The sequence below is a fragment of the Gopherus flavomarginatus genome, chromosome 1 (genome assembly GCF_025201925.1).
Source record: "Gopherus flavomarginatus isolate rGopFla2 chromosome 1, rGopFla2.mat.asm, whole genome shotgun sequence".
Classification (NCBI taxonomy): Eukaryota; Metazoa; Chordata; order Testudines; family Testudinidae; genus Gopherus; species Gopherus flavomarginatus.
The window spans coordinates 129,405,709-129,519,785 of record NC_066617.1 but is presented as its reverse complement, the minus strand read 5'-3'; the positions used below and the strand labels follow the sequence as shown (position 1 = coordinate 129,519,785).

At 41.8% G+C, this 114,077-nt stretch overlaps 1 protein-coding gene across 2 annotated transcripts; it reads right to left on the bottom strand.

Annotated features, from left to right (window-relative positions):
- Positions 1–12,981: 12,981 nt before the first annotated feature.
- On the bottom strand, positions 12,982–70,720 carry STK38L (serine/threonine kinase 38 like). 2 transcript variants are annotated; one of them, XM_050919770.1, is made up of 15 exons: positions 70,603–70,654; positions 39,049–39,255; positions 38,183–38,327; positions 36,780–36,831; positions 34,357–34,479; positions 33,837–33,920; positions 27,925–28,048; positions 27,081–27,235; positions 26,011–26,113; positions 25,106–25,167; positions 23,060–23,177; positions 22,492–22,615; positions 19,329–19,424; positions 17,214–17,305; positions 12,982–15,636 (listed from the first exon to the last, which is right to left on the bottom strand). In XM_050919770.1, the coding sequence occupies exons 2-15, from the start codon at positions 39,059–39,061 to the stop codon at positions 15,509–15,511; spliced, it is 1,419 nt and encodes a 472-aa protein (XP_050775727.1). In that variant the 5' UTR covers positions 39,062–39,255; positions 70,603–70,654; the 3' UTR covers positions 12,982–15,508. The 2 variants fall into 2 exon arrangements, with proteins under 2 accessions (XP_050775727.1, XP_050775718.1); XM_050919761.1 differs by lacking the exon at positions 39,049–39,255 and having other exon boundaries at positions 70,603–70,720.
- Positions 70,721–114,077: the final 43,357 nt, after the last annotated feature.

The window sequence follows — 114,077 nt, the reverse complement described above, 5'->3', positions numbered from 1 at the left end:
TAGTTCAATTAGAGCTATTGTGAATACGTTTCCTTGAGCTGGAATTTACACCTCCAGCTCAAAGGGTAGGCATACCCAAAGATGGCTGTACACCACCTTTGTGTTCCCCCATCCTGGGGCCAGCCTGGCCCCTGCACAGTTCCCCAAAGGAAGGTGGGGGGGAGAGCTCTTTCAGTAGCTGACTATCACCCAGTGCAGCCATGTCTTCCTCTCCAGCAGATGGCTGTATCAACTATAGGCCACAGGCTTACTCTACAGCCAAAGAATACTTGGTGGACACTTAGGTTCTGGCTAAAGTGTTTTTTTAACTTGAGTTAATGATTGCTAATTAACTGAAATTAGCCAACATGTTAGTAGATGTCAGTCTGGATGATTGCAAACTTTTGTCCCAGGGCATAAACATTTGTGGTTTACCCTGGAGCCAATACACCATTTTTTGGCGTGTCCAGACTAATGTTCAGAAAGGCTAGCTAATGCGGGGGCAGTCAGTAAGCAGGGTTTAAAAATTCTAGGGTATACAAACCCTTAGGCAAGTTTAAGTTCGCTGGCATGCCACCAAGCAGTCTTAACTGACATCAAGATCTATCCCATGGTCATTAAAACTTCTGAGACAGTACACTGGGCCACAACATACCATCAGTTTTTAAGCAGAATTCCCCAATCAAATCGGTAGAGAGTTCTGCTTCAGAACTGACATGATGATACGGGCCACAGAGCTCTGTCTAAAGAAAAAAACAAATCAATGGGACGATATAGTCCATTCTGTTTAGTTTAGACAGCTATATGAGATTTAGTAAACGATAGGCCACCAGCACTGATCTTCTGTAGAATAAACCATTAAAAAAACACCTTAAGGTCAGGGGCAAGTTCTCTGTGTAAGATGAATATAGCAAAACTAAACCCTTTAAAAACTCTTCTCTCTCAATAAAAATTCCTAGGGTATAGATATACTGAAAACAAAACAAAATAAACCAAAAATAATAATCCGCCACACCAGCATGCAGACTTCTACAGCAAAGAGAGTTCTGCTGCCGTGACCTTGATGTTTTATGCATGAAGTCAGAGTAGATCATCATAATGATGCCTCCTGGCTTGGAAATCTATGAATCTCTGATAAATTCATTGCAGGTTGAAACAAAATGAGCCTGGAAAAGGAGTTTTCCACCCTTATTCCCTCCTTGTCATCTAAATTTTGGATGTTATTAGTGCTAATGAGACTTTATGTGGTGCCTGTATTTTAGAGGCATACTGGGTCCTAGATCCATGTGACATATTATATATCCTTAATACATCCTAGTCCTCGTTGGTATGAAACTGTGAAACTACCATTGGCAGGAAAGCTGAGTGCAGCTTCAACTGAACCTTGTCCTTGTAGAACATGGCGTAGGGCAGCTCAGAGGAAACTGCTCTAATCTCAGAGACCCTGCAGGCTGATGTTCTCACCACCAGGAATGAGACTTTCCATGAGAGCAGAAGAAGAGAACAAGAGGCCAACAGTTTGAAGGGGGAGCCCATGAGGCTTGACAGTACTAGGTTCAGGTCCCAAGGAGGGATGGGATTGCAGACCCAAGGATAGAGCTGCTCCAGACCTTTTAGAAACCAGACCGTCATTTCACTGTCAGTGTTTTCTCATGACATGGCGGTCCAGTTTCTAAAAGGTCTGGAGCCCTGGAATGGAGAGTGAAAAGCTGAAATAGCAGCCAGTTGGACCTGGATGGACAAAAGACACAGGTCCTGAAGCTTGAGATGCAGAAGGCAGTCCAGTATCAATTGCAGCAAGGCCTGTTCAGGCCAAAGACCTTGGTCCATTTCCATTTGGCCAGGTAGGTCGCCCTGGTGAAGGGCTTCCTGCTGCCCAACAGGACCTGTTGGACACGGGCCGAGGACTACTCCTCCGCATGCGGCTAGGTTCAGGTGCAGAAGCCTGCCATGGTTCTGTGAAAGCAGGTTTGGCCTGAGCGGTAGCTGCAGTGGAGCCGCCACCGAGAGGGCCAGCAGTGTGCCGAACCAGTGTTGGTGAGGCCACACCGGAGCTATCAGGATTACCCTCACCTTGTCCTGCTTGATCTTCAAAGGGACTCCATGGTTTAATGGCACTGTTGGGAAGGAATACAGTAGAGCTGCCGACCACGGGAGCAAAAAGACATCAGACAAGGAGCCCCTGTTGACCTCATGAATTGAGCAGAATACATGCCACTTCCTGTTCTGCCTGCACACAAACAAGTCCACCTGAGGAGTTCCGCACCTCTGAAAGTTCATGCTGACCACCTCTGGATGGAGTGACCACTCGTGGTGAGATAAGACGGTCCTGCTGAGGTGATCTGCCAACATGTTCCTGGCCACTGGAAGATAAGCTGAAGTCCCACATGCAGAAGTCCCACAGCCAGAGATATTCTTGGCAAAGGGTTGACAACCAGGCTCCACCTTGCTTGTTGATATAAAACATTGCAGAGGTATTGTCCATCAGGATCTGGACCACCTTGCCCTTCAGATGAGGCAGGAAAGCCTGGCAGGCCAAGTGAAATGCTCTGAGCTCTCTGACGTTTATGTGGAATGAGCGATCACCTTGCAACAATCTTGAGTGCTGAGATCACCCAGGTAGCCTCCCCAAACCAACTCTGAGGCATCGAAGACCAAGGTCACAGATGGGGATGCGGCCGTGAAGGGGACTCCCTTAAACACCGATCCGAGGTTCAGCAACCATTCCAGGGGCGACCATATATGATCTGGCACTCTGACTATGCCATCCAGGTCATGCTTGTGGGGGATATAGACCAATGCCAGCCATGCCTACAGGGGTCTGAGGTGGAGTCCACATGCCGCACCACATAAGTGCAGGTTGCCATGAAGCCCAACAGCCTCAGGCACGTGCGAGTGGTGGTGAGAGGGTGGGCCCTCACATGCGAGATCAGGTCAGACATAGCTCGGAAACGGGCCTCCGGGAGGAAGGCTCTGGCCTGCATGGAGTCGAATACCACTCCTATGAATGCTATTCGTTGCAACGGTGTCGGTGTCAATTTCTTTTTGTTTAACAACAGACCCAGATTGTGACAAGTGGAACGTACCAGATCGAGGCTCCTTTGCACCTGGTCCCAAGATCGTCCCTTGATGAGTCAGTCATCGAAGTACGGCTAGACCTGAACCCATTGATGCCTCAGATAAGTGGCTACTGGCACCATACACTTTGTAAATACTCTCAGGGCTAATGAGAGTGTGAAGGGTAATAGTGTGAATTGGAAATGGCATTGGCCCACCACAAAATAGAGGAACTGTCTGTGTCCTTGGCAGATGGAGATATGACAGTATGCGTCCTTCAAGTCAAAGGCAACGTACCAGTCTCCTGGATCCAGGGAGCTGATGATGGAGGCTAGACAGACCATGTGAAACGTCAACTTCTTGAGATATTTGTTGAGGCATCGCAGATCCAGAATGAGTCTTAGGCTCGCTTTCAGGATTAGGGAATAGCAGGAGTTGAATCCTTTCCCCCTCATTCCTTGAGGGACCTCTTCTACTGCCCCCAGCTGTAAGAGGTTCTTCACCTCCTGAACTGGGAGTTTCTCATGAGAAGGGTCCCTGAAGAGGGATGGGGAAGGGACGTGGGAGTAGGGTGGCTGAGAAGGGTTTAGCCCAAGGATATTATACCGAGATCCCAACAGTCCAAGGTTACTCCTGACCATGCCAACCAGAAGGGGAACGGGCTGTCGAGGAAAGAATAAGAAGGTGGATCCCGGGATCTGAATGGGGCGCTGACCTTGAGCACACCATCAGAATGCCTGCATCTGGCCCCCTTGTTGTCTTGCAGGGCTAAACTGTGCAGGTGAATGAGAGGAAGAAGGGTGACAGCGTTTAAACCCCATCTCTTTCTTTCCTCCTGTTGGCACCAGGACCTAGGTGGCAGAGGGGGCCAGAATTGTTTTCTCACCTTCTGTGGCATGTGCACCCCCAGCGAGTGCAGAGTGGGTCAGGAGTCTTTGAGGCCATCCCTCAAAGACTCCCGTCAGCTCTGAGAAGAGCCCCGTGCCCTCAAATGGAAGGTCATGGATGGAGGACTGCATTTCCTGGGACAGATTCAAGGATTTTAGCTGTGCCTCATTACCACAGCTGAGGCAACGACTCTGGCAGATGAATAGGTAGAGTCCCAGGCCATCTGGAGGGAGCCTCTTGCCACCACCTTGCCCTCCTCCAGGATTGTGGCAAACTCCTGGCCGAGGTCCTGTGGCAAAGCCTACTTAAACTTGTTGAAGGAGTACCACAGATTAAAGTTATATTTCCCCAACCAGGCCTGATGGTTGGACACCTGGAACTGGAGACTGGCTGTCGAATACATTTTCCTTTCAAAAAGGACTGGTCTCTTGGTGTCCTTATTCTTAGATGTGGCGCTTGCTTGACCCTGCCTGTCCCTTTCATTTGCTGCAGATATAACCAGCGACTGAGGGGACAGTGTGTATAAAGGTATTCAACCCCCTTAGTGGGGACATAATATTTCTTTTCTGCTCATTTGGAGATGGGTGGCATAGATGGAGGAGAAGGACCTTGGAGTATTGGTTGATCACAGGATGACTATGAGCCGCCAATGTGATATGGCTGTTAAAAAAGCTAATGCGGTTTTAGGATGCATCAGGCGAAGCATTTCCAGCAAAGATAAGGAGTTGTTAGTACCGTTATATAAGGCACTGGTGAGACTTCATCTGGAATACTGTGTGCAGTTCTGGTCTCCCATGTTTAAGAAGGATGAATTCAAACTGGAACAGGTTCAGAGACGGGCTACTAGGATGATCCGAGGAATGGAAAGGAGGACTTACGAAAGGAGACTCAAAGAGCTTGGCTTGTTTAGCCTAACCAAAAGAAGGTTGAGGGGAGATATGATTGCTCTTTATAAATATATCAGAGGGATTAATATTAGGGAGGGAGAGGAATTATTTAAGCTTAGTACCAATGTGGACACAAGAACAAATGGATATAATCTGGACACTAAGAAGTTTAGACTTGAAATTAGACGAAGGTTTCTAACCATTAGAGGAGTGAAGTTCTGGAACAGCCTCCCAAGGGGAGTAATGCGGCAAAAGACATATCTGGCTTCAAGCCTAAGCTTGATAAGTTTATGGAGGGAATGGTATGATGGGATAGCCTAATTTTGGAAATTAATTTGGCAGTTGATCTTTGATTATCAGCAGGTAAGTATGCCCAGTGGTCTGTGATGGGATGTTAGATGGGGTGGGATCTGAGTTACTACAGAGAATTCTTTCCTGGTTGCTGGCTGGTGAGTCTTGCCCACATGTTCAGGGTTTAACTGATCGCTATATTTGGGGTCGGAAAGGAATTTTCCTCCAGGGCAGATTGGCTGAGGCCCTGGAGGTTTTTCGCCTTCCTCTGCAGCATGGGGCACGGGTCACTTGCTGGAGGATTCTGTGCAGCTTGAGGTCTTCAAACCGCAATTTGGGGACTTCAATAACTCAGACATAGATTAGGGGTTTGTTATAGAAGTAGATGGGTGAGATTCTGTGGCCTGTATTGTGCAGAAGGTTAGACTAGATGATCATAGTGGTCCCTTCTGACCTTGAAGTCTATGAGTCTATGAGATGAGGGAGTTTGCCACAGCACCTTAGGAATCTTGAGAACCCCCTCATGGACTGATGTGCGACCTCATGCCAGAGCTGAAGCCGATAGCATTTCAAAGAGGGTGTCTGACTGCTCTGCCAGTTCCTTGGCCTCCAGTGTCAGGTTGGAAGCCACCTTAAAGTCATTTGGAGGCTGGAATGGGAGGGTTCCGCCACCACCTCCTCAGGCAACAAAGATGACAATGGCATCATGGGGAAGGGGGCAGGGCACTTTCCACCTCTGGGGATGGCTCCCTCGGCATTGGCACCTGCTTTTCCAACCTGTGTTAGAGTCTGCACCATGTTCTGAGCCTGGTACTGACGATGCAGGGGGTCGCTTGTCTGAAGCAGCTAGGGAGGAGTGGTGTGAATTAGGCACTGGCATCATAGATACACCCCTATGGGTTCCAATAAGGCCAGTGGCCTGGCTACCATGTGGCCCATGCTGGCCTCTGGAGCTGAGGGAGATCAGTGCTTTCTTGGTGAGGGGCTAAACTCCCACTTCAACTCAGACCAATCACCTTCTGGGGACCAGGGTGTGGCTGTGGAAGCCTGCATGTGGATGCTCGCTGTCGGTGCGGGGGATCGGTGCCTGTAAGGCAGCAACCAACGCCCTTCCAAGGAACTGCAATGGAGACCAGCGCCGTGGCGATGAGTGGTGCCGCACTGGCAGAGACTGATGTGTTGAGGGCCGTCTGGGGGATGGGGACCTATGCTGGGGCATTTGCTGGTGGTAAGCATGCTGGTGCTGTGAATATGGAGACTGGGGCCTTGAATCGGGCAATCCACGCCCCACAAACGCGGTGCCGGGGATCTGGGCCATCTGGTTGGTGACTGGGGCTGTAGGGTCAGAGTTTGTGGTAGCGGAGACAGGCACCTCTGCTCCAGGGACTGGCGATGCTCCACTGTTCTTTGAGGTAGCCCCATGAATTGGATTGAGTGGCCATAGCCCATCTGCTGCCGGGCACAGCATAGGTGGTACCAGAAGCCCCATTAGGTCCCTAGCTGCCTGGAAGGCCTTGGGTGTCGAAGGCACTAGTAGGTGCCAGGGTCCCCTACTGCTCCCAGGAGTTGGATCCCTGGGTGGGCTAAGGGGTGCAACCGGAGTGGTACCCCCTTGTAGCTCCAGGATGGGCATATGGCCTGAGCTGAGTCCTTTGCTCAATGCCCCCTTTCCCTCCTTTGGTGCCAGGGAGCCACGTTGCTGCTTCTGTTGTTTCTTGGGCACTGGTGAGGGGAAACGGTCTGAGGAGAAACCCGTCCTACGGTCCTAGGGCAAAGTCCTAGCTGGGATTCTAACTTACTAACAAACACTTAAACACTTAATCACTAACTAAGTACTAACAATTATATACAAAGAGACAGTCAATGGGCTGTTAGAAACCGCCATCCACTTGCAAAGCAAGTGAAAGGTGCTCTGACCAACCATCATGGGTGGTAAGAAGGAACTGAGAGGGCGTAAGGCCGGTGGCGCCCCTATACCAGCACAGGACCGTGGACCTCCAGAGGACGCCACACCCAGCCCTATGGATACCACTAAGGCAAAGAATTCCAACAACAGTGCACACATAGAATGGAATTGACATGAGCAAGCACTCGAAGAAGAATTGTTACCTATTATGGAGCCTCCAGGACTTTTCAGTGTTAGTACTCTCATTTTAACATGTTGAATAGGCACGAGGTAGAGGCATAACAATTCAAGGCAGCTCAAACAGCTGCCAATAAATCCATTTGAGAGACACGAGGGGCGAGGTAGTATCTTTTATTGGACCAACCTCTGCTGGTGAGAGAGACAAGCTTTCGAGCTTACATAGAGCTCTTCTTCAGATCTGGAAAATGTACACCCAGTGGCACAGCTAAATACAAGGTGGAGTAGACTGTTTAGCATAAACAGTTAACACATTCAAGGGACCATTCCCCGTGAAGTGGCCTTTTAATTCCCCTCCAGTCACTGGAAGAAGGGAAAGACAGCTGGGGGAGAGGTTGTTGGTGGGTTATAGATCATTGTAATAGTAACTTATGGTTCAAATCCATTATCTCTATTCAGTCCTTGATGTTCAGTGTCTCTGTAATATCCTGAGCCTGACATGGCTACAACCTTATGCCCAAATAAATTTGTTAGTCTCTCAGGTGCCACAAGGACTCCCCATTGTTTTTGCTGATACAGACTAACACGGCTCCCACTCTGAAATAAATCCATTGTTGTTTTTAAAAAATTGTGTAACTTGTGCACAATGGGCCAGATCCTCAGCCAGCATTAGAATAGCTTCATGAAGGGCTCTTTGCCAATATACACCAGCTGAGGGACTGTCCTAGTTTGTTCAGTGTCAATTTGCATGTGAAGTTTTGAAATTGCAGGTCTTACTGAAATACCTACTGGTTAGTCTGAGTCACAAGTGACTTCATTGTTTCCTTGTTTTAATGCCAGCAGATTAATTCAAGCTCCACATTAATATAACATTAGGTTCAACACTGTTTGAGCAAAATTGTTTTATGTCAAACCATGAATCCCTGAGCTAGCAACAGTGAAAAACTAGCAGCTGGCTTCTAATTTGTTCAATTTAAATAATAATAGGATATTTTGTAATGTATCCAATATGGATTTTTTTTAAGTACCATATGTAAAATTTTTTCTTGGTGTTAAAATACTGTGTAACTGTCTCATCTTTCACAGATCAAGCAAAAATGAATCCCAGAAAATGCCCAAATTCTGTTTGAAAATCCCACTTTAGGATTGTTTGTTTAGCTGCTAGATTACAATTAAATTAAATATTTTATACCTGGACACTTTCAGAAACAGTGAAATGAATAAGTAAAATGGCCAAGCTTAGCAATATCTTTGGGAGGAAATACATTTTTAAATTTTTTTGTCTGATCCTTCCCCCCCCCCCCCAGTTCTTGCCCCCAAATTCAGATTTAAAAAGTTTGATAACTGACCACAAGACCTAAATTATGAATGTACCTGTGACTAGCCAATTAAAAATTACTTTTTATTTCCTTTTGCCCAGGTCTCCTTTGAGTAATAGTAATCTATTTTCTGAGCACATCTAAAGATGCAGCATGAAGTCCCAGCCCCATTGAAGTCAATGGTAAAATTCCGAGGCCTAGATTCACAGAAGTACTTAGGCACCTAAACCTCAGACTTAATCTGGCTTTTGGCACCTAGGAGTTTAGGCTCCACTGCAATTCACACAACTCCAGCTGAACCCAGTAGGAACCTAAACTCACTTGGCACCCGTTTTTGCACTAAATTGTTTCCTAGATACCTAAATTTCTGCTTCTGAATATGGCACAGTTGCCTCCTTCTAGGTGTCCAGGCACCTCAGGGCCAGAGCGATTCACAAAACAGGAGAAGATAGGCATTCAGCTTCTTGTGTTACATCTGGGGCCCAATCTGGTAGGCCTCTTTGGCTTAGTGAAGTACTATATTTTGTACACATGAATAAGATGGCTAATATTTTCAAAGCTGCAGAAAACAGCCGGGGGCAGGGAATGAGGAGGAGGTGTTCCCTCGTAACTTTTAGCCCACTGGTTAGGGTACTCGCCTGGATGTGGGAGCAGGGCCGCCTGGGGGGGGGGTGCAACTGGAGCAATTTGCCCCAGGACCTGGGCCCCGCAGAGGCCCCCATGAGAATCTAGTATTTTATAGTATTGCAACTTTTTTTTTTTATGGAATTGCTTTGCCTCAGGCCTTCTGAATCCTCTGGACGGCCCGGTGTGGGAGATCCCCAGTCCTAGTCTCTCTGCCACTGGATGGGGAGTCATTGGAGAGAGAGAGAGGGGAGAAGCATGTGAATGGCTCTGTAGCCTTGTGGTTAGAGGATTCACACATAATGTAGGAGACCCAGGATCCAGTCCCTCTGCTCCAACAGCTCTAGTCTATTTGCAACAGCTTCAGCAGGAAACTGAGGGGAGCCACACATCAGACTATCCCATAACCCACTGAGGGCACTCATCTGAGAGGTGGCAGATCCCTGTTCAAAACCCTTCTCCCCCTCAGGTGCAGGGGGACTTGAATCAGGTGTCTCTCACATCCCAGGTGAGTATCCTAACCACTAGGCTAAAAGTTTAGAGGGAGGTCCCATCTGCCACATCCACCAGCTTCTTGCAGAGGTGCCTAAATCCAAAGAGAAGTTCCTGCTTGAGAATTGGAAGCAAAGTTAGGCCCATGTGATACTCTGTACCTCAAAACAGCACACTGGAAACCCCCTATTTGCTACTGTTATATAATTATGTTTTGTACAAAGTAGGCCTTCTGAGGTATCATTTTAAATGTCTTGATCTGTTGAACACTGATATCCTGTTGGATTGTCTGTGCTATCATTGTATGTGAAGTTATGAAGTTTTGCTATGTGTGGGTTACTGAAATGTATTGTGAGGTTGGAAACACCCACAAAAAGCCTTTAAGCTACGACAGTGGAGTAGCTTGACACGCTGACGGACCATTAAAGGGAATCCACTCTTCCAACAGCCATATCAGAAGACTTCTCAGAGAGAACATGCAGACAATAGACTGCTTGACCAGTGGGACTGCCTGATCCCCAGGTCAAAAATCTGGAAGAAGCTATAAAAGAGGGGAAATGACATGATCACTTGACCTCTCCTCGCTCCCAATTAAACACCAGAAAACAAGTATGGACTCAGAGGGCAAAGACTTTGAACTGGGGGAGGTGGTCCCAAACCAGGAAAGAGTTCAAGCCTATGTATTGAAGATCTGTGACCTGTTTGTACCATTTGTCAGAGTGAGAGACTGCTTGATACAAATCCTATTTAGTTTGTAGAATTCAGACTGCAAATTTATTTTTATTTCTTAGGTAACTAACTTTGGTCTCTACACTTGCTATTTATAATCACGTAAAATCTATCTTTCTGTAGTTAATAAATCTGTTTTATATTTTACCTAAAACACTGTTTTGATTGAAGTGCTTGTGAAATCTCAGCTCAGTTTACAAAGCCTAGTGTATGTCCTCTTCACATCACGGGAAGGGCTGACTGGGTAATGAACTTGCAATGGTCAGAAGCCTGCCCAGTGTAAAACAATACAGTTCTGGGGTGCAAGGCTGAGGAGCTAGGGGGAATTGGCTGGAGCCTCCTTATAGATGGTTAATGAGTGCCTGGGAGATTATTCATGCAACTCAGTTGGATGTGTCCCCTCTTGTGGATGTGTGTGTAAGTGCAGTACACAGTTGAGGGGGAGGGATAGCTCAGTGGTTTGAGCATTGGCTTGCTAAACCCAGGGTTTAATCCTTGAGGGGGCCACTTAGGGATCTGGGACAAAAATCAGTACTTGGTCCTGCTAGTGAAGGCAGGGGCTGGACTCGATGACCTTTCAAGGTCCCTTCCAGTTCTAGGAGATAGGATATTTCCAATTTTAAAAGTACCTGCCAGAGATTTGTGGCTTGACACAGCATCACAGTGTGAGAGGGATAGCCCAGGTTGGTGGAGTAGAGGGCCCACGGGTCAGCATCTCCCATTGGCTAGTTTGGGCAGCTCCCCACCTTGAATTCTGACTTTTGTGAATCGCTTTTTAACACCGTCTATCCTGGGGAAAAAAAAAAAAAAAAAACCAAAATCCATGGCACCAAGTCTCAGAGCCCAGTTCAACTGACTTGAGCTCACCCTGTGGCACTAAAAATAGCAGTGTGGCTATTCCTGCTTGGGCTCTAAGACTCACCTCCCTCCGTGGGTATCAGAGCCTGGGCTCCAGCCCAAGCAGGAATGCCTACACTATGATTTTTGGTGCCACAGTGTGAGCCCAACTCTGAGACTTGCTGCTGCGGGGCTTTATTTTTTCCAGTATAGACTTACCCTCATGTGATCATAGAATATCAGGGTTGGAAGGGACCTCAGGAGGTCATCTAGTCCAACCCCTGCTCAAAGAAGGACCATGAATCACTCTCCATGTTCATTGTCTAGGGCAGTGGTTCTCAGTCAGGGGTCTGGGGTCCCCTGCAGGGCCACAAGAAGGTTTCAGGGGGCCACCAACCAGAGCCACTGTTAGACTCGCTGGAGCCCAGGGCAGAAAGCCGAAGCCTCACCGCATGGGGCTGAAGCCCGGGACCCTGAACACGGTGACCCGGGGCTGAAGATGAAGCCTGAGCAGCTTAGCTTCGCAGGGGCTCCTGGTGTGTGGTCCCATGCAATTGCCCTGCTTGCTACCCCCTAATGCTGGCTTTGGTTTTTATATGGAGAAAACTAGTTGTTGTGGCACTTGTGGGCCGTGGAGTTCTTATAGCATGTTGGTGTGTGTGTGTGCGCGAGGGAAGTTCAGAAAGAAAAGGGTTGAGAACTCCTGGTCTAGGGAACTCAGGTGCTGGACTGAAGTTTTGTGAACTGCAGTATATTCCTGTGAATTTGTAGGCACCAAAAAACCTGCTAGTTTAGAATAGTCTGAAAACTCTAAAAATGCTTTTAAATGCATGATTATTCTGTGCAGGAACTAAATCTCCCGGTAATATAACTCTAAAAAAAAAAAGAGAGGATCATTGCACACATACTATTATATTGTTACTGTGTCGTCCCAATTTCACCCCAACTCAATTCTGTATCTCATCCAGATATTATATCTTGTCTTTTCACTTGTAAGCTGCCAATTATTATATTTTTGTATTGGGCCTACCACAGTGGGGCCCAACCTAGCTGAAGCCTTTGGGTGCTACAGCAATATAAATGTTAAACTATCACCATCACCCTTGGTCTTCTGCTTTTCAAAACCTGGCAAAAGTGGGTTGTTAAAATGATACTTCGTTGTCTAAAGTGTTGCAGTAGCTATATTGTGAATGGACTTGCAATAAAAAAGTATGTTTGCAGTGTTGTTGTAGCTGTGTTGATCTCTCAGATTCTGAGACAAGGTAGGGGAGGTAATACTTTTTATTAGACCATCTGCTGTTGGTGGAAGGGACAAGCTTTAGCTCTTCATGACCTGAAGAAGAACTCTGTAAAGCTCGGAAACTTGTCCCTTCCACCCCCAAAAGCTGGCCCAGTAAAATATATTACATGTAATCATTTGCAATAGTTGCCACAGTGATGGTATGCACCCGGGAAAGGGAGGTGGTTCTTCCCATAACAAATAGGTAGGGCAAGTTCTCCACGAGAGACTCAATTTACTAAAATATGGTCCACACAGGAAAAAGTTTGGGAAGCCATAATAAATAGTAATAACTATTTTTAAACACACGGTTGCTGTCTATGTATTGATAGCAACAGTAGCATGGCTAATTCTTTTGACCGAAGGCAACTGTAGCTTTGACTGGTGTATGATGGAATTCAGTATGGGCATATCCAGCACTGAAAGCCTTCAAATGTCTTAGAAGTCCTCTGTTGTCTACGCGTTTTGGAAAGTAAAATAAAATAACATTATGAACTGGGTTAAAACAACTGCAACTTTACAAAAGAATGCTATGTTTATTTTCAAATGCTGTAAAAAGCCTCATATAAATCTTTTATAATGCTTCTATGTAACTTTCCCCACCACAACTAATGCAACAGTCCAGGAAAAAAATATAGCAGTTGCCATTTAGACTCAGAGAATGAGCTTTTGTAATATGAACAACATTAAAAGGACAAGGTACAGTATGTTACAATGCTTGTAATTATCCCACACTGTATGCAATGACTTAGGTTTTTAATAATTGACCTATAAAAATAAAATTTACCCAACTCGTCAGCAAGGCAAATTAACAGTGCAAATGCAGTCTCAACAATATTCAATTCTGAATGCTGGCAACATTACTTTGTATTTTTAACCCCTTCTCTTACACACAAAATAATCCCCCGACCATCATTTACTGCCTGTACCTCAGTTTATTAACCCATGTTGATTCGAGATGGACCCAAGTCCAAAAATTCAACTGTATTTCAATCCAAACTTCCTCCTCAGTTTGTGAGTAGTCAGATACAGGATTTTGGTTCAGGCTCACCTTTATGCAACTGATGATTTAACAGTTTCTCCTGCTGGAATAGGTTAACTTCCCAGAAAAAAAACCTTTTATGAATTGTATACCCCATTCCACATTAACAAATCATAGGCATGGAAATCAAAACTTCACATAGTTGCAAACATCAAGCCATTGCAGGATCTTTGGTACTCTGAGAATAAGAAAGAAAATGGCACAATGACAAACACTGTCAAAAGGAAAAATTAACAAGCAAAAAGATATGTTGCACTTCCTTGTTTTTGGAAAGCCAGTGTAGATAAACCTTCTGTTGTCTTTACATCATTACAGTGTCACAGTTTTGCCTTTAAAAAGAATTCCCACTACTATTCTAAAAGCAGTATTCTAATATTTTCTTTAATTTGACTTGCTGATTAGATTAAAATAATGCCTTTTATTCAGAAAATAAAGAAATTCAGCTATCACGGTACGGGAGATTATGATGCTAAACATACTGTAGTAAATCTCCCTAACAGTGTAACTCCTATGTGAGCATTCATTTGATTAACCATCAGCAGTTTTATATGCAAATTATTTTTAGTGTTATGACTAAGACGGTGTAGCTTTTCCCCTGGAGATAAACCAATTAATATGTACAGACAAGTCAGAATCTTAGGTGTTTGCTATTTCCATGAAATCTCCTTAATAAATTACCTTCATGTCTCTTGCAAAGTTCAATCACATAGGGCACGTTTTTTTTATAAAGAATGGCTACTTTCTCTATATTAATTGTGGCTCTTCAAAATGTGTGGCCCACATGGATTCCACTTCTGGGGTGCATGCACCTAATAAGTGTGAGATTAGATTCATTTGAAGAGCAGTGTCTGTTGAGGCCGCATCTGCGTCCTGGATGTTCTGAGGGCATAAGGGCCAGAGCGGGCCCAAACATCCCTCAGAGAAGGTGGTCAGGCTGTGGAACATCTCGAAGAACCACAGGTACTGTAAGGGAAGTAACCCTGCTTACGTAATTGTCCACATATGTGCCACTTCTGGTGCCTCACAAGCACTGACCTCAGTGTCCAGAGGTCTACTTGCAGTCTGTTTAAACAATGGTTGCAGCACAACTCTGCCAAAGTAGACATCAGATCTGGAGCTCTTTACTAAGGAGTAGTACTGAATGAAATGGTAGCTGCCCTACATAGCTCAAAAAAGAGAATGCCACTTAGAGGAGCTGCAGATGTTGCTGAGGCGTGATGGAATGGGCCCTGATCTGCAGAGGTGGAGCTACAGAAGTTGATTAATAAGGTTAAGTATAGGGTGGAACCTGTCCTATAGTTGGTATGCTCTCACTGCTGAGCAAGAGGAGGAGTATCTTTCTTCCATAGGTGGAGCTACCCTTTCAGGTGTTCTTGGGATTTCTGAAATATCTGTACCAAGGCGAGGGGCTTGTTCGAGGAAAAGAGCAATGTTGTCTCTGGTTGTTTGGTGACTGTTAAATTACTCTGTGCATGGGTGCATGTACACCAGGAGAGGAATCCATGAGGAGAATCACTTGAAAGAGACCTTTACAAATATGATTGATGGTTTTTATACCGTATATCTAAAACCCACCATGACAGCAGTAAAATAATGGTGCTGCAACATTAGTCCATGTTGCTTTTTAAAATGATATGTTTTTCTCCTAGGTGGATTAGATGGCTTACAGTACAAACAAAGCCACAGTACACAGAGGCATAATTAACCTTTATACACACATAGGCAGTGCAGTTACAAAGGGATGTCTGACCCTTTTATTCCAGTACCTTTGTATAATAAAGTTAACAAAAATATTCAAATATAAAAAAAAAAAGCCAGCTGGCACTGCCAACTAATTCCTGTAGTAGTCTTAGAAATCCTAATCCTGTAGAATTTCCTTGTGAAGTCGATGCGCACCAGAGTCACTGTATTGATATCTACGCCAAGCAGGACTGGTGATGCAGCTACCTGAGGTCTGGGTTTTTTTGTTTTGTTTTTAATTTTATGGGGTTTTGTTTTGTTTCACAACTTCCCAGCTTTCATATAGGAAGGGATAGAGCCACGCTGTGTAAGCCCTTCAAACCTCTTGTAGGTATAATTGAGGAAAACCCAGTCTTTGGATTTGTAGTCAGGTTCTGTGGTATTTGGCACTGGAATGTAGAAGTCAAAAAGAAAATTAAAAAAATTAGTATTGCTGGCAAGAGCAGTCACCACACAACGTCAGGCAAACAATACTGAAGTTGGTTCTCTCTAGCATTATAAAGACTGCAGGTGAAACTCTGGTCCTAACAAAGTCAATGGAAATTTTGCCATTAACTTCAGAAGGGCCAGGATATCATCCGGCATCTTTGAGGAACGAACGGCCTTTATATTGCCTGCCACAGTAAGATCCTGATCCCCAACTGTGACCACAATTAAAAAAAAGCAACAATTTTTCGGAGTTCACACACACACACACACACACACACACACACACACACAATCCCACCAAAAACAAACAGCAGCAAAAATCAGACCTTTCCCAATGGGATTGTATCACTCTATACTTATGCTCTTTTTGAATTTCTTCACTAATTAGTGCTTTTGTGATGTTTGCAGAGCATTTAGGAGAGCAACATTTTACTTTATGAACATCTAATATTATTCCAGTGCTGAACATAGAATTGTCTTGTAAAACAATTATTCAGATTAATGTTTCTATAGTTCTAGGCCAAAATGTTCAGACTTGGTGCTGAAAGTTAAGTTCTCAAGTTCATATTTAGGCATCTAAACAATAAGCAGCATTTTCTGTGATACTGTGTATCATAAATGCCTATTAAAGTCAACGTGAGTAACAGAACCTCAGAACTTATGAAAAGAAATCCATGTAATTTAATTAGCTGCCTGAATATAGAGTTAGGTACCTAACTTCAGGTATCCAGGTTTGAAAATTCTGGCATTAAAGGAAGAGGAAAACCAACTTGCCATTCTATAGGAGCCATTTCAGAGTTACAGAAAAAAAATTAAGATTTTGGGTAAGTGGGATGAGCTAGAAGAATAGTAAAGAGTGTTTGATACCAACATACAAGCATGTGTCTCACTCAACACACATAAACAGTAACATTGAAGCCAGTGGGAGCTGAGGGAACCCATCACCTTGCAGATTCCTGACTCATACATTTAAAAAACTCCCGCTAAATGCTGACTGAACTGATTCAAAAGTGCCTATATGACTTACAATGAGAATTAGGCTCCTAAGTCACTTAAGTGTTTAACACTTAGTACTGTTTAACCTTAGTACTGCTGCTTGTCAAACATTTAGATGCTTTTGAAATTTTGCCTGCAAAGAATATAACATTTGCATCTGGCTGAAATTGCAATGTTACCAAACATCTGAAACCAATTAATGCAATACATTTTACCAAAAATGTGGCAATATTGTCTATATGGTGAAATCCTGTAACTGCTTACCATTTAGGCAACACACAAACACACACTTTTCCCCCCCAGATTAAAAGCTATCTTTTCACACTCCTTGAGAAAGAGGATTAAGGAAGGGGTAGTTCACAGATGTACTTTTTTTTTTAAATTTAAATACAGTTCACTAACAAAGTTTCCAGATAATCCAAATACAGTGTAGGTCTGAAGTAGTTGGATCAAGATATGGGGAAGATGAATACAAAGGAAATAAAATTTATGGTTATATTTTGGGATGTGTTAGATAAGACTGCAATTTACAAGGTCTCACCTGGCTGTAAAATATCAGATTCAGGAAATTCATCGAAATTGGAAGTGTCATCAATACTTTTGATTTCTATAGGGATTGCAGCTGGCCTCTCCCTACACACACACAAAAAAGAGAACTGAATAGTAAGAAAAGCTTCATTACTTTTCATTTTGCTACAGGATGACAATATCCCCCTTGTAAACCTGAAGGGCAAGATTCTCAGCTGGTGTACAATGTTATACCTCCACTGACTTCAACTGAGCTAAATGAGCTGCATGATTGGGTGGGATGACCATCAAGGAGAAATATGGGCTTTTACATATAAAGGTACAATATTTATAAGACACAAGTTTACCTGCATCCTTAAAGGATGGTAGCAGCAGTTGTCTCTATTGTCTCTATAGTTACAGCCCTTTCTCCTTTTCATTCTCATTCTCTTTGTGATTTCTGTGTATATTTTTTTTGTTTGCTATTTTTATTTGCTGGGTTTTTTTAATTTTCTTTTTTCCCCCTCCTCAAATGACCAGGTCAGAAGGCTACATGCTACTTGGGGGTGACCACTGGCTGCTCTCTGGGGATAGGCCACATGTATTTTCAAAGCCATGAATTATATTGTCAGCTTGTTACAGTATGGGTAGCTGTGGGAGCAGGGGGAGAGGTGGCTGGCTTCTAAGGTCTGGCTCACTGCAGCCAGGGGAGCAAACATGCTGAGGGTAGTTGAGTGCAAATCAGTTATCACACTGATTTCCCTGCCACCACTGCTTTCTGTCCTGCAGCACTGCAAGCTAGTCTGGATTCTCTCTAGTTTGGGGAAGGCTGCAAAACAAACGGATCAGCTCTATGAATGTCAGTTCCCTCCTCTGAGAACAAGGCTGGAATTGCTTGTTTTTCCAATACAATAACTCCTCACTTAACGTTGTCCCGGTTAACGTTGTTACATTGCTGATCAATTAGGGAACAAGCTTGTTTAAAGTTGTGCAATGCTTCCTTATAACGTCGTTTAGCAGCTGCCTGCTTTGTCCACTGCTTGCAGGATTCTCTGGAAGAGCAGCCCCTCCTTGTGGGGACTAGAACCAGGGGGAGCTGGCAGCCCTCAGCCCCCCATCAGCTTCCCTAAATTTCCTGTAAGGTATGCAGCTCAGCATCTGCCCAGCAACAGTTCAGGTGGCCTTCCCCCCCACTACTGTGCTGCTCCTGACCTGCCCTCTGCCTTGGAGCTGCTTCCGGGAGCTTCCTGCTTGCTGGGGGTGGGGTGGGGGGGGTGAAAGAAGAGAAGAGGGGTGCATATGTCAGGATGTTCCCATTCCTGCCCCCCCCAAAAGTGGAGGAGGGGACAGTCATAGGGCTCGGGGACAGATGGGGATGGGGAGAGCTTGCAGGAAGCTGTTGCTTCCTGTCTGATTAGCTTAAAAGGGCAACATACTTGAAGTGGGGTCAGCATACTTAAAAGGGCAATGCATGTCTTTCTCTCTCTCTCACTCATGCACGCATCCCCCAGCACTTTGAAAAGTCGACACCTATGCAGCGGTACATGTGCTGTCAGGAGGAGGTAGTGGTGCGCTCCAGCTGGATAGTGTGGGTTCATCATCATGTTCAGTTTTTGCAGAGAAGTGTTTGCAGCTACTGCCCTGCATCTATTGTGTTTCCTCCCTCCTGCCCTCAGTCCATGCTGCCATGTAGAGTGTGAGGCTACATTAACAACGGTCTATTAACCCTTGAGGGCTCAGGTGAGTGCTAGGTCATTATTTAGCAGAAAGGCATTCCCTGGGAAATATCCCACCCTCTTACTCCACCACCTCAACCAAGCTTCACAATCATTCATTGCTGTGTACAATATTAAACTGTTTGTTTAAAGCTTATACTGTATATGTATATAATGTTTTGTCTGGCAAAAAAAAAATTCCCTGGAACCTATCCCTTCATTTAAATTAATTCTTATGGGGAAATTGGATTTGCTTAACATTGTTTCGCATAAAGTCGCATTTTTCAGGAACATAACTACAACGTTAAGTGAGGAGTTACTGTAGTTACACTTTAAAATAAAAAGCTAATTAGGATAAGTTATTTCTGCCTTTAACGCATATGAAGTTATTGCTACCAACATTTCCATCCAATATACAAAGCATATCTATATACCTGATATGTCCCCAGTCAACTTCTTCAAAAAATGGATGTTCCTTTATTTCCTCTACTCCATTACTACCAATTCTATTTTCTGAATCAATACAAAATCTGAAAGGGGGGGGGGGAGAAAGAATGTTACAATAAATGCAGAAAAGAGCGTATCAAATAAATCATTGTACAATCCTGCAGCAGGGATTTTATAAAATCCTTTAAATTGTTTTATCTTTGGATTGTTCAACATCCCATTACACCTAGAAAAATCACAGAAATAAAATGTTGTCAGTCATATTATAAAAGGCACAATGCTACAATGGTAATATCTCATATTTCCCTTTCAGCTCCAGGCTTTTGTGAACAAGTTGCTGCCAGAGCTGGTTATTATTCCAAACCAGTAACAGGAAGACATTTCATTTCTTGGAATTTCAAGTTTCTCCACATGGTCTGGCCCAAGAGAGATATCTTGATTTTAAAGTATCCATTTCTGTTAAGTACTCTCTCTTTTTAACCAACCTCCAAAACCTTCTTATCCTCCCACATTAAACAGCAGCATGTTCCACCAGACAAGTCAGTGCTGTGCTGTGATTCAGCCTTCTGGAACTGGTAGTTTAGCAACCAGAAAATTGGAGAAGCAAGTGCCTTGTCAAGCATCCATAATGGAGAAAACAATAAGGCCCTTTCAAACAAAGAGTCTGGTCCCTTTAGGTGCTAAGCCACCAACTGATCTAATTTGCAGATTGGGCCTTCAGTTTGCTGCATGACAGTGTGCTGCCCTCCCATAAACCCCTTTGCTGACAGACATGCTGCTTTTGTATAAACTAATGCTGCTTCTGAAAGTTGATTTGTTTAACTAGATTCCACTTCTGCTTTCAAGTAGTCACCTGTTCTGTACTGAAAGCAGTAGACAATTTGTGCTCAGCAACAATTTTTGTCCAGCCGATGAAAGATTCTCTCCATTATTTCAGGCAACAGAGTTACAAGAGTGTGTGTTTGGCAGTGGCTAACATACTCAGAGCAATTCATTTATAAGAATCAATATGGGTAACTGGCTATACCTAAATGATCACAACATCTAGCTTCATAAAATATTTTACCTGCCAAACCTTCATAGAAACAAAACCTCCTTCTTGCCAGCACAAAGCAAGTTCTGGCAGGCATTACAGTAACGTGACAAGTCATTCAGGTTATAAATTGACTAAGCTATACTCTCACAAGAGTGATATTCTTGGCTTACATCTGAATGGCACTTGTCAAGTACCCTTCTGCCAAAAAATAAAAAAAGCTAAAGAAAAACTATTTGTCATCTGATCCTTGAAATCAAATCAAATCCCTAGAGGTCAATCAATATTAGGAAAGGAATAAACACCATCACCAAGAAATGGCTTTTGGAAAATGTGATTTTATCCATACAGCCCAACAATCTCTATATTGGAGTTTTCAGGACAAATTACTTAGTGGCCTTAGAGTGCAGCCACCAACTCTTGCTGGTGGCCACTCTCACACTTTTTCCTAAAATACTTGATGAGCTTTAGGAAAAACAAATAAATATGCACATATACATGTCCAAATCATTGTAATTTATTTATTGCTAGCTAGTAAGTCAGTTGTGAAAAGTGATATTAACAAACATACAAGTATCACTTACTCAGCCTCAGCAAATTTGGGGACAAATTAAGCCCTGAATTGTGGGGGTGTCAGGGAAAGCAGGGGGGACCATGGGCAACTGGGATGGGTGGCTGGGTGAGGCAGCTGGGGGCCGGAGCCTGACGCTGAGGGGAGGGGGCCTGGGAACAGCCTGAAGCTGCGCGGACAGAGCCTAGGGCCTGCCACCATGCATCCAGAGCTCAGGGCTGGAGCCCGAAGCCCCACGGCCAGAAGATGGGGAACACACCAAGTGACTGCTCCTCCAGCGTTGTGCCCCACGTGTCTCCAGAGAGGGACAGGGTCCAACCCCTGCTGGAGGCCCCAGCAACCAACACTAAGGCAGTGCATCCAGGAGCAACGGGGAGTGGAGGGAAGGAGGCACTGCTTTGCCCCCTTATTCCCCATCACAGCCCAGGAGGCTGTGGTTGCAAAAAAAGCCCATGGTGGCCACATGCAACCACAGTGGCTGCATTTGAGAAGCGCTGATTAAGTCAAACTTCATTATACCTGCTGCATTGTTTTGTTGGCTCTGAATTGATGTGCTTTACGTGCTGGATGCTGTTCAGTTTTTCCAGTTCCACAATGGATAACTGAAAATTTGATTTTTAAAACATTCTTTTCCTTTCAGATCTGTTCTGTCTCTACTGCTGGAGACAGACACACCAAGACATTTGCAGTTGCATTATTCCGATTCCCTCATGCAAAGCATTCAGATGAGAATTTGGAACAAATTTTTGCGAGGTACAATTGAAAAACTGAAAAATTGAAATATTTACCAAGAATGGATGAAGTGGATATGAGAAAGGGCAAAGTGGGAGAGGTACCTGGATGGGGTCCTTCAACTTCTCTTTCAAACTAAAACTTTCTCTGTGTCTAAAATTAAAAGATGCTTTGATCTTCCACTTGATTGAATAATTTCTCCCAGATAACTGTGGACCATTATTAATAATTTTTATGGTGCTTGTCACAAAAGACTGCTCCTAAAGTTGTATCTTTTAAAAGGTAGCTGTAATAAAGACTAATGCAGCCTATGCAGTCCATGCATCTAATGCTTTACAAGACCAAGTATTACACAGAAAATCTATCATCACTGTTCTTTCCATGCATCCTCATGATCCTCCCTTTATTCCTCCCCTCTCCCTATTTCTTATGTTCTTTCAAGGCACAGTCATACAGTCTTAATATAGACAAACTTTCATTGAATGGGGGTTCTGTCAGCATCAGCACAGCAGGATCATTTCTTTAATACAGATAAATTAGTGTAATTCAGGACTTCCCTCCTTAGGGCCTACTCTTGCTCCCACCAACTTCAGTGGAAACTTTTCATTAACTTCAGTGGTAGCAGAATCTGGCCCAGCGAGCTGAACTTTCTGTCCCCGTAAGCTTGGCCTCCGGAAATGGTTATATGGGGAGGAGATGAGTTCGCACCTTTCCACTCTGCAGAAATGAGTTTCTCCACACACTGGAAAATGAACGTAATGGAAGAGGATCATGTCTACGGGTCTGAATGGCCACAAAAGTTTTAGTTACTAACCTCAGAATTAAGTCCTTTGCTTTTTCTGAAATGGGCACCTCTGGGGGAAATACCAATGTTTCTTTCCAGTTCATAACTTTCCTATATGTTTCTTGTGGCGTTTCAGAGCAGAAAGGTGGATACCCTATATAAATGGAAAAAAGCTTAATGAGCTTTTCCAATATTAGAAAAGTGTACCCAGGCCCAGTCTGACATAAAACAAAACCATTTTGCTACCTCTCCCTCAAATTTCTGCATGGCACTGTCAACTAAAAAAAATTCTCTCCTTGAAAACTACAAAATACCTTTGAAATTGTAATATTAAAGGTTAAAGGGACTGAATCTGTAACATTTTTTAACAGCGAGGGTGATCAAATACTGGATCAAACTACTAAGGCTAATGTCTTCAAATTAAGAGTGGATGCCCTTCTGGAAGAGCTACTTAGTTGAGCACAAATTGTTGGGCTCAGTAAAAAAAAAGTCACTAGATGAAATTCTACGCCTTGTGTTATACAGCAGGTCATACTCAGTCATCTAATGGTCCCTTTTGACCCTAAAATCTATCTCGGGGTTGGTAATGATAACATACCTATTAGCATTTCATACATAATCACTCCCAAAGACCACCAGTCACACAACTTGTTGTACCCAGTCTGCATGAATACTTCTGGAGCAATATAATCTGGGGTCCCAACAGTAGAGTATGCCTGGAAAACAAAAAAAAATAGTAGGGGTTGGGTGGGCTCTGTATATGGGTTATACACTCACCATTTTAAAGTTCTGTGAAGGGAAAAAAAAACTTACTGGAATTAATAGCTAGAGTACTGCTATTTAGTAGAAAAAGGATAAGTAATTTGATAAGTCACAATACATAAAACCCAAAAGAGACTGTTCATTTAGATACACAAGCACAGAACCAAAAATAACTGTGAAGTTAGACTGCCATCCCTGACCCCCAAGTGTGAAGAGTCCATAGTACATATAGTACATACAGACTGAAATATCAATGATTTCTTAGATCACATTTCTTTAAACATTTTAGCCTATGTATTACTAGTAAATTACAAAAGTAGTCGGAAAAAGTGTACATTCAACATCTAACTCTCCTGAAATACTAACTAACTGTTCTCTATATGAGCATGTCTGCACTGCAGAATTAACTCAGGCTCTTATTTCGGTGTTTCCCCCAACGTGGCTTCCATTCACACACAAAAAAAGTGAGGTGTACTTTTTACCTGGGCTCACTGGCCCATCCTGGGGTACAGGTTAAAGCTAGAGCTGGTCAGGAATTTCCTGACAGATGGTAAGTTTGAATTTCACTCATCTCTACTTAAAGCCCAAATGCTAATTACACTCAGGCTGGTAACCTGCCTAGGATGCAGGCTCAATCACTCAACTGCTGATAGTTCTCCGATGCCTTTCCACAGATCCCCCTCCGTGCCCAGAAAGATAGATGACAAGTTCTCCTACAATTCACTAGGAAACAATCAGAGAGCGTCTCATTTTACTGCAGTGCAAAGAACCATGGGATGAGACCTCAGAAGTACTAGTGCCTCACACAAGCGAGTGCAGTGCCAGTGTTGACTCAGTCATGTGGACCTGCTCAAGTATGGCTTTATGGTTTGGTTGCTCACACACAAACTAGACCCACCCAGTGACTCACACCCAACTGCCAATCACCCAAGTTAAACATGCAGTGAAGACACAACCTATAAAATTATAAAAGACACAAGTAAATAGGTATTTTGAAAAACAAATGTTTCAGATTTTTTAAACCAGCTCACCCTCTAAGGTAAATTTTATCTAGTCAAGAAATGCCAAAGTTAAGGGTCAGAAAGCAATGTTTGCTTGGCTGTACTGCACACATACAATGTTTATTATTTTTTCTATTTATAAATATTTATTAATATTTTCAAATACAGAAGAGACACACTTGTGTTATTAATGTTATGAGTTTAATATATTACAGTTTGTGATTTACAAAGCATACAACTGAGTTCATATAATTGAGTGTACTATGTGGTTGAGTTACCTTTGCTGTTGGACTGTTTCTGAATGGCCTCACTTAGGCACTGATCATGCAAACACTTGCTGTTAGCATTAATTCTGTGTATGATGATAGCACTTAGAGAACCCAACTGACAGGGGGCCCCACTGTGCAAGGTAATATACAAACATATGTAAGAGGCAATCCCTGCTCTGAAGAGTTTCCAGTCTAAATGACAAGACAAATGAAAGGTGGGAGGAGAAACAAAAGCACAAAGTAGTGAACTGACTTGACAGCAGGTTCAGTGGAAGAGCCAAGAACAAATGCTCAAAGTGGCAGATCTGTATAAGTTTCCATGGCTCCTTGCTATGAACATTTATACCATCTGAAGATCTGCCCTCAGGTCTTGTGACTGAATTTGGTGCCTTAACCACTAAACCACACTGCCTCTTGACTACAGTGGAGATACTCACACAACGTTAAGTACATTCATGTTTGTGTGATCTGGGCCTTTGAGATTTTAAGGCAGCAATTTGAACATTAATGCAGATTTTTTAAATTTGTCTCATGTTTGTCTTTACAAAGAGGTATGTGCAGACAACTTTATTTCTACAAAATTTAACTAGGTTCCACTATGAAGTGACTCACCAGCTGTCGTCTGTTCTTCTTCCATGTTTCTGCTTTTCTCTTTGAGTTCATATTCTGAAATGCTTATTTACAAAACAGAGTTATTAGACATTAAAAGATTTGTGAAGGAGTACAAAAAAAAAAAGTTAGCCTGATTGATTACATGTGGTTTTTACACAATAATCTTTTTTGTACCTTTAAAATGCTCTATTACAGATTTTAATTTTTTTGGTAGAATTGGAGAGGGAAAAGGGAGGTTATGTCATGTCAAACAATTCTAAGCTGCCAGGATGGGGAATGTTTAAAGTGCAACAGTAACAATAATGATATTTGATAAAACGATCCAAGGATTTCTTAACGTTTTACCACACTAACTGAAGCTCAACACCTTTATGACAGGCCTGGTAATGTATATACACTGATTACCCCTTCCACCAATAAAATACAGGCACTTCTGACCATGGCAGCCATTGCAGAGCAAAGCTGTAAGTCAAGAACAAGGAATCCGAATTAAACCACAGAGGGAATTTATATCAGTAGCAAGTAATTAGTTACCTACCGTTGAAATGTGACCATGGCAAATATGATGACACCCTTATCATTATGAAAAGTTTCATGAGATCATTACTGATCTCAGCTAGAATGTCATCAGTTGGAAGAATATTTCCAGCAGCACATGGTCCTCTAACATAATGGGGAATGGATTTAATTCAGATTCAGAGAGAAGTGTCACCAACAGAATCACCAACACCATCTTCTTCCTCTAATTCCTAGTATTCGGTGTACTGTTCTCCCGTTCAAAAAAACCAACTCAGCCCAACCCAGTCTTGCTTATTCTGTGACACCTAACAGACTTACAATTACAGTGTAGAATGGCTGCAGCCTAAAGCCGTTTAACACTTTAACTAGAACACCTTTACACTTACAAAAGTCACTTGGCGGATTGTGTGTAAGGTTCCTGTAGAATTCAGTTCGATGAGCTTTCTTTAAACCAGTGCATAGTCCAAAATCAGATAGCTTCACATGACCCTACAGAATCAGAGAAGATACAAACATTGTTGGAAAAGTTGAGTGTTAGAGGAAGAAATACGTTTTAACAACATTACCTGCTTGCTTCAGAAATGCGTGACCTGCAGATTTGTGCAGCATTATTTATCTAGAAGGCATTATAATGCCTGAATCTTTATACACCAAGAAAGAATGATTTTTCTGAGCAGGGGAATCATTGCATCTTTTTTGTAATGAATGAAGTATGCTTAATTATTCCAAAGAATGTAGGAGTTTTGTTTATTTGATGCTTGGGGTTAGAGGGGAAAAGAATGGAAAAGTACAATATTGTTTACTAGGAAGTCTCAGTTAGGATGAAATGTACTTAAACAATTTTGATATTGTGTTTTAATCCAGTTTTATAGATGGATTTAGAAAGATTTGAGGTGGTCAACAGACTCACTTAAGGTAACAGACCAGTTTAGTCTCCTGGCTCTCAAAATCTTGCTCTAACCAGTAAATCTCCCTTCTGATCAGTTAACAGAGAAAAAGCCAAATAAGATAATTGCATCAAAAGTTACAATGATAATTTAAAAGAAAAACTGTACATTTCTGTAGCATTGTCAGTATATTTTGTACTTCATGCTTTTCTTAAAGTCTCAGACTGCAACAACAATTAATGTATGTGAATGTGGTTTTAGCCTGAGAGTACAGTCTGCACGTACATTGGACATTGTGGATGGGTCTTTTCTAGCGTCTAAGAAGATCCCCATTTTACTTTACTGAAAATGTTTACAACAATGTAGTGCTACTTTTGCTATGCTAACTGTATAGATGTTCTACAACATAAAATACGAGAGGCAGATTCTGACTTCACTCCCTCCAGTTTAAACACTAGTGTAATGCTAATGGCGCCAATGGAGTTATTTCTGATTAACACTAGTGTAACGGAGATTGGCATCACACAGTAGAAGCTTAAACTTAAATAGTTTACAAACAAGTTACGTGCCTTGGCATCCAGCAAGAGGTTATCTGGTTTAATATCTCTATGGATGAATCCCAGCTGATGAATGGCATCTATGGCCAGCACAGTTTCAGAAATGTAAAATTGTGTTTCCTCTTCTGTTAAAGTGTCTTTCTTCATAAGTAAGGTCATCATATCACCTACCCACAGAGAAAAACACATCAGAAAGACCAGTGCATTTTAATTACCAAGGATAGTCCTACTGGAAATAGCAGTAGATTCCATTAGAATCCTACAATTGGCTTCTGAATGTTTCAGCTGCAAGGCCAATACTCCAAGGAACTGCTAGTCCAATAGACTCATTGTTACTCTGCTTCAAAGCCTGTTTGGAAAATTGGACCTAGCAGGAACCATCTGAAAATTATTAACTGGATTTTTAAGTAGGGTACTCAGTGAAGTGGAGTCACTTGAATTTAGGGTGACCAGATGTCCTGATTTTATAAGGACAGTCCTGATTTTGGGGTCTATTACCCCCACCCCGTCCTGATTTTTCACATTTGCTGTCTGGTCACCCTAGTTGAATTACGTATCTCCTAAGATATACCACACAGTAATTGTTTTCAGTAATAGCCACTTTCACAGTTGTTGGCATCAGTAGAGAACAGCAGAACATCTGATTACAGGAATTATTTAATCCAAACCCACAACTATTATTACAGATGTTCTAAAGGCTCAAAAAAAAATGCAGGAATGTGGCTATCACTGACACTGGAACTTAACATAGCATAAAAATCCCATGAGCATCAAGTATTTAAGATTGCTTTTGTCATCAACTACATAAAAAAGGAATAAATACTTTAGCCACTGAACTTATTGGTTTGCTTTTTACCTCCAGGTAGGAACTCCATGATCAGGTAAAGATTCCTTTTATCCTGAAAACTATAAAACATTTTCACCACCCAAGCACCATCTGCTTCGACCAATATATCTCTTTCTGCTCTGATATGGGCCACCTACATGCACAGATAATAAACAAATTGCCATTAATATCAAAGACAATTATTACTTTAATATTAAATTGTATTTCTAGTTACTGTACCAATCACTGCATTGTTCACAATCTCTGATGAAGAAACTGTTTATAATCCTGTGTTAGGGTGCTGGGCAACAGCAGCTGAGCCAACACTCTGGTCATTGTAACTAATTAATTACTCTAGAGTAGACCTCATTAAGAAGAGCTGTGCCTAACTGATGGGCTGAGGAGAACTAAGAGGCTAATTAGTCCATCAGGCAGATGATACAACAGACACAGGAAGGAGGGAGGGAAGAGAGGGGAAGCAGAAAAAGGGAGAGAGATCTCGAGATCTCCCCTGCTTCCAGAACTGAGGTCTCCCTAAGACAGTAGGCATAAGGCTGTAGAGTCAGCTGAGCGCCTTTGTACAGATCTCTCGAGAGCCGCTCCAGCCCCAGTCTGCCAGGTCCCAAAACTCCGGTTTTCAAAGTCCAAACCCAGCCATTCTCAGGCTGGTTCTGGCTCGTTTAACAGGTTGATTAGCTTGTGCTGTCACTAATTATTGCTATATCCTTTCAGTTACCGTTATGGGTAGTTCGCAAATGCAAGTCATTTTTTGCACAAGAGAAACTGAACGGCTTGAAATGGTAAATTTTCGTAACCTTGCTGTAACGCGACTCTGCATTTATCACGATCAAATTTTTTGGACCCCAATTATCACATTATAATGGGGTTTCACTGTACCTACAAATGTCTGGAATGTAATTTGAAAGTCAGTGTGAAAGCCCGGTACAAGTGTCGGGTAAAGTGTAGGATCTTGTCAAATTATGAAACAGAGGAAAAGTGATGGGTGGAGTATTATTATTGACAATAATTATCAGACCTCTCATTTATGTATCCCAAGTGAGCTGATAACTGTTTTGTATAATAATAGGTTCCTTATAGCATGGTTGAGGATGAATCTTCTCTAATAAGAATGGGTTGGTTGCTAAATTAACAACATCTGTAGAAATGAGAGAGACATTGGTACTGCCAATTTCAGCAGCTTTTACTTCAGAGCCTGTTTGTCTGGCAGAAGATATAGGTAAAATACAAGTGCCTGAGCTACAGGGAAATATCCCAAGTGATATTCCATTGGCTGAATACAACTTACTAGCAAAACTTTTGAAAAATATTAATCAACTGTTCACAAAATGCACTGAGAAATATCCTAGGCTTTGGAACTCTTACCTGAAAACAGTCTACAGAGTAGTACAGGTGGAAAAGCACCTTGATGTATTATTTTTGTCTGCACCACTGTCAGTTGGGAGAACTGTGGCGCTGTAAAGGGGGAGCATTTCAGCAGAGAAGAGGCTTGGTGCAGAAAGACTATATGGTATGAGAACTCAGCAAGGGTCACTAGAACTTATGGATAATGCAGCTAAGCGCTCTATCCCACTGTGCGTTTCCTAATTTTTTAAAAAATTGAAATATGAAGAGCTGAACAACAATCCCTGACAGCTGAAGGTTTTTCATGCATCAGATACAAGAAATTATTAAAATAGAAGGAAATCTTACATGTTTCCAGCTTTCAGAGCTATTTTCACCAAGCAATAGAGACCTGAACTTTAATGCAATTTTTTTTTACACCCCTCCTTCCGCCCAACTCTACTGGCCAGAAATATTTCTGTGATGACAGTAGACTTCACATTCCTCATTCTGTCACCTCCCCACAGCAGCCTACTCACTTTAAGTTATTTGCCTATCCCTAGTTAAGCCATCCCATATTACTATCTAGAAAAAGATTTTTCCTCACTCCCTCCTTTTCAGAATGAGGATACTGCATACAATTAAACTTAGTTTAGAAACAAATCATGATGATCTCTCCCAGTGTCAGCTGTAGATTTTATTGCATTTCTCTTCAATGCGTTGTTCCTACAGAACACATTACTCAGTGGATGTCATAAACAGATAGCTAAGGGTTAATGTCTCTTTCACCTGAAAAAAAAGTAACCTGAAGCACCTGACCAGAGGACCAATCAGGAAACGAGACTTTTTCAGGTCTGGGTGGAGGGAAGTTTGTGTCTGAACTTTGTCTTGTGCCTATCTCCCTCTTGGCTATGCGAATGATTTCTCTATTTCCTGCTTTCTAATCTTCTGTTTCCCAGTTGTAAGTACAAAAAGATAGGTTTGGTTTTTTGTAGTTACATGTGTATAGTTGCTGGAGTGTTTGAATTGTATTCTTTTTGAATAAGGCTGTTTATTCATATTCCTTTTAAGCAAATGACCTTGTATTTGTCATCTTAATACAGAGAGACCATTTTCATGTATTTTTCTTTCTTTTTACATAAAGCTTACTTTTTAAGACCTGTTGGAGTTTTTCTTTAGTGGGGAACTCCAGGGAATTGAGTCTGTGCTCACCAGGGAATTGGTGGAAGGAAGAAGTCAGGGGGAAATCTGTGTGTGTTAAATTTACTAGCCTGACTTTGCATTCCCTCTGGGTGAGGGGAAAAGAGAAATTAGCTCTCGGTACTTCTGTTTTCCAAGGCTGGAAACGGGGAGGGTGGAATCCCTCTGTTTAGATTCACGGAGCTTGCTTCTGTGTCTCTCTCCAGGAACACCTGGAGGGGGGAAGGGAAAAGGTTTATTTCCCTTTGTTGTGAGACTCAAGGGATTTGGGTCTTGGGGTCCCCAGGGAAGGTTTGGGGGGACCAGAGTGCCCCAAAACACTCTAATTTTTTGGGTGGTGGCAGCTTTACCAGGTCCAAGCTGGTAACTAAGCTTGGAGGTTTTCATGCTAACCCCCATATTTTGGACACTAAGGTCCAAATCTGGGACTAGGTTATGATAGTGGAACATTCAGCAAATGTATGCTCCCTACTCCCTGTGAGTATGTTTATACTGTTGCTGTGGATGTAATTTCTGGCTTGGACAGATGTACCTGCACCTGCTTTGATAGAACTAGCACTAAAAATTGCAGTGTTGTTGCATCTACACAGGCAGTGGCACAGGTTAGCCGCCTGAGTGTATAACCCAGGAGATAGGGCGGGACTGTACTTTGGATATTAGCCTGTGCCACCACCCCTGCTGCTATAGCTATTTTTAGCACATTAGTTCAGCCAGAGCTAGCGTGGGTATATCTACCTGAGCCGGAAGTTACACTTCTTGCTGTAGTGTAGACATAACCTGTGGCATTAAACATAATTGTTATGTTTCAGTCATGTACCTATTCAAAGGAACATCTATTTAAAACAATGGGATGGACAAAACATTTGACCAGCAGAGGGTCTAACAACCATACCTCAATTTTTAATTTGGGCCAAGAATTTTTTTTCAAGAAACCTCTTGCATATAGAGTACTGATAGAATGCCCTGTAGTTAAGACCCTTCTTTTTCAGTTTAAACTAGGGCTGTCAAGTGATTAAAAAAATTAATCATGATTAATCGCATGATTAATCATGCTGTTAAACACTAATAGATTTATGTAAATATTTTTGGATGTTTTCTACATTTTCAAATATATTGATTTCAATTACAACACAGAATACAAGGTGCACAGTGCTCACTTCTCTTTATTTTTGATTATAAATATTTGCAATAAAAATAATATTTTTCAATTCACCTAATACAAATATTGTAGTGCAATCTCTTTATCATGAAAATTCAACTTACAAATTTAGAATTATGTACAAAAAATAACTGCATTCAAAAATAAAACAATGCAAAAAACTTTAGAGCCTACGAGTCCACTCAGTCCTACTTCTTGTTCAGCCAATCACTCAGACAAACAAGTTTGTTTACATTTGCAGGAGATAATCCTATCCTCTTCTTGTTTACAATGTCACCGGAAAGTGAGAACAGGCATTTACATGGCATTGTTATAGCCAATGTTGCAAGATATTTACATGTCAGATGTGCTAAAGATTCTTATGTCCCTTCATGCTTCAACCACCATTCCAGAGGACATGCTGACGATGGATTCTGCTTGATAATGATCTAAAGCAGTGCAGACCGACACATGTTCATTTTCATCATCTGAGTCAGATGCCACCAAGTGAAGGTTGATTTTCTTTTTTGGTGGTTCAGGTTCTGTAGTTTCTGTATCAGAGTGTTGCTCTTTTAAGACTTCTGAAAAACTGCTCCATACCTAGTCCCTCTCAGATTTTGGAAGGCACTTCAGATTCTTAAATCTTTGGTTGAGTGCTGTAGCTACCTTTAGAAATCTGATATTGGAACCTGCTCTATGTTTTGTCAAATCTGCAGCAAAAATGCTCTTAAATCAAACAACATATGCTGTATTGTCGTCAGAGACTACCATAACACAAAATAGACGTCAAAATGTGGGTAAAACCATGGAGGAGAAGACATACAATTCTCCTCCAAGGAGTTCAGTCACAAATTTAATTAACACATTTTTTTTTTTAAACAAGCATCATCAGCATGGAAGCATGTCCTCTGGAATGGTGGTCGAAGCATGAAGAGGCATATGAATGTTTAGCATATCTGGCATGCATGTACCTCGCAATGCCAGCTACAAAAGTGCCATGCGAACGCCTGTTTTCACTTTCAGGGGACATTGTAAATAAGAAGCAAGGCAGCATTATCTTTCAGGGGACATTGTAAATAAGAAGCAAGGCACCCGTAAATGTAAACAAACTTGTTTCTCTTAGCGATTGGCTGAAAGTAGTAGTCTGAGTGGACTCGTAGGCTCTATAGGTTGCAGTGTTTTGTTATGGAATTCAGTTATGTAACGAACAAAAAAAAATTTGTAAGTTGCACTTTCATGATAAAGAGATTGCACTACACTACTTGTCTGAGGTGAACTGAACAACACTATTCCTTTTGTCTGTCATTTTTACAGTGCAAATATTTGCAATCAAAAGTAATATAAAGTGAGCACTGTACACTTTGTATTCTGTGTTATAACTGAAATCAATTCATTTTAAAAATGTAGAAAAAAAAATCCAAAAATATTTGCTAAATTTCAATTGGTATTCTATTGCTTAACAGCGCGATTAAAACTGTGATTAATGGCAATTAATTTTTTTTAAATTGTGATTATTTTTTTTAAAGTTTTAAATAAGTAGGAGAAAAGGAAGAAGTTGAGTGTATGTGCTGCAAATGGTATGGTCCAATTATTAAAATGTAAATGTTTTTAGGCTAATAGTTCTAAGTCTACAACAGTAAACTGTTTATTTGAATAAACAATTTTATTTGGGGACTAGAGATATATTGTTTTTTTAAACTCAGAGATAACATTGTGTTTTGAGTTCTGTTTTAGTTCTGCACTAAACCACATTGATATACGGAATTCAAAGCATTAATCTACTGAATACTTTTTTCTCCTGTCTTTCCGTCCACCAAAATAAAACCTGATATTTACTCTGAAAAATTATTAATACTTTTTTGCACTGATTTTCATCTGTTTCTGTTGTTGTGGTAATAAATACTGACAAATTCCCAGGAAAAATTAAATTAAAAAAAATTTAAAATGAAGGGCCCTATCTGTACTATAAAAACTGAAGAAAAAGGGCATTGTCCCTGCCCCCAGGAGCTTATAAATACAACACTTTTCAAAATGCCATTACACTACCTTATTTTCTAACCTTTATTATTATTATTTGTATTACCATTGTGCCTAGGAGCACTAGTCATAGACCAGGAGCCCACTGTGCTAGGCGCAGAACAAACATAGGACAAACTGATGGTTCCTGTCCCAAATAATTTATAATCTCATTAATTTCCTGGTATAAGCAACAGAAACACAAAAGGTATTTACTATAAACCTAGGAGCATTCCATTCCACAAACCTGCTCTTTTTCCAGCATATCAGCTTTTCTCAATATCTTCATTGCATAAATATGACCCGTATCTTTCTTCTGGACTAGGCGTACCTAAAATTAAATAGAAAACCATAATTCTAATATGTCTCACAAAATTGTTAATTGTAATATCTTGGAGGATTGAAAATTGTTGGTATTTAAAAGATGCATTTGATTTTAAAATCAGGAAGACACAGGAAAGAAACAAACATGATATAATCCATATTATACACTTTTACACCAAATCAGAAGTTGTCTTTTTAACTTTAGTGATCAATAGATTTTAGATCTCTCTTTGAGATGATCAGTATTTTCACAAATTCATAGTCAAATCAAATATCATGTTCTTTAGCTCAAGGATGCTAATCTGTACAGTAAAATCTTAAGGGCTGGTCTACACTTGCAAATTTTCTGAAATAGCTATTTTCTGAAATATACTCTGATTCCAGAATAAATATAACTTTTTCTGATTTAGCTTAACCCACTTCCAAGCAAACAGGACACATACTTCCCCAAATGCTCCTCTTCCTATAACTTTCAGCGATTCAAAGTCATCTAAGCCAAGCCTCGTCCTCTTCAGTCGCAGGAATTCTGTTTCTTTGCGTGCATGCTGTGACCGACGTAGTTTTTTCTGCGGAAACATATCACATGATAATTACAAAGTTTATTGTAAGTTAAGTAACATACATAACTGAAAATATTTTGAATACATAAAACTATATTTTAGAAAAAGAAAGTTTTAGACCACAGGAAATGTAATTCTCCATCAGATCTCTGGTCTATCTAGTCCAATATTCTGTCACTCACATGACTTGCACCAGATGCTTCAGAGGAAGGTGCAAGAAACCCCACAAAAAGCAGGTGTGAATATTCTGTCCCCCCCTGGAAGAACTCATCCTAGTAATTAGAGATTGGCTTCCATACAAAAAAAGAAAACAACCAAAAAACCCCCCACCAGCTTCAGTTCTCCATGTTTACAACAATAACATTGGTATTTCATGAACAATTATAGAGATGGTGGGGAATTTTTCAATGAAATTTTTTTGGTCAGAAAGTATTGATTCATTAAAACCAATACTTTTTGCAGGAAAAGGTCTTAAAGTGGTTTTGTTTTTGTTGTTTTACTTGAAAAATTTTATTTCATCATCTTAAAAATGGAAGATTCTGGTTTCCCTGTTCAAAATGATTTTTTCTTATTTGCAATACAAACTAGTTATACTAACAAAAATTAAATAGTTGAAATTGAAACAAAACATTTTGAAATAAAGGAAACATATTTCAATTGGCCGAAAACAAATTTTTTTTTTTATTTTCAGTTTACAAAAATATTTGAGATTTCAACTTTTCATCCGGATTCAGGACAGAAAATGTTTTCAAAATCTTCCATAGGACTTGCCCAGCTCTTACTGCACCTGTACTCCAGCCCTATTGTGTGTTTTTTGTGCTACTTAAGTAAAGAGAGACAGTTAAATAAAAATTAGACAAGTCTAGGGGGAAGTTTAGTTACTGGTTTCCACTATACATGAGAGAGAGGAAAGAGACTTTGCTTAAAGTACACACCACTGTACAATGACCTAAATAAACCCAATCACAACTCTTGAGGTTGGGTGCGAGTGGGAGGACAAATACCAGCTGATGGCATTTCAAAGTATTTTTTCCGTGAGTCTTCAAAACTTGACCATTCACACACAAGAGGTTGAAATCTGCTACAGATGCCACTGGGTAAAATCCACTGGCCCAGAAGACAATTCTACTTTGAGGGCTGGGCAGGTGGGAAAGGTCAAGAAAAGCAAAAGCACAGGTTCCATGACTTGGACAGGGGGAGAAAAGGCAAAAGGCAGCAATGGGTAGCCTGCTGGGCAGCAGAGATCAATATTAGGCAGGCAACTGGACGGTCATTGCAAGTCCCAATATATTTTAATATATGAAAGTGTCAAAGGGCTTCATTCTGATAGATGCTGAGCACCTCACCTTCCAGTGATGTTAACGGGAGTTTAAAGATGCTCAGACTCATGAGGGTCAGGCAATGAAGTCATAAATTTTTATACTATATTTTTATTATCATTTAAAGCCACAAGATGGCATTATATGCTCCCTTGCTCTCTACTCTCTCTCCGAAGAGAGACGTTATGTTAAATGCACCAATTCAAGAACTGTTTGAAGTAGATTTTATTGTATTCTTATTGCATCACGTAAAGTGCAATACAAGAAACAATTCTGTGAATGACCACAACAAAGCAATTTAATGGAGGAAATGTTGAAAAGATCCAGTGGGTGTGATTCTCTTCTCACTTACATTGCTGTGAAGCAAGGTTAGCTCCTTTACTGCTATAAAGCTGGTATAAGGGAAGGAAAAGCTAGGCCCAGTGTTTTAAAATACAAAGATTTGGTTCAGTGAAAATATAAAGCCACTGTGGCAAATTCAGCCTTCAGGTGAGTATGTGCAACTCCCATTGACTTCAGTTGAATTAGTCACATGCTTGAAGTTGGGAACATAGTTAAAAACCTTACTGAATCAGGGCCTATAACCTAGATCCTCTCTTCTGTGTATTTTGTCTTCTGCCTGTATCATCCAAGTGTTTCTGGCCCTTTTTTCTTTCCTTCCCAACTCCTAACTGAATTTCAAACAGATTTGTACTTCGAAAAACAAGTGTTATGTTACATTCTTCTTGGGTGCCTCGATCAGATTGGATTATAAGTACTGAACAGGGGTGTGAGCAACATTTTTTTTTAAATTAAAAATATTAAAGCTTATTAATGGCTACACACTAAAATAAGCTGTTTGTTTACAACAGCAAAACTTATATAATAAATAAAAAAATCATGTTGGATACTAAGACTGTTAACAGCCAACCATATACTTATCAAACATCAGCTTTGAACAGTAACCATGAAAGATAAAGCCTTCAAATGTATTTCAATTGGTATTACCTCTTCATCTGCCAGGCCTTCTTCTTCCATGGCCACTTCTAGCTTTTTCTGCCTGCATAGGTAGACATACAAGCACACATTTAAAAGAAAAAGAAAAAGAAAAAAAATATATCAGACAATACAAAAATTCCTTCACTTCACAGATCTCCCATCCTTATCCTTGACACAAACTGGAGAATGGAAGCGTAATATTAAAAATTTGCAATTTTAGAGTTTTCAATGAACCCATTTCTTGGAAAAGATATCCTGTATAAAAACAAGGGATTTGAACTATTGTTTAAAGAGAACACCATGTACCTATGTCTGTCAGCCCTCTAGTCACAAAACTCCCATTGACTTCAGTAGGAGCTCCACACAAAGGCATACATGACGATATGCCCCAGTCAGCATATGTCAGTTATTATATTTTGACAGCACCCGATGTCTGCATAGCATTTCACATAAAAGATGACAAAGTCTTTGCCCCAAAGAGCCATCTAAGGTCCCAGTCCTGCAAACACTTACGAACATACTCACTTGTGCCTTTACTCACATGTGACCAGACCTGTTGAAGTCAATGGGTCACATGGGTAAGTTTATATAGGTGCGCAGTATTTGCAGGATTGGTATCTAATGGTTCAAATCCTAGATACTTTCACCTTCATCACGTTACTCACATGTGCGGTCCCATTCACTTCAATAGGCTCATATATGGGAATAAAGATTTTGAACAATGAGTGCTAGGATGTTAAGTTCTAGGGTTTCATTTTGAGCCGTTCTCTAGTTAAAAATCAAGACTTTTCCCCATTTTGAGAAATATAGCAGAATCTCCTAAATAGAACTCCCCAGTGGACAATATATCCTCCCAACCGGGAGTGAGAGGCCCAATTAATAGAGTACCAACTAAATAAGAAGCAGCTCAAAAGATACTAAAACCTGTTCTTTGGTTGTATAACCTCAATAAAAAAAAAATTCTGTTACAATCGAAACAAATATTTCATTTATTGAAACACAGTATTCATTATAATAAAGACTTGGTTTTTTGACACTTTAATCAGTAGCTTTACATTGTGATGTAGCTGGAAACTAGGGATGGACGATATAGAGGTTAAAATGAAGTTGGTTGGGTCTATACTAGTGCTTCTGCAATTAGTACCACCAACACTAGTGCAACAGTGAGAGATTTTAACAAATATGCTAGCCAAAACAAGTTCTTAGTGCTGAGATATATATACACATCGTCAAAAGACTGTCCCCTCAAATGGTTAATAATTTGGTTAGAGATAGAGATAAATATAAGTTTCTAAGAAAAACTTTGTGCAGGGACTAAAATGACTTTAAAGCACATACTTGGTCTGTAGAAACACCACACAAGGCCAGTATAAATAAAAAGTTAAAGGTGTGAGAGAACCCAGCCACAGTACCTGGTTTCTCTCTCTTCATGCTGTAAAATTAGGTTGCTGTAGAAGTTCTCCAGTGTAAGTTTGGCCACAGTCACTCTCTCCCGGGTGTGGTTGCTCATGGGAAAGGATGTTGTAGTCCCTGCAGTCATTGCCATAGTAACATGTACTGAAACAGAGCACATGAAGTTACTCAAAAAGACTTTTTATTCCCCCCAGAAAAATCAGAGGCAATGTGAAATTCATGGGGAAGACACCTCCCTTCTATGTAAACAAATCCAAAAACATAATATTGTAAAGTTAGAGAGACTTAGTAGGGGAGGATATGCTACCCACTCACCAAAAAATAACAGAAACCATTCTACTGGCAAAACAAGGAGTGAATCATATCAAAGAACCATGCTGGCTACAGGCAACTAACTCTCACGTACTTGTCCATGCATTAATAGATTTACCACTGGCTGACTAGAGTCCTGCCCAAAACAAATATATAAAAATAAAATAAGTCTGGGGCAAGAGGAGAGATGCCATCCATGTAGCTCTCTAAATGTAATATGTATGGATGGCACAAGAAAATTAAGATTGAAGAAATGCAAATCCTTGCCAAAAAGAAACGGTGAAAATGACAAATGAGCAAACACAGAGAAAGATAAGATAAGCCAGGCATAAAAATTTGATTGCCAACTATCTTAGTTCTATTAAATGGGTTTTAAAAGTGAGTACTGACACTTGGATAATACAGTATCTAGAAATCATCCCCTCAAAAAGGCAACTTCCTTAGTTTATGGAGAGATTTTTCTTACTATAAGAATAATAAAAAATGGATCATGAAACTCCCTTTGCTGCAAATGATCAGACTCTGAGGGAGTTTTCAATCACAAGGCAAATACCTTTCCAGGTCATCTCCTTCAGGCCTATTTACATGCCATTATTGACAAGTTGGTAAAGAAGAACTGTTTAGGACATTCAGAAAGGTGTTTTCAGACGAAGTTCCTCACATGTGGAAATCATTGCAAGGAGGTGTTTAGGCCTTTTCAGGCTGTGAGGGAATCCTCCTAGACCAGCACACAGTCATTCCAGGTTTGCGTCTTAAATACCTACGGGACATGGGATGTGGTCACTGAGGGGCAGCACATGGTTGCTAGGAAGCAGTCTGGGGGCTGGTTAAAAAGACCAAAATCCCACCTCATTCTGCTGACTGGTTTTAGGGCTGGTGCTCCATGAGCTGAAACTCCCTACAGCAAGGGTGAGCAAAGCCAGCTCAGCTCTCTCAGATCCAGGGGAGCAGGGCTGTTAGCAAGTGCTCTTTTCTCCTAGCAGCCATGTTCTAGTCCTGGGCTGGGCAACAGCATGCTGGGAAATAAAGCAGTGTATAAGCTCTGCCATTCTCCAAAAGAGAGAGAGATCTGGGAGAAAGCATTCTGTGCTGATGGCTCCTTCCTGAAAAGCTACTTTGTATAATCCTTTTGCTTCACTAAGGGATTTTGAGTCAGCCTCCTCTGACAAATACCCAAACCCTGTCTGATCTTTGGATATATATTGTAATACTTTTTTATTTTTTGTGAATTGATAAAAAACCCCAGACAAAGGTAGGCTTTTATAAAATCTCTGAACATGCCTTTTTTTGGTCTGACCTGTCACACATACAATTAGGTAGCTTGCGAAGATGGCATTTGGTCTTGTTGACTTTGAATTGAATTTTATGTGGTAGTAAGACATTGTCTCTTTGCTAGAAAAGTACCTGATGTGCAGCAAGTAGTGGAGTTTTACAATAATATGTGGATAGTATTATTTTAACTGTGCATTTTGGACTATGCCCATGTGCCACTTATGAGAATAATGTGTGTGTATTTATACCTACACAGCGGGCATACTGATGAACTAGCAATACAGCAGATTTTACAATCCTGTAGCTACTTCTGAATTTATCAGTATTTTATCTCCTTTGATTTTCTCCCAACAAGACCTACTATCTGTTCAGTTAACCTATTATAATATCTTTATTAACTACAGATAAATACCAGACCAAAAAAAATAGAAGAGGTTATCCTCTCTTACTCGAGTACCACCAGAAGCACATACTCACTCTCTCTCTCACGGTAGCAATTTTTCCAAAAGTCAGAAAACTGATCTACAAATTCTGTAGCCATTTCTATTAATTGTATGTGCTGTTTCAAGTCACTCCGCCGATAGGTGGAAGTCTTGATTAAATATAAGCATACTGTATTCCTATTGACAGGTTTCAGAGTAGCAGCAGTGTTAGTCTGTATCCGCAAAAAGAACAAGAGTACTTGTGGCACCTTAGAGACTAACAAATTTGTTAGTCTCTAAGGTGCCACAAGTACTCTTGTAATCCTATTGTGTCCATACATATTGTAAGAGTTTCACTACAGTACTCTACTGACAGACAGTGAAAGGGAAACACAGACTAGGTGGTTTTACTACTGAAGTTCAGTATTTGCACATATTCAAACTGAACAATTCCAATTACCTCTCCAGATCTGAACACAGAGTGATATCAGTGATCAAATTATTTGCAGGAATGAGCCAATATGGCAAAAACAGCCTTTTGATCCTTTAGGAATTTTGGCACTGAATGTATTGTTAACCCAGGCTCAAAATGGATTAAAACTTTGGTTAAGGTATAAAGACTTTTCAGTTGCACCAGACGGGTATTCATCATTTGCAAGTCTAGTACTCCTGGTTGGCTAAAATAACAATATAGTTTTGTTTCCTGTTCATTTGTTTTCTCCATGCTCCTATACACTCAAATGCAGACACTACAAACAAGGAATCTCAGTCACTTGATTTCATTAAGCCTGGAAAAAGGAGATAACAATTTTGGCACTACAGCACTAGACTATAAATAGAATGGTTGATTCTAATTGAGAGTAGTTCTAAAATAAGAAAATACAGAAGAGCTCCTGATTAGTAAGTTAGCGATCTCAGAGAAAGCTATTTAAAAGATAAGAAGCTTGCCATTATTGTCATAATATAGCATAAAGCAACCAAGAAAAGGGGAGAATTACTGCTGCAAGTGTCCATTTCCAAAATGCCGTTTGCCTTCCCCCTGCCCCATCAGCCATTTCTCTATTTTGCAATTAATTCTTTCTTCAGACTAAAGTTTAGAATACATTTTGCTTACATTGTGATAGTCACATTCAAGTAGCTAACAGTTCCAGCACTGTAAACAAAATCATCCCCAAACCATCCTCTCAACTAAGGGTCTAATCCTAATCAACTCCTTTGATTCTCATGAGTGAGAAATGAAGCAGCACAGAGGTCTTGCAGGAAGTGCACAGCACCTTTCAGAGTTGTGCCCTAAATTTCCACGTCCGCGCGCACACACACCCACCCACCCACTCACTCAGTTGGGAAGAGGCAAGCAAAATATTTAAATCTGGCCTTTATAAACAACTGATGCGGGCAGAGGGTGGGGTGGAAAATTCAAAGGAAGCCCTACTCAGAATTTTGGCTGAACACTGCATTCACTGATCTCACTATATCAATCAAAATGTTTTGAAAAAGGTGCCACCCACATTTCTTGGAAATGCCCATAAAAGAGCCATTAATCCACCCAAGATCATGCCTTTTACATAATGGAATCATTCAATTCCTGAAGTGCCATCAGAGTTGCATTAGGTTTACGGAACTACAAAGAACACAGCATTTAAACCAACTAGTCATATTTTGCTTAAAGCCTTCTGGCTGAGAAACTCAAAGCCCTTTTCAACATACATGTCTATTACTCTGGAAAAACTGATATAAAAGATTATGACTTAGAGACATCGCCACAATCTGATCAATATGAACCTTTACATTTACTACTAGTAAAAATTGCTTAATCCACACCATCTCCACCCTCTTAAATCTAAAATCTTTTCTAATTGGACTGTGAAAGGAAAACTAAACACCAATTACTACCTCTTCAGTCTACTCTCAAATCAGTTGTATGGCTGGATTTAAATCTATGTCAGTCCCCAGCTAAATTCCTGAAATCACTGCTCCACTGGTGAAAACCTCCACATAGCACAGTTTCTGCTACATAAATGGCCATGCAAAGCCCCCTTCCCCAAAACTATTATTCTTCAGTGTTGACATGGACACTGAAATTTTGATTAAACAAAAGCATATTCGAGCATCATAGTGTCCGTGAGATGGAACCACTTGCTATAGGAAGCCAGAAGAGGAAAGCTGGAACGATAAAGCAACTTGAAAGCGACTACCCTCCAATGAAACTGATCTTCAAGAAAGTTGGTAGCATTTCCTAGCAAGAGAGAAATGAGCACACAAAGCCTGTCTCTCTTATATTCAGAGCACTGCATCATCTCCAGACGTCAAAGATTCTGATGAGATCCAATTCAGAAAGGCCAGAAGAACTTAAGGGTAAGGGAGCATTAGATCTTGTGGGTAGCTGCCAACTGACAGCAAGCATGGAGTTGTCGAGTCCTGAGTCACTGCATGATAATTACAGCCCCACTGCTACTTACACAAAATAGCTATTTACACTGAAAGTGTGGGTGGCAGAGGGAAGTGGGAAAGACGATCTAGTGGACGGCACACTGGCCCTGGACTTAGACTCAGGAAATGTAGGTTCAAATCCTGGCTCAGCCAGAGACTTCCTGTGGGACCTTGGGCAAGTCACTTAATCTACCTTGTGCCTCAATTCCCCATCTGTAAAGTGGGGGTAATACTTCTCTACCTCACAGAGATGTTGTAAGGATAAAATCCATTAATACTGTGAAACGTTCAGAAACTACATTGATAGGGCCATAATAAGTACAGACTAAAGAGAATAACCATGACCTCAGATCCTTCTCTCAAATCTTTCTGGCTCCTTGTGTGTTGTTTTGAATATTTTTTTTATTTCTATCTTTTAATGGAAATTCATGCTTATGAAAAGGTGTTATAAACACTGAAAACTGAAGACATCTATTCACTCAACAGGCACAGCATGAGCAGAGGAATGATATCTTTCTCAAATACACTTCTTATATTCTGGTGACACTATAGTCTCCAAGCCCATTCGACCCTTGATATCTCTAGGAGAGGCTGCCAGCAACAGGGCAAATTAGTGAGAGTTGCAGTGGTAGTTTTCTTGATGTGGACAGCTCTCCAGCAAGAACTGGACTAAGGTTACCAGTCTCATTAAAGATAAACCGCCTGAACAACTGCATTTGATGGTACTATTTGCTACCACTCATCAAATTAAATGGCATTTGAACCAGACAATGCAAATATTCTTCCCAGCCGCTACCATTTTTGCAAACTGTATTTTTGAAATTTTAAAAGTTCGTTTTTAGCTGCTCTGAAAGCCAAGGGGGATATTTACTAGATGGACATTGTTGCTAAGGGAAAATAATAGACAAATTGGAGCCTCTTGAATTGAACACAAAAACTTCTGATTTTCTTCCACAATTTTAACAAACATATGCCAACAGTACTACACATTAAAATGAGTTATTCAGACTACTGGGTCTCTCACATTTTAGTGAGGAAAACTTTTGAAACCCCTTTCTGCTCTTTTGGGTTTAAAATGCAATGCTTATGTCTGGAGACCTGAGGATAGGGAATGCCTGTTCCTGTGACAACTATGGCCCTTTATTAAATGGTCAATAAAGACTCACTAATGCAAGCCAGTACGCATTGGCACTGATTCCTAGAGATCACGGGCCTAATTCTCCGCTGATGTAAGCAGTCAAGACTGCACTCAAATCATGGAGCCCTATCACTTACATTACACATCTGTGTGTAAGGACAATACTGAGAAATAGTTTCTTGCTTCAAATCACAGCTTCCACAGTGCTCTCAGTGTAATACATTTTGTTACTTGATCTCAAGTTTCTCCTGAAATCAGGTATGCCCACTGCAGTTTTAAAGAAGACAGGGGGCATAGAAGGGAAAAGGCAAAGAGGAGTTAAATAGAGTTATGCTCAGGGAGTCATTCAAATGTAAAAGCACACAGTCCAGCAAAACAATCATCTTCAGAAACCCAGGTATCACCACTATATACAACAATGAAGTGTCAGCTCTTTGAAGAAGAAACCACATTACCTTTACTGTTGTACAGTTGCTTGACCAATGACAAATGTAATAGCTGAGCAAAACTGAGCGCCAAAACAATGTTGCCTAGTGCTATATTTTTTAAAAAAATGCAAAGTGCTATCTATGAAAGTAGCAAGGAAAAGGCAAATTAAGAGCTTCAGAATATGAAAACCAGCTCTCCCCTCTCTAAATTATTCAAATCCTTTTTAAGAGACACAGAGGCAGGAGACCAAAACAAAACAAAATCAAACCCACAAATAACTACATGATTCACACCAAAAGGCAGTGGGCAGGGACAGCTACAATGGATGAAGCAATCGAAGTGTCAGCAGCATGAGGTGATGTGACATGCTAGCAAGACGCGGGGGAGGAGAAGAAGTAACCCGGACACCAGAGGCAGCTTCCAAAATATGAAATCAGCCCCCACACTAAAAGGTTACCACTTCTGTCTTAGCTTTAGCAAAGCCTGTCCATGAATATCCTAAAGATGAAACTGAGGGAGAAAGAAGTCAGCTTGCATTATCCATCCTGAAGAAAGGTGTGTCTTTGCATTGTCATTTGCCACTTGTGCAGAATTTGATATTTGTGTTGCTCACCTTTTCGCTCTGCACATTCTTTTGCATCTACTCTTTTCTTGCACAGACTTCAAATCTTCATGTATATCAAACTTATTAAAACTTGATCTTCACCAACTCAATGTTTCTTTCTACAAAGGCTTAAAAATCCACTACTATAGCTGCATGACAATCCAGAAACTGGAAAAAAAAACTGGTCTAAAAGCTTTGTTGTATTAAGTCTCAGAGCAGTATGCAGACTAGAAAAAAATTGCACCTTGATGGACTAATGTGGTCGTGGACATGTCAATTGTGGAGCAATGTTTTGCAAACTGCCTGGGGTAGATGATAAGACTATACCAGTGGTGGGCAACCTGTGGCCCGTCAGGGTAATCTGCTGGTGGGCCACGAGACAGAGTTTACATTGACCATTCGCATGCACGGCTGTCCGCAGCTCCCAGTGGCCACAGTTTGCCATTTCTGGCCAATGGGAGTTGCAGGAAGTGGCGTGGGCCAAAGGGACATTACCCTGATGGGCTGCATTCAGTCTGCGGCAGCAGGTTGCCCGCCACTGCTCTATACTAATGAAGAATATGATTTCACATTTTTGAGTGAAATAAAACATATAGGACCTGATCCAAAGTCCACAGAAGTCAACGGAAAGACTCCCACTGACTTACATGAACTTTGAATCAGACCCTTTAAGAATTAATCTTATTCTGGTGACCTGGGAAATATTAACTGCTAAAGTATTGCTACCCATAAGTTTAGTTAGCAGATCAGTAAAACTTTTCAAACGCTCCCTTTTGGGACACTGACCAGCATGATAAAAAAAATTATATCCCTACATAATTCATGTTTCACAATAGCACCATCCTTCAAAGCCTCTAATTTTGTTTCCCCTTCTACTTTTAAGTAGCAACTTTTACAGTCAGGTATAACAAATCAGATGCTTAACACATACACTTTTCCTTCCTTGATAATATTTCCATACAGGTCCTTACTGATATCTTAGGAATGTGTTTTTACAACCGTCTAAATTTAACAGAAGGGAAAATGAAACCCAAAGCTTCAGTACACAGTAATGAGAGGATTAGTTCACTACCATTTCCTTTATTTTTAAACGTTCATTTACTTTACTTATTTCCCCCATTACCCAGATACTCTGTAAGTATCTACATGGGGAACAAATATTGAGTAATGCGTTCTTCAACCTAGTAGATAAATGCATAAAACAATCCAATGGCTGGAAGTTGAAGCTAGACAAATACAGACTGGACATAAGGCATACATTTATGACGGTGAGTGTAATTAACTACTGGAACAACATACCAAGGGTTGTGGTGGATTCTCCATCACTGACAATTTTTAAATCAAGATAGGATGTTTTTTCTAAAAGATCTGCTCTAGGAATTATTTTGGGGAAGTTCTATGCTTATGTTAGCCAGGAGGTCAGACTAGATGATCACAATGGTCCCTTGGAATCTATGAATCTACAAACCATTTTTCATTATTCTCCAATATGTATTAAGCTATCTGTAACCAGATTCACATGAGTTTTACTATCTTGAGCTAGAGAATGAATTATCTTTGTTCTATCTGAGTGAACACCAAGCAATGCAGAGTAAAATTAGTTCTCTCAGAACAGGCTTTACTATTTAAACATGAAAAGCACTCAAATGTTTTGGCCATTTTAAGTAATTCTTGCCCTCCCTATGGAATGTCCATAATAAGTCGCTCATTATAACCACTTACAGTTAAAACCAGATATAGCTCCATGACTCGTCTGGCCACAGCTAATACATCAAAACAGTGGACACTCCCAACATCTGAACTCTAAGACTGAAAAAAATCTGCAGAAGGTATTCATAGACATGTAGAAATGAAAGATGAAAAAGACCTATTAGACAGATCATTCAATCCATCAGACATCGCAGCTCTGTTAATGGAGACATTGGAAATTCTCAGAATACTGAGAATGAGAGCCTAGAAAAGAGCTAGGAATTTAACCAGTTAAATTTATCCAAATGCCCATCCATTGTGTTCAGCATGGAAAAAGTAATTTTTCTGTGAGCAAGGCCATATCTACACTAGTGAGCTTAGAGTAGCACAGCTATACAGATGTAGCTGCACCGTTGTAAGATCGGTCAAGTGGCCACTCTATGCCGACAGGAGAGAGCTTTCCCATCAACATAAAACCACCTCCATGAGCAGTAATAGCACTAAGCACACTGCCAGTTAGGCTGGCGAAATTTGTGTCACTCAGGAGTGTGGGTTTTTTTTCATACCCTCGAGTGACATAAGTTTTGCCAACATAAGTGGGAATGAAGACATGGCCTTAGATTTTAGAAAAACTTTAGTAAGCATCTGAAACAATGGGCTAAATTAAGAGGGGATCTGTAAGATAATGTAACTTAGATCCATCCCCTTACATTCAGACAGACTCCTAGAACTACATATATCCTGTCTACCCAAGTGTAACAGGGGGGCCTTATCTAGACTAGGAAAAAAGGTGTTTTGAGTTAGATACCAGGATTTAAATCATACCTCAACACCTAGAGTAGCCACAGTTTAACACTGTCACAGCTAACTGTATCAACCATAAGCAGCTAAATCTAGGAGAAAAGTGTTATCATCCTACATCTAGCCTACAAAAAAGTTGAGGTTTGTAAATACTCAACATACGCTCACCTGCTTTTCCTCATCTACAGGACATACCTTCATTAAACCACAATCAGCTAACATGGTTGTGGTGGCAGAAAACAGTATCTATTCTAGGTATTGATTCAAAAGACCCCTTTTGTTAGCAACATTATTTTAAAAAAAACCACCGTTTTTCAAGTCAAAACAGGCACAGAATACAAATGAGTTCTAAGGGACTTTGTCCGAACTCAGGAAAGACTAAGTAATATCGCCTTACTCACTGCCTTTGAATTTGGCCCAAGGAAATTAATTTTCTTTTTCATTACAACATACTACCAGTAATGATAAGGAAATATTCCCAAATATGGAATATAAACTGAATATTGGAGTTCTGTTGCACTTAAGGATTTCCTGCTATTCAACTAAGTACAGCAACAGCAACCTCCTGAAAATAACTGTCTGTGATTCACTGCTATTCTACTTTCAACGAGCAGCAAGCAGGAGGACTGATAAATGCAAATTCATTTCCCCAACAGGAAAACATACTGGGCGGGTAAAAGCTAGGTACAAAAAAAGGTTAATCTTTCATCCAGCTCAAGTAGTAAAGAAACATTTGACTCAAAATACCTCAGTATTTGTTTTGGTTAGCAGTGGAGTTGGTGGTTACCTAAAGTTTAGAACCACTAAACTACCAATAAGGTCACTTTAGTACCTAAACATTTAACAATACATACATATTGCAATTATAGCCTCTATATTCCATTATCAGTAGTGGTCCTCTCTATTCCCATGAGGGCAGTACAATTTTGAGACATCATGTATCCAATATATATAGCCAAACCTTTACTGTTCTGCTGAAGTCTTACCAAGCTCAGTCTCTTCAGAGCTTTTCTCCTGACAAATTATTTTCAATAGAAAGTATTTGCTCTTTGATTGGACGGGCGCACTAAGATTTCAAAATGCTTTGCAAATATTAATGAATAATTGCTGTGAGATAGGTAAGGATTATTATCCCCATTCTAGAAAGAAGGAATCTGGGAATATGGCATCTATGCTGTACCACCACCACAATGGGTCATAAAGAAAGGCCACTATGACAGGGAATAGAATAAAAGGTCCTGATTTTCAGAGGTGCTGAGCATCCATATTTCAGCCAATTATAATGAGAGCTGTGTATTCTCAGGGTGATGGCATCTTGACTTCCAATCCTGGGCTGTGTTAATGTGTCTCTGTCAAAGGTTACTGTAAGTTTTGAAACAAACTTAATTTTGTTTAGAAATTTCATTATTTTTGGCAAGCAAGAAAGATTACGTAGCGCTTTTTCTAGAAGATAAATACAGTTGTGTGCACTGAAACTGCACGTCACACATCACCTTTGCTTACGATATTTTTTCCTCCTTGTCATACGACTCATCTTGGACTCAACCTGAAGTACAAAATATGGGTAGTCAAACTCCTTTTAACACAGTTTGAAAAGAGTGAATTGCTCTCTGGTCCAAAGCACTTAAGCATGTGCTTAATCTTAGGCTGGCGCTTATGTCCAACCCTATTCAGCAAAACACTAATTTTAAGCCCCATTGAATTCACTAGGACTTTAAGCACACGCTTAAACATTTTGCTGCAAAATCTGGGCCATGAAATAATTAAGAACAAAGCAAGATCAACTCTTCAGAGGCCTCTCACAAACTTGCTCTTTCTTAATTAATTATGGTGTTTCTGGTTCTAAGGAAAACAACACTCATTTCTTTTTAGACCCTCCTTCAAAAAGAATGTACCACTTCTCACCATGAATAAACTGTGGGAAAGTATTTAAAAATATATATATTTTTTACACAGATAACCTTTCTGAGCCTCTGATACCACATGGTGAAAAGACATCACCTAACAGATTGTGGGCTATGTACAAGACTATAAAAACAATAGTAAAAATAGTAAGAGAAGTGGCTTCTGATAAGGGAGTTTTATGGAAAATGGCCCGACACTGGAATTCCGTTCTACTTGTGATCCAATAGAGCCCAAATCTGTTGATCTTCAGGGCATGCTGCAAAGACCACCTGTTTTCCAAGGAGTTCAGGGAGGCGGCAGCACAAGCAGGACTGGAATTTATGGTCTGAGAAGGATATTGTTGGGGCTTGATTTTTTGGTTCAATATTTCTGTTGTGGAGGTTAAAAGACCACTGAATTTATTCTTGTTTGTATAGTTGCATTTTCAATGTATTCAAAGTCTTCCAAGTCTTGGACAGGCACTTTCAAATCATATAAAATAAAATAAATGCAATAAATACACATGGTAAATCTACGCTAGCAAAGGAGAGGAGCTCTAAAGGAGAAGCAAAGTAGAAACTGGATTAGTTGCTTGGGCCTGTTTTACGCAGGTGGTCAGATTAGATGATCTAATGGTCATTTCTGGCTTTAAAAATCTATGAATGCAGCTAGAACTGTTGCTGGGAGCTGGTTCAACTCCCACTGCTGACAGATTCTTTTCTGATTATGATTTTTGGAGTAGGAGCCAGTTAGTGGATAAAGCAGATGCTGTGCGGAGCAGGAGCCTGCTGGAGAGATGAGATGTGGGACACACACAAGTGTTTGAAAGAACCTTCCAAGTGCCTGGACCTGGAGCCGTGGAGGTGGATGTGGTGGGTAGAGCTCCTCCCCACCCCCTCACATACAGCCAGGTTCAGCCGCAGAAGAAAGATTATTTCAGGAAGGGACCATGAGACTAGCAGTGAGGTCCCTACAGCAATAAAGACAGCTGCAAAGGGAAAAACATTTCCCTCCTGTTTTAGTATCAGGAAACTCTAGAGTATAAAATCAAGGGCAATACTATTCTAATTTTGCACTCTGCTTGTGATTCTGAGTGTAGCTACAGTGCTACTGTCTGTCAAAGACACTCTTCAGCAAGGTGTCACAGGCTCAGAAAGGTAAATGGACTCCAACTTTTATTTTCAGATCTATTTCACAGAATCCAAGGGCATCCCCAGCAAGGTGTGTGTTTTACCTCTGAGCTCTCCGATGATTGGACTGAGAGAAATCTTATTCTATTCTATATAGCTTCTCATACTGCTGTCATGACTGTAGTGTCTGAGTGCATTAAGTAACATGACAACACATCTGCCATACATTTGTTCTCTCATCCTTCCCCCAGGGACAGAAGTGTGTGCAGTGGAGTGTTTTGCTTTGACTTTTTTTTAAAACATGTGCACAGACACACATTGCTATATGAACAGGAGTACCTGTGGCACCTTAGAGACTGACACATTTTTGTTAGTTTTTAAGGTGCCACAAGTACTCCTGTTCCTTTTGTGGATACAGACTAACACGGCTGCTACTCTGAAACCTGTCACATTGCTATATGTTTATATTGGAGCAGACAGGTCAGGAAGGGCAAAGCTATGTCCATGCTATAAGAGTGACAGCAGCAAAGCTGCAGCATTGCCACTATAGTACAGATGCTTCCTGGGTCAATGGAAGGAGTTTTTCCATCAGCATGGTTAACAGATTTCTCTGAGAGTCAGTAGATAGGTTAACGGAAGAATTCTTCCATCAGCGTAGCTGTGTCTACAGTGCGGGTTAGGTCGACTTAAATACGGAGCTTGAGGCATGACATTTTTCATGGCCTTGAATGACATAGCTAGGTTGATCTAATTTTTAAGTGTACACCTGGCCTTAGAGGGGAAGGTGCTAAGGTTTGTGATGGGCCTTCACTTCTGTGGGACTTTACTCCAGTCTTGGGCTTGCCCTGGAGATAGCTAAGTCAAATGGGTGGCGTTTTCCTTTATATTAATCTCTACCACTCAATATTTCAATCAAACTGTCTCCCCGTTAAATGACTGCTACATGCCAACATGTGGGCAAGTACACACATGAACAAAACTGCCCAATGACAATTAGTTACATTCTGTTTAAACCAACTTTTGCCTGCTCACTGTGCAGAGGAGCACATTAAAAGGCTTCGAAAACACAGCAAGATTATGAATACATTCCCATGTCCCTCTAGTTCAAACTATAGTAACAAGGGAGACCATTCTTTTGATTAGCCTTGTATTCAGTGAGATCAATCATATTTAAAAGTTAGAGACAGTCTCCTAGATGATATCTCATATATTGTACCTCTCCATATTATTGATGAGCTGTTACATATTGTTGATAAATAACTATGGCCACTTTTACAAAGCCTAAAAAAGCTTTCTAGCATGTGTTGTTTAGTTCTTGCATGCTGTTCAGAGTCTACACATGGACAAGCCAGATCAAACAGTGGTGTTGACATGGGACAGAAGCCTCCTCCATGCATTCAGGGCTGACATTTATGTTTTGATCTGGGCAGTTTGATCATACAACCTAGTGTTTGCTAACCAGCTTGTCACTAACAAAAGCGATGGCTGGAAGAATATATATGTTTGATTTAAGACACAACAGCAGGAATGTCCAACTCCAATGGCCTTCTTCAGCTCTTCTTACATACTCCTTATCCTGGCAAACCTCCCATTGTCTTTAATAGGAGATTTACCTGCAAAGGTAGTACTGAATATGTCATCTACTAGTGATAAAGTTAGACAATCCCTGCTGCAAAAACAAAAACACATACCTGGGTCCTGGCTGCTGCTACTAGCATTTAAGAAATAAACAACTGAAAAGTTAGCTCTGTTTTAGATGCATATTATGCATGTACAAAGAGAAAGGATGCTTCTGTGGTTAAGACAGAGGAAACTGTATTAAGTAACTTAGAAGATTTGGGTTCTATTTCAACTCTGTCAAGGATTTCCTGTGTGACTATAGGCAAAACACTTATGCTGTGCCTCAGTTTACTCATGTGTAAAATCGGGATACCAGTTCTCTACCTCACAGGGACATTATTAATGAATCCATTTTAGAAGTTCTTAAAATGATTTATACTACTTAAATTGGTTGGAAACTCATTTCTCTCTTGGGGCGCTGGGTTAAATGTTTTAGCGCGTAGCCTGCAATGGGACCCAAATGGGAAAACCCACCAGATCTGACTGCAGTGACAGGAAGCTATTATCAGTATGCCTATCCCACCTGAGTCATCATTGTATATATTGGTGCATATTTGTGTATTTTTTTGATCGAGTGAGAGAGGCAATTATGATACTTTACTCTGAAAAGTGTGTATTATGTAGGTGCCCCGAGCACAAGATGAACACATATTTTGGTTTCATAAAGTGAAACAAAGAAAAGATGACAAAAGGAAAAGAACTTCTCTGAATATTAACAATTTAATGCAAGTGACCAGTTAAGTTTGGCAATAACTTTTTCCAATGTGGTTACATTTTCCCTTGGCTAAAAGCAAAATGTTGCCACTAGGAGTTCAGTAGAATATATTTAACTGAATGTCTCTCTAATCAATGTTTAGATCTTCTTTTACTCATATGCAAACAGTGTTAGATACTTCAAATCAGCTCTCTTTAAAAACACTGCCAAATGCATGACACCTGGATCTTTTTCAAGTTTCCTTGTAAAGACATATGTGTAACTAGATCAGAAATATAGTTCGCTGCAAATATTTTTTTAAATGGTGAGAGCGAGCATTTTTATTTCACAACACAGAACCTAGCACCATTTTCCCTTTATGCATTATGAAGTAACAAGCCACATTATTAAAGATAAAGAAAACATTAAGGCTGATAGTGTGGAGCTGCTCCAAAATCAGGGTCAAGCCGTATGACTTCTTTATATTTATGATTATTCCTAGATGACAAAAAGGAGTGCTGGAATTATAAATTTTACTAAAAACTATTTTAAAAGGGCTCTTGTGGTCAGAAGAGCGATTGCGTGAAAGTAGCACTTATTTACTCAACCGATCAGCTCCCCATTTGTATTCAGAGGCCAATCTGCTTAGTTTAGAGGCAAAAATACGTTTTCACTAATATGAACCATGTCCGCCCTTAGATATCAAGACAGCTATAGGAAAGGGAGCTGGATTTTATTCTAACTCACGCATCCTCAGACAGTGGTGTTGGAACATTTTTTACAGTGGGAGTGCTGAAAGACTTAACAAAACTGTAAACTCCTGTATATAATGAAAACCACTTCAAGCCAGGGGGTACTGCTGCACCCTCAGCAACCCTAGTTCCAGCACCCGTCTTCAGACTAACTAAGATCCTTAGTGGGGCTTTAAAGCAGCGCAGCAGCTGCTGCGGTGGCAGCTCCCTAGAGGGAAGGGTGTGTCTTCTCCTTTCTCAGCTTGTTGAAAGTTGAAAAGGTCTCCGGTGGTTGTTACTGAGTGTTCCGAGTTGCTTTGTTCTTGCTTTGAATATTCTTTGTGTTAAAAAAGTCAGAAAGGTACTTTAACTGAACTATAGTCTGGGGGTTTATTTTACCTCCTCAGTGGCAGATGTTTAATTTCTTTAGACTCTTCCATCCAAAAATCTCAAAGCATATTGCAAATACACCGCTACCTCAATATAACGCCACCTGATATAACACGAATTTGGATATAACACGGTAAAGCAGTGTTTCGGGCGGGCGGGGCTGCGTACTCCTGTGGAGCAAAGCAAGTTCGATATAGTGCAGTTTCACCTATAACGTGGTAAGATTTTTTGGCTCCCAAGGACAGCGTTATATCAAGGTAGAGGTGTATTAACTAACACAGCCATACAGCACATCCCTTATATGGGTGGGTCAGTAGTATTATCCACATTTCTCTACTCAGGAAACTGACCTTGAGAGGGCTAAATCCTGTAGTTACCAGAACTCTATGGGTTTCAAACAGGTGTAAATTAGGGCAGGATTTGGCCAGAGACACCTGCATCACACAGGATGGCCGTAGCAGAGCTGGGAATGCCCACTCCCCTGTCTTCATAATAGAAAGTCAATACTGGGCATATATACAGTGCTTACCATCTGTAGAGATCAAAGCATTTCACATTGGAGGATAAAGAACTCAATTCTCATTTAATAGATGGGGAAACTGAGATACAGCAAAATTAAGCGAATTAGCCAAAATCATGGTATGAGCCTAGCGTTCAAGACCCAATCTCTAGTTTTCTTTCCATGTATTTATGTTTTGTATACAGTGCCATCGTCACACGGCCATACTTTGTCCAAGTCATTATACATACAACACAAAGAGCCTATTTTAAATCTTGGTAGGAGAAAAGGAAAAAAAGTTTTATTTGAAGATCTTTAAAAAAAAAATCAAGCAAGCAAAATACATAATTTATCAAAACAACATAGTCAGCAAAGGAAGAGTTGAGAAATTGAATCTCTAATCCCAGATGTCACCAACTGCTCACAGCTAAGAACTGAAAGAAGGTCTACATTTGAACCTTTGGGAGAGGCAAGCTATTTCTCTGGAAAGATATCTGCATGTTCTCATAATGAAACATGTTTGAAAAGTGAAGATTGTGCACTTAAGGGGAAAAAAACCCAAACTCTAAGTATCTATGGTTGCTCATAAGATTTAGCATTCAAAACTAAGATATAGAAAAGAAGCTCTAGAATACAGTTTAAATAAGAAAAGACTGAACAAAACCAACCAACCAAAACAAAAAAAATAAAATAAATCAACCATTTAAATGAAGACTAGGCTAGATTCTTCATGAGTACAAGTGCATTAATTCCAGGGGAGTCTCATCTGCTTCTATCACTGGTGTCTCTTGGGCTCAGAAGTTTTAGTAACTGTTGTTAGGAAGCAGATTCTGATGCTCTTCCAGAGACAGTTAAGAACATTCCAACTACATCATGTACAATATACAGTCTCTGAATTAACAAGATTTTGTTTGCAACTGCAGTGATATTTTATCAAGGTTATGCCAACAGAATATCAAAGGAACAAAGGAACATTGTTCAAAATCATTTTTGAGGCAGCAGCAAAGCAGTGCATGTACACTGCACAGCACAGCTGGGACTTCACAGCAGCCTTGCCTTCACTGGCTTTTTTCCTGGAAAATTTTAATCCAAACTCACATCAAACAGTTAAATGACTATTTTTAACTTGTACTTCACTTTAGAATATTGGGTAATTTTAAGAGGGACCAGATGGCAACAGATTCAGAACCTGAATGCACAGGTCATGTAATAAACTAGACTATTTCTCTTCCTTCCCCACTGACTGAAACGGATCTTTGATTTTAGTTTGTTATAAATTCTACTAAATTGCAAGCACTACAAGTACAGGTCAGATCAGTGGTGGGAAACCTACGGCTGGCAGGGTAATCCGCTGGCGGGCTGCCAGACAGTTTGTTTACATTTGCACAGCCACCTGCAGCTCCCAGTGGCCGCGGTTCGCTGTTTCTAGCCAATGGGAGCAGCGGGAAGCAGTGCAGGCCAAGGGATGTAGTGGCTGCCGCTTCCGTTGGCCAGGAACGGCAAACCGCAGCCACTGGGAGCTGCAGGTGGCGGTGCAAATGGAAACAAACTGTCTGGTGGCCCGTCAGCAGACTACCCTGTGGCCCGCAGGCTGCAGGTTGTCCACCACTGATTCAGATCAATGTTGGTGGAACTTGATCATTGGTATTGAACTCTAACATGGACATTCTTTGGCTGAAATGACAAAAGCTTATTAGCATGATTAATCTTAGTGCAGTTGGCTTTGTTAAGCAGATGGAGATATACTGAGGGGAACAAAGAGAATGAGTGTCCTATGAGGAGGGTTTCAGTCCTTTTGAATGTTGGGTGTTTAGTGAACTGCTCCTAAATTAGCTGAATTAATTAATTATGGCTATGAAATTTGCAAAAGGCAGCTTGAGGCTCTTAAAGGGCAAATAAGAATTGTATTTCTAACGTAAAAAAAGGGGGGAGAGGGAGAAAAAGTAATTAAAAAAATCCTTTCAAGGTTCTCTTTATATTTCATACACAAACAAAAAAGATCATTTGAATCCATTGCATGTCATTTTTTAAAAGTAACATGCAATCTAAATGCAGATTATTTCCTTTGTCAAAAAGCTCTTGTTCCAATCCTGTTCCCACTGAAGTCAATGAAAATTTTGTCAGATTTTAATGTGAGCAGGATTGGGCCCTATATCAACAGGCCAAACTTTTTTCTGGGGAAACAGCAATTCCCTTTGAGCAACTAACCTGAGCCACACAGGATTTTTGGAGGTGTGAAAAAACAACAGGTATTTCTCCCTCCCCCTCCTGCAAGTGTTTTTAAAATACTTTCTTCTGCTTCTTTAGTAAATACTCATTTAGAGCTTGTCTACACTACTGCTTAGGTCAATGTAACTTACATCACTCAGGGATGTGAAAAAGCCACCCCTCGCACAACACAATTTACATCAACCTAAGTGCTGTCCACACGACTGCTAAGTTGGTGGGAGATGCTCTCCTGCCAACATAGCTTCCACCTCTTGTTAAGATAGAGTAATGCCAACAGGAGAGTTCTCTGTCGGCATAGTGCATCTTCACCAGAGATATTAGAATGTAATGAATGCAGTTTCCCCTTAAAATAATATTAGCTAGCTAAATTTTGCATTATTTAAATAGGGGTTTGAGGGGAAAAAAAAAAAAAAAAGATTCCCTTGGCCTTTTCTCCCCCACCCCCGTCAAACACATAGCATATTATATTATTTTCTTTTAAAGTGAGAAGAAAACCCAAGAAAAAGCATAGGCAGGTGCCGAAGTTAATTGACCATGTGCAAAATAACACTTTACATGTATATGGAAAGTCTACTTATTGTAAGTGACTTCATCTTGTAAATCAGACGTTTTGTTGACAAGATGATCACCACCCTTGAATACAAGGAAGCTGCACCCAAAGTACAAATTCAATCATTCCAGACAGGAGTCTGACCTTCCATCCAAGACAAATATGGAATTTAATCTGTACTGCACCGACTGTGGTTTATTAGTTTGCAATATCTGGAAATCATTTACTTTACCATTCAAAGTATTACTTAACCAATCTTTTTGCAGTAAAACCCAGCCCTGCTGCCTTGGCAGCAAAGGGCAAGGGGGAAAAAACATTTAGATTTTCCTCAGTCATTGCAGAATCTCACCCAGCATACTTCAGCTGCAGACAAGGCAGATATATATATATATACACTGTAGCTCTCTCCTCTAGTATATTCTAACCACTCTGCATAAGGGTACAATACTTTTTCACTGTTCATTGTCCAGCAGCAGTTTTTAAAGATGACATTTTAGAAGTCTATGGCTAGACTGCTTTTCACAAAAAAAAAAAAAAAAAAAAAAGAATTTAGATTATGGAGACAAGAAAACATTGTTATTTTTAGGTTAAAGCAGTGGTGCCCAAACTTTTCCTCTTTCCCCGCCCCCCACTGCCTGTAATGGAATGTGCCCGTGCCCCTGCACCCCCTGCTGGGAGCGGAGTTGGGCCAAGCCAAGGCTAGGAGTGGGGCCAGGGCAGGGGCCGGCAATGGAGCTATGGCTGCAGGTGCAGCCAGGGCATGGGGCCAGAACAGCGCTGAGTGGTGCTCCCTCACCGCCACCAGTGGGGACTGGCTAGCACCCCATCACACATCCCTGGACATTACTCTACACCCACCTAGGGGGGCAGGGACCACTAAACTAAAGGAATGTCCTCACTCTGACTATGTGTGGTGGTCCTTTGTTCTGGCTGGCTGGGAGAAAACAGGCAGGAACCAGGTGGGGTAGGCAGGGAGGTTAGGTTAAAATGTCACAACTAAGTAACTGAAGAATTTGGCAGGTCAGGGTAATCCACTGGCAGGCCGCAAGACAGTTTGTTTACATTTGCACAGCCGCCCACAGCTCCTAGTGGCTGCAGTTCACCGTTCCTGGGGGAGCTGCAGGAAGCGGTGGCCAGCACGTCCCTGACACTGTCAAGTCAAATTTGATCCAAAATTTCATAGAAAAGTTTCAATGACATTTTTGAAAAATAAAGAGTTCCAACAATTTTTTTTAAAAGCAAATAACTCTTTCCTTGCAACGTCTGCTACCCAAAAGCTGTACTGTACTGCACTGAATTCTAGTGTTTAAAAAACAGAACATTAAACTGACTAGAACTGGATTGTAAACAAAAGTGAAATTGGTTATTTTCCTTTCATTGCCAGATCTGATAAAAGTACACTGTATAAATCATGAAAAATAAATTAGATTTTTAAATTGTTATACAAATTCAAAAAAACATTAAATTAAATAATTGTATTTTTTTTTCCTTTTCCCATTTCTGACTCTCCAAAATTTATAAAATCCTTTCAACCAGCTAATGGACAATGGTCACAGTGTCATATCAGGCTAAATGGCACTTCATACATTTTCAATTTTAAAAATAATGAATATATTTGATTGTATCCCACTCTCTTCCTTGTAAATCACTGATAGACTTGTTTTGACGTCCACACTCTGAAAAGACTTATGCAAATACATATTAACTTTAAACCATCTCAATAGGACCATTGGGAGTGTAACAAAGTTCCATGTTTACCAAAACTAACAAGTAATAGAAAGTCATCCTGAAATAAAGAGGATATGTATTAAAATAAATTTTTATATAAACAAGCCAAGTCCATTTTATATTATTCATTCCCAATGAAACTAAGTCACATGGTTAAAGTGAAATGAGTATTTGAAAGACAGGGATCTTAGGCAGTAAGCTTTCAGGGTAGGGGCAGTGTCTCTGAATGTGTTTTAACAGCACTTAACACAATGGGGCGTGATCCCATAGTATAAAATAATAAATCAAGGCATAGTATTTATACCACACTCCTTGCTGTGATATCCGAGCATCTTAATAGGAGTAGTAAGATGTCTTGGGTGAAATCCTGCCCCTATCTGAAGTTAGCGGGAGTTTTGCCATTAACTTAATCGGGTCTAGAATTTCATCACATACGCAGAGCTCCCACTGAATTATGGAAGATTCACATGCAAAGGGTTTAAGGGATCAAATTGATTAATAGGTGAAGCTTTTGATAGGACTCCCACAGTATTCTTGCCAGCAAGTTAAAAAAAGTATGGATTGGATGAATGGACTATAAGGTGGATAGAAAGCTGGCTAGATTGTTGGGCTCAACGGGTCACAATCAATAGCTCTATGTCTACTGGCAGCCGGTATCAAGAGGAGTGCCCCAGGGGTTGGTCCTGGGACTGGTTTTGTTCAACATCTTTATTAATGATCTGGATGATTGGATTAATTGCACCCTCAGGAAGTTTGCAGGTGACACTAAGTTGGGGGGAGAGGTAGAGATGATGGAGGGTAGGGATAGGGTCCAGAGTGACCTAGACAAATTGGAGGACTGGGCCAAAAGAAATCAGATGAGGTTCAACCAAGGACACGTGCAGAATTCTGCACTCAGGAAGGAAGAATCCTGTGCACCACTACAGCCTGGGGACTGACTGGCTAAGCAGTTCTGCAGAAAAGGACCTGGGGATTACAGTGGACGAGAAGCTGGATAGGAGTCAGCAGTGTGCCCTTGTTGCCAAGAAGGCCGACGGCATATTTGGCTGTATTAGTAGGAGCACTGCCAGCAGATTGAGGAAAGTGATTATTCCCCTCTATTCAGCACCGGTGAGGCCACACCTGGAGTATTGCGTCCAGTTTTGGTCCTCCCACTACAGAGGGGATGTGGACAAATTGGAGAGAGTCTAACAGAGGGCAACAAAAATGATTACGGGGCTGGGGCACATGACTTACAAGGAGAGGCTGAGGGAACTGGGGTTATTTAGCCTGCAGAAGGGAAGAGTGAGGGGGGATTTGATAGCAGCCTTCAGTTTCCTGAAAGGGGGTTCCAAAGAGGATGGAGCTAGGCTGTTCTCAGTGGTGGCAGATGACAAAACAAGAAGCAATGGTCTCAAGTTGTAATGGGGGAGGTCTAGGTTGGATATTAGGAAAAACTATTTCACTAGGAGGGTGGTGAAGCACTGGAATGGGTTACCTAGGGATGTGGTGGAATCTTCATCCTTAAAGATTTTTAAGGCCTGGCTTGACAAAGCCTTGGCTGGGATGATTTAGTTGGTGTTGGTGCTGCTTTGAGCAGGGGATTGGACTAGCTGACCTCCTGAGGTCTCTTCCAACCCTAATATTCTATGAAGATATTATAATTCTAAATTGGACAACTCCCTCCCTCTGTATATATTCACACAAGCTTTTGCAAAATTTAAGTAAAAATTTTAATCCCATTAATTTTGTTTTCCTATACAGCAGTTATTACATAAGAACATTCATAGTGGGTCAGATCAACGGCCAATCTAGCCCAATATTCAGTCTTCTGAGAGCAGCCAATGCCAGAAACTTCAGATGTAATTAAGAGAACCTGAAAGTTTTGAGCAATCTATGCCGTCATCCAGTCCTAGTTTCTCACAGTTGGAGGTTTAGGGACACCTGGAGCATAGATTGCATCCTTCACCAAACCGATAAACAGCCATTGATGGACCTATGCTCCCTGAATGTATCTAATAATTTTTTGGACGCAGTTTATACTTTTGGCCTTCACAACTTCCTCTGGCAATGAGCTCCGCAGGTTGGCTGAGTTGTGTGAAGTAGTACTTCCTTATGTTAGGTTTAAACCTAATGCCTATTAATTTCATTGGGTGACCCCTAGTTCTTGTGTTATGTAAACGAGTAAATAACACATCCCTATTCACCTTCTCCAAACCAGTCTTGATTTTATAGACCTTCATCATATCCCTCCATAGTCATCTTTTATCTAAGCTGAACAGTCCCAGTCTTTTTATTCTTTGCTAGTATGGAAGCTGTTCCATACCTCTAATCATTTCTGTTGCCCTTCTCTATGCTTTTTCCAATTCTAATCTATACTTTTTGAGATGAGGTGACCAGAACTACATGCTGAATTAAAGGTGTGGATGTACCATGGATTTATATAGCAGCATTATGACATTTTCTGTTTTATTATCTATCCCTTTCCTAATGGATCCTAACATCCTGTGAGCTTTTATTTTTTTGGAAGATGAATGTTTTCAGAAAACAATCCATGATGATTCTAAGATCCCCTTCTTGAATAGTAACAGCTAATTTAGACACTATCATTTTGTATGTATAGTTGGGATATTTTTATTCCCTAATATGCATTACTTTGCACTTATCAATAAATTAGCCACATCACTTGGAATCTTTACCCACTCCTGCATTCCTTACACACCTGGAGCTCCAGGTAACATCCATGTGTTCCTTCCTGTGCAAGGAATGCAAGATCAGGCCTCTTATTGTGCATAGTTAGCTGTAATAAGCACTGACTGTAAAGTAGTCAGTAGGCACTACAAAAAGATTTAATGTTTTTTAAAGAATTTGTGCAAAATGTTTCCAAGGTCATTGATTTGTCAACAAAAAAGACCTCCTGAAAATCAAAAACATTGATTATTTTCCCGTCTTTTTTCAGTAATAAAAGGAAAATAAGAGAAATGAGGGAAAGTGGAGAAAAACAGGAGGAGCCAAGATCCTATCTTATGCCCCTCTGAAAACAATTTTAAAAAATCCTGACTATTTTGTCATGCATCTGAGGAAGTGGGTATTCACCCACGAAAGCGCATGCTCCAAAACGTCTGTTAGTCTATAAGGTGCCACAGGATTCTTTGCTGCTTTTACTGACTATTTTGATGCCTCTCCCCACCCCAATCAAAAAACTGCAAAAGGTTTCATTTTGAAAAAACAGTTGTCATTTTAAAAAGTTTTAAACAAAAGAAATTGAATCAGTTCCAGCCACAATGCTCTTTGGGGTGGGGGGGAGAGGGGAAGAGGGGAGGAGTGGCATTAAACATTTCTATTAAGGCACATGTTCTATCTGTTTAAATCCTTGCACTCCTACCAGCATAATATAGAAGAAATATCACCAAGGTTTAAAGCTTATATAAAGAAAAAAGATACTGTTTGTAACAACCTTTCTTCCGCTCTAAATTCTGCATAGTAGTTTAAAACTCCTCCTTTTGCGGGAAAGTATTGTAGGAGATGCAATATTTCTACATTCATTGTAGCTAATCCCTTAGTTTTAACTTGCGGCTAATATTGTCAAGTTTTGTGTAATTCTACCTTAATTATTTGTGGGGGAATTCTGTGCCATTGCGCATGCACAGAATTCATGTCCCCCACATATTTCTTTGCTTCTCTGCAGAAAATCAAGGGAAAGCAAAGGGAAGCCACAAGAGTCATCACACATCCCTGCCCTGCAGTGCGAGCGCATCATTTCAGGCACCCAGAGCAGCCAGTGGAGAGTTCAATCACTGGGCGGAGGAAGAGGGCTCGAGATGCTGCAGCTGGTGGCTCCTATCCTGCACCGGGCTCAGCTGAGAGGGGGTGGAGAACAATGGGACGTCCTCTTCCCCTGAAAGGAGCAGTCGAGGCCAGGTCAGACCCACCCCCAGAAAACTCCCCAGCTGCAGGAAGCTCCACACGCCCACCCCTTCCTGCACCCACTGTTCTTCAGTCACAAGGGAGGGGTCATTGTACGGGGAGATGCTCCCCAATTCACCCAACTCCCCTGCATCCAGACTCCCCTGCACCCAGACCCCCCTCTGAGCCCTTCCCCACTGCATCCAGACCCTCCCCCTGCACCCAGTCCACCCCCGCTAAACCCCGTGCACTCAACCCCCCTCCCTGACAAATCTAACCCCCTGCACCTGGGCCACATTGATGAGCCCCCCAAATCCGGATGCCCCTAATGAACTCCAATCAGCTGCATCTGTACCTCCCTCACCAAGCCCTCTTCCCCCAACACCCAGACACCCCTCACACCCAGCCCCTCCTCTGCTGAGCCCTAACCACTTTTATCTGGACCTCTCTGCACCCAGAACCCCTTCCAAACAGCCCCTGTGCATCCAGATTCCTCCTGACCCAGACCCCCCCACTGAGCTGCTCACACCCAGACTGACCCACACAGAGACCTCTCATCCCACACCTGGATCCCCCCACACTAAGCCTCTCCACACTTGGATCTTGCTGGACTGAGCCTACTTGTCCCCTACCGGGATTGGGGGCCATAGCTGGGAATGTCCAAGAGAGTCTGTCTCTCTTGCTTACTGACTTGGTGCACCTGGCATGGAGGAGCAGAGCCCAGGGTACTTCTGGAGCAGGCCTGGCCATTGTGCTGTGTCAAGGTTGGGTGCAGCCTTATTGCTGAGTCTGTTCAGGTGAAGGAGAGGACAGCTCCACAGTGATCTCCCACCTCTGTGCAGCCAGTGGCCTGTGCTCCCCACTGCCATATTTAAGCCTCCACATTTATTTATTGACAAATAAAATTTGCAGAACTTCAAAATATTGTGTGCAAAAAAAAATTTTCCACAGAATTTTTAATTATTTGGCACAGAATTCCTCAGAAGTATTAACTTAATGATAGTTATAGTATTGCGGTTCAGATGGAGAATACATTTAACTGCAAACTGTACGTTTCTTCTAAACAGGGACCACTCTGTCAGAACTACTGTAAATTCATGTTTTACTTCTTCCTATCACAGTCTGGCTAACTTTTCATTATTAATTGCAATTAATCTTCAAATGTAAGTGTGTCCACTAGGAACTGTACAGACACTTCAGGATGGTCCCCGTCCAAGGAGATCACAATTTTTATTAATCTTAGTATCACAATTTTACTTCCAAGTTTTCCCAATTACTATTCTTAATTATCCATAATATAATAATCTACGAAGAGACTGCTAGTGGTGTTTTGAACCATTTGTAATAAGGGAAAGAACATGCTGGGTTATTTTCCAAACTACTGCAACTGAGAAACTGGCTCACCACATCCAAACCTTTTATACAGCTGTATCTGTTGAGTTGAGATGCTTACATAGGAAGTGTTACAGAAATGCAAATTACCATTCTTATATTCGTGATGAAGTCTCTTTTCCCATCAACTGAAGCACCTGAATATCTTCTGAGGGAGGAGAGGGAGAGTACCACACAACATTAATGATATACAGCAGAACTTCCTTAAGCCAAATACCTTATAACAAGTTTGCATAGACAAATAGCAGTCTATCCCATTGCTCAAAAAAGATTTAAGAGCAGAGGTCTTAGTGAGATCACATACATTAAGACTTACTGATTATTGTACAAATAATGAATTTACAATGGTTCTTCATTGCTGGAAGGCAGCCATGTCTAATGGTTAGAGCAAAAAAAAGACCACAAGACTTTACCTTAAATGATACTTAAAACTAGCTCTAAATGACTGTTGGCTATTTTTATTTTATATTTTTTGTATACTTGAATGTCTGAGAGATTCCCTCCCACAAACATACATTTTAAAGCAGGCTTCCTCAGGCTTTTTTATAAAGTTATAGTAGAAACCAAGAGCTATACTGTGAAGAATTTCAAGTGGTGAAAGAAACAAATGATTTTAAATAGCAAAGGCAAAGCTTAATTTAGCAAGTTTCTTTAGACACAAAAACCCTTTCGATTTACAGAAGTGCTATACAACAGATCAGTCATGAGGAACGCTGTGCCAGCTGTTCAATCAGAACGTTTTACCACCACAGCTGGGCAACCAAAACAGTGCAAAGAAAACCTAGTGATAAACGTGTATGTGCAGAATGTTGCAAAAGGGTGAAACTAGTGATGAAAATTCCTTCTTCCCTTCCCCCGTTAACTTCTCTTAAAAGTGTCAACGCAGCTGAACACACACTGCTTTCTAGGACATGCAGCTAGGGTGACCAGACAGCAAATGTGAAAAATCAGGACAGGAGTGGGGGGTAACAGGAGCCTATGTAAGAAAAAGACCCAAAAATCAGACTGTCCCTATAAAATTGGGACATCTGGTCACCCTACATGCAGCTACTGTAAATCCTGAGATAAAAGACACCAGCCCTAGGAAATAATTCCTTCAGCATGTATTTGCTACACAAACATCTGCAAACTAAGAGTCACAACTGCACTAAATAGTAACTTGGGTCAACAGTTGGCCATTTCATAGTAACAGCGAACTCTTCCATTGGTGTCCGATGGCTTGGGATCCACTAGAAAAGCTCATTTTCATCTTTTAAAAATCCCTGATTTTTCAGTGAAAGATTTCTGTGCTGGGTAAATTACATTTTCAGCATAGAACTACCACTCCCACACAGACTTTGTTGTCACTCTTCTGCAACTGTGGCTGATGAAAATGTTCATACGTTATACTAAATCACTTTTTGATTGCGTTCTCTTATTCTCCTCTCCTGCTTTGCCAAGCTCTAAATAACACCAAGCACAAGTTGTAGAGCCTAGCAGTGCAACATGTTGGCCTTTAACCTCAAGAAATGGCGACCGCCTCCGAACCTACCGGTGGATTGATTTTATCCAAAGAGCTATGAACAAAAGCCCTGCCTGCTAAAACTAATTACATTTTTAGGTGGAACAGACAATTCTTTCACTATTAGACTGATATTTTGCTCAGGTTGCAGTAACTCCCTGATCAGGCTCCAGGCTGGGGCTAGGTTTCACAACTGTTAATTTTTAATAAAACGTTACTTTGTGAGGCTCTCTCTGCCACCCTAGTCTTATAAATCTCAAGAGGGAGGTTTCGACTTGAGATCCACCACTTCTACCAAGCTAGTACGGCTGGGTCATTTCCTCCTTCCAATACCCTCCCACTTTGCCTTGCAGAGAGAGTGTAGTGGGAAGAATTCTTAAACCTGATGATTCCTCCTGTCTTCTCTCCTTTGCAGGAAAGTTCAGTGCTGGTTGTGTGATTCCCTTTAAGGAATGACTCAAGCAAGAACCAGACTTGCTAGGAGACAATAGGCATACTTGTGCCTTCCCCTGACATCATCTCCAAACACCTAAATGCCATACATGGCAACCAGGGGAGGCGGAGTCCCAGAGTCAAGCTTGGGAAATGACAGGGGAGCTGTGTGGCCATGTAAGCTGTATGTGGCCAGCTTGTGGAAAGCCCATCTCCCCTGTAACCATTCTGTGATATGCAAAAGTAACTATGGTAATAAGGGGGCCCTTTCATGGCAGTGTAAGCACTTGCTCACCACCGGGTGGTGTGGTAAGGCTTAGTGAGTTTGTGCTGGTAACATGCTTTGAGGATGACAGTGCTAAGTAGCAATAATATTATAGTAGTGTTACCTGGTGATTGACTCAGACCTTTAGCAACAATATTAAGTTCAGCTCCATCAATTTTCTAAAAATCCAGATGTTAATTCATACGCAGTGCTGAACACAAACTAAAATGTGAAACCTGCAGGAAAGATCAGCCTCATTAAGCAATCCCTCAAAATCATTGGACTCAATTACCTCCATGAGTCGCACCAGCAGAACCCAGGCCTTGCACCCCTAGGAGCAGAAAGTCCACTCAGATGTAGCAGCAAAGGCTTCCATCTGCAACCACTTCTCCTCTGGTAGGGGCCCAGAATTAGCTCACATAGTTCCTGAATTGGCTGGGTGTCTACCAGAGATTCAGCACATCTCCTGGACAGCTGCCATCTGCTCTGTTGCTACGGAATCCCAGATGGAATTTAAAGCCTGAGCATCCCATTGAGTGAAACATCTTCCCTCATCCTCTGGTGCAGCTGCCTCTAAGGGGGATGTGGGGATGTGCTGCAATTTGCAATAATGGTAGTGAATCTGGCCCATTTAAGTACATTTCTTCTCAACCTTTGTTAGCAGGCCTTCTTCTTCAAGAAACTGATATTTGCTGGTTTGAATTTACAAGGAGGATACATTTCCCCATAAATTAAGCAATATCTGTATTAGCTTAAGAATCATTCCACTGCAAAGGCCCAGAAAAAGTTGTCAAGCAAACAATGTAGTGTCTGATCACATCTCTCTAATGGGCAGTTTCAGATGTTTTAAAACAAAGTTTGATATGGCATGATAGGAAATGATCCAAGTTCATGCATAAAATACGACATTAAATACCACAGTCACTAATTTTAATGCTTCACGAACTGATCAAAATATTCGTAAGAGGTACACTAACAGCTCAATTTATTTCTCTATCCTTTGTTTTTACTGTTATTCTTGGAGAAAAAGGTGTTCTTTTAGAGAGAAGTGTGCAGGAGCACAAGCACTGGGACTGTCAAAAGTTACTCTTTAAAGCTACAGAGACATCATATTTGCCACATCAGATCAAAGCATCTAATCTATACTAATATCCAGAATTCAGTGCTTCAATGGCAGATGAACACCCCTCTCCTCAAAAATACACCAGAACTTCATCTTACACCCTGAACTATGAGATTTGATTACCATCACTGTTATTTTAATTTGCATAGCTAAGATAGTTACTGATGATATAGTTATCCAGCCCTTCAAAAAAATACTGCCACAATGCATCATAAAGAATTAAACTTCAGTTAGTTATTTACTAACTCCATATTTTTATAGTACTGTAACACAATTACCATTGATGGCAGGTCTTTTCCAAATGTAGCTGTACATTAAAATGAGTAAGGAATGAGAGACGATTAAATGATTTTGTGTATAATAGTATGTTTGATTTATGTCAACTATCATTACCCTACGATATACAAAGCCTCTTCTGGGGGAAGAAAACCGAACAATTTACCATATCATTACAGCTTACTCTTTATGTTGATGAATACTGTATTTAAAGAAGTAATTCTTTTTATCATCGTTTGCAGGCTTATCATACATCTGTCATCATACAATTTCAGAAGTTTATCAACCAGCTTCACATTTAAATAATCTCCCTACATTTAAGAGGGAATAAACCATGGTTGTTAACAAAATAAATATGGACACAATAAAAAGTTAGGAACAATTTGAAAAAAAAACAACCCACCACCAACCAATCAAATGGGCCCAATCCTCCCTGCTGGATAAAACCCATTCGGTTAGATGGTTCATACCTAACTCATGTGTGTGAGAAGTCACACCCCTGCAGTTCACCACTTACTCCAGAGGGCACAGGATCAGACCCTCAGTAATCACCAATGTAAGGGTTGCACAATCAGGCCTATGATGGATGATGTTATCGGGGTCCAGACTGCATACCCTGCTTGGATCACACTATCCCTATTGTATACTGAGGAACAGGGGAATAATCCAAAAGTACTGAAAGTCAATAGGAGTTTTACCATTGACCTCCGTTTTCTTTGCATCAGGCCTCAAAGCAAGAAATATGAGACTACCTATCTGCCATAAATATTTGCTTCCCATATCAACTAAATTCATATTAACTAGTTTTCCTTGAAATAAAAATGCCATTCAAGGTTTGCTTTTAGGGATTTTTGTTTTTAAATCTGACAAGTAATAATATTTAAAATGAACCCAAAAAGCAGCATACACTGAAGCCCACTGAAGTTGACCTTTCTTAATTCAAGACACATTTTAATTAAAGTCAGGAAGTCACATATAGCACAAAACACAAGATAAAACTATATCCATAATATACGCTACAATAACATGTTTCTCATGGTTAAATATTTTGGCCAACATCCACCAAGAACAATTTGACATTTCATTATCTTTAAGTATTTCAGTTATTGCTCTAAATAAAAACAAAAACTGATACTGTTTCACCTATTATACTTCTGGAGTGGAGAGGATGAAACAGTTTAAGATTTTCGCTTATTCTGAGATACACATCACAGAGTATGCACAGCAAAACATAGTGATATGTTTAGTGTTTGGGAGTGTATACAACAAGATTTATCCACAGCCTGGGAATTTGCAGAACTGCAGTCAACACTTAAATAGGGTATTAAACAAAAGACAAACAAACAAACCACATCAATACTTTACAAACAAGATGACCCACTCATTAGTAAGGAACAAATGAAGAAAATAATCAAAGTTCAATACATCCCACGAACAATCTGAGAATGAAGAAACTGTATCTCTGGTTAAAGACATACATAATTAATACATACATTAAGTATAACTACTAAATAGTAATACACCCAGAGGCTAAACCTGTTTAAAGACTTATTCATTCCCATTCAAGGTTTTATTACAGAGATATCAGCATGTAACGCCAATGGAAAGTGACTTTTGCTGTGCATCTGAAATATACTGTTCTAACCCAAAGGTTGATTTGTTTTGGGTTTTTTTTAAAGCATCAGATTTACAGCATGTACAAGACTCTCCTACTTCTGTCTGCATTCTCACTTTCATCCCTATCATTTTCACTGTAGTTCAGTTAAAAATATAAAACCAAGCAAAAAGCTGAGCTGGCAAGCTACGAGCCTGATCCAAAACCCACTGAAGTCAACAGGAAGGTTCCCATTGACTTTAATGGGTTTTGGATCTGGCCCTATGAGCCAGGTTTTCTTTTTTCAGATGGGGTATCTGTGTAGAGATTAAACTGGCACATATTTAAAATAGGACAGAACACTCCTAAACCAGACTGTATAATCGACTGACTCCACACCCCACAGGACCTTTACTGTTGATAGTACTTTATCTAGTCACAGATCAGACTGAGTTCATCTCCCATCCCAGGGTGGTCATATCTGCAAAACAACAACAGATTTGGGCTCATCTCTCACTATGCCTACTCCAAACAGCCTGCCCAGTGATAGGCACCCATGAAACAAAGATCTTCCCTGTTTCCCAAAGTCAGAGACAGGCTACCCTTCAGTATTTTGGGGAGCATCTCTCTGCCATCTGGATTAATTTTAAAGGTAGGGTTTTAAAGCCTCTCACATGGTTAAAAAAGGGATTCTGCTGTGTATCTGAGTCTTACTCATTTAAAAACTGTACCTCAGTTGAAGCCCTGGAGTCTCTATCTAGGCCAGGCTTTGGAGCTGGGGGAAGAAACATGGAGAATAAACCTGCCAAGTTAGAAATTGAAAATGTGACATGGGAGAACCCCTTATTAGCAATTATAACCATCTCTCCCTGGCGGTGATGAATTTTGGAGGTGGCAGATTTGGTAAGAGATTTTAAATCTCACTTGCCACCTTTTTAGAAATCTCAGCTCATTCATCTTATCCGTCACTCATAACACAGACTGATACACACACACACACACACACACACACACACACACACACACACACCCTGTGCCCCACAGGTTCTGCCACTGGGGCTGAGAGTGCAAGAGGGAGAGAGGAGTGGAGCCAGGCCATTGTCCTTATTTCTCTGAACAAGTACGGACTCCTCTATTACCCTCTCCCTTCCTTAGTGTCTCTCTCCAGCAGCCCCACACAGCGAATACCATCCTCCCTGAGCCTGGCTATGGCTGCGACTGCTGTCTCACGGTGGTGGGGAGAAGAGATTCCCAGTCTCCAATGACAGGCTCGCTCTCTCTGCACCAAAGACACAGGCTCCTTCCCCTCCTCCCACCTGCAGCAGCACAGAGACACGCGGCGAGTGGCACTTCCCCGGGCAGGGCTCTGCCTGCAGCCTGGGCTCCCTGCAGCACTCACCTCCCTGCGCCTGGCTGCCAGCTCCTGCGTCCCCGCACCACCCGCTGCAGCCTCGCTCTGCCCGATCACTTCCCCCGCCGGGGCCGCTCATGCGAGCAAGGGGAGGGCAGCAGGAGGGATCTAATCCGAGGGCTGTTTACCAGCCAGCTCTCGCGAGAGCTCAGGACAGCGGCAGGGAGGGGAGCGACGGGCTTGTAGCGGGGGGGCGGTGACAGGCTGGCGTCCTCTGTTCACCCGCAGCACATGCGGCCGCGAGCCCCGCGCCGCCTCTTCACGTGCAGTGGGGTCAGCTGCTTCCCGCCACCGCCGTGCCTTGGAGCCGCTTGCAGCGGGGCTGGCTGCAAAGTGCCCTCAGCGCCCGGCGACGCAGTGCCCGGGGGCGGGTCGCGGGCGTCCCCTCGGGGAAATGACCGCCAGTGGCACCCCCTCTTAAAGCCACTGTGCGCCCGCGCCTCGGAGGGGGAGAGTCAGCCCACTCCTCCTAAAGGCTACCCTGGTTTACACCAGCTGAGCCGCTGGCCCCTCTGTTGTTTTAAACTCAGACAGCCCCCTCAAAAGTTTTTTTAACAGCCGCTCGTCTCCCTTGGGCAGTTAGGGGTTCAATCACGGGTTGGCAAAGGTAGAGAGAGCTCAAAATTGAGAGGGAGGTGTCAGTATCAGGGTTCTTTAATATTATACCCACCTTACACCACTGTACAGGAGGTTTAGTGGACCAAATTGTGTGGTGACTTACAAGCCCTCTAAGTTCATTAGGGGGGCCCTGTACACATTAGTGCTCACTGATGAGGATTTAATTGCCTCATTTAAAGTGGCACTGTGTTCCTTTATTTTTATCTCATTATTTATGTAGCAAGAGTAATGTGCTAGGCATACTACAAGATATTGTTCATGTACCAGAGATTCTACAGTCTAAGCTGATGTGCATGGGCAGACCCATGTATTCAATCATCAATCGGCCTCGTCTGGACCCAAGGGTCCATCTGTGGGAATCAGCATTCAGAAATGTTGTGTTTGGTCTATATCTGACATGACAAAAGCCTTTTAAAAAAATCACTGCATTTTGATCTGGAGACGACTGGAAATGGAGAAGCTGCACTTTCTGATTATCAGCAGAGAATGACACCACTATCTAGTTGTACTGGATGAGTAAATACCACATTTCAGAAGAATTAGCAAAAAAAAAAAAAAAAAAAAAGCAAATACAAAATAGAAGGCTGGTAGATCTGGAATAGCAGTACTTTCCTAGAGCAGTCTACTGTGGGCAAAAGTCTTTTTACATCTTTACAAATGATGACAAGAAACGGGAGAATAGAGAACACTCCTTTTAGAAAAAAACTGCTGGATATGGCTATCTATTGTGATCAACTTCCCCTGATTGTCTGGAAGTTTGGATTTCACCCCCTTGTTCCTTAGCCGCTAAACCTCTTTAATGTCATCACCTAAACAAAGTTGGGGTTCGTGTAAAAGATGAGCACCAGCTGAGACAAGGAAAGTTGAATGAATATTCACAGCATGCAGTTACAGTTCCTGACTTGCTGCTACTGCTGTTCCATTGAGTCCTGCCAGCACAGCAGATGGCAAACACAGAACAGTTGTTTTACCAGTGGAAAATTACTGAGTTTTGGGACGAGGATGGCGAGGCCCTTTTATTAGGAGGAGGGAAAAAAATAAAAAAACTATTAGTCCCTTGCATCACATGTCTATACTCACAGAAGCGAGTAAAGTCTACGTGATCCCTTTCTCATTTTAGAAAAGCAAAAATATGTAGTGAACAAGCTTTGATGAATTTTAGTGGTCATTAAAAAAAGAAAGGTATTTTAAACAAACTTTTGAATCCAACATCAGCCTGACCCAGATAGAGAAATTACTTACTTCGATTCTCCTACTTTTACCTGCCTTTCAAAACAGTTTTTACACAATTTTCCATTGCAACTCAGGCATGCTTTGGTTTGACTTTGGAATTTCATATTTGCAAAAAAGTGCACCCCCTATAAGTCCTAGGACCTGATCCTGCACTAGGATTGACTCAACTCCAATTAACTTAAATGGGACTTCTAACATGAGTAAAATTAAGCATGTGGGTATTTGCAGGATCCATACTGCAAGCAAGAAAAAGAATATTAAACTCACAAATGCACCACAATGAGCCATATAGGAGTCCATCCCGCAAATTCTTAATCATGGAAGTAGGTCCTACTCACATAGGGAGACAGTGCGCAAATTTACAAACGTGCATATGTGCTTATGCCTCATACCCAGTGTCTCACAATTGAATGTTAATACATATCTTGGGCCTGTTCTTGCAAACACTTAAGAAAACGGGTAAGTTTACTCACATGAGTAGTCCCAATAACTTCTACATTACTACACATGTAAGTTTACGCACACAATTGTTTGCAGGATCACTCCCCTTATTTAGCCAAATAAATCACAAGCTTTTAGGAAGATGTACTTCTTGTCCCACCTTCTGATCTGAGCCCTGAATTCATTAAATAATATGTATCTTTAAAATATATTGTATATTTTTGTTATTCTATTTCTCTAGATGCCTTTAGCAGACACTCGAAAAACAGTCCAACAAAAATTGTGTTATAAATGCACAGTTCTGATCTCTTACATCCTACTTTGTACTTTCCTGAGAGCACAGAAGTTGTGTTGTATTAATGAAATATAAATACAAGAAAACCAGTCTTGTTCATATACATGTAGCCTAGGGAACAAAATTAAATCACTCATCTAAACAAAATATCGAGGAAATTACTTTAGTCACCTTACAAAGTGTCACCTCATATCCTGGATATCTTACCAAATGACAAGAAACCTTCCAAAACAAACAAACAAACAATGTTTTGCCAGTTTTAGAAGCAATCCAAATGACATCTTTTCCTTTGTAAGTGGGGGGAAATGCCTCATAAGATGATTGCTGACTTGGCTTCCATTTCTGCAATAGGATTCTAAGGAACATGACATTGTTGTTCCTGGCACAGGTACATCACATTCCTCATGCTGGAGTTTAAGATGCAACAAATGTCTTTCTTTTTATAAGTGATTACAACTTTCATATACTGAAGTTCACTTAAGCAACGTCTTCTCTCAGAATATTATTCTTCCTGAGTTCTCTTTGGAGAAGATCCTTTGAGGACCTGCTGAAGACTTATTTAGGGCATGATATTTTCCTTAACCTAAGATACATATGGATTATGGTACAGAACATGTTACAAAAACAAACTACATTATTGTAATGTAGTCTTAAGAAGCTCTGGGTTCATCAGGAAATACAGTCAGCATGGGTCTCTTAAAATACTGGACACACACACACACACACACTCTTTTGATTTGGACTCCCAAATAGACATTAGTGGAATGATGAAAATCTGAATTCAGAAAGAATTTCTTTAATGAAAAAATACCAACATTCTTTAAATAAGAAATATTATTCATAATAAAGACAGTTATTCTTTCAGGGCTCTATGCAGCAGTGCCCCTATCCACATGTCTGCACTTGTCTCCTTCTTCATCTCTGCCAACTTCCTTCCTTCTCACATGTGTCTGATGAAGTGGATATTCACCCACGAAAGCTCATGCTCCAATAGGTCTGTTAGTCTACAAGGTACCACAGGACTCTCTTGTTTTTTACAGATCCAGACTAGCACGGCTACCCCTCTGATACTTCCTTAACACACTCTACATCTTCTGTAGTGCCATGTTCTTTCCACATCACCCTCTGCACATGGAACAACATCCATAAACCGCAAGGAACCTCATTCTTTCTCTTACTTAAAAAGAAAAAAAAAATCACTGCTTTCAGTTTGCCTTCCACCTGCAGCCATCTATATGACTTCATGCTCCCAAAATAAAATAAAAAGGGAACAAGCTCTATGCAAAGAATAAATAACCAAATGATGCAACTTTTTTATATCCTGTTCCCTGCTCCTCTAATATGTCTATTTTAGTTCCTGAAACCCTTACTCACATGAGTTATCCCACTGAAGATAGTGGCCTGGAGATTTGTGCACAGATCTCCATGTTGTTGCTTGAAAGGGGGGTCTCCACAGCACCACATCCCCCACTCCAAAACCTACAGAATCCTCTCCCAAAGGTCCATGAGCCCTTGAAGGAGAAATGGAGATGAGGCTGGCCAGCAGGGAAGAGTATCCATGGCCAAGAAGAGAATATACATTATCCCACTCCTGGGGCCATGGAAAATTAGTCAAAAAAAGATAATACAGCCTCAGGCTGTGACACCTTTACTGAGGAGACTTCCCACTCTCCCCCGCACTGATATCCCAGGGACAGTTATGATGGCTCCAATGGAGCTGCGCTGAAAGGGAGCTGGTGTGAGAAGATTAGAATTAATGTCAATGGATGGATCATCCATGCAGAGAGCCTTAGCCTGCCACGAATCCAGGGAGCCAACAGTTGTAGGGGCAGACCCATGCCCATTTCCATAACAAAACAAATGAAATGACTATGTGGATGTGGGGCTATTTCCTGCACTGGGTGGGATTCAGCCTAATGCAGCAGTACTAACCCCAAGAGTTCAAACACCATCAGTCAGAAACCCCCTGCCCACCCCGCAAAAAAAAAAAATTGGTAGAATAAGTAGTCATGGTTTCTGGTAAGTGTCCTAATTTTTGAACTTCTGCTGCCCACCTACAATGTGGGAGTGGCAATTACAGGTTGAAAATTCAACCGTAGATTCAGATAAAATGTATACACAAACGAATAGGTCTTGGCTTTCCTGTATGCTTGCTCCACTTCCCACCACACACACACACACACACACACACACACACACACACACACACTTTTCCACCCAGCTCTCCAGAGCCCTCCTTACTACCTTGCTCCCACCAGCTCTAAGTACCCTGATAGGCTCCAGCATAATATCTACCCTTTTATCTCCAGCTTGCATGGATGGTGCTTCTCCAGGGCTCCTACCTTCATTAACACGTCCTCACTACACTGTGATGGGGGTGGTGAGGGAAGCAGTCACTGCTGTGCCATGCTGCTCCAGGATTGTGTTCCACACAGAGCACATGGGGAACCCCAGTACTGCAGGGGGCTGCTACAGCACTTAGAGATTAATGAGTCTGCTCTACAGTCTTAGCTTACAGCAATATGGCTTTTAGCTGATGCAGTAGATGCTCATGCACTAAGCTCCTGGGGTCCCAGGTTCAATACTGCCCACCTACAGCCAGAGTCCATCAGCATTACAGCTGCACAGCATCCTCTAGAGTATGAAGGGGCAGACTGCAGGCAGGAAATTCTTGAACTGCTGATGTTCTCTTGCAAGACCTCCCAAAAATCTCTCGAATCATGATACTTGAGACAGCGCTGTAAGTGTTGACACTAATGCCAGTGGGATTAAGCCTATAAATATAAACTTTTAGGTCTTAAGCCTGCAAAGAAATCTACCCACATGGACCCTTAAACCAGCACACAGTCCCTTTGACTTCAGTGCATGACAGATCCCTGTGCAGGAGCAGTATCTTAGACTGTAAGCTGGATCCTTGTCATGGGTGTCAATAAAATTCCATGCATTTCTATGGTGCTGTAGAAATCATAAATCCTGATTCAACAAAGCTTGTTCTTAGGGCTTAGATGAACCGGATCCATAGCATGTTGGTTAGTCCCCATAAACACCTCATAAACTGTTGTAGGCCTTTTTAAATAAAAAATTTCAAAATTAAAGCATAAATGGGACTTTGGGGAGATTCTGTAATTCTCCAATCCCCACTTGATAAATATCCTAGACATTGCCTTGTAAATAGAAAGACATATACACTTCTACTGTTGGATTTTGACTAGGCTGTTACTAAATACCTCTCAGTTCTTTGGATGGGCTCTCAACACCCCCCTCTTAGTTCACAAAGTTTTTATAGTGTACATCGTGCTTACATACAGGCCAGATTCATCAAAGCTGACAAATGGAGGTGTTAAGTTATCCTTTTCTATATCAGCAAGACTGCTTGCATCTCTAAGTATTCATCTCAAGGAAGAGCAAATTATGCCTACACTATTGCTTTCGGGGTCATACCTTGAAGTCCATCTGAGGCCTCCATAGGAGCTCTGCTGTTAGGAAACATTAAATGGGAAGTGCTCAATCAGTACACTTCCAGCTGCCCTCACCATACTCCTGCAAGGTCAACAGCACCCATTTTTTGGATGGTACAGGCCCTGCTCACTGTTACATACAGATGTCAAAGAAGGCTGATGCATTGAAGCTCAGGGAAGCTGGTACTGTTTGGAAGCAGGGATGGCTCCAGGCCCCTGCACACCAAGCCCGTGCTTGGGCGATATGCCTGAAGAGGTCCCCTGGTCCCACGGCTCCGATGGACCTCCCGTAGGCATGCCTGCGGAGGGTCCGCTGGTCCCGCAGCTTCAGTGGAACCACAGGACCAGTGGACCCTCCACAGGCACGCCTTGGGGAGGTCCACCGGAGCCACGGGACCGGCGAACAGCAGAGCGCCCCTCAGGGCATGCCGCCATGCTTGGGGAGATGAAATGTCTAGAGCCACCCCTGTTTGGAAGCTGCCATTTTGTGCTCCAGAATCAAAAAACTTTGATCTAAAAGGAAAATGTTTGTGAGTTGCAAATCCCTACTCTCCCAGATACAAACCACTATAAACTGAAGCAGGGATGCCTGCTTACACAGCATGAAACAGAACCCAGAGGGAAGCAGAAGCTTCTCCCATTCATCTTGATGGAATTTTAAAATGTTCAGAATTGCATTTCAGAATTGCATTAACTATTTCAATACTGATCAAAGGACAACAGAGAAAGGACACAGCTCAGTTGAAGTTTCTGCAGGTCAAACACAGCAAAGAGTATAGACAGAATCATATTTGGAAGATCTGCATAATTCTAAGGAGCATCTTGTTTTGGGTTGTGAGAAGAGCCTGGGAGGATACCATTCTCTTCTTCTCACCCAGAGATGCAAATAGAAACCCATGCAAGCATTCTTCTCAATAGAAAGCTTGTAAACATACTGTTGTTCTTTTTACTCTTGGCTGCTGTTCTTTATGAGATTTTCCCTCATACCAAGACAATTGACGACATAAATAATATAACTAGACCTTTCATTTTTTAATATACCACAACCACACGCTGGAATATATTGATCCTAGCACAATCACTATCTCCAGGGGAGAAGAAAAAGTGACTACAAGCTAACAGAATAGTTACAAACTTTATGCAGCATCAAACTCACTTAGACTACTAATGAAGTAGAGCTGAGAGAGGAAAAAACAATTCTGTTCCATTTCAGATACATTTTGGGCTTAGATTTTCAAGTGAAAATAAACTGATTAACTAGCACAGCATGCAAAAAAGCAATAAAGATCTAAAAAAAGACAAGCTGGAGATTAAAAAAATAAAATAAAAATATGGTTTTGAGTCTTAAGATCTACCAAAAGAAGATCTAATGCTTTCCATTTACTGCTACAGATTCATCCCTACAGTGCTCATTGTCACTCTATTGACACTGTACCTTGCAAGAGACATTTTGTACTTTTTCTGTTGCCATTTTATAGTACCATTTATATGGGGCTAAAATCTCCTAGTTTCTCTGAAACTTCATATAGGGCACTATGCCCTGCAATAATTACTCCCATGTTAAGGCATTAACAGGTCTAAAAAAGAAAAGAAGAAGAAGCCTGGCTCCACAAAGATGGTCACATTAGGGTTATTAGAGGGAAGGATTGTCCAGCCTAGCACACTGACTTAGGCTGTGGGAGAACTGGGTTTGTTACCCTGCTCTGGACTTCCTGTGTGACCTTGGGCAAGTCACTCAGCCTCTTTGTGCCTTAGTTTCCCCATCTGTAGAATGGGAATTAGGATTATTAGTTACTTGTAATTTTTCCATCTGCCCTATTAAATACAAATCCTACACTCCTGCAGAGCCACAATGAGGCGGGGCAGAGGTCTACTGAGCAGATCCTGTTGCGGGACTGGGATGCTCATTTCCACACTCTAGGCATTATAATGGATGTGCACCCATAAAAATAGGAAACCATTATGCCAGTGAGTAAACAAAGTAGAAAATCAAGCCAGCCCAAAATAGATTTCTTAGAGAAATTTAAAAGTTTGACCCCAAAATATTTTTAGTTCTAACTGGAAGAAAATATTTAGCCAGTTGTTCACACAGACAGTATGTATCAGAAGGTGTAAGAATATTGGAACTGTACGGGGAAGCAATTTTTTAAAACTACATTAATTCTTTGATGTACTGGAGGTAGAGGACCTCCCTTAACATGAAAATGAGGGAACTCACCTTGCAATGACAACAGCCAAAAACATGGCTTTGTCAGGTGTAGCTTCTAAGAAATTCACTGGGAGTTTTATTTCCTGAATTTAAGGAGCACGATCCTATGGTAGAATTTTTGTGAACAGTCTCTTCCCAGGTTGATACTTGATCCTCAGCAATACAAAGGTTGTGTAGCAAAAAGAGAAATAACCACAAAGGTGTCAACACAGATGCTGCCTGTGGGCGGGGGTTCTCTTATGAGGGTATGTTTGAGAATTAGTTTTGGGTGTTTGTTTTTCAGGATGGTTGAGAAAGGGAACTAATGATAATTTACCTATTTTTTTGGTACTAAGGAGTGTTTGTGGTCCTCCCCACCCCCTTTGTGAAGGATCTTTAAGGAGTGAGATCAGCTATTTTCCTATTTGCTGTAGCACAAATGATTTGAATGAATGAGCTACTATATATTTACCTTGGCTGATCAGTCCTTTCCTTCTACATTTTTTCTTCTTGTCTTTTCCTTTTCTTATCCTGCAGATCACCTTCCCTCTCTCCATGATCCACCCTGCTAAGCTAAAGCACATGGGAGTTTTGTAGAAAATTTTCCCTCTAAAAATCTCCTGATATGTAGGGAACAATATAATGTGAGGCTTACTAAGGCTACCATTTTTTTTTTTTTTGGAGTAGGGGGTTGGCTCTGTTAACCAGGAAGGGGGAGAGAGAAATGACAAAGCCCATTGCAAACAGATCTGCAACAGGCTTTTGTTTTGTTTGTAAAGTGACTGCGACCTCAGAAGGTGACTCTAAAATCCTCCAGTTAAAAAGACTCCTGAACCAAAACTGTGTTTGGTTTCATGTACAAATAATAAATAATAATAATAATAAAAAAAATAAAAAACCACCATGTAAAATTCAGAGAGATGTTAGCTCTCAAGACTCCTTATTTAATTGCTGTTTTTCTTCAAGTTCATCACCAGCTTCATTCCCTCCCTCGCTGCACCTGATCCAAAGCCCACTGGGTCATGCCCATTGTGAGCAAATGAAGGACCAGGCTGCATTCAGTCAGAGTAAAGTTTTGTTTTTTCTTTTTAGTGAGCTCATTCTTCTGCCTAGTCCCCCACTCTTGATCTCATCTGTCCTGTCCCCTCCAATCTGCCCACCCCGGTCTCTTCCTCACCCCTGGATCCTTCTCCCAGTCCCATTCTCCATGGTTTACCCAGTCTCCACCCCTCAGGCTTCTTGTCCCAGTCCTAGTGTCCTTGCCCAGCCAGTCTTAGCTCTCCATGCAGGCTAACTGTCTGAGTTCCCATCTCTCCTTTTTCCTCACCTCCAGTGCCAGTCTCCTTGCCCAGTCACTCCCAGTTCCCCCTTATCCACCCTAACTCCTTGTTCCCAGACAGCTCCAGTTCCCCTAGCTCCTCCTCCACTCTCTTCACGCTCCCCCCAACTACTAGTCCTAGTCTCTCTTGCGTGGTTTATCATTCAGTCTCAGTTGTCCCTCCTCCCCTCCCCAGCTCCTTGCCCTGATCTTCCCCACCCCTGATTCTTTGCCCTAGTTTATTGTCCAGCTGGTCCCAGTTCTTCAATCTAGACCCCAGTTCCTGGCCAGCATCAGCACCATTCCTCCCTCAAGTGGAGCATGGACCTTTGGGAGAGGCTTCTGTAGGTTTTGGAGTGGGGGTGTTGTGCTGTGGAGACCCCCTTTCAAGCAACAACATGGAGATCTGTGCACAGATCTCCAGGCCACGATCTTCAGTGGGATAACTTGTGTGAGTCAGGAACTAAAATAGACAAATTAGAGGAGCAGAGAACACGATATAACAGAAAGTTGCATCATTTGGTTTATTTACTCTGTGCACAGATCTTGTTCCCTTTTTTAATTGTATTTTGGGAGCATGAAGTCATGTATATTGAAAATCTGATTGTGTCCTTGTATCCCTGGGCTGGAGCTTGGTCAGTTGCTCTGTGGGGATGGTGCATATGCAGTTTGGCCACTCACAGGAGCTGTGAAGGGCTGCTGCACTTTCAGTTTGGTTGGTTGTAGAAGCTGTGAGAGGACAGAAGCTTCAGGGAATTTAGCTGCTAAAACCTAAGTCATCACTAATGAGCATGTTGGAACTAACTTTTCAAAGGTTTATAACTTGACCAAATTTGGTTGAATTTTCACAGAACTAGCAAAAGGCATATCCCTGACACAAAGGGATATCCCTTTGCTAAATGTCAAGACTCTGCTCCAAATCACAGGAACACTCAAGCTTCTTAAAGGAAAAAGAGTCGCCAGAATGTTTCAACATGGGCAAAATAATGCATTTTCCCCTAGCTCCATTCTTGGAAATGGCTGACTAGTTTTGACTGAAGTTTTCCAGAAGTAATCAGCCTGAGGCAAACACCAAGCATCTAAAATTTCAGACCAAACTGTTAAAGTATGGCAAAGTAATAAGCAACTGAAAATATAGTCTTAGAATGGGAAATGTTGGATAATCTTAATAATAGGCAGTGTTCCCTCTCTCTCACACATACAAAAAGAACAGCAGCCCTGCTCAGGCCATAGCAATACAAGCAAACCTTTGAAAATGAGGGGAGGTAAAAGGAAAGTACTTGACTAGGGGCAGTTTGACCCAGATCCACAAAAGGTATTTAGGTTCCTAACTTCTACTGAAATCAAGAGCTGAAGCAGAACTGAGTGTAAGTTTGAACCTTTCACCAACAGAAGTTGGTCCAATAAAAGCTATAACCTCACCCACCGTCTCTTTCCAGTATCCTGAGACTGACATGGCTACAACACTGTAATTTGAAATCAATGTAAGTAATGAGCCTAGTTACCTTTGTGGGTCTGGGCTTTCATGTTGATATTTGGAGATATGGAGTTTCTCCTTAAAATTAAAACAAAAATGGTAACATAACAATTGACAGAGATTTTTCCAAGTTATTTGCTACCGCTTGATACATTGTTTGGAAGAAAGTTAGTTTAGCTGGCACATTGATGGTGCTGATAAATGAATGGACTGGGTTAAGGAAATGAAGTGAAAGCTTCTGTGTAAAAATGCTTAGAATTTTTCAGTCCCCCCCCAGATCACCAAACAGGGATAGAGAGGAGAAGATTCTTGGCAAGGCAGGGTTAGCTGGAGGCACTTGCTAATCCTGTGCCCAAATTCCCAGCATTTCTTCCATGTAAAAGCAGAGCTGAAAGTAGGTGTGATGGGTGAGACAATCCTTGTTTCTGGGTCACATGGTTTCACAGAGCTGTCACCAGACCTGAAACAAGATACGTAAATTTTTGTTTTAATGTGCAAGTTCCAGACTTAGAGGGCTTATACTAGCAGACTTAGAGGGATGGAACTTGCTGGTCCCACTATCAGGGAAAAAGGGGGGCCACTGCAGGCCAGCCTCATTTACATAAGATTATAATATTGCTCCCCCATATTGCTATTGATTTTACATGGAAAGCACTCAGCTATCATGGTGATGGGCAGCAGTACAAAACCCTAAGATGGACAGTTCCACATTAGGTGTTTCTTGCTTTTGCTGGAATTTGTCCAGGACTGTCCTTTTATTCTGTGTTTCTATGGCATCAACCAACATGGGGACGTGGTCCAGGACTGGGACTTCTAGGCACTGTGATAATACAAATAATAACTAATGATATAAATGGTAATAAATTGTCACTGTGGCTGTACTCATAAAGGGCACAGGAGTTGTAAGAGACTTGACGTGGGGTAAGTGGGTTATCCTAACTGTTGGCTCTGTATCTAGTTCCCAGAGTCTACTACCTGTACAAGGAGAGAGCAGGGGGCTCTATCCTAGAGACCAGGAGCTCTGTTCCAGGGAGCAGAGACTCAGTCTAAGGATACTGTTTTGCTCTGGGTTCCCCAGATAGAGATCTGTACTCTGTGTGGTGTGATTTTGCATAATGGGATCAGAGCTTGTGCAGAGCCGATTTCACAGTGAGTCCTGACCTGACCAGTAATGCAGATCTGCTTGTACAGAAATAGGTCAGGTACCTGCACATCCGAGTATCTCCTGGCAGTGTGGACCTCTTTGCAGTGCTACAGACAGGCAGGAGAGCCATCCCCCCGACTACTACTGAGTCTAAGTGGATCCATGAGTGGTGGCTTAAGGAGGTAGGGATTGCTTTTTGATTAAAAGTTCTGGACCTCAGCAAGCGAGACAATTAATATACTGGAACTGTACTCTAGGCTGTACTCCTGATATGTCAAAAGGAGCAAACCCCAATCAATCAGTATATGTAATTATGTATCTGGTTATGTTTTCTCTCCCCTCCTGTCTCCAACTCCCAAATAAAAATATATTTGTGGTTCCATGATCCAAAGGATTCCTGAGTGCTTTTGTGGGGAAGAAGCACCTGCAATGGTGACCAAGGAGGTTTGATATTAATTTCCCAGAGCCAGATTCTCATAACCCACCAGGGGTGCTGGAACAGTTTGTATAATGAGGGTGCTGAGCCATTGAACCAAACTGTAAACCCTGTTTATAATGGAAACCACTTCAAGCCAGGGGGTACAGAAGCACCTCGTGCATCCCTTGTTCCAGCACCTATGTAACCCACTGACCAACAGGAAACATTTAAACCCCACAAATTGGGTCATTAGTTACGAATAGATGGCTTCAGCATCTGATCACCTAGATATGAGAGAGTAAGATCCTCTTCTGTAATCTCCAGCAAGAGATGCTTTCTTCCCTACCTGCCCGTATGCAAGGAGTTGACTACTGCCTTTAATGCCTTGACCCTGTCTACCTGAAAAACCACTTCTCCCCATATAGTTGTCATGACAGCTGAGATCAACTGTGTTAATCTATTGGAATCTCCATCTCTGGAGATATTTAAGAGTAGGTTAGATAAAGGTCTATCAGAGATGTTCTAGACAGTATTTGGTCCTGCCATGAGGGCAGGGAAGTGGACTTGATGACCTCTCGAGGTCCCTTCCAGTCCTAGAATCTGTGAATCTGCTGTTGATTTCTAGAATAAATCTTTTTAGGACTTGTGATAAGGCATTCTTCATTGGGGACTCTCACTAATGGAACTTGTTCCCTCGGAGATACACCAGAGCTGGAGTCTGGTGCTCTTCAGGGCATGATGCAAGGTGCACTGATTTAGCCAGGCCTTTTACGGACTATCAGAAGGCAGAAACACAGGGTTTTCTTGCTGCTGGATGCAGCTATTGAGCCACTGTGTATGGTTTGTTTGCCTGCCTAAGATGATCACTTAGGTACCTTCAGTATCTACATATTTGTTTAAATTTGACTGCTACTAGGCATCTAGAAGCGTCACCAAAAAAGACATAGAACACATTTTAAAATAAATAGATGTCAAAGTGATGCTCTCAGTGAAATTCCCTGGGTACTTTTCTGAAAGCTTCTCTCTGCCTGTCTGTATTACCACAATATCATTAAAAGGAGAGAAGGATGACTCCAGTTTCTCCACAAAGTCTTGTTGGGGAACACCAGCCAGCATTAGCCATTTCCAGTTCCTCACTCTAGAATAATGGTTCTCAATCTATTTAGCATTGTGGGCTGCATATGCAGCTCATTATGTTATGTGGGCCACATCCGCACAATAGATATACTACCTGTATGGCCCTGAGAATGTCACGTGGGCTGCAACTATGTGCTTATTGGGCCGCAGGTTGAGAACCACTGCTCTAGAAGAATCGATGCCAAGTAGGATTAGTGTCCTGTCACTGCTTTCACTAGTTGGCTGGGACACATTGTTCATCTGAGTCAAAGTTAACACTAAATTTTGTTCTCTTTTAAAAACAAAGAGTCTTTATAAGCGTACTCCCTGCTTGGCCTCCACTTCCTATACCGAATTCTAAACCATGAAATTCACAGGCTGCTGGTCACAGGAGTTTTGCTTGCCCTGTCAGAGAAAGAACTAACACTACCTCATAAACAGCCATCTCCCATTAGTACAGAACTGAATAGGAGAAAAATAGATGAGTCAATGCAAATTACGTACCGGTAACCGGACAACCAGAAGTGCTATGATGTGACACTAATAAGTCCAAGAGGATACAGCTGGGTCATTCAGTCTTTACAGTTCAAGTGGATGTTTCAGTTTATTAAATAATAGTTGAATAGTAACTCATTACTAGAGCAACTTCATGCTTCAAGCTACCACATCAGCCCTAGAGGTTTTCACCCACCTAGTGGGTGCATGAGAAAACACTTAACAAAATTTGTTTGGGTGTAATGTGACTGAGACTTTGTGGTCTTGTTTTTAATTGCCATCTTCCCCTCCCCCCACCATTATGGTCAGGGTCATATAAACTTATTTCGACCAAAGCAGATAGACACCCGCAGAGCTGGAAATGGTCAAATGCAGTCAGAGTTATATATTTTAAAAGCAGCCATGTTAGTCTCCCAAGCTTTAAATAAGCTATATGCCTGAGGACTAGCTAGCAGCATGGATGCCATGTCTTGATGCCGTAGTTAACATATTATTACCGCTACTAAATATTCCTACGTGTGTACTGGTGTCAATAAGGTCAAGGCACAAAACAGAAATAAAAGCAACAAAAGTTGGCATATTAGAAATATTACAAATTGCACATGATTACAGCCTCTATTTCCCTGTGGAAGTTTCTTCCACACAGGTAATTTTAAAGACGTCTCCAAACTGGCCTGATTTCTCTTAGGAGAGGATACAGTTAAATAGCAAGTCACCCTTAGGTTACAGGAGTGGTCAAGAGTTAAGGCTGTTTTAGAATCAAAGCAACAAAATCCAATTTCATAAGATACCTCTTCTTTAACATTTTAGAGACAATCCATCTGAACAAGCCAACCATAAAAAGGTAAAAACATACCAACAAAAATCAGTGCTTCTGGAATCTAAAGGAAAATCCTTCCATAAAGGTGTGGTTAAGGAAGCATCAGGAGACTCAGGGGATGGAATTCATTACTGCCAAAATAAGACATTTTTGAGATGTGTGTTAAGAGAAGTGGTTCTGTCTGAATGAAGCAATTCAACAAAGATTATCCCATTTGTCTATTTGCAAATCAGGCTCAATCCCATACTACTGAAGTCAATGGAAGTTTTTTCTAATCTAATTCCTTCACAAAGGATCAGACAGACCCTTAAGACCATTCTATTTCTATCTTGTGCAATGAAATATTTGACGATTAGACAGTGAAACTTTCCAATTGTGTGTTTTACAACTTGAGGGAAATAATATTGAAGTCAGATTCTGCATCATTTAATGTAGACTAAACAGTTTAGCTGTATCCTTTTAGTAAATATATATTTTCCCACCACAATATGTTGTATCTGTTCCATGAAATTTATCTTATTATTCATGGGAGGAGGGGGTGGAATTCTTTGGGCATCTATCATATTGGTTGGTCAGTTTATGTTTTAATGGCAATGTTTTTGATTTAAAATATTCATAACAAATTTGTTAAGAGAAAAATAATCGACTTTTTGCAAAAAAGGATAAAGTTGGAAGGAAGAACCACATACATTTCATGTTTTGTTCTAATAGGGTATTACAAACAACCAAGAGGGTTTTTAAAAATATAATATAACTAGTTGGCAGTGTTCTCTTAACTTAAAAATTTTGCATAACTGCACCTTACACCAAAGCTGGTTATGCTAGCATATGCCTGTCCTTGGGCCAAGATTCATTTAATGTTAACAAAAAATTATTTTTGGTATTGTGTCCTAAATGTGGAACAAAAAATTAATGATGGTTTGAATCATTTGCAAAACCTGGTTACTGTATGTAAGATGTTAATGAGAACAATTAAGTGAAGAAATTATCTACTCTCTGACCTAATTAGCCTTGCTCATGGAACTTTCTCCCTAGCACACTGGCCTCCAGGCTGTGAGTGCAGAACCCACTGTTGACATACAGACTAAGTCAGCTGTTCTTGCCAAATTCACAGCTCATAGCAAAAAAAATAAAAATAAAAAAAATGTCACATTGCACAGAGCTCCAAGCGTGTGTCAGCTGAGAAACAAATTTATCACATCCTCTCAGAAATCCATGCCCAAAGGTGGCAGTGTGAATACTTTGGCTTGACTCAATGAATTTTTTTTTCAGTGGGGGTCAGCCTGGATTCTCAGTGCGGAGTTACTTTCTGAAAAGAAAGGACCTCTGTAAAGGAACAATATATAAATTCAAAAAAAGATTTTCTTCAAACTTCCCTTACATCATTCATCTTTGGGCTGAGAACAGACAGGAGAATTTTCAGCCCTACTGCAAATTTTTGTGCCAACAAAGTGAATGAGGGGTGTGAGGGCAGGAAATAAACCCGGGCTTAGAATGGAGTGCCTCCTGCAACGGTGACTACAGAGTCAATATCGTGACTCCATAATCAATAATTATAAACTACTTCCTCCATTTTTGTCCCCCACATTTAAAGGGGATGCAAAGGATGCACTGGTTTCAATTATTTTTTTGTGGATGGCGCTGCCTATTACTCATTGAACACTTTGCAAAACTTAGGATAGATGATCCTTGCTCAGAGGACAGGTTAGGGGAAGGAAAACAATTGTATGTAATTTATATGCAAGTCAACTCTAATCACATTCATAGCCCAGCAAAATGGGCTCTTTAAGACATACCTAACTGTGGAAAGATGTGACTAGAGTCTGGGAAATATGCACATACGTTTGGAAGGTACAATGCCTAGCAATATCTTTGATGGACTTAATGGAAGGAGATTCCTTTCTCTTAGTATAGGAATTATATAAATCATTACTTCCTCATTGGTCAACTGACATGCAGGATTCCCCAAAGGTCTAAAACCTTCTTATTTGGTTCTATGTCATGAGATGCAGCTCCAAAAATCATGTAACACAGAATGGATTGCAGGAAAATTATTTTACAGGAGGGAACAAAAGCTGCAAGAAGCCACAAAGGTACTAGACACATTTGGAGGAAAATTGATTAAGGAGACTTGTTCACACCTGAAAAAAGTTAATTGAGGGAAGGGGTCACTTTAATCTGGGAACTCGAGCAAATTGAATAATGAACCTAGTAAATGGTATTTACCCTAACATTAAGTGCAGGTTTATTACTGAAACACTCAGATGGTACAAAGACCACATCCCCACATTTGGTCTTACTCATGGGGAGATGGGATTTCCTGACGTTGGGCCAGGTCGCGGCTTTAATCCACAGGGACATCTCACACTGCCAGAGCGCCTCTGTGAATAACTAATACAGAATTCTTCTCAGCGCTCTGGCCACCTCAAGCTGGAACAGGACACACTGCTACCCTTTCATGGCATCCATTGGGCTCTCCTTTCCCACCCCCCTCACCATACTGACCATTGTCCTTGTTGGTGGGAATTATTTCATAAAGATACAACCACAGGTTTGGGGCCTGAGCTGAGAGGTGCAGAGCAGCCAAAAACTCCCACTGAGGTTGATGAAGTTACAGTCAAAGAAAATCTCAGGATCAGATCCTAACAAGTGACTTACCTAGCATCATTCAGGCTACGTCTACCCTGGAGCTGAAAGGTGTGATTTCCAGTTCAAGTATACATATTTGAACTAGTTTGATCAGAGCTAGCTCACTAAAAATTTGGTGCAATGGTGGCAGTGGTGTGAACAGTAGGATGAGCTAGCTGCCCAAGTACAATCCCATCCAAGACCCTTAGTATGTACTTGAGGTGCTAGCCCCTCTTGCTGATCATGCCATCATGACTACACGCTGTTATTTTTAGCATGCTAGCTTAATCAGAGCTAGCACAGGTATGTCTCCTCAGTCCTCAGCTCCAGTGTAGCTGTACCCACACTGACTGTAGCAGGAGTAGGACTCCTGGGAAAAGAATCCAGACGTCCTGACTACCAACCTACATGCAATCAGTGGTGCTCAGTCTTTTCCATACCATGATCCCGTATTACACAACACTCCAAATGAATACATAGAGTTAAATGTTTTATCTTGTTCAGGGCCTTTTTGCTAAAACTTAGGAACCGTCATGTGTGTTCAGTCAAGCTCTGAGTGACTCGATCTCCTGTGGGAACAGTACTGAGCATATTTTTGGAAACACATATAGCAGTTATGGATTTTTGGCTAATCCTATCAATGTCATACATCAGCAACCAAAAAATGCAAAACTCAGGTAAGTTTGGTTTGCACACAGACTAGAGATCATTTGGTTGAACTCTGAACTTCACATAGCAATTTATCACAGAATATTTTATGGTGCCTTAATTTAGCCAGTGCATTTGTGTGATTTGCTCAGTTATGTTCTCTAGAAAATGGGGGGTGGGGGCGGTGAAATGGTTTGAAATGAAATATGCACTCTCCACTACAGATAGTTTCTCCAAAAGATGCAATGTAGCACCCTGCCCAGTAAGGGGTTTTCCCAGACAATCTGCATAACATTGTTTCCTGCAGTGAAGGACTTACATGAAATATAGGTAATCTGTTAATTGTTCTCAAAACTAGAAACAGGCCTGAATCACAAACTTTAGTTACAGATCTGTATCTAAATATCCCCAAAACTCAGATGTGTTCAGACCTATTGTTCTTGGTCAAGTTCATCTCAATTTGAAATGAGAAGGCAGTGAGACTCAGGGAAGTGGAGTTGGTGTAAGAGCAGATTAGTACATTCTAAATAAGACAGAGGATAAAAAGGAGACACTTCAGAATGGCAAGACCATCAATACCACTTGAAGAGGCAGCGCAGAAAAGTGATTACAGCAGGGGACTGGAAGTCAAGATTTTTTGATTCTATCCCTGACTCATTACGTGACCTTGGGCAAGTTGCTTAGCCCTGTCTCTGCCTCAATTTGCCTACATTAAAGTACATAGAATACTCATAATTAAGGATAAGCTTTAGTCATGGAAGTCACAGATTCAGTGACTTCAAAGAACCACCATGACTTCTTCGGCTTCAGCCTCCACCATCACAATGGTGGAAGTTGGAGCTGTCAGCTGCTGTGGTGGGCAGCTGGAGCTGTCAGTTGTCCCATCCTGTAAGGCTTGGGCTTCAGTCCCTGTTCCCCCTCGCTCCCCAGTGGTCAGCCCCCTCTCCCTCTTATTTTTAGTAAAAGTCACAGACTAATTTTTGTTTATTGCCAACACGGCCATGACTTTTACTAAAAGTATCTGTAACAAAATCTTAACCTTACTCATAATACCTCACAGGGGTATTCCTTTCCAGTTAAAGTTTCTATCAGTCAAAAGGCAGTGAATTCCTTGGCAGATGTAGTGCGTTAGCAAAGTCACCAGATTACCTTACTTCAGGAGCATTAAACAAAATAGGATACCAGTGTACATACGTCATACTCTATCACGAGTGTCTCCAAAACAGAAAATGCCTCCATTATTAGTGAAAATGAAACTCATCCAAATCCTTTGGAGAAAATTTTAGAGTGGGATGTGTTGATCTGGGTTTTCAATTGAAGTGTCTCTCCTTTTGGTAGTTTTTGCACTAGTCATTGGACTGGAAGGCACCTCTTGGGACATCAAATCCCGTCTCCTACTGTCACAGGCAGACTTGTCATATAATCACTTTATCACAAAGGTACCTAAACATACATCCACTTCAGGAAAAGGCTGAGAAATTTCCAATACATTTTTATAACCAAATAAAGGACTAGAACTATGCTTACAGTCATAGGTGAAACAAAATAAAACAATATCTTTCTGAAGTGGACTCTTGGTAAACAGGAAATAATCCCTAGAGTCCCACCTAATAGGAATGTGTGACCTGTGATAACACCAGAGGAAACACCTGTTTGTCAAACCCCCCCAAACATGACATCAGCAGCCTGGGTTGTTGGGCCCAGGATATTAGAGAGACAAGGTAGGTGAGGTAATATATAAAAGCGATTACCTCACCGACCTTGTTTCTCTTATTAGCCCGGGACAGGCATTTGTGACTGCCAAAGGTTTGTGCTGAAGGAAGGCACATCAATAAATTTGCATGTCACCTTGTCGTTGACTTTAATGAGAAAAGGATCGGGCCCATTTTCTAGTCAGAACGATGCTCCAAAAGAAGGTCTGTGGTAGAATTACAGATATTAGATATGGGAATAGCCTATTACGGATAGCAGCATTTACCTGCCACTTCCAGGGGCAGTGGAGAGGATTAGTTAATATTTGTAAAGCATTTTGAAGATAAAAGCACTAAGTATGTATTAAGTAGTAGTATTCTTTTCTAAGTGGATTATAAGTATTTGCCTGCGTGATCAGCCAAATTTTCTACCATAACCAAACTTCACTGAAACCAATTTTAAATACTTTTATTGCCTTCCCAACATTGTGTAAACATTTTATAGCTAATGCTGTCACCTTGTGAAGAATCCCAGGCCACATATGTCAAGGCTACCATAACAGCATAAACACCAGACTATCATAACTGGTCCAAAGTTATAGTAATCCACCCATAGCACAGAAGTCAGGAATGGCAAATACATCTTAGATCATCTTGTGCACTCCCTTGTCAGTGATTATTTTCTATTGCTTTATCCAGCCTAGGGTCAAATATCACACACTATGTGGCTTTTGCCTTCCCTTTAGAGATGCATCTACTGTCTAATATAACTAAACTGCCTATTCAAAATGTTTCCTGCTTTTCTGTCTACATTTTCCTTTGCTTAATTTAGTCCAAAACTGCTTATTTCCCCTGGGATTACTGTAAACAAATTCACCTCCCTCCTAATGTATAGCACCTTCAGATACTCAGAGACAGTTATCAAATACCCCTTAATTGCATTCCAGGAAGTCTGAAAGTCCCCTTCTAAAAGCAGTGGCTGCAGAAGAAATGTGGTCTTTGTTACAGATTCTTTACTGCTCCCTTACCCACATTCAATAAAGGGCTGAGAAAGATTCCGCTCCAAAGAACATCCCCAGGGGAAAAAAAAATTGGTATTCCTAAGGTACAATCAAGATATTTCTGGCCTACGTTTACACCATAAGCAGAGAGGGAGGGGGAAGGGAAGAAATAAACCTAGCTTTTTTCCCTGCTTGAAAGTTACCTCTAAGTGAGAGGTATGTATTTAGTAATCTCATCTAGGCTGCTGTAACTAGAGATCTATATTATATATTATCATAGCATTCCTTCTCAGATCTGAACCTTAGAGTTCAGAAAATGAGATACTAGCACCTGAATCCTCTAAACTTAATTACCAGCTTAGATCTGATAGCACTGCCACCACCCCAAAATATAATGTTTTGGGGTACTCTAACCTCCCCAACCTTCCCTGGGGACCCCAAGAACCCAGATCCCCTTGGGTTCTTAAAACAAGGAGAAATAAATCATTCCCCCACCTTCCCCCTCTCAGAACTTCCCTCCCTGGGCTATCCTGAGAGATACTGATCTAACCTCTAAATCACCATACAGAGAAGCATCTCCCTTCCCTTCCACCAAGAGGCAAACAGATTCAAGGAAAACAAAGAGAGATTCTATCTCTCCCACTCCCGTCTCCCCCCCACTTGTCCCAGTGAGTATCCCAATCCCCTGGAATAACACAAGGGAAACAAAGAAGAAAAAATCAATCAGGTTCTCAAAAAAAAAATCTTTTAATAAAAGGAAGGAAAAAGTAAAGAATTATCTCTGTAACTTCAAGATGTAAATCTTACAGGGTCCTATAGCTTACAAACACCAGAAAGAGACTTTCCCCCCAGTACCACTACAAATCAAAATATTCCCAGCAACTACACATATAAAAGTTAACCAGCCAGATCCACAATTGCAAATAGAGTAAAAACAATCAAAAAGCCTAAACCGCCTGTTTTTACTTACTATATGAAAAGAAGCTTAGAGAGCCTGTAATAATGTCTGGTCTCTCTCAGACCCTCCGAGAGAAGAACACACAACACACAAAGAACACACACAAAAGTTTCCCTCCGCCCAAATTTAAAAGTATCTTGTCTTCTGATTGGTCTTCTGGTCAGGTGTCCAGTTCCCTGCTTGTAACTTTTTACAGGTACAAGAGACATTAACCCTTAACAATCTCCTTCGAAACACCCCCCCAAATCGCAGACAGTGGGGAACCTCGCTGGCGGCGATTTCTTCCTAGAACTCTAAAATAAACAGATTACTACAACACATGCACCTTTACATATACTACTAAGTATATAACTAACAGACTTTTACATTTTAAGAACACTTTTTAACTACTGGATTCTGGGAAACTTTCAGGAGAGAGTGCATCAGCTACTTTGTTAGAAGCTCCTGAAATGTGTTGAATTTCAAAATCAAAATCTTGGAGAGCTAAACTCCATTGAAGAAGTTTTTTGTTGTTCCCCTTGGCAGTATGAAGCCACTTTAGCGCAGCATGGTCAGTTTGTAGCTGGAACCACCATCCCCAAACGTATGGGCGTAGCTTTTCCAGGGCGTACACAATGGCGTAGCATTCCTTTTCAATGACTGACCAGTGGCTTTCCCTCTCAGACAGTTTCTTGCTGAGAAACACGACAGGGTGGAAGTTGTGATCCGGTCCTTCCTGCATGAGAACTGCTCCTATACCACGCTCAGATGCATCGGTGGTTACTAGGAATGGTTTGTCAAAGTCCGGGGCCCTGAGCACAGGGTCAGACATGAGTGTCACCTTAAGCTGGGTAAAGGCCATTTGATACTCATCAGTCCACTTAACTGCATTTGGTTGGGTCTTTTTGGTCAGGTCGGTCAGTGGGGCAGCGATTTGGCTGTAGTGTGGTACAAATCGCCTGTAGTAGCCGGCCAAGCCTAAGAAGGATTGGACCTGTTTCTTTGACTTTGGGACAGGACACTTTTGCATAGCATCCACCTTGGCCTGTAGGGGGTTTATGGTTCCTCGACCCACCTGGTGTCCCAGGTAAGTCGCTCTGTTTTGGCCTATTTGACACTTTTTGGCCTTAACAGTTAGTCCGGCCTGCCTGATGCGCTCAAAAACCTTTTCCAGGTGTTCTAAGTGTTCAGGCCAGGAGTCAGAAAAGATGGCCACATCATCGAGGTAGGCAACTGCATATTCTCCTACTCCTGCTAGTAGACCATCTACCAGCCTCTGGAAGGTGGCGGGTGCATTTCACAGCCTGAAAGGAAGTACATTAAATTCATACACCCCCGCATGGGTGATGAATGCTGACCTTTCCTTGGCAGGTTCATCTAGCGGTACTTGCCAGTACCCCTTGGTTAAGTCTATTGTAGATATGAATTGGGCACATCCCAACTTTTCCAATAGCTCATCGGTGCGTGGCATTGGATAGTTGTCTGGACGAGTTACTGCATTTAGTTTACGAAAGTCCACGCAAAAGCATATTTCCCCATCTGGTTTGGGTACCAGAACCACTGGAGATGCCCATGCACTGGTAGATGAGCGTATTATACCCATCTGTAGCATGTTCTGGATCTCCTGTTCTATAGCAGCTTGGGCATGAGGAGACACCCGGTAGGGTGGGGTTCTAATTGGGTGAGCATTACCTGTGTCAATGGAGTGGTATGCCCATTCAATCCATCCTGGGGTGGCTGAGAACAATGGGGCGAAGCTAGTGCACAGCTCCTTGATTTGTTGCCGCTGCAGATGTTCCAGGGTGGTTGAGAGGTTCACCTCTTCCACGCCACCATCTTTTTTCCCTTCGTAGTAGACACCGTCAGGCCACTCAGCGTCATCTCCTCCCTAGACTGTAAACTGACAAACTTGTAAGTCTCTGGAATAAAAGGGCTTGAGAGAATTAACATGGTACACTCTGGGCTTTAGGGAGGAATTGGGAAAGGTTATGAGGTAGTTAACAGCTCCCAGGCGCTCTTGGACCGTGAATGGCCCTTCCCATGATGCTTCCATTTTATGGGCCTGTTACACCTTAAAGACCATAACCTGGTCTCCTTCCTTGAAGGAACGCTCTCTGGTATGTCTGTCATACCAGGCCTTTTGCTCTTTTTGAGCATCCTTTAGGTTTTCTTTAGCAAGGGCTAAAGAGTTTCGGAGGGTGTTTTGTAGGTTGCTTACAAAGTCCAGAATGTTAGTCCCTGGAGAAGGCGTAAACCCCTCCCATTGCTACTTCACCAATTGTAATGACCGCTTAACCTCGTGACCATACACAAGTTCAAATGGTGAAAACCCTAAACTGGGATGTGGTACAGCCCTGTAGGCAAAAAGCAACTGCTGCAACACTAGGTCCCAATTATTGGAGTGTTCATTCACGAATTTACGTATCATGGCCCCCAAAGTTCCATTAAACCTTTCCACCAGGCCATTGGTTTGATGGTGGTAAGGGGTGGCAACAAAGTGGTTCACCCCATGAGTTTCCCACAGTTCCTTCATGGTCCCTGCCAGGAAATTAGATCCTGAATCTGTAAGGATGTCGGAGGGCCAACCTACACTGGCAAAAATGTCTATTAGGGCCTGGCACACAGCTTTAGCCCTGCTTTCGGCCATCAGGTAGCAAAGTCCACGAAAGTCAGTATGTACTGCTTTCCTTTGAGTGTCTTTTTTGGGAAAGGACCCAGAATATCCACAGCTACTCACTGAAATGGGACCTCAATTATGGGGAGTGGCTGTAGAGGGGCCTTGACCTGGTCTTGGGGCTTTCCCACTCTTTGGCACACATCACAAGACCGGACATACTTGGCAAAGTCCTTGCCCTTCCCCTCCCAGTGGAAGGACTTCCCCAACCGGTCTTTGGTTCTGTTCACCCCAGCATGGCCACTGGGATGATCATGGGCTAAGCTTAAGAGCTTTTCCCGGTACTTAGTTGGAACCACCAACTGTTTTTGCGGATGCCAGTCTTCCTGGTGTCCACCAGAAAGAGTCTCCTTGTATAAAAGTCCTTGTTCTACAACAAACCGGGATCGATTAGAAGAGCTGAGAGGCGGTGGGGTGCTCCGTGCCACCGCCCAAGCCTTCTGAAGGCTGTCATCTGCTTCCTGCTCAGTCTGGAGCTGTTCCCTTGAAGCTGAAGACACCAGTTCTTCCTTAGACTGTGGACTTGGGCTTGGTCCCTCTGGAAGCGATGTAGGTGATGGAGTTGTTTTCGCTGCTGGTGAACCGCTCTCGGCTGGTGCACCAGGGGGTATTTCAGGCTCTGGCTGAGCCTCTTGGGTGTGGTTGTCTGCTGCTTCTGCCAGTTCAGGCTCGCTGGTGCCCTCTGGCGTTGGGGTTGAAGATGGATTTGCAAGCGCTGTCGTCAGTGCTGGCACCGGTTCTGGTGCTGGCTGCTTTTCCAGTTCCTGGTCTGGGACTGGAAGCACTGTGGCTGTTTCCGTTGTTGGCATGAGATCCGGGTCCACTGCCTCTGTCTTGGTCTCTTGTAACACAGACGGGGCCTCTGTGGACGGCTCAGGAACAGGAATGGGTCTGGAAGCTTGCCTGGTTTGGCTGCGGGTAACCATTCCCACTCTCTTGGCCCGCTTCACCTGGTTGGCCAAGTCTTCCCCCAGTAGCATGGGGATGGAATAATTGTCATAGACTGCAAAAGTCCACATTCCTGACCAGCCTTTGTACTGGACAGGCAGTTCAGCTGTAGGCAAGTCTACAGCTTGTGACATGAAGGGGTAAATTGTCACTTGGGCCTTTGGGTTGATGAATTTGGGGTCGACGAAGGATTGGTGGATAGCTGACACTTGTGTCCCCGTGTCTCTCCACGCAGTAACCTTCTTTCCGCCCACTCTCAAAATTTCCCTTTGCTCCAAGGGTATTTGAGAGGCTTCTGGGCCTGGGGATCTTTGGTGTGATGGTGGTGTAATGAACTGCACTCGGTTGGGGTTCTTTGGGCAGTTGGCCTTTATGTGTCCCCGTTCATTACACTTAAAGCATCTTCCAGCTGACTGGTCACTGGGTTGAAGTGGGTTACTGGAGACTGGTGAGGTGGAAGAATAGGGCATCTGTGGCTTTCCTTGGGTTGTAAGTGGGGTCTTTGGCGGCCCTCGGTTGTAGGGTTTATTGTCGGTGTGCCCTCTGGGGTATTCGTTCCCCTTGACAGTAGCTTTTTTCATTTCTGCCACTTCCATCCATTTGGCTCCAATCTCTCCTGCCTCGACTACCATTTTGGGTTTCCCATCTAGGATGTACCTCTCTATTTCCTCAGGAATAGCATCTAAGAACTGCTCCATTTGGATCAGGAGATGCAGCTCGTCCATATTGTTAACCTTTGTTCCTGATATCCAGGCTTCATAATTCTTTGCAATGTGGGGTAGGCGTGTCAGGGGAATGACACAGCTGGTTTCCATTTTTGGTTTCTGAACCGCCGACGGGCATGTTCAGGTGTTATACCCATTCTGTATCTGGCCTTGGTTTGAAAAAGTTTATAATCGTTCATTTTCTCCTTAGGCATTTCAGTCGCCACCTCTGCTAAGGGTCCACTGAGCAGTGGCCTCAATTCTACCATGTACTGGTCTTCAGAGATGCTGTACCCAAGGCAAGCTCTTTCAAAATTTTCTAAGAATGCCTCAGTGTCATCACCTGCCTTGTAGGTGGGAAATTTTTGGGGATGTGGAACAACAACTTGAGATGGGTTGTTAGGATTGGCTGTGTTCTGTTGCTTAGCCTTTTCTAATTCCAGGGCCTGCTGGTAGGTCTCCTTCTGGAGTTCCAGCTGTCTTTGTTGCTCTGCATCTTTGGCTGCTTGCTCTCTTTGTAGGCTGCCTCTCTCTCTCTTTCTCTCAGCTCCATCTCTTGTAGTTTTTTTTCCAGGTCTCGCCTGTGGTCTGCCTCTTTGATTTGTTTCTCTGCGACCACTTTTGTCCTGGAAGTCATGTTTCCTGCTTTCTTGTGCTGAGGCACCCTCTGGTGTTTACTGCCTGAATTGCTGGTTCTCTGTTGGCTTCCTGGGGTTGCTTAGCAACAGAATCCTTTTTAACTTACTAGCCCCTCCCAAAAGAGTTTAAAAGCAAAAGAAAACTCTCTTTCATTTACAAATTGTGTCCTGGCTGGAGTGTGTTGCTGACCACTTAAGGCTGCTTTGTTTAACAAACGACCGTCGTTAAACCTTAATATCCCTCTCTGTGCACAGCGAGAACAGAGCAAGGAAGAAAATACTCTGGCTTGCAGTTTAAAAAACAAACAAACCCCTTCCCTCTGCTATTAACCAGCTAGCAGAGAAGCAAATTAATAATCTTACTGGCTTTTGGATACTTATCTCTCCCACTTAGCTGCCAACCATATCATAGCATTCCTTCTCAGATCTGAACCTTAGAGTTCAGAAAATGAGATACTAGCACCTGAATCCTCTAAGCTTAATTACCAGCTTAGATCTGATAGCACTGCCACCACCCCAAAATATAGTGTTTTGGGGCACTCTGACCTCCCCAACCTTCCCTGGGGACCCCAAGAACCCAGATCCCTTGGGTGCTTAAAATAAGGAGAAATAAACCATTCCCCCCACCTTTCCCCCTCTCAGAATTTCCCTCCCTGGGCTATCCTGAGAGATACTGATCTAACCTCTGAATCACCATACAGAGAAGCATCTCCCTTCCCTTCCACCAAGAGGCAAACAGATTCAAGGAAAACAAAGAGAGATTCTATCTCTCCCACTCCCGTCTCCCCCCCACTCGTCCCAGTGAGTATCCCAATCCCCTGGAATAACACAAGGGAAACAAGGAAGAAAAAAATCAATCAGGTTCTCAAAAAAAGAAGAAGAAATCTTTTAATAAAAGGAAGGAAAAAGTAAAGAATTATCTCTGTAACTTCAAGATGTAAATCTTACAGGGTCCTATAGCTTACAAACACCAGAAAGAGACTTTCCCCCCAGTACCACTACAAATCAAAATATTCCCAGCAACTACACATATAAAAGTTAACCAGCCAGATCCACAATTGCAAATAGAGTAAAAACAATCAAAAAGCCTAAACCGCCTGTTTTTACTTACTATATGAAAAGAAACTTAGAGAGCCTGTAGTAATATCTGGTCTCTCTCAGACCCTCCGAGAGAACACCACACAACACACAAAGAACACACACAAAAGTTTCCCTCCGCCCAAATTTAAAAGTATCTTGTCTTCTGATTGGTCTTCTGGTCAGGTGTCCAGTTCCCTGCTTGTAACCCTTTACAGGTACAAGAGACATTAACCCTTAACAATCTGCTTATGACATATATATGTGAGATATTCTATTTCTAATGCAACCCAGTGGGAATTTCCAGAGGAAGACAGACATGAGAGAACAGTAGTAGTTACATCTGAGAGTTAGTATCAATACAGAGGTCATAGTAATAAACTGTTAGTGTGCTGTGTTCTCTGCCATATCAATGCTGAAGGGTGGAAGATGCATGATTAGGTAATGATACCAAAAACCCCACACACAACTGCTGTGATTGCAATATTTAAAATGAGGAAGGAATTTACATTGCTTGTTCATATTCACAAATCCTCAGCCTGTCTCCCTTAGCCTTCCCAGCGTTAGAAAGGATGAAGAACTTTAGATTTAAAGTGTTTTACTGTCTATATTGTATATTCCACGGGGCAGGGACCAGGTCTTCTTCTGTTTCTTGCCCAGAGATTCAGGACTGATAGTGCTTAACTTATTTACATTTTAGTAAATAAGTTTAGTGCAGTAGATCCCAATTTCAGATTAACAAGAAGAAGATTAACAATAGTGGGAGCTATATATTAAATTTGTTCTTTTTGGCTTGGGAAAGCTATTTTCTAGGTAAACAATTTCCCAGCAATTTTACTACTCAGGAAAAAAAGGAAAAAAAGAAAAAGAAAAAAAAAAAGCACTGGTTGAATCATACAGTAAGAATAAGTAAATCATGCACATTCCCAACTAGAGAGAGAAACAACTATAATTTTAAAAGCTTAAACATCTACATAGAGACAGTTCATCTGCTGGTGTAAGTTGTCAATTGCTGATCTACTAGTCAAAAATGCTGTGTGCACCTTTCATGAAGCTGGGGCCCAAATAAGGTTTCAGTCACTGTTTTCCACCCCCTCATAACCTAATCAGCAGAAACTCTGCCAGTCTGAGTTTCATATAAACTATGCAAAAGTCAGGTGGTAAGGAAGGTAACAGCTCTTTACTACTGTAGGCTAGAAATGAAAAAGCAAGGAGAGACTCCATCTCTCAAACAAAACACCACCACAACACAAAACCGAGCCCCAAACACATCCAGTAGTCTTAGAGAACTGGTGCTTTTTTATTAAGCATTAACTGAACATCAGACTTTTAATCTGAGGGTTCAGGCAGGGTTCCAGTCCCTGTTCAGAGACTAGCTGGAAAGCAAGGATAGTCCAGTGGTTCGTGCACAAGCCTGGGCCAGGGCAGACCTGGGTTGAATTCCTGTTCCACAACTCACATCATATGTCATCTTGGGCAACTTGCTTAGGCGAGATCTTCAAAGCTATTAGGTACTCAGCTCTCATGGATTTCAATGGGATTTGGGGGTCTAAGTAGCTTTGAAGATCTGGGCCTCCATTCCCACTCCCATCTGTAAAATGGGGTCATAGTACTCCCCTATCTCACAGGGATGATGTGAAAATAACTATATAAAAAGTTGTGGTGCTGGGAACATTTTAAAGTATCATAGAGACAATGAAGCTACTTTATTTGTTATTGTATTTGGGAAACAAAACACAGATTAAGCTTTAAAAACTTTCAGTTCATATCACTGCATCCTTATTTATGCTTTCGTGAGCTCCTATAAGATCTTGATCTCTTTCCACAAGTTAGTAAATTTAGATGTGGAAACATAAAATTAAGAGTTCTTTCTTAACATAAGTTTTAACTTTTTATGAGCTACTGCTTACCTACTTGAAAAAGTTGCACCAGTTTAACTAAAGGTGAGCTTTAACTACATTGGTTTAAAACTGGTGCAATAAGCTCACTGGACACTCATTTCACTTTTAGCCAGATTTATTTCACTGTCTTTTAACTGGATTATGAACTAGTTTAAACTAAACTGAATTAAGCCACTCTTAAGCTGAATGAAGAGTGTCTACAAAAGGTACTTGTACCAGTTTAAGTCACTTGGAAAACTGACTTAAGCTGAATAGGTGCAACTTGCTCACATAGAGAAAGTCATAGTTAAAGTCCATAGCACTTCATACATTGTTTCTCAGAAGTGGATACATGACTTAGTGCTGTGCTCTACCCACTGTGTCAGGAGGTCTGGATACTATTCCTAGCTATGATACTGGGTCTGCATGACCATGGGCAAATCACTTAGCATCTCTGGGACTCAGTTTTCCACTCTCAGATGGGGATAATCATCTTTTTCCATTTTCAGGGACCAAAGTCTGTAAAGTGTTTAGAGATTATTGGAAGGATAGAGCTATAGAAGTGCAATGCATTGTTGGGTGGCCGGGAGAAGTCTAGTCTACTCTTCTAGATACGTTTTTGTATCTCAGCTACTTTTTCCTCTCCTAGGGAAGTAAGAGTCCTATGTTTATGACATCTAGGCCATTGGCCTGGGAGTGTGTGAGTTTCCAAATATGGTCTGAAGACTTCACTTTTAGAGCTGTTCAAAATTAAATCTTGGCAAAATGTGTCCATTTATGGCTTTATTGCCAATTCGGACCTTAGCTCAGGTATGCCAAATGTTCACCTTTCAAGCCAGTCTGAGTCCATTTTCAAGTGAACCTTCACTACTTATGGTTTCATATGAAAAAAAAAATAAAATCTCAAAACCAAGCAAAACTTTGGTTTGTGTAAACAAGGATTTGTATGTGCAAGTATTTATCTGCATGTTTGGGTCCATTTTTTTGTGTGTGTTTCCAGGTGCAACTTAAATGACTATTTGAAGTTTGGCCATAGATGTATATCTATCTGTCATAAACAGATAAGTAGGAGTTAATAGAACAGAAGTACTTCATATCTCTTTTGCCTGTAAAGGGTTAACAACATCAGTGAGCCTGGCTGTCACCTGACCAGAGGACCAATCAGGGGACAGGATACTTTCAAATCTTGAGGGAGGGAAGTTTTTGTGTGTGCTGTTAGAATTTGGTTGTTGTTCTCTCTGGGTTCTGAGAGGGACCAGACGTGCAACCAGGTTTCTCTCCAATCTCTCTGATACAGGCTCTTATAAGTTCAGAATAGTGAGTACTAGGTAGATAAGGCGAGTTAGGCTTATGTTTGTTTTCTTTATTTGCAAATGTGTATTTGGCTGGGAGGAGTTCAAATGTGTATTTTGCTGAAAGGATTTTAATTTGTATTTGTATACTTAGGCTGGAAGGGTATTCCCAGTGTCTATAGCCGAAAGACCCTGTAACATATTCCATCTTAAATTTGCAAAGATAATTTTTTACTGTTTTTCTCTCTTTAATTAAAAGTTTTTCTTGTTTAAGAACCTGATTGTTTTTTTATTCTGGTGAGACCCCAGGGGACGGGATCTGAATTCACCAGGAAATTGGTGGGGAGAAAGGAAGGAAGGGGGAGAGAAAGGTTAATTTTCTCTGTGTTAGGATTATTTTCTCTCTCAGGGATTGTCTGGGCAGGGGAGAGAGAAGGAGGGGGGAAGGTGAATTTTCCTCTCTGTTTTAAGATTCAGGGAGTTTGAATCACGGTGATCTTCCAGGGTAACCCAGGGAGGGGAAGCCTGGGAGAGGCAACGGTGGGGGAAAGGATTTTCTTTCCTTGTGTTAAGATCCAGAGGGTCTGGGTCTTGGGGGTCCCTGGGCAAGGTTTTGGGGGGACCAGAGTGTACCAGGCACTGGAATTCCTGGTTGGTGGCAGTGCTACAGGTCCTAAGCTGGTAATCAAGCTTAGAGGAATTCATGCTGGTACCCCATCTTTTGGACGCTAAGGTTCAGAGTGGGGAATTATACCATGACACTATCACACTCTTGCAATCTCATTAACATGGCAGGGAAAGTGTAGCGGGGAAAGGTAAGTACAAATGACCCCATTGGGAGTCAGACATATTAGACAAAGTTCACATAATGCATTCCAGGGCATGTCATCTTCATATATTTTTTTAAAAGAATATACAGGGAGCAACTGGAGGGCTTGTTTACTGGATATTTTTTGTCTTTACAAGCATTTCAAACAGGAAAAAATGCACATCACGAACCCATCCTTCAAAATATGGGTCAAATTCTCTGCAGTCAATGGAGTTGTTCTCCTTTACATCAGCACTGAGTTTGGCTCAACATAATAGAAATGAAGGAAAATGGCCTTAAATGAATCTATTCCTTATCTGGCAGCAGGGAGTTGGAGTAGATTAGGACTTTCGGCTACAAAAAAGTCTAATGATGCCCTAGTGCCAGATTCTGCCTCAGTTTCCCTGACCCAATAAGGCTGTCCAGAGTGGCAGGGCAGATGAATGGATTACATTGCAATTCAGGAATGAAATGGATTGCACCAGCAAAGTGGGGAAGAAGGAAATTGAGTTATCTCATTGGTGGGGGGAGTCATCAGCTGGAAGGAGAGAAGGCAGGCATATTAAGAGTCAGACGTTTGTGTCCAAATTTTTGCATAAATATTTAATAGCCAAAAATCTGTTATCAAAGGAAAGGAAAGCACATCTTTCAGCAGCTTCTGGGCTGTTTGGAATTTCGTCTTTGTTTTTCAGTAACAGGACTGAACAAGCCCAAGTCAGTTTTGTCTTGCAAAACACCTTGGAGCAAATGTGCACTTCAACCACTACTATATATATATATATATATATATATATATATATATATATATATTAAAAAAAAACCCACAGGTAAATAAAGGTGGATCAAGGATTGATTCTGTAAACCATTACTTAAGTGAGTAGCTTTTGCCCATGTGTATAGTATCAACAGTGTTTGGCTCTAGCTGAATAACTGAAAGTTGCTTGAGGCTGCAGATCAAGGTACATTTATACTTCAAACAACATTTGACGAGAAATGTTTCGTACATAGACACTAGTATCCGCCCTGGTTCTAGCTAGTCAGCAGAGACCAGGTAGACCATTGTGGCTTAACAAAGGGGTTCAGTTACAGGAAAATAAGGTTGGTTAGAACCCTACATTTTTCCAACTTGAAGTCCTGTGAACAGAATTTGTTAGCCTCTTGTCAGCCATAAAAGAAGGGTTTGCCCAGCTTTAATGGATAGTGAGAAAAGGATCAGCCAGCTGAAGTACAAAGCTTCCACACCATTTGATGGCTGGTTCTCAAATATTTCCTCATCAAGGGAAATATAGGAGATCAGATTAGATGATCTAATGAACCCTTCTGGCCTTAAAAAAATAATAATTTATCAATGTATATTGCCTCTGAGGAATCTATTTTTCATGGCCTGCTTTTGGGGCAGCAGTGCTACCTGGGTGGGAGGAAACAGCCAGTGTCACCATGCTACAGCAGCCTTTGCAAGCCATTGTTCTCTCCAAGGGGACAAGGCTGCTTGCTGAAAGCCACTATTTTTTCTGCTTAAGAGTTTGTTGACAGTTGTGGATTATTAATGGTCCCGGGGCCCCCATTCTTTCTCCACTTTTCATCCTTTATAGTTCAAGCATCTGTGTACACAAAGGGTGAGATAAAGGAGTCAGCCTTCACCCCTGAAATCACTGTAGTGTAATACAGGGTGACATGTCGTACGATAACAAAATTCAGCAAATATACAAGTAGAAAGGAGCCTAAGTGGCTGGATCCGAGACAAAGTACAGCAGAACTTCAGAGTTATGAACACCAAAGTTACTAACTGACCAGTCAACCACATACCTCATTTGTAACTGGAAGTACACAATAAGGCAGCAGCAGAGACGAAAAAAAAAAAAAACACCTCACACCATGCAAATACAATACAGTGTAAACAAAGTATTTGGGAAAACGTTTAAAAAAGATTTGACAAGCTAAGGAAACTGTTTCTGTGCTTGTTTAATTTAAGATGATTAAAAGCAGCATTTTTCTTCTGCACAGTAATGTTTCAAAGTTGTATTAAGTCAATATTCAGTTGTAAGCTTTTCAAAGAACCACCATAACATTTTGTTCAGTGTCATGAAGAACTGACATTCCCCAGGTGTTTGTAACTCTGAGGTTCTACTGTAGGACATTCAAGGATGCTCTCATCAGTACTTTCACTTACAGATGCTGCCCGCTTCAAAGAATTCCGCCTTCTTGATCACCGTGATGACACTGAGAATGCAAGGTATCTGCCAGCATCGATCAAAAGTGAGGTCCATGTGCCATTATTGAAGACAACAAACATGGGGCATACTTAGATTTTCAGAATGGCTCAGCACTCATAACTGTGGCCAGATATTCAAAAGAGCTCGGCATGCTGAGTGTGCATTGGAAGCTGAGCTCTTTTCAAAATAGGTCATAGGCATCACTATGGGAACAGCAGGATGATGAGTACTTTTGAAAATCTGGCCTCAGTTGTGGGTGCTGAGCATATGAATATCTGTCCCCGAGCACTGTTGAAAATCTGGCCCTGTTTATGCACAGCCAGAAGAATTAACAGAACCTAAAATGGAAGCTCAGGTTGTACAGATTTAGTTCAGCCTGCCAAGACCTGCCCACCTGAAATGGGCATGTCTTGCCTATTTAGAACATTGCTGTCGGGGGTCTGGGGACATGGGTCAGTGTGATGGGCTGGGCTTCAAGGGAGTCAACAATGCAGTCCAAGTTCAGTCTAGAGAATCAAAGCCAGGCGCAGCAGTCTGTAGCAGTGTCACACCACAGGATCAAGCTAGAGTTGAGGTCAATGAGCCACACCAGGTCAGAGCCAAGGGAATTAGCTAAAGTAGTATGAGTGGAACAGAAGCAGGGTGAGAAGTCAGGAGTGGATCATGAGCAAGGCCAGGTATCAGGAGCAGGGCTGGGATCATGAACCAGGAGCAAAGCAAGGTATCAGGAACACACAGAAAGATCTGCTTGTAGCACCAAGCTGGGATCCACCTAGTTGCAGACAGCCTCACAGTGTTCCCTCTAGGTCAGAGGTGGGCAAACTTTTTGGCCTGAGGGCCATATCTGGGTATGGAAATTGTATGGCAATCCATGAATGCTCACAAAATTGGGGGTTGGGGTGTGGAAGGGGGTGAGGGCTCCAACTGGGGGTGTGGGATCTGGGGTGGGGCCAGAAATGAGGAGTTCAGGTACAGGAGGGAGCTCTGGGCTGGGTCAGGGGGTTGGGGTGATGGCTATGGCTGGGGGTACAGACTCTGGGGTCGGACTGAGGCTGAGGGGTTGGGGTGCAGGAGGGTGCTTCAGGCTGGGGCTGAGGGGTTTGGTGGATGGGAGGGGGACCAGGGTGGTGCAGGGGGTTGGAGCAGGCTTTGGGGGGTGCTTACCTCAAGCAGCTCCCAGAAGCAGGGCATGTCCTCTCTCCGGCTCCTACGTATAAGCATAGCCAGGCGGCTCTGCATACTGCCCCGTCTGCAGGTGCCACCCCTGCAGCTCCCATTGGCTGTGGTTCCCGGCCAATGGGAGCTTCGGGGGCAGTGCCTGAGGTAGGAGCAGTGTGCTGCCTGGCTGCCCCTATGCATAGGAGCAGGAGGGGGGACATGCTGCTGCTTCTGGGAGCTGCATGGAGCAGGGCAAGCTCTGACCCCACTCCCCGGCTGGAGCTGGAGGGCCAGGTTAAAATTTCTAGAGGGCTGGATGTGGCTCCCAGGCCGTAGTTTGCTCACCCCTGCTCTAGGTCTTAAACAGTGTTCCTGGCCTGGGCCAATCAGGGAACGTAGTAGACTCTGCCAATCAGGATGTACGAAAGCAGGCAATCCCGTGGTACTTGAACCTATAGGGCTCATATGCTGCTGTTCCCTCCTTTGCCAGAGCTATCAGGTGATAATGTGGGCACAGCAACTGTTCTGGAGCCAGTTGACCTAGGTTCCAGAGCCTCCTTTCCCCACCAGCCTCCTCTAAGCTCTTTCTAACACACTAGCTCTCTCTGCTACCGACTACCAAGCAAAGCCAGTCTGTCCTGCTTCAAGGTAGATTTCTTCTTTTTTTTCTACATGTGGTCAGAGTGAGGAGTGGAGCACAGATAAGAAAAAAGGTTGTCTACATGGGAAACAGAAGCCATCCCAATAAAACCAAGGGGATGAGGACACCAGCTCATTGTTTCTCGAGGACGTCCAGAATGCTGCTGACAAAAGTAAAACGCACCCAGTCACTGACCGTCTAACAAACCAAAAGCAGCAAATGATGAGCCAGATGGTGGATCCAGCTGAGTGGGTAGACAGGCTAGTGTAGAAGGAATAATTCTGAGAACCAGAGCGGGCCAGATGATCAGAAAGACACTGAGGTTCAAAGACAGTAGGTGCTCACAGATGTCCAATGAGAGGCAGAACAATCCTCCTATCTGGCAGTGCCAGGGTTTCCAGGGATCTCCATAATAGACATCACTACCTCTCAGTTATTTATGTGTATCTGCTTGTGGTTATTATTTTTGGTTGGTATTGTGATTTATTTTCATTTGATTTAAAAAAGGGGGGGGGATGGGGAGAGGGAATACAACAGTAACTATCACAATCAGTGGATACTGATACCTGTCCTATGACAGGGGCATTAACCTTGGTAGCCCTGTAAGGATATAAAAGGTCACTGTATCCTACCAGCACTTGTGTCTCACCTACTGAGGGAAAGGAGCAGCTCTAACCACATGGAGATGGGCAGCACGCCTGCACCACTAGCAGAGACGTAGGGTCATGAGGAACATGGGCAGGTTGAATAGGAGCAAAGAAGAAAGGGTTGGGGAGAAGGAGAAACATCTCCCTCAAGTACCATAGAACCATAGAAGTGTAGGACTGGAAGGGACCTCCAGAGTCTTCAGTCCACTGCACTCAAGGCAGGACTAAGTATTATCTGGACCATCCCTGACAGGTGTTTGTCTAACCTGCTCTTAAAAATCCCCACAACCTCTGTAGGCAATTTATTCCAGTGCTTAATCTCTCTGACAGTTAGGAAGTTTTTCCTAGTGTCCAACCTAAACCACCCTGGAGGCAATTTAAGCCCATTACTTCTTGTCCTATCTTCAGTGGTGAAAGAAAACAATTTTTCCTTCTTCCTCTTGTAGCAAGCTTTTATGTACTTGAAAACTGCTTTGTCCTCTCTCAGTTTCTCTTCTCCGGACTAAATTTCCCTCTGTTTGATTCTTACTGGAATTTACCAGCTGCATTTTGTATAGTAAGAAATGAGTGACATCATCATGAGATCTGGCCAGAAACTAGAATTCCCATTCCGTGCAAAGTCTTAAAAAAAAAAAAATCATACTACATGTTCCAAGAAACAGAATGAAAAATTTAATTTTGAAGTTTCCTTCAAAATGGAAACCCCAAAGAGAGCCTGGGCTCCCATAGCATTCAGTCTATGAGCTCCCTATCAGCCTGCAGGCAGGCTACTGAAGAGTCAGGCAGGTTTCCAATTGAAACCAAAGTGTCAGGTAGGGTTCTGTCACATTTCCTGTCCTGCCTGACTTCCATTAGGATTTCTCTGACACCAGCACATTCTCACATCATGTGGGAATTTCAACAGCTTGACATTTTTGATGGAAAAATGATGCATCAGAAATTTCCAACTAGCTCTAATGATCATACGGTAGTGAGAGGTTCAGTTATAGTGGCCAGTAACATCTCTAATAAACTGTTTAGCATCATGGAGCAAGCAGCTGCACAGACAATAGAAGGTGGAAGTTTGTTAGTGTGAAAAGTTCAGCTGTTCGGGTTTGAGAATGCTAATGTTGATCTATTTTGTTTATTTTCTTGACAATTAATGGCCAACAGACTAATTGTTGTTTTTACCCTGTTATAGACAAAAACATCTGTTGCTACAGTAAATCAGAATCTATTACTACAAAGCTGACAAATAAATGTGGACAATGAAAAAGATCCATGTTCTCCCCAGGAACAAGAGACTGCATTACATTACCACATAGGGCAATCTGAATGGGTGATAAACCACACAGATTGCAAGAAATGAAGGCACACACTAGCTCCAGACACAACAGATAATGAGTAAGAAATACCTACTGTAGGCAATTTCAGACTTCGCTAGAACAGCTGGTCTGTGTTGCTGAAAGCATCAGTGCTGTCTAATCACAGTGAAGCACAAGGAAGGGTATAGTTAGTGACTGTAACAAGTAATCAACAGATAAATGCCACATGGGGTTTCTAAGTAGCAGTCAGCACCTAATGAATGCCACAGACCAATATATATTTCATGCTCATAAGTGACATTAGGTAAATCTGGCTTGGCACCAGGAATAAACAGGATAAAACAAGAGTGGCACAGTTAAGATGCTACAATGAGACATCAGTAGATATTTAATGATGACACCTTGCCCCTAGTAGCAGTTTGATCCTGAGGAGACCTCAGTAAGACAGTGGGCCAGATTCTCAGCTGATGTAAATCAATCAGCTGAGAATTTGACCCATAAACTTCGATTGGACACTGGAGTTACAGATACTGAGCCCCTCCCCAGCTCAGGCCCCATAGAATCAAAGTGAGGCATCTCAGGGGCTGTATATTAACCATCTGCCTCTTGCACACATGCAATCCTTGCCAGTCTATGTGACAATAGTGAGTGAGACAACAATACTGTGGCTGCATTCCACTGATATGCCAAAGGAGCCATCAGTTTCAGTTATATGCACGTTTAGAGGACGCATCAGAGAGCATGTGAGCAGAGGCTGCATACTGATGCATGGTTATGGTATACATCTGAACCAGGTACATGCTGTGTGTTACACAGTATGTATGAGACATAGTTAGAGTCACTTGGTAAATAATAATCTTACAATTAAGCAATAATCCTACGATGTGCAACATCTCTAATAAATCAAAAGAAGTCTGACAGTTTACATTGCTTACACTGATGAGCTGCTCACACACATTGCTCAGGTAATCAGTGAGAAGACGGAAACTTAAGATGTGTCAACATATCCACAGTAACGTGATACAGGTGATTAAGCACAACCTTCCAAGGAGAGGATTCATTGCTTATTTTATCACATTATATTTAATGAGCTTGGATGTCTGCTTCTGTCATCATGCACTATGGTCCTGTTATGAGAACATGCGCTGCGCTGTGTCTCAGGTAGATAGTCACTGTTGCACTAATCAAAGGGAAATGGCAGCTAGCAGAAAAGTACAGCTGAAAGTTCATCAACACCCAGTAACTACATCACTATTGCCTCCCCCTCATATAGAATCGGAGTGCTCTTGGGGGAGGAACTGTAGAGCTCGTCCCCTCTGGAAGGCTGTCAAACCCTGGCTTTTGTTAGCCTCAAAGGATGCTGCAAGGCTAATTTTTTTCAGGGATGTCTTTACTAGATGTGCCTAAGCTAAGGCACAGTTCTATCTTTGCCTGTTGTTAAGAGTAGATAATAGGATAATTGGGAAAAGGAAGGTTCATATTTTAGCTATAGCATAGTGCAGTATTAATTATTATTATTATTACCAACAAATACTAATACATGCAGTTATAAGAGTCAAAAGCGAGGATCTGAATCTAAACTCCTTCAAATTTCAAGGTTCAGCAGGAGGTGTTTTGAATGTGAATTCTGCAGCCAAACCCACCTCAGTTATTTTGGTTTAGGGTCAGATTCAAAACAAGGAGGAGCAAGTTCTATCATCTGGATCTGGCCCAAAACAGCAGACATCTGGTGACCACAACTGATCACCTGGATTTTCCACCATAACAGGGTGGACATCTCATGAGAACACCCCAGAAGATTTTGGTGTTGAATTCAAACTCAGCCCTGAACTTAAGGCTTGATTCAGCTTTGAACTGAGCCCATCCCCAACCTAAACCTAATCTGGAGCCAATCACGCTGGCCCCAGCCCACCTGTAAAAGACAGCTGTCATGAAATAGCCAGCTATGGTATAGGTGTCTAGGACAAATATGAACAGCAATAGTTGACTTAAGATTTTTGCTGCAGATATCTCAAAGGAGGCATCTTCCCTGTGGATGAATCACACTTGTCCAGCCAGGCATATGGCACTGTTACACTATTTCCCCACGTACCATCACCTTGCTGATACCTTAAAGATACCACAAATACAGAAGCAGCAGGATTTATTCCATTCATAGAAACAAGGGAAGCAAAATGTAAGACTTGCAGATATATCTTATTAGCTTCATCTAAAACAACTCATTGCGGGGCCTAGATTAATGGTTCTCTACGCTGTCTGCCCGAGGGCCAGCAGCCAGGCAATACCCACCACCTACAGCTGTTGTCTACAAAGACACAGCTGACAGCAGCTTGTGACTTGCTGTTCTGTTGCTCTGATCAAGCTGTTTTGAGGCTGACTGAATCTGTGTCACTGCATGCCATGAATATACCGCTTGGTTTGGATGCTATCACAACTGAGCTGCCGACAGCTGACAATTTATACCTACCAATGTGATGTAATCTCCGCGGATACACTACTGAGCTCTGTGTCAGTCTACGGGCTGATACACAGAAACCAATCATGTATGTGATTATTCCTGCAAGGCTAAAGCCACTCACGTGATGAATATACCATGACATTTATGCAACATGGTCTTCCAGCCACCTTCCACTGGGCTACCTAGACGGTATAGTCACAGAACACTGATTATGTCATACGGCATCAGGAATGGTTTGGGGCCATGAATGCCTCATTGTTTTAGCAGCATCCTTGCCCCTGCTGCCCTGTCCACTGAGCTGCCATTCGTGACACTTCTCCCATCTTGGATCTATTCTGATATACACCCCTTGAAGAGATCAGTGCCATCGCCCTGTTGCAGTTGTATTTTAATGTTTGAGTAGGGTTGCTACTGCATGCCTCAGTTTTAGCATCACTTTTATAGTTTCCTTACTTAGTCTATCTGAAAGCTGGGAACAAAAATTATGTCGCTGGGTCCTTCCTCTCATTGGTGAAAACTACATTTAGCGTCTAGGTACGAAACGGAGGTGAAGACTCTGCCTCCTTTTCCCCACTCTTCCTCTTCCTGCTAAAGCCAGTTTGCACAGTGCTTTGACAATATGAAAGTGCCGTGCATCATTTGTTAGAAGTACACACGTCACCAGCAGTCACTGCTATCACAGGGCCATGTAGCACTCAGAGCTGACAACCACTGTTTGCTCTCTCTACTGCATCCACCCTTACGACATTTGGGCATATGAGAGAAATTAAAAACAATCGTTACTAATCAGACTGCATCCAATACATCTCAGTGGCTCCCAGGCTGAATGAACAATGTTGCTTTGTCCCAAAGCAACGGTAGTGGAGGTCCCTGCTGACCAACTGGCTGGCTGTAGTACTGAAAGGTAATGAACACATTTAAGATCCTGAATAATCTACTTCTCTAGATACATATCACTCTACCTTGGGCACCATTGTCTCCTTCAATGAGCCTCTAAGTGCTTTACCAGAGAATAAGCGATGCTGATTGACTTACTGTTATACAGTAGGTTTGCATAGTGAGTGTTTACATGGGTTGGGCTTTGGAGCTGTGATGTACAATAAATGGCTGCCATAATCTGTTATGAATGAGTAAACAGGGCTTGCCTCAGGCAAGGTGTGGTCATATTGACAATATAGCTGCATGTATAGCTTCAAGACAAAGGGCACTCTTGTAACACCTGTGTGTAACAGTATATTTGGCAGTTTGAGGTAATAGCACGCGTCCCCGTGAAGGGACACTAGTGGCAAAGTAACAGATGTGACCCCACAGCGAGGATGCAGGATGATAGCAGTACGGGCTCGTGCATATGCTTTTGACAAATGTATTGCATAGGGCCTACTCCAGGTGTGATTGTCTGGAGCCACCCATCCTGGCTCCTGTATTCTTATCAGTGCTTATCTGTAGAACTCCATTTACAGTAAGCCAGCTTGTCAGTTAAGCAACATGCAATATGGTGGCTACAACTACCTACATTAACTGAAAGGAGAGGCCATCCGCTCTCCAGTGACTACGCTTTTAACTGTAAAGTTGGCTCCCTGCAACTTCTATGATGTGTTTCAATTTAGATACAGGTAGTTAGAGAGTGGGACTGGGATCTTCAAAGGAGCCTTAGGCAGGGTAGGTCAAATCCCACAGAGCACCTTAAGTGGAAACTACCTGCAGAAAGTCAATGTCACTGGGGCACCTACCTGCCTTAGGCTCCACTGAAGCGCCCAGCTTAAGTCACTGCATTCCTCTTCTAGTCTGCAAATCCAGGGTGTGTTCTTAGTGTAGGTCATCTTTAGCCATACATTACAACAGTTTTTTAGACTTATAGCCATGCCACTCAGAACCTCCAGTAGGTTGGCATCCATCAGCCATGCTTCTTAAAGGAGGTCAGCACTAGCTCCAGGGTAGCACTTCCTTCTCTCTCCCCAACACTCTTAAAATGGAATTCTATTAATAGAAATCAACCTCAATCACAATGAGTTACCACCACAATATTACATGTGTACACATGCAAAACCAAACCCAAAATCCTGTTACACTTTCCCCCTGTCCCCTTGCTCTGTAAGCCCATTATAAGTCCTTTTACCTGGGTTGATTCATACGCAAGGCCCTATGCTACATCAACCCACACTCCACAGCTCTTGCATTGTTGAGATTGGGGCCCACCTTAACATCTCTATGAGATGGATTTCCTGTTGCTGATGCTGCGTTGCCTGTGTGTTGCCACTGTTGGGCATGGCTCCAGTTCAAAAGGATTTTTTTCCCTCAGCTTCTTTTCCAGATGAAATTAACCAAGAGGACAAGTGTGTGCAGCAAAAGACTGTCCAGAGCATAATGAGCTTAGCTTAGCTTTGCTTTGCTTTGCTTTTCTTCCCCCAGTTTATACGTCCTCATTTCTACATAGACAGATTGAGCCTAGTACTAGCTAACCCAGATGCTGGGGTGACATTGACTTTTCTGCCTTGGTAAAATGATGTAATTCACCTCAGCTGGTGTGATACAATCATACATCCCACCTGGCCAAGTTTCTTGATTCCTTGCACTGAAGCTAGTGGCCTTTGTTCTACTCAAAGAGGAAGACTGTTAAGCCTCTCTCTTCCAGCTTCCAGAGGGAGACTCCCCTGCCTGCACTAGAACACAGGAACTGGCTGGCTAACACTCTCAGCATCCCACCTTCAGCCTTTCATTCCCAATAAAGAACAGGAACAAAAATGAAAACTCTTGAGTTCACACAGTTTTAAAAGGAGGTCAAATCTTCTTCTTAGAGTCAGTAAGCATCTTATGACACATAACTTTTCGTGTGCCCTTTGATATAAAAATAATGTCTATGATTTTAAAAATCATGCCTGCTGTGAGTAGAGTTGCTCTGCTTCAGCGCTTGCCTCGTTTTCCACAGCTTTGTTTTGACTGATCTTTTATTGGTTCCATTGTGCAATGAAGAATCGTACTCAGATTTCCTTAACAAAATGGGCAATGTTTATTTAGCACACAGAAGGTGGCTATCACAGGGAGGGGTAGAGATCATGACAGCCACTCAAAACAATTAGAAACTAGCATTCTTCTGCC

Coding starts and splice junctions, on each gene's coding strand:
- STK38L (XM_050919761.1), bottom strand. CDS start 70,693: ATGAGCGGCCCCGGCGGGGGAAGTGATCGGGCAGAGCGAGGCTGCAGC. Junction 33,921..34,356: donor GAAGAGGAGCATTTGGGGAA/GTATGTGTCCTG, acceptor ATTTAATTTTAG/GTACGCCTAGTCCAGAAGAA. Junction 25,168..26,010: donor CAATCCGCCAAGTGACTTTT/GTAAGTGTAAAG, acceptor TTTGTAAATAAG/CATTTCAGAATATGAACTCA.